This window comes from Hemiscyllium ocellatum, chromosome 34, assembly GCF_020745735.1.
Source record: "Hemiscyllium ocellatum isolate sHemOce1 chromosome 34, sHemOce1.pat.X.cur, whole genome shotgun sequence".
In the NCBI taxonomy this organism is placed as follows: Eukaryota; Metazoa; Chordata; class Chondrichthyes; order Orectolobiformes; family Hemiscylliidae; genus Hemiscyllium; species Hemiscyllium ocellatum.
In genome coordinates, this window is record NC_083434.1 from 10,104,979 (window position 1) to 10,207,279 (window position 102,301).

Sequence of the window (102,301 nt, forward strand, 5' to 3'; positions counted from 1 at the left end):
TTGGATATTAAAGAAAACTAAGGGTATCAATCCTAGGTACATACTGGAGCTCCTATCATTTATGGAACCTTTTTTTTGTAAATTTCTTGTTTACTGTATCCAGTCTTTGAGTTTGATTCTCCCTCATTGAGGGTATTAACAAAGGGAAATAATTTGATGTGATGGACCTGAAGGGCTACACGTTATCTTCTCACCACCTTTTGGAAATTAAGTTCTGAGCAAGGAGGTCTAAGGGAAACCTCAACCTGCAATTAAAGACTTTCAAAGACCTCCACTTCCTATTTCTTTGACTACCTACGTTGCTGGTAGGTGAAAAGGTGGCTAGTTGCTGGAGTAGGAAACCATGGTGCCTTATTGGGTTAATGGAAGATGTTGGGGGTGGGGGGGGACCTTCCATTTGTCCTAATCTTGGGGTAATCTTGTAGGGGAGACAATGGCCTATTGTATTCTTGCTAGACTATTAATCCAGAAATTCCACTAATGTTTTGGGGACAGAGGTTCGAATCCCACTGGGACAGATGGTAGAATTTGAATTTAATAAACGCTATCTGGAATCAAGAATCTACTAAAGCCATTGTTGGAAAAACCCATCTGGCTCATTAATATCATTTGGGAAGAAAAGTTGCCATCCTCATCTGCTCTGGCCTATGTGTAACTCTATACCAAGAGCATGGTAGTTGATTCTCAAGTGCCCTCTGAAATGACCAGTCAATCCACTCAGTTTTACTGATTGCAGTAAAGTCTCAAAGAAATGAACCTGGACCACCTGGTATCAACTAGGCACAGAAAAGACCAGGCAGAAACAGCCTTGTCAACCCTGCTCCTTACGAACAGCTGGGGGGGGGTTAGTGCCCAAATTGGGAGAGTTGTCTCACAGGCTAATCAAGCAACAGACTAACACTTACGTATGGATTCATTCCTTCACCATCACCATCCTTGTATATGCCTACCAGCAGGACAGACCCAGCAGAGGTGGTGCACAGTGGTAAAGAATTGAGAGAGAGTTGCTCTGGAATCCCATTAAGTCTCATGCCTTGAGGTTAAACATGAACAAGGAATCCTGCTGGTTACTACCAACTGTCCTTCCTCTACTGATAATGGGGTACTCCTCCATGTTGAACAACACTTGAAAGAAGCACTGAGGGTAGCATGGGTGCAAAACATACTCTGGATGAGGAATTTTGATGTTCACCACAAAGAGTGGTTTGGCAATAGCATCACTGATTGGGTCCTAAGGGATGGGATTACTTACAGTGTGGAAACAGGCCCAACAAGTCCACACCAACCCACTGAAGCGCAGCCCACCCATACCCCTACATTTATCCCTTACCCAACACTACGGGCAATTTAGCATAGCCAATTCACCTGGCCCACACATCTTTGGACTGTGGGAGGAAACCCACGCAGACAAGGGGAGAACGTGCAAACTCCACACAGTCAGTCACCTGAGGCGGGAATTGAACCCAGGTCTCTGGCACTGTGAGGCAGTATTGCTAACCACTGTGCCACCCACACAGATGTAGCTGCTCAACTGGGTCTGCGACAGATGGTGAGGGAAAACCATACTTGACATTATCCTTAGCAGACTGTTGGGTGTAGATACAGCTGTCTATGACAATATTGATAAGAGTGACCACCACCCAGTCATTTTGGAGACAAAAACCCACCTTTATATTGAGAGTGGCCTCCATAGTGTAGTGTGACACTATCACCATGTGAAATAGGGCAGACAACAAACAGATCTAGCAACGCATGGTGGCTCAGTGGTTAGCACTGCTGCCTCATAGCACCAGGTACCTGGGTTCAATTCCAGCCTTGGGTGACTGTTGGAATGGAGTTTGCACATTCTCCCCCTGTCTTTCCTCCAGATGCCTCAGTTTCCTCCCACAGTCCAAAGATATGCAGGTTAGGTGGATTAGTTAAATTTTTCATAGCACCCAAGGATGTATAGGTTAGGTGGATTAGCCATGGGAAATGCAGAATCACAGTAATAGGGTAGGGGGGTAGTCTGGATGGGATGCTCTTCAGAGAGTTGGTGTGGACTTGTTGGGCCAAATGGTCTGTTGCATGCTGGAGGGGATTCTATTCAACTCAAAACTAAGCATCCATGAGGTGTTATGGGCCATCAACAATTGTACTCTAGCACAATTTGCAACCATATGGCCCAGCATATTCCTCACTTAACCATTACCATCAAGCCAGGGGATCAACCCTGGTTCAGTGGAGAGTGCACCAGGGGCAGCACTGGGCATACCTGAAAATGAGGTGCCAATCTGGTGAAGCTACCAAACTGGACTATTTGTATGCCAAAGCAGCAAATGATAGATAGAACTGAGCAATCTAGCAACCACTGGGTCAGATCGAAGCTCTGCAGTCCTGCCACATCCAGTTGTGAATGGCACTGGACAATGAAACAATTCACTGGAGGAGGAAGGTCCACAAATATTCCCATCTTCAATGTTGGAAGAGCCCAAAACATCAGTGCAAAAGACAAGACTGAAGTATGTGCAGCAATCTTCAGCCATAAGTGCCGAGTGGATGATCCATCACTGCCTTCTCCAGTAGGCTCCAGCATTATTCAGCCAATCTGATTCATTCCATGTGATATCAAGAAATGGTTGGAAGCTTCGGATACTGCAAGGGGTTTGGGCCCTGATATCATTCTGACAATACTACTAAAAACGTGCTGCTGCCCTAGCCAAGCTCTTCCAGTACAGTTACAACACTGACACCTACCCAACAAAGTGGAAACATCCCCATGGATGTCCTGTACAAAGCTGGGCAAATCCAACCCAGCCAATTACCACCTCATCAATCTCCTCTCAATTATCAGTAAGGTGATAGAAAGTGTCATCATCAGTACTACCAAGCAGCCCCTGCTCAGCAATAACCTGCTCAGTGATGCCCAGTTTAGGTTTCACCAGTGCTACTCAACTCATGACTTCATTACACCCTTGGCTCAAACATGAACAAAAGACCGAATTCCAGAGGTGAGATGAGAGTTACAGCCCTTGATTTCAAGGCTATGTTTGACCAAATTATCAAGGACCCCTAGCAAAACTGGAATCAAGTTGGGGTGGGGGGAGGAGAGGTAAACTCTCCGCTGATTGGAGTCATACCTGGCAGACAGGAAGATGGTTGTGATTGTTGGAGGTCAGTCATCTCCATTCCAGGATGTCTCTACAGGAGTTCCTCAGGGTAGTATGCCAGGCCCAACTATCTTCAACTGCTTCATCAATAGTCTGCCCTCCACTATACGGTCAGAAGTGAGATGTTTATGACTGCACCATGTTCAGTACTAACTGTGACTCTTCAGATATTGAAACAATCCATGTTCAAAAGTACAAGATCTGGACAATATCCAGGTGTGGGCTGACAAGTGGCTAGTAACATTCATGCCACACAAATGCCAGGCAATGACCATCACTAATAAGAGTCAAACTAACCATCATCCCTTGACATTCAATTGTGCTACTGTCACTGAATCCCCCGCTATCAACATCCTTCAGGTCACTATTGACTAGAAAATCAACTGTGCTGCCCCACATAAACCCAATAGCTACAAGAGTGGGTCAGAGGCTAGGAATACTGTGGTAAGTAACTAACGTCCTGACTCCCCAAAGTCTGTCAATCATCTACAAGACAAAAGTCAGGAGTGTGATGGAATACGTCTCATTTGCCTAGATGGGTGTAGCTACAACACTCAGGAAGCTTGACACCATTCAGGACAATGCAACCCATTAGAATTGGCACCACATCCAGTCCCTTCAGGACCGATGCTCAGGAGCAGTGCTATCTACCAGAAATTCACCAAAGCTCCTCAGACAGCACTTTCCAAACCCATGACCACTTCCATGTAGAAGGCAACAGATAGATGGGAACACCACCCTGCAAGCTATTCACCATCCTGACGTGGAAATATATCCCCGTTCTTTCACTGTCGCTGAGTCAAAATCCTGGAACTCCCTCCTTCAGGGCACTGTGGGTCAACACACAGCATGCGAACTGCAGCGGTTCAAGAGAAATATCACCATCACCTTCTCATAGGTAACTAGAGACAGGCAATAAATACTGGCCCACCAGCGATGCCCATATCCCACAATACAAACTGGGAGGCCCAAGGAGGTGACCTCTGAAAGCAACCCTTGTATCTAGCTCTCCCTGGCTTTCTGTCCCCATGACTAGAAGGTCAAGGAGACTTGCTCCTTGCTCCTGAATCTCTGGAGGAATAGGCTAACCAGCAGTCTTAAGGTAAATTTATTTCAATTCCATCCATACTCTCAACAAACAGTATTTCAATTGCATCTCAAACATCAAAAACTGTAAGTACAACAAACTTTTATCTACCCACCTCCATAACCAGTGCTCCTCAAACATTCCAGAAGATTCCCCTGGCCTCGGAAATGACTCAGACGCCATTAGCCACGCGGTTGATGCAGCTACCACCCCCATGCTGATTGATGATGTCACTTTCACCCTCATCACAGTCACTTCTGCCCCTCACAATTCCTCATGCATCACACGTAACATCACATCCGCCTCTCACATCATTGCTGATGCCACACATTCAATGACTTCCGCCACCCCTACTGCCGTGGTCACCACCACTTCTGCTCCCACCAGCGCCACTCACCTGCAATCTGCTGACTCGCCCCCCACAGACCTCACTGTCACTATCCCCAACCCCAGAACCCCGAGGGGAACACTACCCCTGCTCATGACTCCACCCCCATTCCCCCCACCATCACACCCACTCCAGTTACTGGCTCCGACCCCACTCCCAGCTCCACACCCACACCAGATCCCAGCTCCCAGCCCTGCCAACTTTTCACCATCCTTCCAGACCTCCCCCTCACTGAGGACGAATGATCAGTCCTCAGCAAAGGACTCACCTTCATCCCCCTCCATCCATGCATCAATGAATTTGATACACGCCGTGACGTTCGAACAATTCTTCCATCACCTCCGAGCTTACTTTCACGATCAGGATTCCTGCCCACCTTCCAAGGACCCCTACGCCCACTTCCAACACACTGCATCCACCCCGCGCTGGCCTATTACCTGCCCTTGACCTCTTCATTTCCAACAGCCGCCGGGACATTAACCGCCTCAACCTGTCTACCCTCCCTCCCCCACTCCAACCTCTCACCCTCACAACGCGCAGCCCTCCAATCCCTCTGCTCCAATCCCAACCTCACCATCAAGCCAGAGGATAAAGAGGGTGCAGTGGTAGTCTGGTGCACTGACCTCTACACCGCTAAAGCCAAACGTCAACTCGAGGACACCTCTTCCTACTGCCCCCTTGCCCATGACCCCACCCCCCCATCACCAAACCATCATCTCCCAGACCATACAGAACCTCATTACCTCAGGAGATCTCCCAGCCACAGCTTCCAACCTCATAGTCCGGGAACCCTGCACTGCCTGGTTCTACCTCCTTCCCAAGATTCACAAGCCTGACCATCCTGGCCAACCCATTGTCTCAGCATGCTCCTGCCCCACTGAACACATCTCTACCTACCTCGACACCGTCCTATCCCCCCAGTCCAGGAACTCCCCACATACATTCGAGATACCACCCACGCCCTCCACTTCCTCCAAGACTTCCATTTCCCCTGCCCCCAACACCTCATCTTCACCATGGATATCCAATCCCTCTACACCTCCATCCGCCATGACCAGGGCCTCCAAGCCCTCCGTTTTTTCCTCTCCAGCCGTCCCCAACAGTACCCTTCCACTGACACTCTCATTCGTTTGGCCAAACTGGTCCTCACCCTTAACAATTTCTCCTTCCACTTCCTCCAGACCAAAAGGGTAGCCATTGGCACATGTATGGGCCCCAGCTATGCCTGTCTCTTTGTTGGCTATGTAGAACAGTTGATCTTCCGTAATTACACCGGCACCACTCCCCCCCTCCCTCTCCGCTACATTGATGACTGCATTGGCGCCACCTCGTGCTCCCACGAGGAGATTGAGCAATTCATCAACTTCACCAACACATTCCACCCTGACCTTAAATTTACCTGGATCATCTCTGACATCTCTCTCCCCTTCCTGGACCTCTCCATCTCCATTAATGATGACCGACTTGACACTGACATTTTTTACAAACCCGACTCCCACACCTACCCGGATTTCACCTCTTCCCACCCTACCTCTTGCAAAAATGCCATCCCGTATTCCCAATTCCTCCGCCTCCGCCGTATCTGCTCCCAGGAGGACCAGTTCCACCACAGAACACACCAGATGGCCTCCTTCTTCAGAGACCGCAATTTCCCTTCCCACGCGGTTAAAGATGCCCTCCAACGCATCTCGTCCACATCCCCCACCTCCACCGTCAGACCCCACCCCTCCAACCGTAACAAGGACAGAATGCCCCTGGTGCTCACCTTCCACCCTACCTACCTTCGCATAAACCAAATCATCCACCGACATTTCCGCCACCTCCAAAAAGACCTCACCACCAGGGATATATTTCCCTCCCCACCCCTTTCTGCCTTCCGCAAAGACCGTTCCCTCTGTGACTACCTGGTCAGGTCCACGCCCCCTACAACCCACCCTCCCATCCTGGCACTTTCCCCTGCCACCGCAGGAACTATAAGACCTGTGCCCACACCTCCTCCCTCACCTCTATCCAAGGCCCTAAAGGAGCCTTCCACATCCATCAAAGTTTTACCTGCACATCCACTAATATCATTTATTGTATCCGTTGCTCCCGATGCGGTGTCCTCTACATTGGGGAGACTGGGCGCCTCCTAGCAGAGCACTTTAGGGAACATCTCTAGGACACCCGCACCAATCAACCACACCGCCCCGTGGCCCAACATTTCAACTCCCCCTCCCACTCTGCCGAGGACATGGAGGTCCTGAGCCTCCTTTACCGCAGCTCCCTCACCACCAGACGTCTGGAGGAAGAACGCCTTATCTTCCGCCTCAGAACACTTCAACCCCAGGGCATCAACGTGGACTTAACAGTTTCCTCATTTCCTCTTCTCCCACCTCACCCTAGTCCCAAACTTCCAGTTCAGCACTGTCCCCATGGCTTGTCCGGATTTGTCCTACCTGCCTAGCTCCTTTTCCACCTATCCACCCACCCTCTCCTCCCTGACCTATCTCCTTCATCCCCTCCCCCACTCACCCATTGTACTCTATGCTACTTTCTCCCCACCGCCACCCTCCTCTAGCTTATCTCTCCACACTTCAGGCTCACTGCCTTTATTCCTGATTTCGCTGCACTTTGGATTCTGCCTGAACTGCTGTGCTCTTCCAGCACCATTAATCTATAACCAGCAGTCTTTATGATCTAGAAGCTGCCAGCAGCTTCTAGTAACCTGGATGTGGGCGTCAAGGCCTATGATAGGTTAAGAATCTAGCCTATGATTGCTCGTCAGCTCTTAATGAGTTGATTCATGTGTGACAGATCAAGTTTTTTTGGAATTGGCTGTGGCTTCCTTGGTTGCCACACAGTCAGAATCTCAGGAAATATCGTGCCTCAGTGTCTTCTGTAAAATTGCATTAAGAACTCCATCTACAGCAATGCTTGCTTTGTATAAGTTCAGTGATGCTTCATGGCTTTTCTATTCTATGCCTCTTTGGAAAGTTCAGGATACTGAATATTTTAACTAAGTGCTTTGTTAATCTGTCCTGCTCATTTTACAGAACAGCGCATAAGCTGGTGTCCCTTATAATGGTCATTGGCTCTGAATGATCTTCTTTGGTACTATCAAGTTCATTTCAATATCTACTTTGAAGTGATATAATTTATCATGTATGATTTCTTCTGCTTGCTATAAACCACCAACTTCCTTTTCTATGTTGAATTTCATTTGCCTCCTGTCTGGTTATTTTACCAGCCTGCCTATGTCCTTTCTGAATAATTATTATTTTCCACATAATTTATTCTGCATACTAATCTTTAAATCTCTAAAGATTATATCCGGTACCCCCACATTCCTGATGAAGGGTTTGTACCCGAAATGTTGATTCTCCTGCTCCTCGGATGCTGCCTGACCTGCTGTGCTTTTTCAGTGCCACACCTTTTGACTCTGATGTCCAGCATTTGCAGTCCTCACTTTCTCCTCCTCAATAATGTGTATGAAAACAGAACTCTAACAACATAGCTGTTTAACTCAATCCACCTCAAAAATCTACAGTTCATCACAACTCTCTTGCCCCTTGGACAATTTTAAATCTATGCTGTTATTACCTTTTTTTAATTAAGCTAATGTTCTAGTCAGCCTGTCCAGAAAGTTTGTTACACACCTCTGAAGTAGATGGGAGTTGAACCCAGGCCTCCACATTCATGGATGAGAACACGGCCATTGGGCCACAAAAAGCCCCTTTACTGTCCCTTTTTTAAATTTAATCTATTTTCCTATTCAACCTGTTCAGAGATATTATTATGTACTTCTGGAGCAGCTGAGACCTGAACCCGGCCTCTTGGTTCAACAGTAGGTCCACTACCGCTATGTCCCTTACTGCCCCTTTTATCCCATGATCTTCTATTTAGTTCACCTGCCTATGATACAGTAAATTACCACATGCCGTTTGAAAGTGCACAGACTCGATATCAACTGCACTGCTCTCATCCATCTTCTTAACTCTTCTAAAACCACAACCAAGTCAGTCAGTCACAATTTTCCCTTAAACAATAACCAGCAAAACGTTGTTATTAATCCATGCTTGTCCAAATGGCTGTTAATTTTCTCCAAGGTTATTGTTTCTAAAAGCTTTCCCATCACCAGCAATACTGACCTGTACTTACCAAAATTCATTCTTTGTTTCAGTGTCAAATTCCACTACTGATGCTCCTGTGAAGCACCTTCAGATAGTAACAGGAGTTAGCTTTCCAAATCTATTTTATCATTCAATAGTTTGTTTCATTGTTGTTTTCTTTAGAACAGTGAAGGTTCAGGGGTTTTGAGGGGGTGAGGAGCATGATACAGGTGCATAAGGTTGAAGCGCAGGGACAAGGTGGATAGAAAGCAACTATTTCCCTTATTCAAAGGATCAAAAACAAGGAGGCACACTTTTAACGTGAGAGACAGGATATTTATAGGGCTTTTGAGGAAAATATTTTTCACCGAGATAGTAATGGCAGTCTGGAATACACTGCCTGGGATAGTAGTTGAGACAGGTAACCTCTTAATCTTTCAAATGTTCATCCAAGTATTTTTCTAGGCAATGGGCCTAGTGCAGGAAAGTGGGACTAGTGTAAGAAGTTTTTCATTGGTGGTACAGACATGATGGGCTGTAGGACCTCTTCTGTACTGTATCATCCTATGAACATGGTTGCTGTGTGATCTATCTTCATATTCCTCCATAGTTCTTAATGTCTTTGGAAAAGATCTAAAGAATTAAAAAATAACAATTAATCTAGTTTCAATTGCTCTTTGCAGAACAGAGTTGCAAGCTTCCACCATCTTTTAAGTGTTTTCTAATTTCACTGTTTGAAGTTTTAAAACTATATCCTCTTTACAGAACCCCCAGCCATCAGAAGTATTTTTATTTGCCCCATTTGTTCTCTTATAAACTGGGAATTTTGATTGAATCATCCAGAAACTTTCTAAATTCCAAGGAAATCCAAGTTAAATCCTGACAAAACAAAAATTGAAATACTGCAGATGCAGAATATCAAAAACCTGGTTCCTTCCTTTTGACTGTAACATGACCGTAAGACGTAAGAACAGAAGTAGGCCATTTAGCCCATCAAGTCTGTTCTTTCATGCAACATGGCCGTAACTAATCTGATAATCTTTAACTCCATTTTCCTGCCTTTTCCCTATAAGCCTTGATTTCCTTACTGATTAAAAACCTGTGTCTCAGCTTTGAATATACTTAACAACCTGGCCTCAACAGCCCCTGCAGTAAAGGATTCCACAGATTCACTACCCTCCAAGAGGAGAAGTTCTTCATAATCTCTGCCTTAGATGGGTGACCCCTTGCTATGAAATTATTTCCTGTGGTCCTGTTCCCAGCACTGATCCCTGTGGCAATCCACCAACTACAGCTTGCCATCCTGAAAATGCCCCTCTTGCATCCCAATTCTCTCTTCTATTAATTAGACCATTAGCTTCTCCAGATCTCTCACAAAGGGACACATCTCTACATTTATCCTGTCAATTCTCTAAGAACCTTGTATGTTTCAGTATGGATGCCTCTCATTCTTTTATATTCCATTCCAAGAAATAGGCCCAACCTATTTCACTATCCCTGATAAAACAGTCTCTCAATTCTTGGTGTCAGCCTAGTGAGTCCTCCCTAAAGTACCTCCAGTGCCATTTCATCTCCCCTTTGGTTAGGGGTCCCAATACTGTTCACAGTTTTCCAACAGTGGCCTAAGTAGTGCCTTGTATAATTTTAGCAAGACATATTTGATGAAGGGCTGAAAAGATCATTAACTTACTTTGTCATTTACATTTCAGTACCTCAAATCAAACAGCATGAAGTAATATTCAACAAGTGATCCTTAATGTTTGAAATACAATGCTTTATACATTGTGTTTAACATCATTGGTAGAGACCTCAGGAAGAGTTAGATGGACTTAATTCATCAGTTGTTTCGTTGCCTTTCTGTTGAAGTTATAATTTCGGCTTCTTCACTCCTTTATTAATGTTAACAAGATGAGTGTAATATTGAGGCTTCTGTTGACTTTAATAGAGATGGAAATGACTTGGAGCAACCTCATCCTCTGCTGCTGAGCTGGTAGGGAAATCTTATTTCCTCTTTCTGTTCCCCCTCTGTCTTGGAAAATCACTTCCGCTTCCAGCCAGTGAAGCCTGAAAAAGAGCATCATGGCATCAACATGGTGGCTGGGCCTGCACAGTGTTTGGGGAGAGAGCGAGATGAGCCAATTGACAGCCTGCTTTCTTGGCCAAGTGGGAGACCTCTCACAGTTTCTTTCTCCCTCCCTTCCCCTGGGAATTGGGGTGATGGTGGGAGGCTCTACCACCCTCACATCAGGTAGAGCCCAGTATACTCCATTTCCTTCAAAATAAAGGCCAAATTTCCATTTGCCTTTCCTATCACCTTCTGAACTTGGATGTGAGAGTCATGAACAAGGGCACTCAAATCCCACTGTTCCCTTGCTGCCTGCAGTCTTACTCCATTAAAAAAACGAATCAGTTCTGGTATTCTTTCTGTCAAAGAGCTTAATCTTCCATTTCCCCAAATTATACCTCATCTGCCAAGTTTTTGCCCACTCGCTTAAACTGTTTGTGTCCCTCTATATACTCTGTTCATCCTCACCACTTGTCTCTCCACTTCCTTTTGTGTCATCCTCAAACTTGACGATAGTATATTCACTTTTCTCACCCAAGTCATTAATAATTACATACTGTAAATAATTATGTTCCCAGCACTGATCCCTGTGGCAATCCACCAACTACAGCTTGCCATCCTGAAAATGCCCCTCTCGCATCCCAATTCTCTCTTCTATTAATTAGACCATTAGCTTCTTCAGATCTTCACACTGAGGCCTGCCAGTATGACATCAAATGTCTACATTCCCCTGCAGCCTCACTCACTTCAACCTAAACCCTCCTTTGTACCAGATGTCCCTTACCTGCAAACAGCCTCCCCTGATCAACTTTTGAAAGTTCCTGTCTAATATCATCAAAATTGGCCTTATTCCAATTTAGAACTTGATCTTTCAGTTCAGACTTATCCTTTTCCATAACTATTTTAAAACTTATAAAATTACGATCACTGGTCCCATTGTGCTCCTCTGTAACACCTCAGCCTTGCCTTATTTCCTAAGAGAAGGTAGAGTTTTACTCCTTTTCTAGTTTGTAACCTACATATTAAATAAGAAAATTTTCTTGTACACACTCAACAAATTCCTCCCCATCCAAGCCCTGTACACAATGGCAGTCCCAGTCTATGTTTGGAAAGTTAAAATCCCCTACCATTACTTTTATTCTTACAGATATCTGAGATTTTCTTACATATTTGCTCCTCAATTTCCTACAGATTATTGGGGGCATAGAGTACAATTCCATTAAGGTGATCATCCCCTTCTTATTTCTCAGTTCCAACCATATAACTTGATTGGATCATCCCTCAGGAATATGGTCTCTGGGTATAGCCATAATGTTGTCCCTAATCAAAAGTGTTACTCCCTCTCCTCTCTTTCCTTCCTTTCTCTCTTTCATATAGCATCTGTACCGTGGAACAATGAGCTGCCTGTATTGAATCCCTGCCTCCTGCGCCAGCTACACAGATATGCATTTATCCTCCCTGTCCTCATCCTACTGTCATGATCCAGAGATTACTACCTTTGAGGTCCTTCTTTTTAACCTCCTATATTCTCTCTGTTGAACTGTGTCTCCTCTTCTACCTATGTTGTTGATACTAACGGCAGAACAATCTCCGGTTTTTCACACTCTCCTTCAAGCCTTTGTAGTAGCCACTCCGAGACGTCCTTGACCCTGCCACCAGGAGGAAAACACATCATCCTTGTCATGCTCACGACCACAGAAACACCTCTCTGTACCCCTGAGTAAAAAAGTCCTCTATCACAATTTATCACTTGGATCTTGACACACTCTTCTTAACAGCAAAGTCAGTCATGGTGTCAAAGACCTGGCTGTCATTGCTATTTTCCTATGAGAGGTCACCCAACATAGCAATATCCAAAACTACGCTTATTTGAGAGGGAGATAGACACAAGAGGCTCCTGCACTACCTGCCTACCTCTCCTGACAGTAACCCATCCACCTACTGTATCTGCCATGTGATCACCTCCTTGAATCTACTATCCGTCACACTCTCTTGCTTCTTTAAACTCCTCAGTGTCTTCAACTGCCTCTCCAACTGATCCACGTGGTCCAATAGAAGTCTATGTGTCTTTTTCTCTCTTTGTCTGAGCAGCTACCTCTTGAACATGAGTTCCAAATCCATCAATTTCCTCATTCCCCCACCTGAATGGTCTGAGAGATCTAACACTTCTCCTCCTCTCCCTGACTGAACATGTTCTCATATTGAACACCAACTTCAAATAAAAAGTGGTGCTCCGTCTAACAGCATGGCTCCTCGCAATGTCCACCTTTTTTGCAGGCTATCCTGATACAGTTTGTTCCAGTCTGCCTCAGATCTTTCTTCATTTCCTTAACTTTTTTTATGATTCTAAAATTACTGCTTCCTGTTCCTGCCTTGACCTGTTTCTAATTTCCCCCCTCCTCTCTCCTTCACCTGATCTGACACTTCATTCCCTTCCCTAACATTTCTGTCTATCCCCAGTTAAGTTATTACTTAATAATAACTGACTTCCTGGATTCCCAGAGTCTTTACAGTACTTTCAAGATGCAGGCCAGGAGTTGATGGAAGGTAAAAACAATGATTGCAGATGCTGGAAACTAGATTCTGGATCAGTGGTGCTGGAAGAGCACAGCAGTTCAGGCAGCATCCAAAGTGCAGCGAAATCAACGTTTCGGGCAAAAGCCCTTCATCAGGAACACTGTCCACTTGCCTCGGTGGATTCCTTAAAGAACAACATTAAAGAAGCTTGACACTATCTAGGATAAAGCACTGTGCTCATTGCAATTTCCTCCACCACCTTAATTTTATGTATCATTTGTGCACTGTAACTGTGTGTGTGCATCATCTACAAGGTGCATTTTAGCAATTTGCCAAACAATCTTTGGCAGCACCTTTTAAATCTGTGACCTCAACCATATAGCAAAAAGAGGCCAGCTGCTGTCTAGGATCACCACCATCTTTAACTTCACCTTCAAATTAAATATAAGCTTGATTTGATCTGAAGTCTTTGTGAAGGGTTTAAGTTTTACCACAAAAGCTCTAAGAATGAGAGATTACAGAGAATCTGAAGTTGCTCTTCTTGGAGCTAAGAACCTGAAGAGATTTGATGGAATTGTGTAAAATTATAAAGGGTTTCAGTAGAATAAATAAATCTGCTTCCAAAGGCTGAAAGATTAATAATCAGATGACCCAGATTTAAGTTAATTTAATGCGTTTGGCAGAAGTACTAAAGGTGACATGGGAAAAATATTGAGACAAAAACAGCACCTAGGATTTGGAATGTGCATCGTCCAGGTATTGAAGTGAGTACAGATTCAAATTAGTGTGTGTTTAGAAATTAGCTAAATAATTGGAGGAAAAGCAGGATGGTCTTCATCTGAACCAGAGGGGTACCAATATCCTGGGGGGGGGGAGGGTTCGCTAAAGCTATTGGATGGGTTTAAATTAAACCAGCAGGGGGATGGGAACCAAAATTGTACTTCGAGTACAGAAAAGTTTGAGAGTAGGGAGGTCCGAACTCAAGTTTCAGGGACGCAAGATGGCACCAGCAAGCAAGAAGTTGGTTTGAAGTGTGTCTACTTCAACGCCAGGAGCATCTGGAATAAGGTGGGTGAACTTGCAGCATTGGTTAGTACCTGGGACTTTGATGTTGTGGCCATTTCGGAGACATGGATAGAGCAGGGACAGGAATGGTTGTTGCAGGTTCCAGGATTTAGTTGTTTCAGTAAGAATAGAGAAGATGGTACAAGAGGGGGAGGTGTGGTATTGTTGGCCAAGGACAGTTGCAGAAAGGAGGTTTGGGGATTCGTCAACTGAGGTAGTATGGGCTGAGGTTAGAAACAGGAAAGGAGAGGTCACCTTGTTGGGTGTTTTCTATAGGCCTCCGAATAGTTCCAGAGATGTAGAGGAAAGGATAGCAAATATGATTCTCAATAGAAGTGAGAGAGACAGGGTAGTTGTCATGGGGGACTTCAACTTTCCAAACACTATAGTACGAGTACTATAGATGGGTCAGTTTTTGTCCAGTGTGTGCAGGAGGGCTTCCTGACACAGTATGTAGACAGGCCAACAAAGAGCAAAGCCACATTAGATTTGGTACTGGGTAATGAGCTCGGCCAGGTGTTAGATTTGGAAGTAGGTGAGCAATTTGGTGATAGTGATCATGATTGTGTTATGTTTACTTTAGTGATAGAAAGGGATAGGTGTATATCACGGGGCAAGAGTTACAGCTGGGGGAAAGGCAATTATGATGCGATTAGGCAAGATTTAGAAAGCATAGGATGGGGAAGGAAACTCCAGTGGATGGGCACATTAGAAATGTGGAGCTTATTCGAGGAAAAGCTCCTGTGTGTCCTAGATAAGTATGTACCTGTCAGGCAGGGAGGAAGCTGTAGAGCGCAGGAGCTGTGGTTTACAAAGGAAGTAGAATCTCTGGTCAAGCGGAAGAAGAAGGCTTATGTTAGGATGAGATATGAAGGCTCAGATAGGGCGCTTGAGGGTTACAAGGTAACCAGGAAAGATCTAAAGAGAGAGCTCAGAAGAGCCAGGAGGAGATATGAGAAGTTGTTGGCAGATAGGATCAGGCTTTCTATAGGTATCTAAGGAATAGAAGAATGACAAGAGTAAAATTAGGGCCAATCAAGGATAGTAGTGGGAAGTTGTGCGTGGAGTCAGAGGAGATAGGGGAAGCTCTAAATGAATATTTTTCGACAGTATTCACTCTAGAAAATGACAATGTTGCCAAGGAGAATACTGAGATACAGGTTACTAGACTAGGTGGGATTGAGGTTCACAAGGAAGAGGTATTAGAAATCCTGCAGAGTATGAAAGTAGATAAGTCCCCTGGGCCAGGTGGGATTTATCCTAGGATCCTCTGGGAAGCCAGGGAGGAGATTGCTGAGCCTTTGGCATTGATCTTTAAATCATCATTGTCTACAGGAATAGTGCCAAAAGATTGGAGGATAGCAAATGTGGTTTCCCTGTTCAAGAAGGGGAGTAGAGACAACCCTGGTAATTATAGACTAGTGAGCCTTACTTCAGTTGTTGGTAAAGTGTTGGAAAAGATTATAAGAGATAGGATTTATAATCATCTAGAAAAGAATAATTTGATTAGGGATAGCCAGCATGGTTTTGTGAAGGGTAGGTTATGCCTCACACACCTTATTGAGTTCTTTGAGAAGATGACCAAACAGGTAGATGAGAGTAAACCGGTTGATGTGGTGTATATGGATTTCAGCAAGGCGTTCGGTAAGGTTCCCCACAGTAGGCTATTGTACAAAATGCGGAGGAATGGGATTGTGGGAGGTATATCAGTTTGGGTCAATAATTGGCTTGCTGAAAGAAGACAGAGGGTGGTGGTTGATGGGAAATGTTCATCCTGGAGTCCAGTTACTAGTGGTGTACCGCAAGGGTCAGTGTTGGGTCCACTGCTGTTCATCATTTTTGTAAACGACCTGGATGAGGGCATAGAAGGGTGGGTTAGTCAATTTGCAGACGACACTAAGGTCGGTGGAGTTGTGGATAGTGACAAAGGATGTTGTAGGTTATAGAGAGACATAGATAAGCTGCAGAGCTGGACTGAAAGGTGGAAATGGAGTTTAATGCGGACAAGTGTGAGGTGATTCACTTTGGTTGGAGTAATCAGAATGCAAAGTACTGGGCTAATGGTAAGATTCTTGGTAGTGTAAATGAGCAGAGAGATCTCGGTGTCCATGTACACAGATCCTTGAACATTTCCACCCAGGTTGACATGGTTGTTAAGAAAGCTTACAGTGTTTTAGCTTTTATTAATAGAGAGATCAAGTTCCGGAACCATGAGGTTATGCTGCAACTGTACAAAACTCTGGTGTGGCCGCACTTGGAGTATTGTGTACAGTTCTGGTCACCGCATTATAAGAAGGATGTGGAAGCTTTGGAAAGGGTGCAGAGGATATTTACTTGGATGTTGCCTGGTATGGAGGGAAGGTCTTATGAGGAAAGGCTAAGGGACTTGAGGCTGTTTTCGTTAGAGAGAAGGTTGAGAGGTGACTTACTCGAGACATATAAGATAATCAGAGGGTTAGATATGGTGGACAGGGAGAGCCTTTTTCCAAGTATGGTGACAGCAAGCACGAAGGTGCATAGCTTTAAATTGAGGGATGATAGATATAGGACAGATCTCAGAGAGTAGTAAGCGTATGGAATGCTTTGCCTGCATTCGCCAACTTTAAGTACATTTAAGTCGTCATTGGACAAGCATATGGACGTACATGGAATAGTGTAGGTTAGATGGGCTTCAGATTGGTATGACAGGTCAGCGCAACATCGAGGGCTGAAGGGCCTATACTGCGCTGTAATGTTCTATGTTCTATCAACAGGGCTGGGGAAGGAAAGGTGAATGGTGGTAGGACTGACTGGAATTTTTGTCAAAGAACTAGCAGAGACCCAATGCGCTGAATGGCCTCCTCTATTGTATTTGACTTAAAATGTATCAGAAAGATGGTCAATAGAAGCAATTGACGGTTAAAAGCAGGGAGGAGATAGATATGGCACCCAGAAACAGGAGGAGCATGATTTGTCTGCCTGCACCTGGGTTCGTTAGCTTCTCAATGAAAATTAAAAACAGATAATTACTGCTAAATGATGGCACAACAATTGAAGAAACAAGTTTAAAGGAAACTCTAACTCGTTATGCACCTATTTTTGTTAAACTCACTTGGGGAACAGTGTCAAATATTTTCTGCAAGTCCCTTCTTAGACTTAACAAGTCAGCCATAAGTCACCTTTATAAACCCCATACTAATTCTTCTTGATTAGCTTAATTTTGGCCAGGTGATTAGTAATGTGTTTTGAGGATTTTTCATTATTTTAATTAGTATTACAGAATGGGTGTGGAGTGCAACATACAATGTATTGAGCTTTTTCATTTTAGACATTATATTGCTGTGAAGTAATCGGTTTTGTTCCACCCTTAGTTATGGTTTACCATACACTGACCTGAAATTCAGGTTCCTGAAGCCCTTGGAGAGATAGAAATCAGGCAAGTTTTTTTTGTCGTAGCTTCACCTTAATAACACCAGCTGGCTGGGAAGGAGGAAACTGTGTACTGAATGTGATTGAGCCTGGACTTTGGATGAGGACAACACCAGGTTTCAACATTGTGGTCCATGTTCGGATACTGCGAACACTGATTTTCTAGACTCTTGGACAATATTCCACAAAGTCTACTGACTGCTATAGAGCCACTTTTTATGGGCATGTTTATACCCACACATCAGCCGGACCTGACAGCTGCATGTGGCTTCCTATTACCATCTGGTGGTCAATAATGTTATTGCTGTGTGATTTTTCTTACAGAGTAGACAAGGCTTTCTTTACAATGCTGAACACGTCTTTCCTGTATCAGTGAATACCGTCTCTCCAGTGACTGGGTGAATATTAACTGAGTTGTGTTATTCGTCTGTGTAAGTTTAGTCCTTGGAGGAAAACTCTTTACTAACACCCTTCCTATTCACAATGACTATTTTTGCTGTAGCGTCAGAGGCTGAAGGGGGGAACCTAATAAAACTCTGTAACATTACGAGAGGAATAGGTAGGGTAGATTGTTGGAATCTTTTCCCAGAGTGGAAATGCCAAATACTAGGGGGTTTTAACGTGAGAGGGGGAAAGTTTAAAGGAGATGTGCAAGGCAAGGAGATGGAGTCACTTTGAACCGCAAAGGAGGAATTAATACTCTCAAAGGGTCATGAACCTGTGGAATTCATTACCCCATTGGACAGAGTACGGAGGAGATAGGCAGATTTTTAATTAGTAATGAATTGAAGGATTATGCAGATTGGCTGGAAAGTGGAGTTGAGGCTCGAGATGAGGTCAGCCATGATGGTATCAAATAGTGGAGCAGGCTTGAGGGGCTGAACTGCCTACTCCTGCTCATAATTCTTAAGTTGTTATGTTCTATAACACATCAATTAGTGCTGCCTCAGCAGTATCAGGATTCGCTGGCAGGGCCTCATCAATCATATAAGTCATCCAAAGTTCTTGAATTGATCAATATCAAGGCTACCCTCCTGCAAAGCCAACTATATTAGGCAGATTACATTGCCCAGACGGATGATAGTGACATATTTATCTGCCTTATTTCTATGCTCGTTATCATATGGCATTGGGAGTAATCCAAAAATTAGCTACCTTTGAGGTAGGGCTTTCCTGTGGAGACATTTTCCCCACATTGCCTTTGCAGGCTGACTATCTCCCATTAGGGGAGGTATTGATGTAGTGGTATTATCATTAGACTGTTAATCCAGAGACCCTGCGTAACGTTCTGGGGAACCGGGTTCAACTCCCACCATGGCAGATAGTGGAATTTGAATTCAACAAAAAAAATCTGGAATTAAGAGTCTAATTATGATCATGAATCCAATCTTGATTATCGGGAAAAACCCACTTAGTTCACTAATGCACTTTAAGGAAGAAAACTGCCCTCCTTACCTTGTCTAACCAACTTGTGACACCACAGCAATGTGGTTGACTCTTAACTGCCCTCTGGGCAATTAGGGATAGGTAATAAATGCTGGCCCAGCCAATGATGCCCACATTACGTGAATGAACAAAAAATGCTCCATAGAAAATGTTCAGCCTTGTATACTGAGAATCCTCAAGTTTATTTTCAATCTACTAGAGGCACTTTGTGCACTCAATGTTATCTTACACACATGGAGATCCTGAAACTCCCACATGGCACAACAATTCCAGGCAAAGGGTTGCAATTGTCCCATCAGTTTGCTTCAATGTTTATTTATTGTTTTATATGTCTTTCAGTTAGAATCACCTAATTTCCATTTATGTGCTAATTATTTATCCATACCAGATTTTTGATTAAAACAATGTAGATCCCTTTAATTTTGATATCCTCAATTAGTTTTGTGCTCACAAGTCATGTCACAGAGAGATGTTGTGCCATATAACATGCAGTGCGTTAATGTGGCATAACAGATCTCTGAAAAAAAAAGACAAAAATTGTGGTTTCCTCCTACAATTATTTCTCTCATCTTCATCTTTCTCAAACACTGTCTTACATCTCGTGGATTTTGTTTTTAAAGATTAGATTCCTACAGTATGGAAACAGGCCCTTCAGCCCAACATGTCCGCACCCACCCTCCAAAGAGTAACCCACTCAGTCTCATTCCCCTATCCTATATTTACCCCTGACTAATACATCTTACACTATGGGCAATTTAGTATGGCCAATTCACCTGGCCTGCACATCCTTTAGATTGTCGGAGGAAACCCAAACAGACACAGGGAGAACGTGCAAACTTCATACAGAAAGTCGCCCGAGGTGGGAATCAAACCCAGGTCGCTGGAGCTATGAAGCAGCAGGGCTAACCACTGAGCCACTTCACTTTTAGAAATTTGTATTGTGGTGCCTACTTGTTCTTTCATCTCACCTTTCTTTCTTCTGTTTGTTTAGGACTTGGAACTGTCAGTGGGAATAGGTGTTGGGAGCACAGATATGGGGGAGGTTTTGGGCAAAGAATGGGAGAGTTTGGGTATGTTGAACTGGAGAGGGCAGACTGTGTGTGAAGTTGGGAGAAGTTAACTTTTCATTAAATGGATTGATCAGAATTTTAAGACTTAGGATGACAATCTAGGCTAATAATAACAGCTACAATGCGCATGCATTTAGCATTACCCAAGCTACTCTGCAAGAGTAAGACAAACTTGTTAGACAGAATGAAACTGAAACAAAGTTGAAGCTGTTGGAATAGAAAAGGTGGTATGTTTTAAGTAGCTGCTTAAAGGAGTTATAGGCTGGAGGAGGTTACTTAATAGACCCTGAAGAGATTTGGAAACAAGGTTGAGATTTTTCTGTTTGAGGCATTAATGTATCCGGAACCAATTCCAGAGATGAGCGAATAGGTAAGACATCACATAAATGAAAGCTGCTTCTTCTTAACTGTAGCGTTTGTAGATAATTGGACGAATAGAGTTGTTATTAATGTAAAAAGGACCCTCCTTTTTCTACTGCAGAGACATGTGCTTTTAGAATTTGCCTCATCACACACTTTGGGGAACTGGGCAGAAATACCATGGAAATTCCATCAGAGTGAAACTCTCAGCAGGTCCTGGAACTGTGCGCACGCAGCAGCTGAGGGTGCAATGACGTTTGGTATTGTAGTAACGCGCCATGGCAACGACAATGGATGGGGGCGGAGGGAAAGCGCCTGGGGATGTAGCGAAAGTGGCGAGGGAGTTCAGAAGCAGCGTGCCAGTCGGAATGGGATGCGGCACTTCGAGAGCGGTTTCCACACAACCGGACACCGGAACCGAGGACAGTCTGGAAAGAAAGCGCAAGGTAACCCGGCCCCGGACACACAGCATTGATATGGAGGCATCAGGCCAGGTCTCTGAGGGGTGGGCAAGGCACTGGGCATCACTGGTTCTTGTTTCCAGACTGATAAATTGATTTGTTCGGGTAAAACATTATGGAGATCATGCAAAAAAAAGACAGTCGTTGTCCCTTTCTTTCTCCGTTTCTGCCATCTCACCGCCCCAACCCACCAACAACCACTCCCACCAACCATAATAAGGCGAGGATACAGTCTAGGGATCTATATTATATGCTTTTTGAAAACAGTATAAAGTCACCGCAAGCAGTTTCAGTAACTGCCCTTAACATTACACAATCTCCGTAAAAAAATACTGTTTTATCTATACCAGTTTAAGAATGTATACTAGGAGAAAGTGAGGACTGCACATGGTGGAGTACCACAGTTGAAAAATGTGGTGCTGGAAAAACACAGCAGGCCAGGCAGCATCCGAGGAGCAGGAGAATCGACTTTTCGGGCATAAGCCTGAAGAAGGGCTTATGCCCGAAACATCGATTCTCCTGCTCCTCGGATGCCGCCTGGCCTGCTGTGTTTTTCCAGCACCACATTTTTCAACTTTAAGAATGTATAGACATTTGTAAGATATGTAAATGAATGGTGTCTAAATATCTATAAAGTTAAGCATCATGCAAGACCAGGTTATAGTCTAACAGGTTTATTTGGAGGCACAAGCTTTTGATAAGCTGAGCTAGCGCCTCCAAATAAACCTGTTGGACTATAACCTGATGTGTGATTTTTAACTTTGTCCACTCCAGTCCAACACCAGCTCCTCAATCATAAATATCTCTAAGTTTCTTTGAATACTTGGATAGCATATACTATATAAATGCTTATGTACTGTGTATCTATAAATATGTCTATATACATGGTGATGTTTATATAATTGTGTGTATGTGTTTGTCTAATAGTTAGACTCGTAATTTCCTTTTAATATAGTGTGACTGCAAGGACGTGTATAAACTATAGATATTTCAACCCCTACTTTAGTGACAAAAAGGAACCAAGGAGCAAATCATGTGCAAGCTGTGTGGTGACATATTTTCACATTTATGTCAATGTGTTGCGTATTTGAAAACATTAGAGGAAATAATTTTTTTCATTATTTTTTTCATTATCAGGCACTTTTTTCATGAAGTTCATACCCCTTTAACTATTCAGATGACAAAAGTTTATCTTTCCTCAGCATGCATACAGTTTGCAAAACAAATCAGAGCAAATATTTATCTTTCTCCTGTCCCAATTACACCTTAAAACAAAGGACAGTAGAGGGAACCAAATTGCAAATGAAATTAAACCACCAACTTGCCTCTTAAATTAGAAAGATGAACAGCCACATATTGTGCTCGTGCATTCCAATGATTCCATCGTGAGCAGGCAAAATTATTTACCTAGGTCAGAAGTCAGACAACACCAGGATATAGTCCGACATGTTTATTGGAAATCACAAGCTTTTGGAGCATTGTCCCTTTACCAGGTGAAGTCACCTGACAAAGGGCCAATACTACGAAGGCTTGTGAGTTCAAATAAACCTGTTGGACTATAACCTAATTCATCTGACTTCTAACCTTGTCACCCCAGTCCAACACTGGCACCTCCACATCATACTTACCTAGGACATACAATGTAGAACATAGAGCAGTACAGCAACTGTTCGGCCCATCGTGTCTGTGCCGACCATGATGCCATTCTAAACTAATCCCCTGTGCCTGCACAGTATCCACAGCTCTCTGTTCTCTGCCTGTTTCTAAGTCTGTCAAAATGTTTCATAAACGTTGCCATTCATCTGCTAACTCTACCTTGTTCCCAGAATAACATTCAAAATCTGCAAAGCATCACACATACATTGGCAATTCTTGAATGTGTCTTGATATCAATATAGTCAAATTGAGAAAGTGTGCAGAGGCAGATACAGTACTTCAATTTTCTAGGTGCGGATTGTAAATCTACGGCATAAACTTTGTTTCCACAGTGCAACATCAAAAAACAATCTCCTCCAGGAGAAATTGCAGTGCTGTTTAAAAGCTTCTTTAAAGATTAACACAATTACATCTCAATAATAAAGTGATCTGCTATCAAAGGAGTACTACTTTTTTTCTGGCCATTGTAACTCCCAGCAGAGGTGTTGTGACACTGTGGTTGGTGACCCTACCCCTGAGCCCTGAAGCTCCAGGCTGGAGTTCCACTTGTTATGGACCAGACCTAGCATCCCAAAGTATTTTGTGTAGATAGCCTAGACCCCAACTTCTTTATTTTTTCAAAAGACAAGTTAAGGTATTGTGTTCCAGATATAAGTAGATTGGTCCACTGCTAAGCTTCACTCAAAACATACTTTATTCTTACAAAACAATTAAAATGTGAGAAAAAGAAGAATTGGCATAACTTTATTGAAATATTTAACAAGATAATGCATTATTTAACTCCAAATCATCAACTGCTCCAATTTAGGCAGCATCTCATAAATACTTCCTCTGGCAATGACAATTCAGCAAAACAGTTACAATTTATCATGTACTGTCTCTCTCCAATCTAGAAGAAAGAAATAATCTGCCCCTTTTGATTTTAAGTGGATGTCTCGCTGTCTAAGATTTCACTGTAGCAGCGAGAACTCAAGCTTTTAACTCTAACAGCCAGCAGAAACCTTCCCAAGGGGATAACAACACTGTTGTACTTTGGGAGGATATTTCTGGGAATACGATCAGGGAAAGGCAATTATGATGCGATTAGGCAAGATTTAGGATGCATAGGATGGGGATTGGCGAGGCAAGGGTTGGGCACACTTGAAATGTGGAGCTTTACGTAGATGGACAAGGGAGAGCCAGTGGATGTAGTGTACCTGGACTGTCAGAAAGCCTTTGATAAAGTCCCACATAGGAGATTAGTGAGCAAACTTAGGGCACATGGTGTTGGGGGCAAAATACTGACTTGGATTGACAGGAAGCAAAGAGTAGTGATAAGTGGGTCCCTTTTGGAAGGGCAGGCAGTGAGTGACAAGTGGCGTACCACAAGCAGCTGTTTACAATATATATTAATGATATAGATGAAGGCATAAAAAGTAATATTAGCAAATTTGCTGATGACACAAAGCTGGGTGACAGGATGAAATGTGAGGAGGATGTTATGAGAATACAGGGTGACTTGGACAGGCTAGGTGAGTGGATGGATGCATGGTAGATGCAGTTTACTGTGGATAAATGTGTGGTTATCCACTTTGATGGCAAGAACAGGAGGCAGATTACTATCTAAATGGAGTCAAGTTAGGTAAAGGGAAAGTACAACGAGATCTAGGTGTTTTTGTACATCAGGGTGAGAGTGAGGACTGCAGATACTAGAGATCAGAGTCAATATAGGAGTGGTGCTGGAAAAGCACAGCAGGAAAGGCAGCATCTGAGGAGCAGGAAAATCAACATTTTGGGTAGGAGCTCTTCACCAGGAGTCTTGAACATCAGTCAATGAAAGCAAGCATGCAGGCACAGTTAGTGAGCATATGGAGATACAGGCTACAAGATTAGGTGGGTTTGAAGTTGACAAAGAGGTCTTAGCAATTTTGGAAGATCAGAACATACATAAGACCCTGGGCCGGATGGGATTTATCCAACGATTCTCTGGGAAGCCAGAGAGGAGATTGTACAGCCTTTGGTTTTGATCTTAATGTCGTCATTGTCAACAGGAGTAGTGCCAGAAGACTGAAGGATAGCAAATGTTCCCTTGTGTAAGAAGGGGAGTCGGGTCAACCCTGGTAATTATAGGCCAGTGAGTGTTACTTTGGTTGTGGGTAAGGTGATGGAAAAGGTTATAAGAGATAGGATTTATAGTCATCTGGAAAGGAGTAATTTGATTAGGGATAGTCTGTGCAGTTTAGTGAAGGGTAGGTTGTGCCTCACTAACCTTACTAAGTTCTTTGAGAAGGTGACAAAACAGGTGGATGAAGATAAAGTGATTGATATGGTGATATGGAATTCAGTAAGGCATTTGATAAGGTTCCACATGGTAGGCTATTTCACAAAATATGAAGTTTTGGTATTGAAGGTGATTTAGCAGTTTGGATCAGAAATTGGCTCGCTGAAAGAAGACAGAGTGTGATGGTTGGTGGGAAATGTTCATCCTGGAGCTCAATTACCAGTGGTGTGCTGCAAGGATCTGTTTTGGGGCCACTGCTGTTTGTCATTTTTATAATTGGTCTGGATGTGGCTGTAGAAGAATGGGTTAGTAAATTTGCAGTTGACACTAAGGTAGGCAAAATTGTGGATAGTGCTGAAGGATGTTATGGGTTACAGAGGGACATAGATAAGATGCGGAGCTGGGCTGAAAAGTGGCAAATAGAGTTTAATGTGGAAAAGTGTGAGGTAGTTCACTTCAGAAGAAGTAACAGGAATGCAGAGTACTGGGCTAATGGTAAAATCCTGGTCAGTGGAGATGAACAGAGTGATCTCAGAGTCCAGGTGCATAAATCCCTAAAAGTTGCTGCCAGGTTGATAGGGTTGCTAAGAAGACATATGGTGTGTTGGCGTTTATTGTTAGAGGGATTGAGTTTCGGAGCCATGAGGTCACGCTTCAGCTGTACAAGACACTGGTAAGGCCGCATCTGGGGTATTGCGTGTAGTTCTCGTCACCGCCTTATAGTAAAATTGTGGAAGCTTTGGAAAGGGTTCAGAGGAGATTAACCATGATGTTGCCTGGTAGGGAAGAAAGGTCTTACGAGGAAAGACTGAGGGAACTGAGGCTGTTTTCGTTGGAGAGAAGAAAGTTGAGAGAAGACTTAATCGAGATGTATAAGATATTCAGAGGGTTAGATAGGATGGACAGTGAGAGGCTTTTTCCTCAGATGGTGAAGGCTAACATGAGGGGACATAGCTTTAAATTGAGGGGTGATAGAATTAGGACAGAAATCGAGGGTAGTTTCTTTACTCAGAGAGTAGTAGGGGTGTGGAATGGCCTGAAACAGTAGTAAACTCGCCAACATTAAGGGCATTTAAATGGACATACATATGGATAATAATGGAACAGTATAGGTAGATAGGCATCAGATTAATTTCAGAGGTCAGCACAACATCGAGGGCCAAAGGGCTTGTACTGCGCTGTAACATTTTATGTTCTATGTTCTAGCTTATTTAGGTGGAACTGAGAAATAGGAAAGGGATTACCACCTTATTGTATTGTACTATGAACCCTCCAATAGTCAGCAGGAAATTGAGAAAAAAATTTGTAAGGAGATTTCAGTTATCTTAGCATTAAGAGTTCAGATCAAGAGGAATTTGTTCGGAGTGTACAAGAAAAATTTCCAGTACACTCTAATCTTGACTCTGATCTTCAACATCTACAGTCCTCACTTTTGCCAAGTGGCTGAGGTGTCAGTGGGGGGGCACTTTGGGGCCAGTGACCATAATTGTATTTGTTTTAAAATAGTAATGGAAAAGGATAGACTTGATCTAAAAGTTAAAGGTCTAAACTGGAGGAAAGCCAATTTTGACGGTGTTAGGCAAGAACTTTCAAATATTGATTGGGGGCAAATGTTTGCAGGAAAAGGGATGACTTCAAAAATGAGATAAGGAGAGTCCAGAGACAGTATGTTCCTGTAAGGGTGAAAGGCAAGGCTGATAGGGAATGGTGGATGACTAGAGAAATTGAGGTTTTGGTCATGAAAAGGAAGGAAGCATTTGTCAGGGATGGGAAGCAGAAATAGACTGAATCCTTAAGAGTATAGTGGCAGAAGGGGTTGACTGAAGGGGAAATCAGGAGGGCAAAAAGGGGACATGATAGCTTTTGCAAGTAGGGTTAAGGAACATCCAAACGGATTTTCTAAATACATTAAGGATAAAAGATAACAAGGGAGAGAATAGTGCCCCTCAAAGATAAGCCAGGCAACCTTTGTGTGGAACTGCAGGAGATGGGGGAGATACTAAATGAGCATGTTTATCAGTATTTACTGTGGAAAAGGACATGGACGATATATAATGTCAGAAAATAGATGGTGACATCTTCAAAAATATTCATATTATTGAGGAGGAGGTGGTACTGGATGTCTTGAAACACATAAAGGTGGATAAATCCCCAGGATCTAAACAGGTGTACCCTAGAATTCTGTAGGAAGCTAAGGAAATGATTGCTGGGCCCCTTGCTGAGATATTTGTATCATTGATAGTCACAGGTGAGGTGCCAGAAGACTGGAAGTTGGCTAACGTGGTGCCACTCTTTAAGAAAGGGGGTAAGTAGAAGCCAGGGAACTACAGACCAGTTTTGTCTGACATTGGTGGTGGGCAAGTTGTTGGAGGGAATCCTGAGGGATAGGATGTACATGTATTGGGAGAGGCAAGGACTGATTAGGGATAGTCAACATGGCTTTGTGCGTGGGAAATCATTTCTCACAAACCTGATTTCGTTAGTTCTTCAAAAAACTCAGGGGATTGATTAGGGCAGAGAGTGGACGTGATCTATATGGACTTCAGTAAGTGTTCAACAAGATTCCTCATGGGAGACTGGTTAGCAAGGTTAGATCCATAGAATACAGAGAGAGTTAGCCATCTGTATACAAAATTGCCTTCAAGGGAGAAGAGTGGTGAGTAGAGGGTTGCCTTTCAGACTGGAAGCCTGTGTTCAGTGGAGTCCCACAAGGATCAGTGCTGGGTCCACTGCTTTTTTCATTTATATAAATGATTTCGATGTGAACATAAGAGGTATAGTTAGTAACTTTGCAGATGACACCAACATTGGAGGTGTAGTGGACAGTGAAAATGGTTACCTGTAAGTACAATGGGATCTTGATCAAATAGGCCAATGGACTGAGGAGTGGCGGATGGAGATCAATTTGGATAAATGTGAGGTGAGACATTTTGGAACTGGGAAGGTCCTAAGGAATGTTGCTGAACAAAGAGACTTTGGAGTGCATGTTCATCGTTCCTTGAAAGTGTAAGTTGCAGGTAGGTAAAATGGTGAAAAAAGTGTTTAGTATGCCTTCCTTTATTGGCCAGAGCACTGAGTAGAGGAGTTGGGACATCATGTTGCATCTGTACAGGATATTAGTTAGGCCACTTTTGGAATATCGTGTGCAACTCTGGTCTCTCTCCTATCAGAAGGATGTTGTGAAACTTGAAAGGGTTCAGAAAAGATTTGCAAGGTTGTTATCAGGGTTGGAGGGTTTGAGCTCCAGGGAGAGAATGAATAAGCTGGGGCTATTTTCCCTGGAGCATCAGAGACTGAGGGATGACTTTATAGAGGTTTATAAAATCATGAGGGGTATGGATAGGGTAAATAGACAAGGTCTTTTCCCTGGGGTTGGGGAGTCCAGAAGTAGAGCGCATAGAGGGGGGAATATTTTTAAAGGGACTTAAGGGGCATCTTTTTCATGCAGAGGGTGGTGCGTATATGGAATGAGCTGCCAAAAGAAATTGGTGGAGGCTGACACAATGACAACATTTGAAAGGCATTTGGATGGGTATATGAATAGGAAGGGTTTGGAAAGATATTGGTGAAGTGCTGGCAAATGGGACCATATCAGTTTCGGATATCTGTTTCTGTGCTGTACGTCTTTATGACTCTATATGAAACTGAAAACAAAATTAAAAGCCTTCCTGGGTCTGTGTGATCCCTGACCCTATCAACTCGCAATTGTTCTCTCATGCAAAAGAAAACACCTAGGGAGAATTCAAAAGATATTTACCAACTGTTTGGCTGAAGGAGACATTTTGGCATCACTGTGACAGCATCCCTCTGCAGTAGAAACAACATTCCATAAAGGCACGGTCTCATCACACACTCCAGAATTTGATTATAAACCTGTAAATCCTTCTGAAATGGATGCTGGCATGGAATAAAAGGAGAGTTTCTTGGTCACTTTTGGTGAAGAACGCAATAGCAAATAACTGCAGTATTTTTCCAAAAATAATCATGAATATTTAATCAAAATGGAGGTCTGTGGTCACCAGTGCCCTCTTACAGCGTGATCTGAGGAGAGATATAGAGAAAGAATGTAACCCATACAAAAATGCATTACTCCGCTATTGTTTTTTACAATGGAAATTGCACAAATGTTTTCTCCATTTTGATGAAGTTGTTGTTTTGAATCTGTAACAGATTCTTCTTATGTTTTTATAGGTGTAACAAATTTTTTACAATAATTTCTGTGATTTAGACACACATAGTGTTTCTGTATCACTTTAATTACCTTTTCTTTCACCATCTATGGGAGCATATTTAAAAATGTTGACATGGTACATGCATCAATCATTAACTCTCATAGTGCATTACCTTCATAAATCTCTGAATTTAAATACTTTTCAAAGATAATGCCTTATTCTATGCTCTTTAATTAAAGAAAGTAGTCTGTTTCTTATGTACTCTATTCCAATCTATTATAATTGCAAACTCTTCTATCAAATTGCTTATTTATCCTCTTTGTTCTCATGACTGATTTAGGGAGAGTCAACATGCCTTTGTGTGTGGGAAATTGTGTCTCACTAACTTGAGTTTTTTGAAGAAGTGACAAAAGAAGATCGATGAAGGCAGTGGGATAGATATTGTCTATATGGACTTCAGCAAGGTTCTACACAGTAGACTGGTAGGCAAGGTTAGATCACTTTGTATCTATAGAGAGCTAGCCAATTGAATACAAAATTGACTTGAAGATAGGAGACAGAGAGTGGTGGTGGAGGGTTGTTTTTTGGACTTGAGGCCTGTGACCAGTGGTGTGCTGCAAGGATCAATGATGGGTCCACTGCTTTTCATCATTTCTTTGAATGATTTGGATGTGAACTCAGCATTGAACACAGGAGGTATGGTTAGTAAGTTTGCAAATGACACCAAACTTGGAGGTGTACTGGGCAGTAAAGAAGGTTACCTCAGAGTACAGGGGGACCTTGATCAGATAAGCCAATGGACCGAGGAGTGGCAAATGGAGTTTAATTTAAATAAATGTGAGGTGTTGCATTTTGGTCAGGCAAAGCAGGCAGGATTTATACACTTAATGGTAGGGCTGTGGGGAATGTTGCTGAACAAAGGGAACTAGGGGTGCAGGCGCATGGTTCCTTGATAGTGGAGTCCCAGGTAGACAGTGTGGTGAAGAAGGCATTTGGTATGTTTGTCTTCATTGATCATTGCATGGAATATAGGAATTGGGAGGTCATGTTGTGGCTATACAAGACATTGGATAAGCCACTTTTAGAATATTGCATTCATTTCTGGTTCCCCTACTATAGAAAAGATGTTGTAAAACCTGAAAGAGTTCAGAAAAGGTTGACAAAGGTGATACCTAGTTTGGATGGTTTGAGCTATAGGGGGAGGCTTAATAGGCTGGGCTTTTTACCCCCGGAACGTTGGAGGCCGAGGGGTGACTTTATTGAGATCTACAAAATCATGCAGGGCATGGATAGGATAAATACCAAGGTCTTTTTCCTAGAATAATGGAGTCTAAAACTAGAGGGCATAGGTTTAAAGTGAGATGGGAAAGATTTAGAAGGAACCGAAGGGGCAGAAGGTAGTGCACATTTGGAATGACCTGCCAGAGGAAATGGGAGAGGTGGGTATAATTAGAACATTTAAAAGGCATTTGGATGAGCATATAAATTGGAAGGGTTTAGAGGGAAATGGGCCAAATGCTGGCAAATAGGACTAGATCAGTTTAGGATATCTAGTCTGCATGGGTGAGTTGGACCAAAGGGCCTACTTCTATGCTATATATCTTTATGATTCTATGTTTAATTGTCTCATCAGTTGTATAGTGCAGCATACAGTGTTATTCATCCCAGCATATGTTTCCATGGTTGTCTGCTGGAATTTCTATCCTGGCCTCCCACATAGGAACAAGAACATCCTCATCACTGAGTTGGTTGAACTTACTCTGCTCCTCTTCATTCTTGACATCATTTTCAGTCTTAGCTTGTTTGAACCCAGAATCAGTCACTGTCTGCCAGATTTACACAAAACAGCTGGTTATACTTCTGCCTTGATAATCTGTTGGTTGTTGATAATTGTTTTTACATTCCTAATCCGCTGATCCATTGGCTGTGATGTTGAAAAGTAAGATTATTATCATGTTGCTCAAGACCAGTGGTATTTGGTAGTGTGCTGATGTTCACAAAGCAGCATGGCTTCTTGGACTTCCCTACTACATGTAGTAGTAGCTTTCTGGTGCCACCCATGGTGGTGTGGACCACTGGGAGTGACACATTTATCGCTTCGCTTTCAATATTACATGTTTCATTCATAAACATCAAAGTAGGCCTGACAAAAGATGGTAAAGCCATCCAGTTTCATGCACGGCATATATTCGTTCAGGATGTGGACTAAACATTTTGCTGTCAACCATCTGTCATTGTTGCTGTAAGTGCTACACCTGCACATTTTACCTCACAGACGACTGTACCATGTCTTGTCCTGAATTGGGACAGCTATCCATTGCCACAGGTGAACTTCTTGTGGTCCAGTATATTTGCCAGGGCAACTCCTTTTCTTGCAGGATTGGACCAAAGATAGGAATGTTCTGTACTTAGGCTACCTTGAACCATGTTACCGAAGCCTCTTTAATACCAGGGTTGACAACTGTCCTCATCCTATTCCTTGCTGAAGAGAATGCAAGCCTGTCAAACTCTTCCAAAATTTTTACCTTATGCTTCAAAGTGATTGGCAAACTCTGTAGTGAAATCCCCCACACCTTGGCATTTTCCATATTTCACTTCAGACTGCAATTTCAGTTTACTGCATCAATGTTACCTTGTCTGTAATTAACAATACTTTTAACTTTGTCACACATTAGTCTATACTTGAACTTCACAGAGAAATTTTGATGTCAACTGGTTGATTGGCTGTAATTTTGTGCTATATTTTGGCCTAATTCTGCTCTGATTATTTGGCAATGTCATATGACAAGCTTTTGCAAGTTCATCTCCTATTGTGGGAGAAGGTGGTGTGGTGATAATGTTGCTGGACTGATAATAACTCCAGAGCTGAAAATGTGTTGCTGGAAAAGCGCAGCAGGTCAGGCAGCATCCGAGGAGCAAGAGAATCGACGTTTCAGGCATGAGCCCTTCTTCAGGAATCATGCCCGAAACGTCGATTCTCCTGCTCCTTGGATGCTACCTGACCTGCTGCGCTTTTCCAACAACACATTTTCAGCTCTGATTTCCAGCATCTGCAGTCTTCACTTTCTCCTAGATGATAATAACTCCAGGCTTATGTTCTATTGTAGCTAATGATAATCTAATGACAACCATGTCACAGAGACGTACAGCACGGAAACAACCCTTCGGCCCAACTTGTCCATGCTGGCCACATATCCCAACCCAATCTAGTCCACCTGCCAGCACCCGGCCGATGTGCCTCTAAACCCTTCCTATTCAGATACCCATCCAGATACCTTTTTAAATGTTGCAATTGTACCAGCCTCCAGCACTTCCTCAGGCAGCTTATTCTATACACATACCACCCTCTGTGTGAAAAAGTTGCCCCTTAGGTCTCTTTTATCTCTTTCCCCTCTCACACTAAATCTCCCCCACCTCAGGGAAGAGACTTTGTCTATTTATCCTATCCATGCCCCTCACCCAGTAATACATTCAGGGACGTTATTTGGGTGAAACTGAGAAATAAGAAAGGGATGATCACCTTATTGGGATTGTATTATAGACCCCCTAATAGTCCGAGGGAAATTGAGAAACAAACTTGTAAGGAGATCTCAGCTATCTGTAAGAATAATGTAGTTATGGTAGGGGATTTTAACTTTCCAAACATAGACTGGGACTGCCATAGTGTTAAAGTTTTAGATGGAGAGGGATTTCTTAAGTGCGCACAAGACAATTTTCTGATTCAGTATGTGGATGTACCTACTAGAGAAGATGCAAAACTTGACCGACTCTTGGGAAATAAGGCAGGGCAGGTGACTGAGGTGTCAGTGGGGGAGCACTTTGGGGCCAGCAACCATAATTCTATTCGTTTTAAAATAATGATGGAAAAGGATAGACCAGATCAAAAAGTTGAAGTTCTAAATTGGAGAAAGGCCAATTTTGACGGTATTAGGCAAGAACTTTCGAAAGCTGATTGGAGGCAGATGTTCGCAGGTAAAGGGACGGCTGGAAAATGGGAAGCCTTCAGAAATGAAATAACAAGAATCCAGAGAAAGTACATTCCTGTCAGGGTGAAAGGGAAGGCTGGTAGGTATAGGGAATGCTGGATGACTAAAGAAATTGAGAGTTCAGTTAAGAAAAGGAAGGAAGCATATGTCAGATATAGACAGGATAGATCAAATGAATCCTTAGAGTATAAAGGAGGAAGGTGTATACTTAAGAGGGAAATCAGGAGGGCAAAACGGGGACGTGAGATAGTGTTGGCAAATAGAATTAAGGAGATTCCAAAGGGTTTTTACAAATAGATTAAGGACAAAAGGGTAACAAAAGGGAGAAAATAGGGCCCCTCAAAGATCAGCAAGGTGTCCTTTGCGTGGAGCCACAGAAAGTGGGGGAGATACTAAATGACTATTTTGCATGAGTTATTACTGTGAAACAGGATATGGAAGATACAGACTGTAGGGAAATAGATGGTGACATCTTGCAAAATCTCTAGATTACAGAGGAGGAAGTGCTGGATGTCTTGAAATGGTTAAAAGTGGATAAATCCCCAGGACCTGATCAGGTGTACCCGAGAACTCTGTGGGAAGTTAAAGAAGTGATTGCTGGGCCTCTTGCTGAGATATTTGTACAATCGATAGTCACAGGTGAGGTGCCGGAAGACTGGAGGTTGGCTAACGTAGTGCCACTGTTTAAAAAGGGCAGTAAAGACAAGCCAGGGAACTATACACTGGTGAGCCTGACCTCAGTAGTGGGCAAGTTGTTGGAGAGAATCCTGAGGGACAGGATGTACATGGATTTGGAAAGGCAAGGACTGATTAGGGATAGTCAACATGATTTTGTGTATGGGAAATCATATCTCACAAACTTGATTGAGTTTGAAGAAGTGACAAAGAAGATTGATGAGGGAAGAGCAGTAGATGTGATCTATTTGGACTTCAGTAAGGCGTTTGACAAGATTCCCCATGGGAGACTGATTAGCAAGGTTAGATCTCATGGAATACAGGGAGAACTAGCCATTTGGATACAGAACTGGCTCAAAGGTAGACGACAGAGGGTGGTGGTGGAGGGTTGTTTTTCAGAATGGAGGCCTGTGACCAGTGGAGTGCCACAAGGATCGGTGCTGGGTCCTCTACTTTTTGTCATTTACATAAATGATTTGGATGCGAGCATAAGAGGTACAGTTAGTAAGTTTGCAGATGACACCAAAATTGGAGGTGTAGTGGACAGCAAAGAGGGTTACCTCAGATTACAACAGGATCTGGACCAGATGGGCCAATGGGCTGAGAAGTAGCAGATGAAGTTTAATTCAGATAAATGCAAGGTGCTGCATTTTGGGAAAGCAAATTTTAGCAGGACTTATATACTTAATGGTAAGGTCCTAGGGAGTGTTGCTGAACAAAGAGACCTTGGAGTGCAGGTTCATAGCTCCTTGAAAGTGGAGTCGCAGGTAGATAGGATAGTGAAGAAGGCGTTTAATATGCTTTCTTTTATTGGTCAGAGTATTGAGTACAGGAGTTGGAAGGTCATGTTGCAGCTGTACAGGATATTGTTTAGGCCACTGTTGGAATATTGCGTGCAATTCAGGTCTCCTTCCTTTCGGAAAGATGTTGTGAAACTTGAAAGGGTTCAGAAAAGATTTACAAGGATGTTGCCAGGGTTGGAGGATTTGAGCTATAGAGAGAGGCTGAACAGGCTGGGGCTGTTTTCCCTGGAGTGTCGGAAGCTGAAGGATGTAAACTTTTCAAGAGGTTTACAAAATTATGAGGGGCATAGATAGGATAAATAGACAAGGTCTTTTTCCTGGGATCGGGGAATCCAGAACTAGAGGGCGTAGGTTTAGGGTGAGAGGGGAAAGATATAAAAGAGACCTAAGGGGCAATGTTTTCACGCAGAGGGTGATACGTGTATGGAATGAGCTGCCAGGGGATGTGATGGAGGCTAGTACAATTGCAACATTTAAGAGGTGTTTGGATGGGTAAATGAATGGGAAGGGTTTGGAGGGATATGGGCTGTGTGCTGGCAGGTAGGACTAGATTGGGATAGGATATCTGGTCGGCATAGACAGGTTGGACCGAAGGGTCTGTCTCCATGCTGTACATCTCTATGACTCTATGATCTTATATACCTCTATAAGGTCACCCCCAATCACTGACACTTCAGGAAAGGCAGCCCCAACTCATTCAATCTCTCCCCATAGCTCAAATCCTCTAATCCTGGCAACACTGAACTGCTGTGGAGAGCCCTTGGAGAGGTACTGGGATGTTTGTAACCATTATCAATTGTCATGGAATCCTGTTTTCTTCATTAATATCCTTTAGGTAAGGAAATCTGGCCTGGCCTGCATGTGATTCCAGACCCATAACACTGTGGTTGATTAACTGCTGTCTGAAACGACCTTGAGCCAATCAGGTCCTACATATCATACAAGAGTAAGAGAAAAAAGTGCTAATACAGAGTTATGAGTCTGGAACTTCAGTATATCATAGACATCCTTCTATTGGCTTTCCTGTGTTGCTGGCAGGAATGGCTGACAACATCAACAGAGGTGGAGCTTTGATTTCTTTGTACTTTTACATGAAAGCTAGGTAATCAAAGCAACACTGTTATTCGATCTAAAAGCTAGTATACTCTTTTGTAATTTTTGTAATAAAGCCTTAATTTGGCAACCTTTCTTCCAACAATATGTTACAACAATCTTCCCAGTCATCCAGGTTTGAAGTCTTTACATTCCATAATTCCCTCTCAACATCATAAATCATCACACTTCCATATCCACAAATAGATAATCATTCATACACACGTGTATAGACACAATATGGCAGCAGTATACAGGGGCTGAGTCCAGGGCTTGTCCATTGCCATCAGCTTTGTTTCTCTTTCATTTAACTTTTGTTTTTTACTTCTTTCTTTTTCATTTATTTTTTCTGTTAATCCTCTGTCAGCAGTGGCTGGACATGGCTCCACCCCAGCCTGGAGTCTCCTGCTGAACGAGGAACATGACCTGGGCTGACTCTCGTGGCCCGGACTCCCAGGCTAGGCCAAGGCTCCAGATCTGCAGCTGGACCTGGCAGCCTGAAGGGGGAGAAGGGCAGTCTCGGCCCAGCATGGTGGTCTCCCTAAGTGGTGGTCTTGTCCTTTTGTGACAACCTCGTCCCAGCATGGAGATCTCGCTCCCGTGTGGAGGTCTTCTTTGTCTTCAGCATCCAGGTATTCCAGCGACCCGTAAGTGATGTTCTTTGCTGGAAGCTTCTAGACTAGCATCCTGTGGCCCGCCATTGTGGTGCCATCCCAGTTTGTATTCCGGGTATTCCATCATTCCTAAGTCAATCTCCTGTGAGCCCAGAAGCCGTTAACTGAACTTTGACGGACTTTGTCTTAATAATAATTTTTAAAACAATAAAACTATGTATGACCTCTGTTATTGATGTAATCACCTTGGTGGGGTGACTTACAAAACTTTATACTGTATTTTGCATGTAGTTTTCTTTTCTGTTCTTTCTATTCTATCCAAATAACTTGATCTCAGACCCATTTTAAGATCTTGTGACTTGTCATAATTTTAGTGGTTTCCCTTTTGGCCTTTATTTGAGTTTGGTTTCATTTTTTGGCATGGAGTTAAAATTGGAAAATAGGTTGAATGAGTAATGAAGATGCAACAAGCTGCAAAATTATGACTACTTAGTTGAGTAATCTGAATGATTTAGAGGCTTCAGTTTGCCAAATAATGATGCTAGCGGGTTAATTGGGTAGGCAAGACGGAGAATCAACTTTAGTTGCATTTCTTTTACTCCAGAACTCCAGTTAACCAGTCCGGCATTGATTCCTCCAATATTCTGTTCACCTCTGACATTATATTTGATATCCATGGAGTAAGAAGCCCTGGGAATGGGCTGCAGAATAGAAATGGTCCTTAGAACTGCCTGCCTGTTGGTCCTAGACAGAAGACAGACCAAGAGCCAACATGGATATAATGGGCCAAATGTCTTTCTTCTGATATATGTCATTCTATTATTCATCGAGCGGGACTTCTGCACTCAGATGAAGGGCAATGCGGGTGCAAAGATTAGTAGCATTGCTGTTTGGGTTTTTAATTTGAAAAGTGATATAAATGGAACCTTAAGCTGGGGGCACCCCTCCTCCCAATCCCACCTCCCACCCTCCACCTCTCTCTCTACCTTTTTTAGATTACTTACAGTGTGGAAACAGGCCCTTCGGCCCAACAAGTCCACACCAACCGCCGAAGCGCAACCCACCCATACCCCTACATTTACCCCTTACCTAACACTACGGGCAATTTAGCATGGCCAATTCACCTGACCCGCACATCTTTGGACTGTGGGAGGAAACCGGAGCACCCGGAGGAAACCCACGCAGACACGGGGAGAACGTGCAAACTCCACACAGTCAGTCGCCTGAGTTGGGAATTGAACGCGGGTCTCAGGCGCTGTGAGACAGCAGTGCTAACCACTGTACCACCGTGCCGCCCACGACCTCTCTACCTCTCTCGCACCTGAACTGCCAGCAGCAGCTGCTTCCATTCTACATGGCCTCAAAAACCATTGGACTGTTCTTAATTAGATGGTAAACCTGTCCTCTGACCACAAATTGGCTAATTTACAGAAAATCATTCCTGAGTGATGATTTTCCTCACAGCGCAGGGTTGTGAACCTGTTTGACTCCATGTCAGGGACATGGAAACATAGAAACCAGCAGCAGGATTAGGCTATTCAACTCTTTGAGCCTGTTCCATTATTCTGTATGATCACTGCTGAACCTTGACCTTAATGCCATATTCCCATTTTATTCCCATACCCTTCAATGCCTTTAATATTTAAAATTGTAATTGTCTCTTTCTTGAATATATCTTGGCCTTCACACCATCCTGTGGTAGTTAATTCTAAGGTTCACTATCCTTTAAATCAAGAAATGTTTCCTTATCTGAGTTTTAAATGGCCTACCCTATATCCTCTGGTTCAAGACTCCTCCACCAGGAAAAAGAATCCTCCCTGCATGTACAGCCCTGTTAAAATTTTTATATTTCAACCAGATTCCCATTCACCCTTCTACATTCTAGTGAATATATGCTCAGTCGAACAAATCTCTCCTCATAAGATAATCCTGACATCCCAAGTGTCAAGCTAGTGAATTCTGCTGCACTCTCTTTGGTAAGTATATCCTTTCTTAGGTAGGGAGACCAAATTCCATCAATACTTTAGGTGTGGTCTCACCAAGGCTCTGTATAACTGCTACAAGACATATTCAGAATCAAATAATCTTATAATGTACTATTTGCTTTCCTAATTGCTTACTGCACCTGCATGTATACTGTCATTAACTGGTGTATGAGGACTCTCTATCCATGCACACTTCCCAATGTAAATAGTACTCTGCTTTTCTGTTTTTCACACTGAGGTGTATAACTTTGCATCTAGCCATATTCTACTGCAACTGCATGTGTTTGTCCACTCTCAACTTATCTAACTTACCTTGAAGCCTCCTCCTTTCAACTCACAGATCTGCCAAGTATTGTATTGTCAGCAAACTTGAAAACATTGAATCAAGACCTAAAATCCAAAATCCTGCCCTATGGTTTGAAGCTTAAGAATCCAATGGCATAATTGATCACTCTCCAGGTGTCCAAAACAAAATTCTTCTCTCAATCAGGAACACTTCAACCATCCCATTTCTGTCTTTTGGATCTTCCTTTAAGTTGTGTGATGTATTGTTGTACCTCGCAAAGTTTGTGAAGGTTTGTAGCTTAGGTTGAGGTTTAGGGTGTAGATTTGCTTGCTGAGCTGTAGGTTTGATATCCAGACGTTTCATTACCTGGCTAGGTAACATCATCAGTGGCGACTTCCAAGTGAAGCGAAGCTGTTGTCTCCTGCTTTCTATTTATATCTTTCTCCTGGATGGGATTCCTGGTGTTTGTGGTGATGTCATTTCCTGTTTGTTTTCTGAGGGGCTGATAGATGGCATCTAGATCTATGTGCTTGTTTGTGGCGTTGTGGTTGGAGTGCTAAGCCTCTAGGAATTCTCTGGCATGCCTTTGCTTAGCCTGTCCCAGGATAGATGTGTTGTCCCACTCGAAATGGTGGTTTTTTTCATCCGTGTATAGGGCTATGAGGGAGAAGGGGTCGTGTCTTTTTGTGGCTAGCTGGTGTTCGTGTATCCTGGTGGCTAACTTTCTTCCTGTTTGTCCTACGTAGTGTTTGTGGCAGTCCTTGCATGGAATTTTGTAGATGACGTTGGTTTTGTCCATGGGTTGTACTGGGTCTTTTAAGTTTGTTAGTTTTTGTTTGAGAGTGTTGGTGGGTTTGTGTGCTACTAGGATTCCGAGGGGTCTCAGTAGTCTGACTGTCATTTCTCTGAAACTTCTTTGATATATGGTAAGGTGGTAAACCAGAAACCCTAACCACCTTACCATATATCAAAGAAGTTTCAGAGAAATGACTCAGTCTCCCTCATAGCCCTGCACACGAATGAAAAGAAAACCACCATTTCGACTGGGACAACACATCTATCCTGGGACAGGCTAAGCAAAGGCATGCCAGAGAATTCCTAGAGGCCTGGCAATCCAACCACAACGCCACAAACAAGCACACAGATCTAGATGCCATCTATCAACCCCTCCAGAAAATGAACAGGAAATGACATCACCACAAACCCCAGGAACCCCATCCAGGAGAAAGATATAAATAGAAAGCAGGAGACAACAGCTTCGCTTCACTTGGAGGTCACCACTGATGATGTTACCTAGCCAGGTAATGAAATGTCTGGATATCAAACCAACAGCTCAGCGAGCAAACCTACACCCTAAATTGTTGTACCTTCACCAAGATGTACTAGCAATTCAAAAAGATGATAATTGTTTGTGAATCACTTTGGCCTGTGATAAATCCAAATTATTTCTTTTTATTTCTCCTAAGGAAATGCTAAATTAGGGTGTCAAGTATAGGAAAGGCATGTATTTGTTCTTGGAGTGTGTGGTAAGGCCATGGGATTTTCCACACTGCAGTAAAATGTGAGAAGGCAGTGGTGGTGAACCTTCTCCTTGAACTGCATATGGTGGCTAATATTTGTAAGTTATCAGGTGGAGAATTTCAGGGTAGTAACTGAATTATTATAAAAGAACAGTCATATCAGAATGGTGTATTGGTTGAACAGGAACTTGGAGAGGAGTAATGGTGTTCTCACAACATTACTGGGCTTGTCTTTTTTACTGGCAAATGCCAAAGGGGAAGGAAGGATCATCTCCTTACTTTGTTGCATTTAGTGCATGATAATACTGTAGTTACATGTTATTCTGATCTTGTAGGGACCTGGAAACTAAAATAACCAAATTTGCCAAACTCTTAAATGAAAAAAACCGGAAAAGATTTAATTTTTATCACTTTTACTTTAACATGAGTTAGCGGAAACATAAATGAGAAAACAAATCATGCTTATTTTCAACAATAAATTACACCATGGAATAGCAGATGCAACAGATAATATTTAATAGATTTGGATTTTTTTATTTATCATTGTCACATGTATCTAGGTGCAGTGAAAAGTTTTGTTTTGCATGCAGTATAGGCAGATCATATCATGCAATGTGCACAGGGTAATAGAGCAGAGTGAAGAAGACAATGTTAATTGCAGAGAAAGTGCACAAGGAGCAACATCAGTATCAGATTTAAAAATTGAGAAGTCCATTCAGAAATTTAATAACAATAGGGAAGAAGCTGTTCTTGAATCTATTCATACATGTCCTTAAACGTTTGTATGTTCTGTCCGACAGAAGAGGGTGGAAGAGAGTATAACCGGGATGGAAGGGATCTTTGATTATGTTCGTTGCTTTCCCGAGGCAGCAAGAAGTGTAGATTGAGTCAATGGATAGAAGGCTGGTTTGAGTGATGGACTGGGCTGTGTTCACGACTCTCTGCAATTTCTTGCGGTGTTGGGAAGAGCATTTGCCAAACCACACTGTGATTCATCCAGATAGAATGCTTTCTATGGTACATCTACAAAAAATTGATCAGAGTCCTCATGGACATGCTGAATTTCCTTAGTCTCCTGAGGAAGGAGAGATGTTTTTGTGCTTTCTTGACCATTGTGTCAACATAGAGTTAATATGCAATCCACCCTGCCTGTATGATCCCAGTTTCAGTCACATAGTTCTTCTAAGTGGAATTCTACTCCATTTACTTCAAGGATTTAGCTGATTCCCTTCAAACATGAGCTTCCTCATTAGCAGGGTTCCATCGGTGCAATCTTCCTGTATGGTGCAATTCTTTCCAAAACCTTCACAACACCCTTTGTCGTGGTTGAACTGCCAGAACTGACTTTTCTCTTTCTATCTCTCTACCTTTTTCCCCCACCTCAAGCTCTCTCCATTCTTCCTAGTGTCCTCCTCATGTAGTTGCCATTTTTGAATTTCCTTCCTGTTGTATTGCTTTCAGTATTTCTTGTAAATCAAAAATGATAATTGGTCCCTTTACAAAGAATAGAAGTTTTAAAAGTGCTTATTTTCAATCATTTTAAAAATTACAGATCTCCTCAATATCCTCAAATTTTTTATAAAGTAATTGCATTTTTTTCTTTCTATTGCCATGTTCGAGTCAACAGCTGTCTCAAAATGTGGTAGAGGGAGTGACAATTGAGTCTAGTTGCATCAGGCACCTTGATACCCTGGAACTTGTTTGCTTCATTTGGGAGTTGTTTCCATTGTCCCTTTCCTGTTGTTGCTGTCTTTTGAAATCTTGATTCTTTTCCTCTGAAGGTACCAATATTAACAGTGATTGGGAAACTGGTAAACAGTGTTACAGATCATTTGGACCAGGTTGGGGGAGCCAGTCTCAGCTTGGAGAACAATATAGGAATGCAGTTGAAATTGTTTCCAAACTTTTATGGGCTCATTCCCCCACAATGATCGTTAGCTGGCCCTTATTTTCAGCCAGCTGTTACACCTATTTGAGTCAAATGGAAGACTCATTAACTCATGCAGCTCAGGATCTCATGCTGTCTTTAGCATTGAGATTTAAAACTTCATGCGGCTGCTCTGTTCCAAGAAATTTGAACAGTGTTTAGAAGTTTTGTTTGTTTTTTGGAATCCACAAGGATATCCTGGACATTTACTGTCTAAAGTTTCAGCTTCCACACCTCTCCCACACCCGATAATTTACCAGAGTTCCTCCAAACACCTGCTTCTTTCCACTTGTTTATGGTGGCCTTTTGGCTGGAGGACAGTAAATTGCAATTAGGGTTTAAAGTAGGTCCCACTTCAAATTAATCATGCCAGAAAATGGGAGAGGTATTGAGAGAGATTGAGGAGTTCATGTCCACCGATCTCTGAAGGCGACAGGATAGGTAGGTACGGTGGTAAAGAAGACATATGGGATGCTTTCTCTCACTGGATGGATGATGTACAGAATATGAGGTCAAGGATGTAATGCTGGAATTATATAAGATGGGTTATGCCATAACTAGATATTTGTGTACATTTCTGGCCACCATATTCCAGCACGGACATAGTTGGTCTTGAGACAGTATAGAGAAGATTTACAAGAATATTGCTCGGGCTTAGAAATTGCAAGAATGAGGAAAGATGTAATAGGCTAGGGTCCTTGTGATTTAATCAAGGCGTACAAAATAATGAGTGACTTGGATAGAGTGGACAGGGAAAGGCCGTGTTCCCTAATGGAGAGGTCAGTTACCTGTCAAACATGTTTAAGGTGATCGGAAGAAAGATTTAGAGGAGATATAAGGAAAATGTTTTTCACCCAGAGGGTGATGTGTGTCTGGAATACATTTGGTGGTCGTGGTGGAAACCCTCAACTCATTTAAAAGGAACCTAGATTTGCACATATTGCAGTATAGCCTGCAATACTACAGATCATATGCTGGTAAATGGGATTAGAATATGTGGCTGGTTTACTTAGTGGGACCGGGTATGACTCTTTCAGCGCTGTAGCTCTTCAATGATTCTATCATTTTCTGAAAACATTCACCCCATTCCTCAACTGATATACATTCAAAGTTCAAGTCCCTCTGTTTTTCCCAGTAAGTATATATGTGCCTATTGGTTTATTTTCCGTTTTTCAATGGTTCATATGGCAGCATTTTATATGTATATATGCAGTCAATTACAAAACCGAAATAGTCTACATAAGTGCATACAGAAGCTGCCAAAACAAAACAGAGGTGAATAATATCAGAGCTTGACATACAACACTTCAGCAACAAACATATTCACTGAAACAAAATCTTTTATTGCCCTTTTTAGATTAAGAACAATAGGAAAAGCAGCAAATTAAACATCATTGACGATTCATCCGGATCCAAAGTATCAGAAGAAGACTTAATAACATTGCCAGGAGCAGTGCAACAGTCCTTGCCACCTTTAAGGAAAGCAAATGGGACATTACTACAAAATGGATTTAATGATGGTATGGAGTGACCATATTAGCACAGTGAATCAAAAGTATTGTATATGGGGTACTGTGATCTGCTTGTTCATACCTAATTTAGATAGACAGAACATCCAGGTCAGTCTGGCCTTGCTGTCAAGCAGACGTATGGATATATAACATTTTCTTTATTCACTCATGGAACATGGGCATCACTAGTTGGTCCAGCATTTATTGTCCACCCCTAGTTGCCCTTGAGAAGGTAGTGCTGAGCTTCCTTCTTAAGCTGCTGCATGAATTTCATTCTAGGATATTTAATTCTATCTTTAGAACACATAATATTTAAAGTACACAATTATTTCCAAAGTTTGGCTGGTTCTGATGTGGATTTAGTGTACAGGTCCTCACCAAAATTAAGTTATCTGTTCTGAATTCAGCAGCATCGCTTCATGAATAATTACCATATATACTCGTGTAAAGGTAGAATTTTTTAGACTATTTTTAAAGGTTCAATTTATAGAGTAACTAATACATGGGGACTAGTTTTGAGGGGCTGAAATTCATGCTACAGTTCAAAATACCATGTTATTAACAGAAGTTGATTTGACTGCACAACTAATCCCAGGTAAAGAAGAAAAACACCATGAATTACAGCAAAGGTAATTACAGGATAAAAGCAAGAGAAACAAGAACACATACCGGTATGGAAATTTAACATGTCAAAGATTCATTGAAATCCTGGAAAATCACACTGTTCAATATCGTCATGGCCTGGTATAATAGTACACTTAAAATTAAATATTTATTAAATTCGGAATATGTATGCATCTTGAACTTACCCACCTAATTCTTCCGTTTCCCTCCCATTTACTCTTGTATGTTATGAACCTCAGCAACATTAATAAATTTGTCAAAGAATTAAAGATATATAGCTGATATTTGGGGCAGCATGGTGGCTCAGTGGTTAGTGCTGCGGCCTCACAGTGCCAGGAATGCAGGTTCAATTCCAGCCTCGGGCGACTGTTTGTGTGAGGTTTGCACATTCTCCCAGTGTCTGCTTGGGCTTCCTCGAGTGCTCCACTTTCCTCCCTCAATCCAGAGATCTGCAGGTGAGGTGAATTGGCCGTGCTAAATTGCCCATAGTGTTCAGGGATGTATAGGTCAGGGGTAAATGTAGAGGAATGGGTTTGGGTGGGATACTCTTTGGGCAACGGGCTTGTTTCCACACTGTAGGGATTCAATTAAATTCTATATCTGACTTTTATTCAGATACAGTGGCACAATTAAAATGATTAACTTTTTAATGTTAATAACCTTTGGATGTATAGTGAACAAATGCGATAAGTACCGATAAACTCAGTACCATGCTGTAGTAAACCAAGTGTGCTAAGGAGATGAATGAATGAATGAACTAACTAACTAACTAACTAACTACTAGTATGAATGCAAGTTTGCTTAAGTTGATTAATGGGAACATGCAGTTTCCTTTGTAAAGAGGATTATAATGCAATATAATAGGGTCAACTTTTACACAAGATATATGGAAAATACAAGATTGTTTGGCCAAACTTAAGGGGTCGACTTTTACATGAGATTGACATTTACGCAAGTACATATGGTACACACAACTAGATATGCTGTTGAACTCCAATATGACATTGGGCACAATAGCCTGAAACCACTGAAAATCTTAATCTCAAAAAAAAACCTTTAATGTAGTAAAACCTCCCAAGGTACTTTACAGAAGCATTATCCAGCAACATTTGCTAACCCACCACAGAAGTGTTATTAGGGCTGCTGCTCAAACACTTGGTCAAAGAAACAGATGTTTAGGAGTATTTCAAAAGAAGAAAACGATGCAAAGGGAGGAGATACAGAGCTTCGAGTCCAGTCAGGTGACTGACTGGTAGCACAGCTACTAATGTAGGAGCAATGGAAATTGAGGCCATTATGAGAAATGTGTAGAGGGTTATAGGACTGCAATAATTTAGAATCCTTAATTATGCTGATGCACTGAAATAACACGTGCTGTGTGGCCCTGACTATAATGCTGAGCACTTTGCTAGGGTGGTTCCTGTAATTGATCAGGAAGATGGATCCATGATTTTGATAGCATGGAATGAGCCAGATTACAAAGGCAAGTTATACAGTGATTTATTGAGGACCCTGGAGATAGAATCTTTCTAATATGAATTTGAGTTGATAGCTGGGCCGTAGGAAAAGTACAACTGAAAATTTAAGCACAGCAGCAGTTCGAAGAGAATAATCTTTCTTTGGCGAATAAATAGATGCCAACTTTGTTACTGATTTGTGCCAATCAAAAGGTTGAGCAGAAAAGGCACATGACTGCTATTGACATGGAACTTTTTAGAAAGTGACTTCATTAATTGGAAAGATCAACTATTGGCTGCTCAGGCTGCTATAAGGGGACTTTTTTGTAGTTTATAGATTGATGTGCCTCATTTGCACTAAGATCACAATGTAAATCATCAAGGCCACTCAGTTCCTGACTGCATTACAGTCTTGATCCAGACCTTGGCAAACAAGCTGAATTCTAGAGGTGAGATGATAGTGGTTGCAATTGATATTGAAGTCGTATTTGACCAAGTGTGGCATCAATGAGTCCTGGCAAAACAACAGTAAACGAGGATCAGGGGAAAACTCTCTGCTGGTTAGAGACACAGATGACACAAAGAAGAATGATTGTAGTTGTTGCAAGTCAGTCATCTCAACTCCAGGACACCTCTTCATGTGTTCCTCAAGGTGGTGTCCTAGACTTAAACACTTTCAGCTGCTTCATCCTTGATCTTCCCTCCGCCAAAAGGTCTGAAGTGGGGAATAGTCACTGATGACATATTGGTCAGCACCATTTGCAACACCTCAGATACTGAAGCAGTACATATCCTGAACAATATCCTGGTTTAGGCTGGTAAGTGGAAAGTAATACTTGTGTCACACAAATGCAATACAATGACAATCTTCAACAAAAGAGAATATAACCATTGCCCCTTGAGATTCAATTACATTACCATAGATGAATACCTTACCTTAACATCCTGAAAGTTGCCTTTGACCAGAAACTGAGCTGGACTAACCCTGTAAATATTATGGCACTCAAGAGCAGGTCAGAGGCTAGGAATTTTGCCATAATTAACTCAACCCCTGACTACCCAAAACCTGTCCACTATCTAAAAAGCTCAAGTCAGGAGTGTAACAAAATTCTCCACATTTATTTGGATGTGTATAGCTGCAACAGGACTCTAGAAGCTTGACACTATGCAGAACAAAACAGCCTACCTGATTGGCAGCACATCCAAAAACGTTCACACCCTGCAACACCGACGCTCAATACTGTAGCAACAATGTCTACCAACTGCATGATGCATTGCAGAAATTTCTCAATCTTCCTCAATACTTTCCAAACCCATGACTTCTACCATCTAGAAGGATAAGGACAGCAGATATCTTGGACGTAGGTTTGCTTGCTGAGCTGTAAGGTTCATTTCCAGATGTTTGTTACCTTACTAGGTGACATCTTCAGTGGATCTCATGCAAAGCAATGCTGAAAATTCCTGCTTTCTATTTATATGTTTGGGTTTCTTTAGGTTGGTGATGCCATTTTCTGTGATGAAGTCACTTCCTGTTCCTTTTCTCAGGGGGTGGTGGATGGGATCTAACTTGATGTATTTGTTGATAGAGTTCCAGTTGGAATGCCATGCTTCTAGGAATTATTGTGTGTGTCTTTGGTTGGCTTGTCCTACGATGGATGTATTGGCCCAGTCGAAGTAGTATCCTTCCTCATCTGTATGTGAGGATACTAGTGAGAGAGGGTCATGACTTTTTGTGGCTAGTGTTCATGTATCCTGGTGGCTAGTTTTCTGCCTGTTTGTCCAACGTAGTGTTTGTTATAGTCCTTGCATGGTATTTTGTAAATGACATTAGTTTTGCTCATTGTCTGTATAGGGTCTTTCAAGTTCATAGCTGCTGTTTAGTGTATTGGTGGGTTTGTGGGCTACCATGATGCCAAAGGGTCTGAGATGTCTTTTATGTAGGAGAAAGTGGCTAGGGTTTCTGGATGTGTTTTGTCTGCTTGTTTGGGTTTGTTGCTGAGAAATTGGTGGACTGTATTCATTGGGTACCCATTCTTTTTGAATACACGGTGTAGGTGAATGGGCACCTAATGAACACATTCATATGAATTGTCCTGCAAGCAATTAATTAAATATGATAGTGTCTGTGGTAGGACAGATTGTCTTTGTCTTTGATGGACTTAGCAGCCTTTCCCTGCCCTATGCTTTGTATTTTGTATGTATTCTATTTATTCCATGAGCGATTCATCCTTTAAAAAAGATTTGTTTCCCATCAGGGTGTTGGGAATGAAGAAAATATTGTACCCAATATCTTCAATTATTCTATAATGTGGAATAAATGATCCTGACTACTGCCTCATTCCCCTCAACTATTACTTTCTGCTTTAACATCTTCCCTTAAACCGAGAAAGAGACAATCCATACTGTGCTGTGTGCTTGTAACACTTCCAGTAGTCTTTAGCATTGATTTTCCTGAATGGACTTGAGATTTTAGCCATCTTTGTACTTTGGGCTTGGGTGGGCTGGGCACTGACCAGAGCCTTCCCTGTAAGGCCTTTACAGATGAAGAAAAATAAGTGTTAATTTCTTCAGTCCAGACTGCATTGAATGCATGTTCCAGTGCAAAAGAGTAATATTTTAGTATGAACTCTGAAACAATCTCAAGTAGCTTTCCCTGGCCCTTCATTTGCCAAAGTAAAGTGATGCCATGATTAAATACTTGTTCAATAACAATTATTGCATTGGAATTGACAAAGCATTCAATATGCAGCAGCGTCTGATGGTCACAGGCAGCTTTTGGTGAAGCTATGAACACAACATGTTTTTAATCTGTGATAACATGAAATAGCCAGTCAGTAAGAGAGACCCTCCATGACAATTTTGCACAACTTGAGTTGAATCCTTAGTGAATTTAGACAGCTGTGGTTCAACATAAGTTCCCATTCCAAAAACATACTGACAGGTTTAAAGAGAGATATGAGGGGTGAAACGCTGCTATTTGGTGTTCTTCAATAAGTTGACCTCTAATTATTACTAATTAGTTTTGTTTCAACCTGCAGATTTAGCACTTACTGCAAATAGCTTGCTGAAAAAGAATGGACCAATACAAGAAATCAGGGACAGACCGAGGTCTGTTGACATTCTACAAGAACTTTTAGTTCAGGGGATCTTAAACCAGGCCCACAATGAAGAGTGGCAAGAGGTTCATAGTCCTATGGTATGTGTTAACTTCCATCTTCTGACATGAGGATCATAGAAATCAAATGTAGTTTTTATATTTCTGTTAAATCAAAAATTAATTGTAATTTGTTTTAAAACAACATGAGCAACAGAGTAGCATCTGGAAATAAGTTATCTTGCACGAGTATAATTATTCAAAACTTGCGATCGTAACATACGTAATTTTTTGACTATAAGTCTTAGTCCGTGCCCTCAGAAGCACCACCAGCATTACTTATTGGAAGGAGTGCCACGTAATCTGAGTTTGAGTTATCCCAGTTCTTTAGCTTTTATGTTCTAATTTTTTCAAATTTACCGTTATTATTATTATTATTATTATGTACCCAATTCCTGGTCTTAGTGATTTCTGACTCTTTGTTCATATTAAATTTAATAATTTTGTGGTCACTGTTCTCAAGAACTGTTCCAACTTCTATTCCCTAACATTACCTCTTGTGGCTTCTTTGGCAAACTGAATCAGAAAGCATTCGTGTATCGACTCATGAACCACTTGGGTTTTCCCAGGTTACAATTGTTAAAGTTATCAATTAATTTCTTTTTTGTTCTTACTTAAACTTCTCACCTCTTTATGGAGGAAGCTTTCGGTACTAGGTGTTCTTGACAAATTGTTAGAAGATTTCAGGAGAACAGGTAATGATCATTTATTTCATATGGACATATAAAGAAGAAGCCTTAACATCGAAGATTAAAACTCACTGTAGTGGATTACAAAATACCTCTAAGCTTTATATATTACAGTATGCATATGCAATTCCCGCACTTCAACATCCTTGTGACACTTATTAACTTTGTTTCCCACAGTCTTTCATTAGCGTTGTCTGTTCTTTCACCCAAGGCCTCCGATAGTTTAGCTTCTATGCTACTCTCCCTGACAAAGTTAAAAATGACACACCAGGTTATAGTCCAACCTGTATATTTGGAAGTTCAAGCTTTCAGAGCACTGCTCCTTTGTCAAGTGGCAGATGGGGTTTAATCTAGATAAATGTGAGTTGCTGCATTTTGGGAAAGCAAATCTTAGCAGGACTTATACATTTAATGGCAAAGTCCTAAGGAGTGTTGCTGAATGAAGAGACCTTGGAGTGCATGTTCATAGATCCTTGAAAGTGGAGTCGCAGGTAGATAGGATAGTGAAAAAGATGTTTGGTGTGCTTTCCTTTATTGGTCAGAATACTGAATATAGGAGTCGGGAGGTCATATTGCAGCTATGTAGGGCATTGGTTAGATCAATGATGGAATATTGCGTGCAGTTCTGGTCTTTTTCCTATCGGGAAGATGTTGTGAAACTTGAAAGGTTTCAAAAAAGATCTACAAGGATGTTGCCAGGGTTGGAAGATTTGAGCTATTGGGAGAGGTTGAATAGGCTGGGGCTGTTTTCCCTGGAGCATTGGGGGCTGAGGGGTGACCTTCTAGACATTTATAAAATCATGAGGGGCATGGATAGGACAAATAGACAAAGTCTTTTCCCTGGGGTGGGAGAGTCCAGAACTAGAGGGCATAGGTTAACCCAAGCTACCTATGTTATCACCTGTTTGACCAAAGCTGTATATAGCACTGAAGTCTTACCTGAATATCATTCTGGCAAGCCAATATTGCAGATAGTTAGGACAATGGATATCAGGTCATGGTGTAAATTATCTTATGAAATGTATCAACTTTTATCAGCACGGGTCCATTTTCTGGACTGGGGCTTAAAGCTAGACTTGATTTGGTGGGTTATTTAGTCACACCTCCAGTTCTATACTCCTGTTGTATTATGGGTATTATGTATTCATAAAATTCCTCTGGTGTGGAAGCAGTCTACTTGGCCCATCGAGTCCACACAGACCCTTCGAAGAGCATCCCACAGAGACCCAACCCCTTACCGTAACCCTGTAACTCTGCATTTCCCATGGCTAATCCACCTAACCTACACCTCACTGGCCACAATAAGCAATTTAGTATGGCCAATATGGAGGGTCAGCGTGGACCTGTTGGGCCGAAGGGCCTATTTTCATTCTGGAGGGAATCTCATCTAATCAATCCACCTAACCTGCACATCTTGGACTGTGAGCAGAAATCAGAGCACCCAGAGGAAACCCATATAGATACAGGAGAATGTGCAAACTCCACGCAGACAGTTGTCTGAGGATGGAATTGAACCTGGGTCACAGACTGTTTTGGACAGTTATGGCTAGCCATTCATTTAAATGGTGCACCTAAAGTGTTAAGGGGAGTCATTCACCACTTAAGAGAAAAAAGATACTGTTAAGCCTTGGAAAAGAGAGGGTCGATGGAGCCTTGTTACAAGAAATGCACTTAACTGATAAGGAGCGTTTGAGTTGCAGCAGGGAGGGTTCAGACAGGTATTTTTCTCATCCTTCAATTCGAAAAGTAGAGGAGTTGCTATTCTCATCCAGAAGAATCTCCCATTTCAAATGTTAGACCAAATTAAGGATGGATATGGGTGATTTATATTTCTTAAAGCTTTAATATGTGGAGAAGAGTATGGGATTTTGAATGTATATTGCCCCCCGGCACATCCCCTCAAACTTTTATCGGATGTGCTTTCCAGGTTGATGGCCCTTGGGGCGTGTCATATAATTATAGGGGGAGACTTTAATTGTCTTATTGACCCCAAAGTGGACAGGATGTCTAGGAGCCTTGCAGGTATGTCCCCGCAATCCAGGCAGTTGGTGGACCTGAACAGGGAGCTGGGGTTGGTGGATGTGTGGCGATGTCTTCACCCCGAAAGTAGGGATTTCATCTTTTTCTCTAAGCCACGTAAGTGCTATACCGGGATTGAGATTTTTTTTTGCCCCATCCACCTTTTTGAATTCAGTGCTGTCTTGCACAAAATCAGGAACATAGCCATCTCCGATCATGCAGCAATGTACATGGAGGTCAAGGCTGATGGTAACGGGGCAGGCTCGCAGCACTGGTGCATGGATCCTTTTCTCTTTGAAGGATTGCAAGTTTATAGCGTATTTTTTGCGGGAATTTAAAATCTTTTGGGACATTAATTTAGGTATGGCCAGTAATCCATCGGTGCTCTGGGAGACTCCCAAGGCCTATGCATGGGGTTTGATCATTTTCTTTTTAGACTAGATTCCCTATAGTGTGGAAACAGGCCCTTCGGCCCAACAAGTCCACACAGACCCTCTGAAGAGTAACCCGCCCAGACCCATTTTCCTCTGACTAATGCACCTAATACTATGGGCAATTTAAAATGAACAATTCACCTGACCTGCACATCTTTGGACCGTGGGAGGAAACCTACGCATACATGGGGAGAATGTGCAAACTCCACACAAACGGTCACTCGAGGCTGGAATTGAACCTGGGACCCTGGTGCTGTGAGGCAGCAGTGCTAACCACTGCCGCCCCTTGCTTACTCTGCAACCCGGAAACTGCAGAGGGGAGAGCAGCAGCGTTTGCTCAAGGCTCGCCTGAAGGCAGCTGAGACGGCATACTCTGACAGATCATGTTTAGCCAAACTGCAGTGGATTACAGCCCTCAGGACTACTTTGATTGCTGCACTCACCCAGGCAGCAAAGAGGGAAACCTCTTTTGTGAAACAGAGGTTATTTGAGTACCGTGATAAATCAGATAGATATCTAGTGTACCTGGCCAGAAAAAAGAATGCCCCCCAATCTATCACCTCCATTAGGAGAGTGTGCTGGTACTCTTACTTGCAACGCCAAAAGGATTAGTGCAGCATTTAGGAAGTTCTACTCTGAGCTGTACCGGTTGGAGGGCTGTGAGGACAGACTGATGTAAATGGAATCCTTTTTACATCCTTCCGGGTGTAACTTCAGAGTGGGTATCTTTTCTGAATGCCCCCCTGACAATCCAGGAATACAGGAGGCAGTGAGGCAGTTCCAGTGTGGTAAAGCGCCCAGCTCAGACGGATTTCAAAGTGAGTTTTACAAGGAGTTTATAGACAGGCTGGCAGGGCCACTGTTGGATATGTGCAACTACTCATACAGTTAGGACTGCCTCCCATTCCTCTTCGAGAGAAGCAAATACTTCTTTTCTTCTTTAGAAAGGAAAAGCCCCAGAGGATTGCACTTCATACAGGCCCATATCATTACTGAACATGGATTTTAAAATTCTGTCGAAATTGCTGGCATTAAGTTTGGAGAGGTTTTTGCCTTTCATTGTAACGGATGACCAGACAGATTTTATCAAGCATCGTAAGTCTACTAATAATATTAGAAGAGTATTAAATATGGTCCAGGTATGCCTATAAGGGTTGATTCCGGGCTTGGCAGTCTGCCTGGCTGCAGAGAAAGCATTTGACCAAGTGGAGTGGCCATATCTCTTTTATGTACTAGACTGGTTTGGTCTTGGAGGGGTTTTAGCCAGGTGGGTGGCAGTGTTATATAGCGATCTGAAAGCAGAGGTTCTCACTAATGGCATAAGGTCGGATAATTTTAGTATCAGCAGAGGCAGCCGACAAGGGTGTCCCCTCTCACCGCTATTACTTACATTGGTGATTGAGCTGCTGACAGAGGCTATCCGGAGAGATCCCAATGTAACTACTCCGGAGGTAGGATCAGGTGGGCATAAGATCACCCTCTATACAGATGATGTTCTTCTGTTTTTAACTGATCTGACAACATCTGTGCCCTGTTTAATACCAGTGATTAATTTGTTTGGTTTGTTCTCAGGGTATAAAATTAATTTCACGAAGTTGGAGGCCATGCCTGTGGGGAACCTTACTAGCATATCTGATTTTGGGGATGGAACCCATTTCCCTTTTCAGGTGGTCACAAGGAGGTTTCCTGTATTTAGGCATTTTTATCACCCAACCTTTGATTAATTATATAAAGCTAACTGTGTGCAGTTGCTAGAGAAAATAAGGCAGGACCTTCGGTATTAGGAGGATCTTCCGATATCCTGTTTGGGTATGATAGCTCTGGTCAAAATGAATGTTATTCCTTACTTATTTTATCCCATGAGAATGCTCCCTTTGATGCTGCCTAGGCAGGCACTACGGAGACTTTACAGTTGGCTTGGATCTTCCATCTGGCATCATAAGCGGCCTCTTATTAAGCTTGCCAAATTGCAGCTTCCGCAGGGAATGGGAGGTTTGGATTTCCTGGACTTTAAGAAATATCAATTGAGTTCCTTACTGTCCTATGTGCTTGACTGGGCCTGCCAGGACCCAAGATCAATTTGGTTAGACATTGAGGCCTCCCAGGCAAAATGTCCCTTCAACAATTTGTTGTTTATGGACAAGATGAGGACTGTTATGGACCTTTGCAGAAACCCGATTGTCCTTCACATAGGTAAAGCACGGAGAATGGTGCAGAAAGTGAGAGCAACTTCCAAAAACCTTCCCCTTTCAATCTTGTAATGGTAATGTTAGGATTCTGGCCATGGTCGATGGACTTCGGCTTGAAGTTCTGGGAGTCTAGAGGAGTATCCTGTTTGGGAATTTATTCAACGGGGAGGTCATGATGTCTTTTGAGCAGCTGAGTCAGAAATATGAGCTATCTAGGAGGGACCTCTTTTGTTACTTTCAGGTTAGGGACTTTATACAAAAAAAAAATTGCATTGATGGTTAGTCCCTTTAAGTCGGATATGGAGAGGAGTGTGCGTCGGTCTATGGGCACTCTCTCAGTTAGTACCCTTTATCACTTGTTAGGAGGTAATGTTTCCAAGGACATTGAGTGGCTTTGCAGAATCTGGACTCAGGAATTGGGTATGGAAGTCTCATCAGAGGGGTGGGCGAATATTTGGGAGAACGTAAAGAAGATTTCAATTTGTATCAGGACACAGGCTATACGATTGAAGTTCCTCCACAAGGCTCATCTGGCACCGGATTGGCTTACAAAATCTAAAACAGGAGCGTCCCCATTGTGCCCCAAATGTAAAACAGCTGTTGGCTCTCTTACTTATTGCTTGTGGTCATGGCACAAGCTTCGTAGGTATCGGGATTCCATAGCGAGTGTTTTGGAAGGGGTCTTGGGAACCAAGGTTAAGGTGGATCTTGGGTCTTCCAAATCTTCCCTGTTTGGACGTAAATGGGAAGAAATTGTTTAATATTCCTTCATTCTGTGTGAGGAAGACATTCTAATGAGCTGGGTATTGGAGAATCCCCTGAGACTCGGTGGCATGGATTAGTTATGGAGCACATCCCCCTGGACCTCCATATGAGTATGGTGCACCAGAAAATGGAACTGTTTCATAAAACATGGTGGCCCTTTCTGAATTATATAGATGCAGACTTGTTGGCTATATTGATCAGGACATTTTGTGTAGTCATGAGCGCTATGTCTAGCGGTCCGGGGACCCTGGGGGGAAGAATCCCAAACCAGGGTTTACCTACTGATGTTCCCGGTAGTGGGGAGCTTTGGTGGGATTGCACTGAGTATAGTAATTTAACTGAATATAACTTGTTACCTTGGTATAACTTGGTTTAATGTTAATTTTTTCTTAGTTGTTTATTGAATTGTAGTTTTTGAAGTTGTTTTTCTCTCTCTCCTCAGTGGATGGTGGAGTAGAGTAATAGTTTGTTTTCTGTTATTGTCATTATATTATAAAGTTGTTACACTATTTCATAGTGATTTTATAATTTTGTAAAATAAATTAAAATCTTTTTTCTCAATAAAAATATTTACCAAAAAAGTTGAACATTTCACTTCTCCATCTTTACCATGCTTACTTTAAAATCTGCTGCCTTCAGCAGTTCTAGAATGTGCAATAAGATTTTTCGAGTCTCCCTGATGGTCTGTGAGCTAATCAACAGGACATCCAAATATTGGATTACTATACGATCTTCATCTATATTTACCTGACTCACAGTATCACACAATACCTGAAGAAATATCACTGGGCTATGGTGGGATTTGAAAGGTCATCGTGAACAGGTGTACTGTGTCGGTGTCTTAATGCGAATGCAAACTGGTCTGGGGACATATTAGATTAGATTACTTACAGTGTGGAAACAGGCCCTTCGGCCCAACAAGTCCACACCGACCCGCCGAAGCGCAACCCACCCATACCCCTACATTTACCCCTTATCTAACACTACGTGCAATTCAGCATGGCCAATTCACCTGACCCGCACATCTTTGGACTGTGGGAGGAAACCGGAGCACCCGGAGGAAACCCACGCAGACACGGGGAGAACGTGCAAACTCCACACAGTCAGTCACCTGAGTCGGGAATTGAACCCAGGTCTCAGGCGCTGTGAGGCAGCAGTGCTAACCACTGTGCCACCGTGCCACCCGTTTATCTAATAGAATGGATGAAAACCCATTCACTATATCAAGCACAAAGAAATTTGTATGATCTGGCCCAAAACATTAAATATAGTAGGAGGGCTAGCCACAATCGGGTAATCATAGGTGTGTCATCAATAGTCATTCAGTAACATCCTTCAGGCTTCTGTACTAGCCAAGTGGGGGAGTTAGTTGTGGACTGAGTTTTCTGTACTATAGCCCCCTGCTTGCAGGCTCCAGACTATGTTCTCACACATTGACTTTTGTACCACCAACTTAAAGCTATTATTTCCTTGGATAATGCCCTGGTCCTGGTACGTTGGTCAGTATCACATTAACTCTTCCACAGTCCTGCTTGTGTCCTCACTCTTGTGATTTGTTGACACACAAAGTTCCATCCCCCATACTATTCCCATCTCAGTGTGGTGTAGGTCATGTCAGTGTGGTATAGATCAAGACAGCTCTTTCACTTGCAAACACTGGGGTCTTGTTTCTTTTTAAAAAGGCTTTACATTATTATTTTACGGTTTGGTGACCTAAATAAGCCTCTTAGTTTTGGTAAGTGTCTATTCTGAGAATACTTCCTTTGGTCATTTTACACGTCCATATCAGGATAGAGATCGTTAACTCTCCCACTCCCAGAGGAATCATCTCAGTGCTTTACTCTGAGAGGTGTGCTCCCTTCAGTCTCAGACACAGTTGTAGTATCAATATGCAGGTATGCAATTGAGACAAGACCAGTGTCTATTAACACTACCATCCCTGCACATCAATAAACTTATGGGGTCTCCAGTCCTGGGTGATCTGAGAACTGGTACTACCTGTTCATCCCAAACAAGTCCCTGACCAGTTGTCCAGTCCCATCCACTGTCAGAAACCTCTGTTCTAGTCATTATTGTATGCCTGTTTTGATCCCTGCTCCTGCTCCTTCTTTCCTCCTCCCAGTGCTCAAGTCATCACGTCCATGGCCCAGTTTCATACATTGTTTACCAGTCTGTTCTCTCCTTCGGGCCTGATAATCCACGCAATGGTAACATCCTTAATGGGTTATTACATCCAATTTTACTCCCAGTTTGCTCATCTAAGCCTGTTGACCACTGCATGATATCTGTAGAAGTTCAGCTTACTGACAATCCATTTTCAACAACCTCTGATGTCTGGCTTGAACCCATGCTTCATCATCTAGAGAAATATATCATTATTTCATGAGGATATTCATTTCCCAATAATTGGACATAGGTTTCCCACTTGCCTTCCACATTAATCGACTGTTGGCTATCCTTCCTTTCATGACCAGCATCAGTGAATCCCCAATTAGATTCACTCCCTTTACTGCTTCTTCAAATTCCTCATTAGCATCCCTCAGGTCTGTCCCAGAGGCTGTCTTTTCAATGTTATGGACTAGGTCAGTCCCCCTAAAAATACTTTAAGAAGGTAGCCTAGAGCTTAATTTTTTTCTTATTTTAAAGGCAGATCTGAAGTGGATATTCCAGGTGAGATGCAGCTGCTCAAACCACTCGGCTTTAAGCAAAACAGAATTTATTTAAACGCTACAATTGAAACACAAACAAAAGAAAGTGGGATTTAGAATAACTTAGCTACTGGAAAACTTTACTGATTCAATATTGCAACTTAACTAAGGAGCTGTTTCAATTCCCATACCATCCCATAAACACACCCCTTAGCAAAATTCAAACACAGGTTCTTACAAGCAGGAGAATTTCAGAGGGAAAAGTCAGTCAGGGATCATCTGCTGAAGCTTGGAATCTTTTTCTGCACTGCAGCAGCTTCTCTGCTACTAGTAAACCAAACTAGAAAAAAACCTGAACTGAGAGAACTGGCCCCTACCATTGTTAAACTAAGGTCTTTTCAGACATTTCAGGTCCTCTGCCTTTACAACCTCTCTTAAAAAAAACTCAAGGATAAAATAACCTTGTTAAATTGACAGCATCATCACACCTCTCCCCTTAAGAAAAAAGAACCATCAATATATAAAGATGGCTTCATTTTAAACCCCTTAAGTCTTACTTTGTTAATACGCTATAATATATGTATCTTAAATTGACTATAATCATGCAAACATGCACTGGTACATTCTATTTCAGTCTGTTTGCTCCTGCTACCAATCACCTCCATTTTTCATCCAAGACTCGACAATGCATCTGCATTTACACTTGCTTGTCCTGCCACGTATAATTTTCAAATTGCATGATTACAATAATAAGCTCCAGAGTCTGGAATTTTTGTCCTTCAATTTCTCCAAAACCTTTAATGGAATATGATCAGTATATATGATTGCCTCAGACACATTACTGGCAACATAAATGTTGTAAAGTCAACACCAAGTTTAGTCCCCTTCTCAATTGTCAAATATATTTCTGTGGACAAATGTTCAATTTCCTGGAGAAATATCCGATAGGTCTTTTTATCTTCAAGATGATGGTCGTCTTGTGAGAGTACAGCACTGACACACACATCACTTGCATTGATAGCCACCCTGAATGGATGTGTGTAATTAGGCGTGGCTAATACTGGAGCAGCCTTTTGACAGTCTGCCGTCCACTGAAATTTCCTGCAATTCCTCAGTAACTCAGTGAGTGGAGCAGCCCACATTACTAAAATTCAGTACATATTTCCAATAAAGCCCACTCAATCTCAGGAATCATAGTGCTGCTGTCTTTGTCGATGGTATGGGGAACACAAAACCTTTGTTTTCACATTCTGTCGGGCCATCTGTCCATGTCCAATAATATGACCCAGGAATGTGACTTGGGATTTGGTGAATTTACTCTGTCAGGTTTGTTACCAAGCCTTCTTCCCGAAGTCGATCAAATAATTCTGATAAATGCTGCCAGTATTCCTTCCATGTGTGACTAAAGATCACCAGGTCATCAATGTATATCACCAGGTCATCAATGTATACCACACAATTGGGTAATCCAGAAATTACTTTGTTAGTTAGTCTTTGAAATGTGTCTGGCCCATTTTTCATATCAAATGGCATGACTTTAAATTGATCCAGTCCATTTGATGTTATGAAAGACAGTGTCTCTGCTCTTTTGGATAAAGGTATCTGCCAGTATCCTCTGAGTAAGTCCAACTTAGAAATATAAGTTGGTTGTCCCACCTTCTCAATACAGTTTTCCAAATGTCGATTTGGATATGATTCAGACTTTGTAACTGCATTGACTTTGCGATAATCTATACATAACCATGGTGTACCATCTGGTTTTGGCACCATTACTATGGGTGAGCTCCAGTCACTTCAACTCACTTCAATTATGTTGCCTCGGAGCATATGTTCAATGTCTTTTTGAACCTGTGCCAAATTTAGAGGGTTAGGTCTATAAGGATGTTGCTTAATTGGAACAGCACTTCCTATATCTACATAATGCATAATTTGATTAGTACATCCCAGTTTATCTCTTTCAGGTCATTTCGATTTTCCTCTGGAAGGTCACTCAATAATTTATCCCAATTCTTGAAACCTTCATTATTGTCCAATTTTATTTGAGGAATGTCCAATTCAGAGTCCTCTGAACTTTGTTCTTCAATCTGCGTTGTAACCAGTAACATATTCTCCTCTTGCTTTCCTTCCTGATCAAAATACCTTTTGAGCATATTCACATGACGCACTCTGAGATTTATTTCTGTCTGGAGTCCTTATCAATTAATCCACCTCACCCAATCTCTTTTTGACTTGATAAGGTTCACTAAACCTCACTTTTAAAGGTTCACCTATCACTGGAAATAACACTAACTTTGTCTCCATTAGCAAAGTTGCAAATTTTTGATTTCTTGTCTGCTTCCTGTTTTATTGTATGCTCTGATATCTTTAAATGCTATCTAGCCAATTTCTCTGCTCTATTCAACCATTGCCTAAAATTTGACACATTGTCAAAATATGTGGTCTCTGAATTCCGACTCACCAATTTTTCATTAATCAATTTTAGTGGTCCTCTCACTTCATGCCCAAAAACTAATTCAAATGGGTTGATTTATTTGGTGCAGGTCTAATGGCAAAAAGTACAAATGGAATTCCTTTATCCCAATCATCTGGATAGTCTTGACTATAAGCCCTTAACATCATCTTTAACTTCTGATGCCATCTTTCTAGTGCTCCCTACAATTCTGGATGGAATGCAGTGGATTTGTATTGTTTTATTTCTAAGCTGTCCAGAACTTCCATGAATAATTTTGATGTAAAATCTGACCCTTGATCTGGTTGTATCTCTGTGGGAGTCCGTAGCGAAAAATTTGCGTAACTTTTCTACAATCCTTTAAGCTGTGATGTTGCATAATGGAATGGCCTCTGGAAATCTAGTAGGCGCATCCATTAATATTAACAAATACTGATTCCTACTTTTGTTTTAGGTAAGGATGCTACGCAATCAATTGAGACTTTGTAAAAGATTCCTCAAATGCAGGAATGGGTATTAAAGGTGTGGGTTTTATTACTGCCTGTGGTTTTCCAATAATGTGACATGCATGGCATATCTTTCAAAATTCAGCTACATCCTTATGCAATCCAAGCCAGTAAAAATGATTTTGTCTTTTAGCTTGAAACTTTTTTACCTCTAAATGACATCCTACAGGTTAATCATGTGGAATCCGCAAAAGCTCCTTTCTATAACCCACTGGTAATATAACTTGATGAACTTCCAGCCATTTCTCATCTGCCTGAATATGCGATGGTCTCCATTTCCTTAGTTAAAAATCACACAACGCCAGGCCATAGTCTAAAAGGTTTATTTGAAAGTACTCTGTTTCGGAGCACAGCTCCTTCATCAGGTAACTTTGGAGCAGAATCATAAGACATAGAATTTATAGCAAATGATCACAGTGTCATGCAACTGAAATGATATATTGAACAAAACTAGACTGCTGTTAAGTCTTTCATCTTTCGAACGGGTTGCAGGTTTCACTACATTAATATGTAAAACCCAGAAATTCTTTCAAGTCACATTCCCAAGATAACTTAAGGTTTTGTAAAAGAAGGTGACATCTCCACTCAGACAATGCATTAAAGGTGTGAGGTTAGAGTCTGTCTGTACCCCAATCTTGAGCCAGACTGGTTCTGTAGCTACCTGATGAAGGAGCAGTGCTCCAAAAGTTAGTACAGGTACTTCCAAATAAACCTGTTGGACTATAACCTGGTTTTTGTGTGATTTTTAACTTTGTCCACCCCAGTCCAACATCAGCACCTCTACATCATGGTTACCATCGAGTCCATTTTCTCAGCAAGACATCATTTTTACGATAGTAGAACTCAGAGATACACTCATTCTTCTTCCATGTATGCTTTTTGATATAATTGCTTCACTTTTTCATCTTTCAGTTGCGACTCAGTTAATTTCTGTGAGCTAAAAATATCCATTTTGTCCTCCATTGTGTTCCTGTTTTGTCTCAACCATTTGATCAAACATGGTCTCTGATCATTCTACTTCAACTTCCTTATCTGAATTCTTTGACTTCTCTTCCTTATTCAACCAGTGTCTTTGTGACTTTGTTCCCACACAGTTAGGAAAAATCCCAGAATGTACTTCCTGTAATACCTCAATTGCCTGATTTTCCACTGGCTTTTCAACCACAGTAGGCAGCACTCCTACCCAGTACATCATTAGCAAGGACAAATTGTATTCCTAGAGCTGAGAGTCCTCCCAATACTTCTATCACACTTCTCTATTTTTCTCTGAACATTCTAACCTCACTTTATATAATTGACCACTTCTTGTCTCACCATGAAGTCCATGTACTAGCACTTTTTCTGGCAATAGTCCTCCACAACTCTCAACACGAAAGATTGACATGATCCCGTATCTCTTAATACTGTAACCTCTTTACCTGCTGCTCCTGGCATATGCAAGTAAACCTTATCTTTGCAAGTAAATGGGTTAAAAAGATCTGGCACTTCTTCCTTAGCCAACCTCCAACCAGGTTGTACATTCTAGTGCAGCATTTTTAGTCACCACTGTCTTTCCTTCAACAAAATTCACTGGCTTATTCTGTTTTCTTACACCTGTCTTCCCAGTGTGTTTCCTACCAATACTGTGATTTCATGTGACCCACTTTATTGCAGTCAAAACACTAGAGCTTTTTAACTTTTCTTTCCCCTTCATGGGTCTCCTTCTTATCCGGGGGTGAGTTATCTTTATGGTCTTCATTGAGATCTACATTTCCATTACCACGTGAGGATTCCTCTTTGCCCCATTTTCTATCCCTCATCGATTGAAATTGATGTTGGAAGCCAAACTTTGATTTTTGAACCAACTCATAATCATCGATCATTTCAACTGCTAATCTTGCTGTTTTAACTCTCTGCTGTTCCACATGGGTTCTCACTACCTCAGAGAATGATTTTTTTTTAACTCCTCCAAAATAATCATCTCTCGAAGAGCATTATATGTTTGATGTATTTTTAATGCCCTTATCCACCTATCAAAATTACTTTGTTTGATCCTTTCAAAGTCAATGTAGGTTTGACCAGGGTCCTTCCTTAGATTCCTGAAACGCTGTCTGTAGGCTCCTGGCACAAGCTCATATGCACCTCAGATGGCTTTTTTCACATCCTCATACTCCCCAGATACCTCCTCTGATAGTGATGCAAATACTTCACTAGCTCTACCTATAAGCTTTGTTTGGATCAACAAAACCCACATTCCAATTTGGGATTAGGGTTGTTGGACTCAAAGGTGGTGAGTGGTAGGTCATAGAGTCATAGCGATGTACAGCATGGAAACAGACTCTTCGGTCCAACCCGTCCATGCCGACCAGATATCCCACTTCATTTGTTTAGCCACCTTCTCAAATGAGATGAAAAAGGCATCTACATGCTTCTCATCAAATTTAGGCAATGCTTGGATATATTTAAGCAATCCCATCAGGTCTTTGGCTATGATAGGATTGCTCATCCTCACTAAGCCTATCTTTACCTTCACCTCCATCCTTTTTAAGCCAATTTTCCTGTCTATATTCATAAATCCTGCCAATTTATGAAGTTCAACTCTCTCTTTCACCTTTTCCTCTCTTTTTTCCCTTTTTCTTTTTGTCTTTCCTCTGCTTTAATCCATAATTCAAACTATTTCATTTCTTTTTCATATTCAAGCTGCCTCATCTGCAATTGAATCCTAGTTACTTCCAAAGATCCTGTGATGTTTCTGGCAAATTTAAATGATGAGCTATCGCGGTAATTATCTCTCCTTTTCTCACCAATGAAGGCAACTCCAACTCCAGCTTCTCTGCCAATTACAGCAGTTTTGCCATGCTCTCCTTTTGTAAAACCCCAAAGTCACTTCTTCCATCCCCAGAAAACTCTTAGTGAGTGAAAGAATCATTACTACACCAAGTACTGTTTCAACCAACCCAATTCAACACGTGGAACAAAAGGCGAGTCCCGAACTAGAGGGCATAGGTTCAGGGTGGGAGGGGAAAGATATAAAAGAGACCTAAAGAGCAACTTTTTCACGCAGAGGATGTATGGAATGAGCTGCCAGAGGATGTGGTGGAGGCTGGTACAATTGCAACATTTAAGAGGCATTTGGATAGGTATATGAATAGGAAGGATTTGGAGGGATATGGGCCAGGTGCTGGCAGGTGGGACTAGATTGGGTTGGGATAGCTGGTCGGCATGGACAGGTTGGACCGAAGAGTATATTTCCATGCTGTACATCACTATGACTCTATGACCTACCATTCACCGCCTTTGAGTCCAACAATCCTAATCCCAAATTGGAATTATCGAACAAATCCTGACAAAAGCCTCTAATCTGTTATGGACCAGGCCAGACCCCCTTCAAAATATTTTTAAAAGGTAGTCTACACCCTAACTTTTTCTTATTTTAAAGGCAGATGTGAAGTGGATATTCCAGGTGTGATGCAGCTGGTCAAACAACTCAGCTTTAAGCAAAACAGATTTTATTTAAACACTACAGCTGAAACAAACAAACGAAAGTTGGATTTAGAATAACTTAGCTATTGGAAAACTTAATTAACCCGACACAGCAACTTAACTAAGGAGCTGTTCCAATTCCCTGTAACATCCTATAAACACACCCCTTGGCAAAAGGTAAATTCAAACACAGGTTCTTACAGGCAGGAGAGCTTTCAGAGGGAAACGTCAGTCAAGGATCATCTGCTGAAGCATGGAACCTTTTTGCACTGCAGCAGCTTCTGTGACTGCTATAATGAAACCAAACAAGAAAAGACCTGAACTGGGAGGACCGGTCACTCCCCTGCCATTGTTAAACCAGGGTCTTTTGAGACATTTCAGTACTTTTGCTTTTATGACCTCTCTTAAAAAGAAGTGTCTTGCTAAAGTGACAGCATTGTCACACTCCTCAATGTTTGTCCTAATACCACCCAGCCAGCTGCTCCCAAATATCCCTGGACACTTAACCTTGACCAAAACGTAGTTGTCTCTGGGGTACGTGGAGTGGAACTGCTTCATCTCCTGAAACTTAGTCCAAAACTCTGGGTTATCATGTTGAGATCTCAAGCTGAACAGCTCTTTTAATGCTTTTTGCTAGAGTCAAAGGTATGTAGTTGATTTTCTACATATTAGTTACAAACTCCTCCTCTCCCTCGCCTACTCTCATGCCTCCACTTAAACTCCTTAACCTTAATTACCATTGATGTCAGAGGGGTTGGTTCCAAATTGGCTCTGATGGACAAACCCTTGTGTATGGAGAGGGTGTTCCCATATGCTAATTCACCTCCTGATCTAACATTCTTAATTCCGGGATCTGCCCATCATCATAGAACATAGAACATAGAAGGATACAGCGCAGTACAGGCCCTTCGGCCCTCGATGTTGCGCCGACCGAATCCTACCTAACCTATACTAGCCCAATAACTTCCAAATGCCTATCCAATGCCCGCTTAAATGACCATAAAGAAGGAGAGTTCACCACTGATACGGGCAGGGCATTCCATGAACTCACAACCCGCTGTGTGAAGAATCTACCCCTAACATCTGTCCTATACCTACCACCCCTTAATTTAAAGCTATGTCCCCTAGTAACACCAGACTCCATTAGCGGTAAAAGGTTCTTAGTATCTACCCTATCTAAACCCCTAATCATCTTATACACTTCTATCAGATCTCCCCTAAACCTTCTCTTCTCCAATGAGAACAGCCCCAAGTGCCTCAGCCTTTCCTCATAAGATTTTCCTACCATTCCAGGCAACATCCTGGTAAACCTCCTCTGCACTCGTTCTAAAGCTTCCACATCCTTCCTATAGTATGGCGACCAAAACTGCACACAATACTCCAGATGAGGCCTCACCAGAGTCTTATACAACTGCAACATGACCTCAGGACTCCGGAACTCAATTCCTCTGCCAATAAAGCCCAGTACACCATATGCCTTCCTCACAGCACTATTTACCTGGGTGGCAACTCATTTACCTGGGTGGCAACTATTTACCTGGGTGGCAACTATTTACCTGGGTGGCAACTATTTTACCTGGGTGAATCACTGAGTGTTTCTGTGACATTCTGAAGCTACTACATTTTAACATTAACCTTTCTACATAGATTAAGCTATGGAGATAATTTGATTATCTGACCGTTGAAGATTATATCTCTTTCTCTTTGATCACCCCACCTTTTTGTTTGTTCCACAGGAATTCCCTTTGGATTCCACCCATCCTTCTGTATCTTTCAAATCCTTTTTCCAGGGAATTCTGTTATGTGCTTTGTTATGTACCCTAACAGTTCTCAATCGGAATTTGTTACTTCTGCTTTTTTGCGCTCTCTGGTTGCTATTACTGTATATTATTCTGTTCGTCTGCTTTGCCCACCCAGTGCACACAGTAGAGACCTGTGCCCTAATCAACATTTTATACACTTCCACTATAGCATCTCTGTTCCTAAACTCCATGCCTTGACTAACATACTATGTATCATATGAATTCTTAACTACTTTATCTACCTGTCATGAGGAACTTTAAGGGGCCAGTGGAAATGCAAACCAAGGATCCTCTGCTCCTCAGTGTTTCCCAGGGACTTACCATTCATCATGTATTCCCTTGCCTTGTTTATCCTTCCCAAGTGCATCACCTCACACTTATCTGGATTGAATTCCATAAAATTATTTTAAATTGACTTGTTCAGAGATGTTGTGATACACTTTCAAGCTAGGTGGGACTTGAACCTGAGCCTTCTGACTCCAGAGGTAGCAACACAAGAGGCCATAACAATCCTCACTCAAAGTAGAACTGCCAAAGGAAGTGTTGCTGTAGGCCAGGATTTTCATGTTAACTTTGTTGTGAAAATTCTCACATGATATTCATGGAAACTGTTTGAATTAGGAAGAGTCCCATGATGTTAATATTACAGTTTTGAACTGTTTAACTCATTAGCATGTTGATTTCTTTTGACTGCTTTAACAACTCTTTAAAGTTCATTTTCAATGTCATTTCCTTTTGTTTATTGCCATGTTAGTTTGACATGAAGTCCCCTGAGGGAATTTTAAAGAAACCTCCACCAAGACTCGATAAACTAAAGAATGAAACAACTGTACAAAAGAGTGCGACAATAGAGGAGATAGAAAATAAAATGATAGCAGCAGAGGAAAGGAGGAAGGTATTGTATATTAGAATACAAAACAATTTCACTGTACCACTCTATTGTATGTGACCATCCTGCAGATTAATCTAATCAGACTTATGCTGATTTGTATTTAAAGTAAAATGACCATTTACAGTGTTCTAAATTTTCACAGATATAATTCAGGCCATTCTGCTGCTACACTGGTGTACTTTGTGCCTGGCTTATCCTTGGAAAGAGATCACAGCACATGTCCACCCACCAGAACCTTTTGTTGCCATGTGAAATATAGGTTCAGCTTTCCTGCCTTGTGCCAGCTCTGAGAACACAAAACTTAGATATGGGACAAACCCCTCCCTCCTCCCCCGGCACTCTTTCCCTGTAATGTGCTTCAAATATCTTTAAAGAAACATTGGCCTGGATTTTTCACGTGTCAGATAGTTGTTTCTGCAGTGTAGGTGAGGAATCCCCAATGTAATAGTCACTCAAGTGAATTGCATGTGAAGATGAAGATTCCACCTGGAATTCTCTGATATATCCATTTAAATTGAAGAGTTTGGCTGCTGTGAAGTCAATAATTCATCACTATTAAAAAAACTAACCCACCCCCCCCCCCCAACTTACCACATCATCCCAATTACACCCTCATCAGACCCTTCACAAACCCCAGATCATCCTGACCTGAAACCCACAACGGACCTAAAACACCCTGGACTGACATGACACCCTGCTGTACCCCAGGACCGAAAAAGTCCCACCTCATTTCCTGGACTTGAAACTTAACATCCCCGCTTTCCCCCAACGTGGGACCTAACACTATCTCCCTTTCCCCTATGGGAGCTAACAACACTCCATTCAATCCCTACCACCATTACCAACACCCCTCCCCAAGCCCCCCTGCTCCGCCAGACCCAATATCTCCCACCCATCCCAACTTACCACAAACGGTCCATCATTTACTCGGTCTCCCTTGCGACTTTGTGTCCCCATCCCCTACACACCTGGCAGCCCAATGTCCCAACACCCTAACTTCACACTTGCCTTACACACATGGCCTTTCCCAAGAGCTGTAAAACTGGCCAGCTGTGATGCTGGACTTTTAAATCACTTGACCACTGGTTGCCATGCTTTGCCTTCCCCTGTCAGAAAGGTGGAGCTCATACTTAACATAAATATAATGCAATCTGTGTGTGATTGCCACTCCTCAGAAAATCTGGCCAAATATTTTTCCACTAAATCAGTTTGACACCACATTTCCCACAATATCCAGACCCTTGTGAAGGTTTGTGAGTGCCTCATTTAATATTGTGGCATCAGGCCACCAGCAACCCAACTCATTCGCAGCTATGCGGCTGGTTGAAGAAAGAAATGTTTGTTAAGAGAGCCAGTTGGTTTGAAACCCAAATAGAAGACGTGAAAAAAACAATGTGCAAATCTATCATCTACTCATATCTGACCAATATCCTTTATCTGACCTGCTTTATCTTTGACCCGTGGAAATAACAATATGTGATTCATAAAGTGGGTACTAAAGTCCAAAGGCCGCATGGAATGATACTGGGTTTTCTAAATATCCTGCTGTAACTTTGTCAGGAGATTGGCAGCACGCTCAGACAAATGGCATAAAGTCTTCCCCTGTCAGAAAAATAGTCCTCACAAAACATTTTGACAATAAAGTAGAGAAGGATGCCATTTGGCCCGCTGAATCTTTGCCACCACTAAGGCAGCACTATCCATTTTTTTTTAAATGTGGACATTACAGGGGTAATTTTAAAATCTTGCTTCCAATGGAGAACTTGTCTTGCTTGAGAACATATAAATGAGAAATTAGGTGTACACCTTGAATTATTTTTTTGACATTCATGGGGAATACATGTACGACTTTGTCATAAACACTCCCAGGAGGTCAATGATAATTTAGCTTGTAAATTTATGCCTTATGTTAATCAGTCATTAATGGATGTTAATACAATTTGGGGATATGATTTTACCAGGAAACAGAGAAGAAGAATTGAAAATAAGTTAGTCGGGGGAGTTTTTTTTATATTAAACAGTATTTTGCATTAGTATTTACTGTGGAAAAGGACATGGAAGATATGGAATGTAGGGAAATAGATGGTGACATCTTGAAAAATGTTCATGTTACAGAAGAGGAAGTGCTGGATGTCTTGAAATGCACAAAAGTGGATAAAACCCCAGGACCTGATCAGGTGTACCCTAGAACTCTGTGGGAAGCTAGGGAAGTGATTGCTGGGCCCTTTGCTGAGATATTTGTATCATCGATAGTCAAAGATGAGCTGCCGGAAGACTGGAGGTTGGCTAACGTGGTGCCACTGTTTAAGAAAGGTGGTAAGGACAAGCCAGGGAACTATAAACCAGTGAGCCTGATCTCAGTGGTGGGCAAGTAGTTGGAGGAAATCCTGAGGGATAGGATGTACATGTATTTGGAAAGGCAAGGACTGATTCGGGATAAAATTCCTGATGAAGGGCTTATGCTCGAAACGTCGAATTCTCTATTCCTGAGATGCTGCCTAACCTGCTGTGCTTTGACCAGCAACACATTTGCAGCAGAACTGATTCGGGATAGTCAACATGGCTTTGTGCATGGGAAATGATGTCTCACAAACTTGATTGAGTTTTTTGAAGAAGTAACAAAGAGAATTGATGAGGGCAGAACTGTGGATGTGATCTCTATGGACTTCAGTAAGGCATTCGACAAGGTTCCTCATGGGAGACTGGTTAGCAAAGTTAGATCTCATGGGATACAGGGAGAACTAGCCATTTGGTACAGAACTGGCTCAAAGGTAGAAGACAGAGGGTGGTGGAGGAGGGTTGTTTTTCAGATTGGAGGCCTGTGACCAGTGGGGTGCCACAAGGATCGGTGCTGGGTCCTCTAGTTTTCATCATGTATATAAATAATTTGGGTGTAGGGCATAAGAAGCATAGTTAGTAGATGTAATTTTTTAAATGACACCAAAATTGGAGGTATAGTGGACACAGAAGAAGGTTACCTCAGATTACAACAGGATCTTGATCAGATGGGCCAATGGGCTGAGAAGTGGCAGATGGAGTTTAATTCCAATAAATGTGAGGTGCTGCATTTTGGGAAAGCAAATCTTAGCTGGACTTATACACTTAATTGTAAGGTCCTAGGGAGTGTTGTTGAACAAAGAGACCTTGGAGTGCAGGTTCATTGCTCCTTGAAAGTGGAGCTGCAGGTAGATAGAATAGTGAAGAAGGCGTTTGGTATGCTTTCTTTTATTGGTCAGAGTATTGAGTACAGGAGTTGGGAGGTCATGTTGCGGCTGTACAGGACACTGGTTAGGCCACTGTTGGAATATTGCATGCAATTCTGGTCTCCTTCCTATTGGAAAGATGTTGTGAAACTTGAAAGGGTTCAGAAAAGATTTACAAGGTTGTTGCTAGGGTTGGAGGATTTGAGCTATAGAGAGAGGTTGAATAGTCTGGGGCTGTTTTCCCTGGAGCGTCGGAGGCTGAGGGGTGACCTTATCAAGGTTTACAAAATCATGAGGGGCAAAGATAGGATAAATAGACAAAATCTTTTTCCTGGAGTAGAGGAGTCCAGAACTAGAGGGCATAGGTTTAGGGTGAGAGGGGAAAGATATAAAAGAGACCTAAGGGGCAACTTTATCACACAGAGAGTGGTATGTGTATCAAATGAGCTGCCAGAGGAAGTGGTGGAGGCTGGTACAACTGGAACATTTAAAAGGCAAATGGATGGGTATATGTTTAGGAAGGGTTTGGAGGGATATGGGCAGGTGCTGGCAGATGGGACTAGATTGGGTTGGGATATCTGGACCGAAGGGTCTGTTTCCATGCTGTACATCTCTATGACTCTATGATTCTACATTCCCTTGATTATGCTAAGTATGCACTTTAAAATCAATCGGTTAATTTTAATCTGGTTGAAGTAGGCGAGGTACAATTGGAAACTAATTGTTCAATATAATAGTAATGTTTATTTTTAGATGAAGGAAATCAAGTTGAAGGAAAGACTGAATAAGTTTAATACTTCACCGATGATAATGCAAGATGGAAGTACTAGGATACCTCCAGAACTTGACCAGGCAAAATTGGAGGAAGTTGTTGAGAAAATAAATACCAAACAGAAAGAAATCCACCAAGAAAAACAAGAGATCACAAAGGAAAAGGATGAAAACAGCGAGCTGGTTGACGAGACCGGATTAACCCAACAGGAGAGCAAGATTAATACAGGGGACTGTTGTGAGGTTGTAGAATTTGACAATGGACATTATTTGACAAGAAAAATAGCTGACGAAGTAATTGTGAACAAAATCTGAATCAATAATGCACATCATATATCAAACCTAATGACTTGCCTGTAATGGCTTAGTGAAAATTTTCACCTTTGTTGCATTGTCTTAAACTAAGAATTGCCAAAATGTATGAAACCATTGTGAAGAGGATTATTCTGTGTCAATAAAGGTTGTCCGTATTGATTTTGTTTCTTGCAGAAACTCCTGCTTTTTAAAAAATGTATATTTCACTTGTAAAAATATAATAAAGGTTGGCAAAGACCCATAAAAATCAGATGAAAGGTGGAAATGTTCCCACAGATTGCTGCGTTGAGTGACAGAATGTTAGTTTGAAGCTGTGATTTACAACATGTTAATTTCACTGATCTCAAAGGTGCCAATTGGAACATAGGTTAATTGATTAGAAATGAAAATGGTGGTTGAAGAGACTTTGAAGGGACAGTTATCATTTATCTCTGAGGTCTCGTCTAAGGCTAAGGTCTGGGAGCAGATGAATTTCCATTCCTCTGATCCAAGGATGGTGTGAAGTGTGTGAGGAATCAAGCAAAATAGAGCAAAGTAAGAAAAAACCTTTTAATTAATTTAGGCTCCTGAAATAGAAATGCAAAATGAGGACTAAGCCATTAGTTCTAACCCCTTAAGTCCAACCCACAAAGCATTCAGGTACAGATATGTGCTTTTAACTCAATTTACCTAGCTTAAATCCATATCCTTGGTATGCTTACCTACCAAAAATAACTTAAACACTTGCAAAGGCCTGGTAACATGGGACTGGATTGTATATCAAGGGTCCAGCCTCATCCAATGGCTCAACCCACCTCCAGACAGGGTCTTTTACACATCCATGCAATGCCTGAGAGCATTATTTCCACGTAGAGAATCTTCTATCAAGGAGAATGGCAATTTTCTAGTTTCAGCACTGCCACTTTGAGTGGTGGAGAGGTGAGGCATCCCAGAGCTTAGACTCCAGACAGCTGAAGATATGGGTGCAGTGTTGGGATGTATCACATATCAACAGCCATGAATACTCTGTCCCTTCATATCATCAAGTTTAGATAAAATTAGATTCCATACAGTGTGGAAACAGACCTTTCGGCCCAACAAGTCCACACCAACCCTCCGAGAAGCAACCCACTTTTAAAAATAGTAATAATTCTAGAATTTTTCTTTGATATTTCCTGTTACCATCATTCTGGGCTAAGGTCAAGGACTAATTTCCAAGACACCCAAACCCTGCTAGGGCACTGACCAAACTCCTCACCTCCATCACCACCATAGTTTCTAAGGCTAAGTTCAAGCCATAGAGTTGTAGTTATACAACATGGAAACAGACCCTTTGGTCCAACTCGTCCATGCCGACCAGATATCCGAAACTGATAGCCCCATTTGCCAGCATTTGGCCCAGATCCCTTTAAACCCTTCCTATTCAGACACTCATCAGATGCCTTTTAAATGTTGTAATTATATGTAGTTTCCTGAACAGTGCTTTCTTTCAAAACATATTGCATTACAAGCTTTTGTAAAGCAGGATCACACTATTGTTACAGTAAAGGAGGAGGCTCTTTGTCCTATCATATCTGCACCAACTCTCTGAAAGAGTTATTCACTTTGTACTATACATTTACCTTCTCCTCATTCTTTCTTCTCTAATAGCAATCTAACTCCCTTTTCAATGTCTTGATTGAATTTACCTCCATCAATTTAACTCAACAACATAAAGAGACAGAAGCATTTGACGTCAAGACAGGGCTCAAGCAGGGATGCATCATCATCCCCACCTTTTTCTACATCTTCATTACCAGCATTCTTTATCTTATCACGAACAATTTGCCCAGCAGTATGCAGATGCTAAGGTCATCTCTGCTACCTTGGAAGAAAATCTTCAAGCCTGACTTTAGTGCCTTAATGGAAACATACTGAAAAATTGGTCTCAGCCTCAACTTCAAGAAGATTCAAATCCTTTATTAACATGTCCCAGGTAAAGTTCTTATCCATCCCTTCATTAAGAACAACAGAGAAATCCTCCTAAATGTGGAACATTTCCTTTTCGTGGGAAACTACCTCCCATCTAAGGCTGACATTGAGGTGGACATTCAACATCACATCCAATCTACAAGTGCTGTTTCAGATGCCTGAGGATGACAGTCTTTGATAACATCAGTGTCCTTCAAGCAGTGAATAGCACCGGCATCAAGGCCATGATCATCCGAAACCAACTCTGCTGGGCGGGCCACGTGCTTAGGATGCCTGAGTTCGGACTTCCAAAGCAAATCTTTGCACTTTTCAGGGAAAGCACACAAACACAAAGAAGACAAGGGAAGCATTTCAAAGACTTTCTCAAGGATTCCCTCAAGAAATGCAATGAAGAAGTCAACACTTGGGGAAATCCTTGGTCAGGAGGAACTTCCTGTATGAAGGGTCACAGTTGTTTGAGGAAACCCGTTGGCAAGAAGAAATACAGAAAAGGAACTTGAGAAAGGAATACCTATGATTTCAAGGCTGTGGACCAGTTTCCCCAACCAGAAACACCTGCCAGTTGTGTGGTCTGAGATGCGGCTCTAGGATCGGGCTCATCAGGTACACAAGGACCCACAGAATCCATGATCAGTGACACAGAATTACCTAGATGGACAATCATACTCGTTAATGAGTGATTGCCAGCAACAACAAAAACCACGTGCTCAGATAATGTATTTCAGATCTTTCCCAATTGCTGTGGGAAAACAAAAATCATGCCTTTACTTCATTTGCTAATTACTTTAAATCTGTGTCCTGTGATTCTCAATCCTTTCATGAATGAGAATATCTACTCCCTATCTACAATGCCTGTTGGTCTTCCCTCCAATAAAACAGTCCTAACTTCTTCCATCTATCATCAGAACCGAAATTTTTATTCCCTGGATCCCTTAATCACATGAATCTTTACTGCATTCTCTCCTTCATATCCTTCCTATAATGTGTTGCTCCAAACTGGATGCAACACTAAAGTTGAGGGTAAATTAGCACGAGTTACAAATTAGGTGCAGGAGTAGGCCATTTGGCCCTCAAGTTTGCTACACCATTTAATAAGCTGAAAATGTGTTGCTGGTTAAAGCACAGCAGGTTAGGCAGCATCCAAGGAACAGGAAATTCGACGTTTCGGGCATAAGCTCAAGGCTGATATGACTGTAACCACAAATTCCTGTGTAGACCCTTGCTTACCAAGAACCTTCTGCCTCATCCGTCTTAAATGGGTGACTTCTTATTTTTAACAGTGATCTCAAGTTCTAACTTCTCTTGCAATTCATTATTCCTTAAATAAGAAGACCAAACAAGCAGTGACTAGTGGGATACCACAATCATCACTGCCTGGACCTCAGCTAGTCATGATGTGCATTCCCACTAATTATTTTTTCTTCTGCTGCAGATCTCTGAAGTCCAGGCATGGCAGTGATTTCTGGAATCAGAAGTCAATGCTGCAATCTGTGTTGGCATGCCGATGGAATGTCAGAGCAGGGTGCGGACAAGCTACGCAGCTTAGAGAAATGTTGTTCATATATATATATACACACACACACACACACACACACAACTGAGTTGGATGAGGGAACCATTTTCCAAGTTTTCCCCGTGCCCTCCCTGTCTGGGCAGGATTGTGAGGAGGAGGCAAGGAGGTTTCAAGGTGATTTAGCCAGGTTGAGTGAGTGGGCAAATACATGGCAGATACAGTACAATTTGGTGAAGTGTGATGTTATATACTTTTGTATGAAAAAGCAGAATATTACTTAAATGGTGATATACTGGGATGTGTGAATGACCTAAGAGATTCGGGTGGCCTTGTACACCAGTTAATGAAAATAGGCAGGTGCAGTAAGCACTTAGGAAGGCAAATAGTATATTGGCCTCATTATAAGATGATTTGAGCTCTGAAGATTGCAGTTATACAGGGCCTTAGTAAGATAACAACTCGGGTATTGCATGCAGTTTTGGTTTCCCTGCCTAAGAAAGAATACATTGGAGACAGTGCAGCGGAAGTTCACTCGGTTGATACTGGGGATGACAGGACCGTCTCATGAGGAATGACTTATTTGATTGGACCTGTATTCATTGCAAGAATGATTGGGGATCTTATTAAAATTCTAACAGGGCTGTAGAGCCTAACTATAGAAAGGAAATTTTCCCTGGTTAAGAATCGAGAACCCTAGAGTTACAGTCTAATAATGAAGGGTGGTCAATTTTGGACTCAGACGGGGAAAGGTTTCTTCACTAATGTTATAAACCTGTGGAATTCTTTACCACAGAATGGCATGAAAGCCAAGTCATTCCATATAGTTAAGAAAGAGATTAATAAACGTTTAGATTTTAAGACATTTTAAGATCTTTGTTTCTAAGAAGTAAGGGGCAAAAGCAGGAAAATAGCATTGAGATAGAGGACCAGCCATGATCATGTTGATGGCAGAACAGGTTCGAAAGGTGGAAGAGCCTACTGCAGGTCCAGGTTTCTATATTTTGATACTATATACACTACTCCAGGTTTGATCTCACCAGTGCCCTGTACATGAAACATAACTTCCCTAGTTTTGTATTGAATTCCTCTCACATAAACATCAACATTCCCAATTAATTATCCCAATTACTTACTGTACCTGAATACTAGGCTTTTGTGATTCATGCCTGAGGGCATCCAGATCCCTCTACAGTCTTTCATCATTTATATAATATGCTTTCTTTATTCTCCTTGTCAAAACGGATAATGTTACATTTTTTCAAGTTATGCTCGATTTGCTTGATCTTTGTCCACTCCCTAAATCTAACTATATCCCTTTGTATCTACCTTATGTCCTCTTCGCAACTGATTTTTCTAACTATTACTCATATTCACCGAATTTAGCTACTATATTTTGATAGCTCCAGCCAAGTCATTTATATTGACTGTAAAAAGTTGTGATCCCAGCATTAATCCCTGTGCCACACTACTCTTTACATCTAGTCAATTAGTAAATGACCTATGTATATCTCTATCTCCTGTCAGCTGACTAATCTTGTATCCATGCCAATACATTACCCTTTACACCATGAGCTATCCTTTCCCAAAAGAACATTTAATTTGGTACCTTATCAAATGCTTTCTGGAAATCTAAGTTCAAAACATTCATGGTTCTCTTTATCAACAGCACATTAATTCCTCCAACAGTTCCAATTATTTGATTAGACAAGATTTCCTTTCACAAAGCCATGCTGACTCTGCCTAATTATCTTGAATTTGTCTAGGTACCCTCTTATAATGTCTTTTAATAATAATTTGCATAATCTTCCCTGAGATAGACGCTGGGCTAACTGATTTGCTTTCTGTCTACCATTCTTTTTGAATTCACTTTTGCTATCCTCTCATTCAACAAAACCTTCTCCAAGTTTAGGGAATTTCAGAAAATTAGAACAAATGCATCAACTGCCTCTTATCAGGACCCAGGGCGTTTCAACCTGCATTTCAGCAATTTGTTCTGTACTAGTTCCCTGGGTGTATATAATGTTCTCGGGTTTCTCCCTCACGTCCATTTCTTGATTTACAGCTATTACAAGGATTACTTGTATCTTCTGTAATGAAGATTCATACAAATTACCTGTTCAATTCTCTATTATTAATTCTCCAGGCTTTAAGCACCATACATCATATTATAATGTAAGTTATTGATAAGTAACACCATACACCATGTAAGTTATTGATAAGTAACACAGACTCAGCTGTGTAGAATCAGGTCACTTGAAAAGCTCAAAAATCCTTAACTACAACATGCAGTTACAGATAACTATGTTTTAAAAGGTGTTTTGATTTTGAGAGTTAAATATGTTAATAAGCTAAGGACTAGGATGTAAACCACATGACCATGTGCACATGGTCATGTGATTTACATCTTAGTCCTTAGCTCATTAATATATTTAGCTCTTAAAGCACAGCACCTTTTAAGACAATAACACAACAGGATTGAATGTCAGGGATATGTAACAAGCTGGTAAAATGCAGACCCCTCCGAAGGTTGTAGGATTGAAACAGTTTTCAAATATAAAGAGAGTCAAAGCCTTAAAGGGATTTACAAACATCAATGAGAATCTTCAGAGGGAAGGCAAAATAGAGGAAAGACAACAATAATAAGATTGGAGAAGACATGTAAACAGACAGTTACAGAGGAGGCAACCTTATTGAAATATACAAGGTTCTTAATACAAAGATACATGTGGAAAGTTGTTTCACCTTGTGGGAGAATATAGGACCAGAGGACATCATCTCAGAATATGAGTTTAGACATTTAAGATTGAGATTAAGATTGAGTGGGCGGCACGGTGGCAAGTGGGCGGCACGGTGGTAGTGGGCGGCACGGTGGCACAGTGGTTAGCACTGCTGCCTCACAGCGCCTATAGACCCGGGTTCAATTCCCGACTCAGGCGACTGACTGTGTGGAGTTTGCACGTTCTCCCCGTGTCTGCGTGGGTTTCCTCCGGGTGCTCCGGTTTCCTCCCACAGTCACAAAGATGTGCGGGTCAAGTGAATTGGCCAAGCTAAAATTGCCCGTAGTGTTAGGTAAGGGGTAAATGTAGGGGTATGGGTGGGTTGCGCGTCGGTGTGGACTTGTTGGGCCGAAGGGCCTGTTTCCACACTGTAAGTCTAATCTAAACATAGAACATTACAGCGCAGTACAGGCCCTTCGGCCATCAATGTTGCACCGACAGAGGTGAGGGGGAATTTCTTCTCACAGAGGGTAGTCAATCTGTGGAATTCTGTCATGCAGAGGACAGTCAAAACTAGGTAGTTAAGCACATTCAATGCTGAGACAGAGATTTTCAATCAGTAAGGGAATCCAGAATTAAAAGAAAAGGCAAGAAGGTGGACTTGAAGATTATCATGATCTCACTGAATGGCAGAATGGAATCAAGGGGCTGATCCAACGTCTTGTGGTCCAAGCAGCGAGTGAAACAGGCCTGGGTCATTCATTGGGAGAAAGTGAGGACTGCAGATGCTGGAGATCAGAGCTGAAAATGTGTTGCTGGAAAAGCGCAGCAGGTCAGGCAGGATCCAAGGAGCAGGAGAGTCGACGTTTCGGGCATGAGCCCTTCTTCAGGATTCCTGAAGAAGGGCTCATGCCTGAAACGTCGATTCTCCTGCTCCTTAGATGCTGCCTGACCTGCTGCGCTTTTCCAGCAACTTATTTTCAGCTGGGTCATTCATTCCCAATTCCACCATTCAATTACATCATGGTTTATGATGCGGAGGTGCCTGTGTTGGACTGGGTGGACAAAGTTAAAAATCAAACCTGTTGGACTATAAGCTGGAGTTGTGTGATTTTTAACTTTAATCATGGTTTATCTATAACTTTTTTTTTGTAATGTTGCACATTAGATTAGATTAGATTCCCTATAGTGTGGAAGTCATCTCTATTTACCCATTTTTCCATAGTCTTTGATCTGCTTGCCAAACAAAATTCTATTGCATTCACATTTTTTAAACTTTAACCTATCAAACATGTTCTGAGAAATAAAATTTACTATTCATACTCAACTCAATTTAATTTAAATTATAAAAGAATGACTCAATTACAGTGTCAGACAGCTAGATGGCACCCTATTGCTGCTGTTCCTTCAGTTTTGCAGTACAATTTTTTAGATTAGATTAGACTTACAGTGTGGAAACAGGCCCTTCGGCCCAACAAGTCCACACCGACCCGCCGAAGCGCAACCCACCCATATTCAGCGTTTGCTTTTCAATTTCCACAGAGCATTTTAAACTGCTCAAAAGTATGTTCTTTTTGATATTTGATTAACTTTAAACAAGTCAGAAATTGAGAATGACCATGATGATGCCATAAAACTGAATGTAAGCAAAACAAGCTCAAGCAAAATATACAAGGATATATTGGTGAGGACTGCCAATGCTGGAGATCAGAGTTGAGAGTGTGGTGCTGGAAAAGCACAGCAGGTCAGGCAGCATTCGAGGAGCAGGAGCGGTCATAAGCTTGATGACTCCTGATGAAGAGCTTATCCTGAAATGTTAATTCTCCTGATCTGTTGTCCTTTTCCAGCACCACACTCTCAAAAAATATATATTGTCCAATGTTTGAAAAAAGTAGACAATTATGAATTCACTACAATACTTGGTTTCAAAATTATCAATTTTTAAGAGTAGAATTTTATTTGCAGCAAGGAAAATAACCATTTTTTTGCTTAAATAATGCATTTTTAACATTTCTCTAGGAGCTAATGAGACCCTTGGACCAATGGGTTGGAAGTTTTTTTACATGATTATTTTGGGCATGCAGTATTTATGTGCAGTAACTTAATTTGAAGTTAAAGGAGGGTAATTTCAGATGTAGATTTTGTGATGGAGAAATGGAAACACATTATTGGATGGAAAGGAATGATAATAAACTTAGCAATTTGTCCTAAAATGGATCAGAATCTTGGAGAACTTAACAAGAGGTTTGGAAAAATCTGCATTATGTAATAAGGAGTACAGACATCTTGGTTTTGAATATTGCTGTGAAATAACAGTAAGCTTACATAAGGAAACCAAAGGTTGCAGATCATGGAAATGAACTAGAATAAAAACTTAAAATGTTATCTTGTCTGACCTTCTGAATGTTTCCAATGATTACTAAACAAAAAAAGACTCCTGATGAAGGGCTTATGCCCAAAATGTCATCTCTCCTGCTCCTTGGATGCTGCCTGACCTGCTGTGCTTTTCCAATGCCATGTTTTTCAACTCTGATACCCCAGCATCTGCAATCCTCACTTTCTCTCAAAAAACAAATATTCACCATTAAAAGTACATGCAGGAAATATTCAATTGTGACACAGAAATGTTTGAAAGTATTTAGAAATGTAAATATTGAGATTATGTATAAACTGTTTTATAAGAGTGTAAGGGTGTGAAAGGGTTAATGCTGAGGACAGTACTATCCTCCATGATTGTGTCATATGGGCTGAGTGGAAGCACAGCTTAGGATCTTGGTGGTGTCTTTTTATAGCATCTGAAACTGTGGACCGAATCTTCCCATATTTTGGCTGAAGTGTCATTTCCATCAGTTTGACGGAGGGTTTCTGTCCACATGACCTAGTGGGTTTTCTTGTGCAATTGTCCTAAACTCATCTTGTTACCTACACACCACACCACTCATTCAATCCAAGCCACATCCTTTCATGCACTGTAGTTGGAAGCATTCAACCCTGCTGGAATATACCACCATCCCTGGCACCATTGCCATCTTTGAACTCCAACCATGCCATGCATTTGGCAGCCCAGCATGGTCCTTCACATGAATGTTGTGGCATAGCAGTGACAAATCAACAACTCTCACAGCACAGAGATGGCACAGCTGACATTCCCTACACATATGACTACACAATCCTACATGTATTGCTATTTAAGCAATTGGTCACACAGAGTACTTGTTCTTAGCCATATTCATCTTATAACCCTCTAAGTCACTGCTATTCTTTCCCCAAAGTATATTGTAGTCCAGCATCATTTCACTGTTCAATATGTGATCATCACATATTAGGAATACCTCTATCCGTTCAAAACATTCTCTGAAACCAAAAGTCAACAATTTTGCAGTTAATAAAGTGATCACTTCACCAAGCTTTCTTCCACTGAAACTGGGTGTCACCTAGATTCTGTGTGGTCTTTGTGCGTGACGCTGCTGTACTTTATTATTCAGAAGGTGATGTTCTGCTTGTTCAATGTCCTTAGCTTTCGCTTCAGAAGTCTGCACCCATGCCCCAGTTTGTTAGCAGCCATCACATGCCCTCTTTGCCTGTTCTCATTGTGCAGAGTGCAGCTTGCTAGAATTATGTGGCATATTGTATCTGTCTGTAGTGTAATGCTGTCTTTCAGACCAATCCAAACAGCAAAACTTAATCATCAGGAGGTCTATTGTCTGCTCCACCACGGCTCTGGTCGAATTCTTTATCTGAGCACTGCCTCAGTCAGGGAGTATGTAATGGAGTAATCAGCCCTGGTTGCAGAAGCAGCCCTTATCCCTTAATAACTATCCTTATAAGGTATTTGGCCTGTCAAGCACAGGAGAAGCATGACCATTCTTAAGAGTATAGCAGTTCCTAGGATAGGGGCACAAACCACTAACAAGTGGAACTGATAATCACACATCAATTGCACATTGATGGAATGGAAGCCTTTTGTATTGATTAACCCAGCAGCATAACATTATGGCTCTCTCAACGTAATGTGTGTACAATTTATTGTGCCCTGCACCTGGGGGAAGCCAGTTACATTGGCAAAACCTGGCCACAGCACTAACCTTGGCACAAGGAAATAAAATGAAGAGGTGTAGTGTGATCTGACATAGTGGCATCAGGAACAGCCTTGATAGCTGTGGGTGGATGATTGACAGGTCCCCAATGTCTTCTTGGAAGGAGCCAGTTGCACAAAAGTTCAATGCATCTGTCACTTTGATGGTTACTAGGATAGGATGGCCATCCATTCCTTTGGGTTACATGTCCCAAACCAGCAGTTGGCGCTGTTCAGTGACAGAGTCCATGCACATCCATAGTCTGCCCTGACACTGTGCCTTGCTCATCCAGAGGAAATGGCATGGAGAACAATAAATTATAGCCCTTCTGTATCCCTATACAGCTTGGCAACCCTTCCCCTCCAATCATTTGATGTGGAGACTGGCGGAGATTGTTGCTGGTTTTGGACTTGGAAGCATATCTGTTTTTCCTTAATTTCGCTGCATCTTACTATGATAATATCCTCTATGGTTGGCTCAATCAGTCACATTTGCAATGAATCTGTGTCGGAAATGTGAACAGAAAAGTTCTTTAGCAAAATAGGCAGCCAGCATTTACATCACTCACAAATGAAAGCTTTACACACTGCCTCTTTCAGTGGGGCATGGAGGGCTGTGGAATAATTCTATCTGCATGGAATTTTGACATTGGACCTTGTGCGGCATGAGTACTGAACACTTTCTCCTCCTGGTCCACACCAACCATATAAGAGACCTATACCTAGAACAGCATCTTATATTAAACTTACAGATGAAGTTGTGAGTGAATCAGATTCGTATCCCTGTGCAGCCTATGAATTTTGCATTAGCTTTGTGCTTTGTGATCCACACATGCCCCTTTTAAGGTCACCTGGGATTACTTCTGTTTCATAGAGATGACTATCTTCAATCTAGAAATACCAATGACGTGGCCAGACTGCTGATGACCAGCACTTGCACATCACCCAGTTGCACACTATGCATGACTTGATTGCAAATGTCTTCAATCTGTGCTGCAAAAGTGTATGACTGATGCAAGTGCCTCCCCATTTTTCACAGTGGAGCCTGCATTTAGAACAAAAAAACACTGACTCCATCCACTCTGGGTGGGGTTTCAATTATTTTCCATTTGGCGAGAGCGTTTCAGAATTGAGAGATCATGGAAAACAATATAGGATGACACCATAAGTCCCATACTCAGCCAGCTTGTCCCATTACACCTTTGAATCTCCATGTTCCTTTCTGCCTGGCACTTCATGGACATTTGATGCCCCACGTGTTCTGAGCCACACCGAGTTATGACTGCAACTTGCATCCTTACCCAGAGAGCACCATTTCGACAATTTGTCAAGATGCACACTCCCTCCATTGAGGTCTCATTGGCAGTGAATGCTTAAAACTTCCCTCCTACATCCTGCCTTCTCCTCCAATGCACCATTGCCCTACCCATCCTTATATATTCAATTGCACCCACTTCAACATTGCTGTTTCATCAACATCCTATGTTACTGCCTCCGATCTGCAGCATTGATTCCCCACTTCCCTTCTGTTGATATTCATCGCACAGTCTGTCCCCCTGCCCAGAGACTGAATGTGGCCCATCAGCCTGATTGACTTGCTGTAGCTGTGTGATTGACATAGCAATGTGCTGTAATGCAACACTTTCAATTGTCTTGACTGTTAAGAGTTGACTGTATGAAACAAGCTACATGGCTTAATGATTCCTCTGAAAAAACAAGGCAAAACAGAAGTTAATTTCTTTTTTTTTGCTTTTGTTTGTAGTTTTTAAACTTTGTTTTTTAAACTTTTCAAACTTACTTGGACAGAATCAGTTGGAAATGGAGGTGAGTTTGGCACATATTCTGGAGGTTGTCACAGGGAGGCAAGTCCCCAGATGAACAGAAGGCGGGTCCCTGTCATGTGGAGGTGAGGTCTTGGGTTTTGAAGCCTGGTGGTCTGGAGACTTGTCCCATTGCAGTCTGGGGGCTACATATGGCACAGACTGGAGGGGAAGGACTATAAGTTGTGTACTTTTTTTTAATTTCTCCTTTTATTCTTATGCCAGACGTTTTTTTCCTCTCTATTTTATAACAAATACTTAAGCATCTGTACCTAAGATTGTACTGTAAGTGGCCACTTGTAAACTTCTCACAGTACTCATTTGAGTACATGTGACAATTAAGCTAATTCAATTCAAGTGCTGATTGCCCTTAAGGTCTGGCTAGGAACAACTCAAAAAGGCAAGAAATGTTTTTAGCCCCTAGATATGGACAAAGTGAATGTGCGCCAAGAGACTGAATAGCTGAGATGCAGCCTGGTCACTCAGTGAACAGAGTGCCTGACCCTAGAACAAAGTGTCCTTACAGCAGCATTGCACTGCACCTGAGTGCAGCATTAAAATACAGATGTGTACGTAAATCAGAGAAGTGCTATGATGATGCAGTAAGGCTGGCACATGTCACATTCCAGTATCTGTGGACGTGGGTTGCATGCAGTCTCTATTGTAGAGCATTGCCCTGAGATATTGTTGATGACCCAGAGGGAAGACTTGGAAACAAACGTACTGATTGTGCTGGAGCAGTGTTCTGAGTTACGCAAACCAAGTCAGAACAGTACACATCACTCTTGAGTTTTATGTATTTTTCCTTATGGGGAATGTCCAAGGTGAAGTACTGAAGGGGCAAGTAGAGAACTGCAGTTTCTGGGTACCTGCTCTAACATTCATGTCGGGAATTCTTGATATCTAATTTCTACCTGGCAGGCGGAAAAATGGGAAACTACATCCTAATGAAGTGAGATTAGATGAGTAATGAGGGCGATAATAAGTCTATTAATAGGCCTTTCGCCATTTAGTAGCAAGAAACTAGTCTCGGCATTTGGAACTTGTTTGGAAAATGCGACTTGTCACACTCAACACCTACTGCTTCACTTGGCATCTCATGTGGTTTTGCCAAATTTATCAGTATTGCCACATTGTTTGGGACCTGGGAAGATTCTTCCCAGTGTCTATTATATTTATATATCTGCTTGCTATCATGCAATAAATAAGATCTTGTTTATTTTGTTAGACTTCCAAGTGATTTTCGTCTTCCACAGCAGACCAAGTGGGCCCTGTAGATTCTTCCTCTGAAAGAGGATGGTGGTAACAAATCTTCCCTATAGTGAGCAATAGTTCAGAGAGCTACTACAATATGATGAACATTGCTCATACAACACGAACTCTCTGTGGGACTTACTTCAACATACGCTGCACTTATAACCTTAGACATGTCCAAATCATATCATGGCAGATGGTGGAATTAGAATTCCAAAAAAAAACTGTGATTAAGAGTCTCTTGATGACCTTAAAACAGTTCTGAATTGTCAGGAAAGATCCATCTAGTTTACAAATGTCCTTTAGGGAGGGGAATCTGCTGTATTTACCTGGTCTGGCCTAGTTTGACTTCCAACCCAAAGCAATGTTAGGACATGGAACTGGAATATCTTAGCAATTACTCTCAATTGCCCTCTATGGACAGTAAATATTGGCCTGGTCATAGACCTCCATAACTAGTGAATGAATAAAAAAAGACAAGTTGCTTATATTGATATAATGAGAGGACACATGCTTCAACAAGAGGAATAACATGACAACACTATATTTTTTGAGGAATTGTTGATTTGTTGAGGAAAACTAGTAACTTGTAGAATGTAAAGTAAAAGAAGGATGCAGAACAGGCAGAGGTACTCAAACCCATCACATTTGTGTTAGGACACTCTCTAGTCTGAGACACAGATAGATGTTTCTGTGGCCAGCAGTGAAAAGTCAGAATGGTGTGCTGCCTCCCTGGTGCCAGGATCAAGGATGTCTCAGAGACGATGCAGAATGTTCTCAAGGGAGAGAGGGACCAGCAGGACATCATTGTACAAATTGGAACCAATGACATAGGAAGGGAAAAGACAAGATTCTGAAGGAAGAATGTAGAGAGTTAAGCAAGAATTAAAAATAGAGATCCAAGAGTAGTAATATCTGGATTACTCCTAGCGCTACAATCTAGTGAGGGTAGGAATAGGAGGATAGAGCAGGTGAATATACATGGCTGAGGAGCTGGTGTATAGGAGAAGGATTCATATTTTTAGATCATTGGAATCTTTTCTGGGGTATAAGTGACCTGTATAAGAAGGACGGATTGCACCGGAATTAGAAGGGGAATAAAATACTGGGAGGGAGATTTGCTAGAGCTGCTCAGGAGGATTTAAACTAGTAAGGTTGGTGTGTGTGTGCTGAGGGTGTGTGTGTGAGGGAGTGGGATCCAGGGAGATAGTGAGGAAAGAGACCAATCTGAGACTGTTTCAATTGAGAAAAGAAGTGAGTCAAACAGTCAGGGCAGGCAGGGACAAAGCAGAAAACAAGATAAATTAAATTGCATTTATTTCAATGCAAGAGGCCAAACAGGGAAGACAGATGAATTCAGGGTATGGTTAGGAACATGGGATTGGGATATCTTAGCAATTACAGAAACATGGCTCAGGGATGGACAGGACTGGCAGCTTCATGTTCCAGGATACAAATGCTACAGGAAGGATAGAAAGGGAGGCAAGAGAGGAGGGGGAGTGGCATTTTTGATAAGGGAAAGCATTAGTTGTGCTGAGGGAGGATATTCCCGGAAATACATCCAGGTAAGTTATTTGGGTTGAACTGAGAAATAAGAAAGGGATGATCACCTTATTGGGATTGTATTATAGACCCCCTAATAGTCTGCGGGAAATTGAGAAACAAATTTGTAAGGAAATCTCAGTTATCTGTAAGAATAATAGGGTGGTTATGGTAGGGAATTTTAATTTTCCAAACATAGACTAGGACTGCCATAGTGTTAAGGGTTTAGATGGAGAGGGATTTGTTAAGTGTGTACATGAAAATTTTCTGATTCAGTATGTGGATGTGCCTACGAAAGAAGGTGCAAAACTTGACCTACTCTTGGGAAGTAAGGTAGGGCAGGAGATTGAGGTATCAGTGGGGGAGCACTTTGGGACCAGCGACCATAATTCTATTAGATTTAAAATAATGATGGAAAAGGATAGATCAGATCTAAAAGGTGAAATTCTAAATGGAGGAAGGCTAATTTTGATGGTATTAGGCAAGAACTTTCAAAAGCTGACTGTGGACAGATTTTCGAAGGTAAAGGGATGGCTGGAAGATTGGAAGCCTTCAGAAATGAGATGAGAGTCCAGAGAAAGTATATTCCTGTTAGGGTGTAAGGAGAGGCTGGTTAGGTATAAGGAATACTGAATGACTAAAGAAATTGAGGGTTTGGTGAAGAAAAGGAAGGAAGCATATATCAGATATAGGCAAGATAGATCGAGTGAATCCTTAGAAGAGTTAAAGGCAGTAGAATTATACTTAAGAGGGAAATCAGGAGGACAAATTGAGTTAAGGAGAATCCCTAGAGATTTTACAAAAAGCATTAAGGACAAAAGGAGAACAAGGGAGAGAATAGGGCCCCTCAAAGATCAGCAAGGTGGCCTTTGTGTGGAACCGCAGGAGGTGGGGGAGATACTAAACAAGTATTTTGCATCAGTATTTACTATAGAGAAGGACATGGAAGATATAGAATGTAGGGAAATAGATGGTGACATCTTGAAAAATGCCCATATTACAGAGGAGCAAGTGCTGGATATCTTGAAATACATAAAAGTGGATAAATCCCCAGGACCTGATCACGTGTACCCTAGAGCTCTGTGGGAAGCTAAGGAAGTGATTGCTGGGCCCCTTGTTGAGATATTTGTATCATCGATAGACACAGGTGAGATGGAGGTTGGCCTAATGTGGTGCCACTGTTTGAGAAGGGTGGTAAGGACAAGCCAGGGAACTATAGACCAGGCAAATTATTGAAGGGAATCCTGAGGGACAGGAAGTACATATATTTGTAAAGGCAAGGACTGATTAAGGATAGTCAACATGGCTTTGTGTGTGGAAAATCATGTCTCACAAACTTGATTGAGTTTTTTGAAGAAGTAACAAAGAGGATTGATGAGGCCAGAGCAGTGGACATGATCTATATGGACTTCAGTAAGGCATTCGACAAGGTTCCCCATGGGAGACTAGTTAGCAAAGTTAGATCTCATGGAATACAGGGAGAACTAGCCATTTGGATACAGAACTGGCTCAAAGGTAGAAGACAAAGGGTGGTGGAGGAGGGTTGTTTTTCAGACTGGAGGCCTGTGACCAGTAGAGTGCCACAAGGATTGATGCTGGGTCCTCTAGTTTTCATCATGTATATAAATGATTTGGATGTAGGGCATAAGAGGCATAGTTAGTAGATGTAAGTTTTTAAATGACACCAAAATTGGAGGTGTATTGAACAGCGAAGAAGGTTACCTCAGATTACAATGGGATCTTGATCAGATGGGCCAATGGGTTGAGAAGTGGCAGATGGAGTTTAATTTAGATAAATGCAAGATGCTGCATTTTGGGAAAGCAAATCTTAGCAGGATTTATACACTTAATGGTAAGGTCCTAGGGAGTGTTGCTGAACAAAGAGACCTTGGAGTGCAGGTTCAGAGTTTCTTGAAAGTGGAGTCACAGGTAGATAGGATAGTGAAGGAGGTAATGGTATGCTTTCCTTTATTAGTCAGAGTACTGAGTACAGGAGTTAGGAGATCATGTTGCGGCTGTACAGGACATTGGTTAGGCCACTTTTGGAATATTGCATGCAATTCTGGTCTCCTTCCTATTGGAAGCATGTTGAGAAACTTGAAAGGATTAAGAAAAGATTTACAAGGTTATTGCCAGGGTTGGAGGATTCGAGCTATAGGGAGAGGTTGAATAGGCTGGGGCTGTTTTCCCTGCAATGTGGAGGCTGAGGGGTGACTTTATAGAGGTTTATAAAATCATGAGGGGCATGGATAGGATAAATAGACAAAGTCTCTCCCCTGGAGTGGAGGAGTCCAGAACTAGAGTGCATAGTTTAGGGTGAGAAGGGCAAGATATAAAAGAGACCTAAGGGGCAATGTTTTCATGCAGAGGGTAATACGTGTATGGAATGAGCTGCCAGAGGAAGTGGTGGAGACTAGCATAATTGCAAGATTTAAAAGGCATTTGGATGGGTATATGAATAGGAAGAGTTTGGAGGGATATGGACCAGGTTCTGCCTGGTGGGACTAGATTGGGTTGGGATATTTGCTTGGCATGGACAAGTTGGAGCGAATGGTCTGTTTCCGTGCTGTACATCTCTATGACTCTTTTTATACTTACTCTGTGAAAGTATCCAGTTAGTACCATGCTTTTGTTTTTTTTCCCTTTAGCCTTTGTCTTCTCCAGTCTAATTTCATTGTTGCCTTCTCTATGTGTTATACTTGTCTTAAAATTCTCATTTGCACTTTTAAATCCTATCAGACTCTCATTCCCCCCTATCTCTGCAAGCTTCAGTATATCAAAATAACTGTCAATTCTCTTTTCAAAGTTAATTTTGAAAAGTATGTACCATATTTTCAGATATCTATCCCTATCTCAATGTATCTGCAAACTAGCGAGTCAAGGGAGAAATGCGCAGGAAATGAATTCAGCCTAAATATAAATTAAACAGAAAAAGAGAACAGAGAAAAGAATAAACTAAGTGATGACTTAGATGGAACAGAGATTTGTAGATATTATGGACCAGAGTATAATAGGATGATTAAGTATAAGGTAGGAAGAGCTACTCATTAAAATATTATCAAGTGTCTGGACAGAAACGCAGAGTTTACATAATTGAGCAGGAGAACTGGAGACAAAACTACATTGTAAGAATCCAGATATATTAGGGATTACCCCAAAAAATGTCGAAGGAAATGTCAGGACTAGGAACTAAATATTAAAGGGTAAAATCTACTTAGAAAAGACAAAGAAGGAAACTGGGAAGTGCAAAAATTGTACTTATTAGGGAAAACAAAATGACAATAAGGAGATGTGACATGCTTATCAAGAAGACAGAAATCAAAATCAACAGGCAACCTAATAATGGAAGAACAGTGTTCAATGGAGTCAGAGAAAACTATATTTTGCTGAAAGACAAGAACAAACTAAACACTATTGAGTAACCCTGAATTAATAAAATATAAGGAAACATTTAATGATGTGAAGAACCATACACTTAAAAGGAGAGCAGGAGAGAGTTTGACAATGAAGAATGTGAAGAGATGCCTGTTTGACATTTTTCCCATCATTGCTTCTGGGGAGTGGGCCATGGACATCTGTTGGATTGGGCCATGCTCATGGGTAAAAGTATTTCAGTGGTTTGCCATTACCTTCTGCAGTTTGGTCTACCAGGAAACTCTCCCACTCTTTCCACCTTTGATCAGCATATTGGTAGGGTTTACAGGCTGTTTGGCTATCTTACAAATGCACCTTCCATAACCAACAACATCATACTCAGACTCGGAACTGCTGGCCCAAAGGTAAGGATACAACCATTGCACCATTCATGAAGTTAAAAAAATTAGGCGGGCAAATTATCAAGAAAAAAGCGAAATAATCTACAAACATAACTAAAAGGAAAGTCACAAAGAGAACAAGGTGTACAGTGATCTATTTAATAACCACCTTCATCTTCTATAAGGCAGTTAGATATGTACAATACATGACCAAATTAAAAAAGAAATCACGAGCACCAACAGAAAACCGGCAGTAATATGAAATGATTACTTTGCTGCAGCACTTATCAGGAAAACAGGACAGACATCAGATTATGAAATTAGAATTAACTGCACTTAAAATAATAGTTAACACATTGAATAGTTTAATTGAAGACAAAGAGTTTATAATCTCTAGGCTTAAAAGTTTGGATTTAAATGTAACATGATCAAGACATTTACAGTCATAGAGTCATACAAATGTATAGCACGGACATAGACCCTTTGGTCCAGCCCCAGCCTATTCAACCTCTCCCTATATCTCAACCTAATCTAGTCCCACTTGCCAACACTTGGCCCATATCCGTCTAAACCCTTTCTATTTATTTATCCATCCAGATGCCCTTTAAAAGTTGTTATTGTATCAGCTTCCACCACTTCCTCTGGCAGCTCATTCCATACACGCACCACTCTTTGCGTGAAAAAAGTTGCCCCTTAGGTCTCTTTTATGTCCTTCCCCTCGCACCCTAAACCTATGCCGTCTAGGCTGGACTTCTCAAGACAACAAATTGGCCATATGGATGATAATGAGGAAGGAAGCTCGAAGATGCAGGAAATATTAAAGGGCTAGCCGGGAGAGCAGAAAAGTAACAAATAGAATTCCAACTGGAGAGGTTTGAGATGATGCATTTAGAGAGATCAAACAAGACAGTGGTATCACAATAAACTGGAAGATACTGAGAAGTGTAGAGGAAGTGAGAGACCTTGAAATGCATGGCCACAGATTTCTGAAGGTAGCAGAATAAGTTGTTAAGATACTTAAAGAGGTACATAGAATACTTTCCCTGATTAGCCAACACACAAAGAATATAACAGAAGGGAGGTTATGCTGGAGCTATCTAAAAGATGAGTTTGACAATGACTTGAGTACTATGTGCAGTTCTGGTAGCCTCATTGTAGAAGAAACATAACTACGCTAGAGAGGGTACAAAGGAGATTTTGCTGCTAGCATTTGCAAAATTGAGCTATGAAGAAGAATTAGATAGGCTCGGTTTTTTTTGGTTGAAATGGAGGAGGCTAAGATGGGGTGTACAAGGTTGTGAGGATAGGACGGTCTTTTTCTCTTAGTGATGCTGTCAAAGATTATGGGACATAGATTTAAAGTGATTGGTGGAAGGATTATAGGGGAGATGAGGAAACATTTTTTTTCTATCCAGAGGGGTAGGAGCCTGTAACTCACTGCTTCAAAGAGAGTAGAGACAGAAACTCTCAACTCATTTAATAGGGTTTGTGGATATCCACCCGAAGATCTATAACATGGTTTTGAGTCGAGTGCTGGAAAATGAGATGAGGCTGGGTGGTTTGCTATTGTGTAGGCACAAGGATGATGGGCTCAGTTTTTGTTCTCATTTTGGTGTGCAGAGGTTGAAGGAATCTCAGCTCTGTGAACCTGACCTTTAAATTGGACCTGCACTTGCAACTTTCTGTCTATGGGCACACTGGTTTAGGGTTCAGGTCAAGTGTCAGTTACTGAGGTGGACTGAGTGGAAAGCCTGCCTTGGGGCTTTAATCTTGTGGTCAGTGTTCAAAATAAATATTAAAATATAAAATAGTCCTCTTGTTCACCTTCACTCACCACCATGTCAGCTATGACATAAAAGTTGGTGGAGTCATGGATAGTGAGGAAGGATATCAAAGGAAGGATACAGCATGACAGGGATTAGCTGGAAATTTGGGCAGAGAAATGTCATGCAGAGTTTAATCTGGACAAGAGTTAGATGTTGCATTTTAGGAGGTCAAAGGCAAGAGGAAAGTTTACTGCAAATGGCAAGACCTTTTGGAGCATTGATATACAGAGGGATCTTGGGGTCCAGGTCCATAGGTCCCTGAAATTGGCAACGTAACTGGATAAGAAAGTGAAGACGACATACGGTATGCTTCCCTTCATTGTTTGGGGCATTGCAAATTTATAGAACTTTGGTCAGGTCACATTTGGAGTACGGTGCGCAGTTCTGGTTGCTGCACTATATCAAGGATGTGGATGCTTTGGATAGGGCACAGAAGATATTGACCAGGATGTTGCCTGATTGGAGTGTGGCTTAGACCAGAGGTTGGACAAACTTGGATTGTTTTCACTACCGCATCTGAGACTGAGGGGCAACCAGATAGAAGTATATAAAATTATGAGGGCCATTTATGGTTGATAGTCAAAGTCATACAAAAAGGCAAAGAATAGACAGATATGGACCATGTGCAGGCAAATAGGTCTAGTTTAATCTAGCATTATGCTCAGCACATACACAGTGGGCAAAAGTGAGTACTGCAGATGCTGGAGATTACAGTGGTGCTGAAAAAGCACAGCAGGTCAGGCAGCATCCGAGGAGCAGGAAAATTGATGCTTTGGGCAAAAATCTTTAATCAGGAATGAAGTGGGCCATACATAGTGGGCCAAAGGGTCTGTTCATGTAATATTCAGTGTACTGTTCTATATTCTACAACAATTTATCCATACATCATCACTATTTATGCTTCCCATGCTGCTCTATGACTATTTACCCATTTGCCATAGCCCTCTATAGCCCTGTACTATCCTATGCCTATCTACACACCCACCTATACTTCATACCCTTGTGCCCCCTCTGATTTAAATCATCCACATGGATATTTATTTCCCTTTTGTTAATTCATGCCAACTGATATTCCTATCTTCACTATCCTTTGCCCTTCCCCCTGTACCAACTCACTTTGCATCCACCATAATCAAATCTCAACAGTCATGCTGAAAGTATCCATTGATGATGTTACTATTGAAGAAAAATCACACATTGATAACAAAAAAAAGTTAATAGATTGAAATTCCTTCAATGGATCACCTCTGAAAGCTAGCATTTTATTCAAGGCTTTAAATGTTAATTATGTTAATAATTAATTAATAAACATTTCCATTTAATAATCAGTTGAAGCAGCCCTTTAAAATGTACATTGATAGGGCCTCATTGCGAAAATGATGGTTTGGAAAATCATCAATTCTTTGCAAATGCTATAATGATTTTATATGAGTAGGCACTCCAAAATATCTATAACACTGAGTGTTCTATTCACAGCTGAGTGAGCCAAAATAGTAGCACCATCTATAAGCAAGAGGACAAGAATGCAGAAACTGCTTTAGTTACACAATAGGATTTACTTGGTGTATTCTTTTATGTCACTGTCATGTTGATGTGCTTTTTGTGGGATCTTGCTGTGTGAAAATTGGCTGGTTTGGTTATCTACATTACAACAACAACTATATTTGAAAAGAACTTTGTTAATTATGAGTTGTTTTGAGATGAATCGTGCTATATAAATGCCATTTATTTTTCTTCCTAATGTTTATTTCAGAACTATGTGAAAGCAACTAGCAAATGAAGAACAATTATGTGTGTCTGCAAAGAAACCCCCACCCCAGTCTTCTGTCCACAATGCACAGAAAATCTGGTGGTATTAATTTGCTCAGTTATCCTTTCATTGGTGTGCTCTGAAATTTGGAAGCACAAAAATACATCCTTGTATTTCCAATGGCGTCACATTCCCTGTGGAATCAGCCAAGCTCCTACAGCACAGCACAAGACATGAACCCATAATGATCTGGTTAGTAAGATGCTATCCACTGAACCAAGAAAAATTTTGAAAGCACAATATATTCAAACAATGTCCTAGAATTCAGCCTTACGTTTGAAGCACTTCACTAAATAAAAGAGTATGCTAATTAAAAATTCAGAAGCTGCGAGGTTAAGGTTACTTTTTTTTCAGATTTACACCATGGAAACCTCAGTGTTGTTTTATTTAAATGGATATTGAATTTGTGCATTTGGTTTCAATGACAAAGCTAACAAGCATCAGTTACCTACAGTAAAATGTGCTCAGCACGTGTTCAATGAATTAAAAAAACTTCCATAGAGACAAGATCAAACTCTGAATACTGGACTGGTCATGTTCAACTTTTATGTTTTCTGCTTCAATTTTGTATTTTTATTGCTTTGTGAATAATGCTGTATTATTTAATTTACTTCTGTCTGGATCATGGTAAATTCAAATAATTTTAGGTACATTTGGCTCCCTTTACCATGAGGTAGGTGAAGTTTTAGGGGACTGTATTTGTTCCCTGAGCTGTCCTTAGTCCCAGCTAAAACAGGGAAGAACATAACAGAGCTGATGTGTGTCCAAATAATTTCATTAGCACTAAATAATTGACACAATAGTGGAAGGTCATTAGGGTCAAACCCTGTCTTTCTCCTTAACAATGGAACATTGTGAGACTATCAATTCCAGTGTTTCTTCACATCAATAAAAGGCCATTTGGCCTATCAAGGTTAGGCTTTCTGCACAACATTGATGGTGCAGAGACTACCTTTTAGAAATGGTAGGTACTGTATAAAATTAATCAGGACAAGAGTGGTTTCCTCCATTAGTTTTTCCTCACCTGAAGACTGAGAGAAGTTTTCCTGATTTTAATTTCCTTTTAAGGCAACTTCTCACACAATGAGAATGTTCAATTAATTTTTGAGACATTATGTATGCAAAAATCTACTTTTAAAAATTAATTAATGGGGTCTGGGCTAGACCAGCACTTATTACCCATCTTTAGTTGTCTTTATAAAGGTGGTGGCGAGCAGTCTTGTTGAACTGCTGGTTTAGGTTTTGCATTTGGTTTAGGATTTACTTGGTGTATTCTTTTATGTCACTGTCATGTTGATGTGCTTTTTGTGGGATCTTGCTGTGTGAAAATTGGCTGGTTTGGTTATCTACATTACAACAACAACTATATTTGAAAAGAACTTTGTTAATTATGAGTTGTTTTGAGATGAATCGTGCTATATAAATGCCATTTATTTTTCTTCCTACATGTTTATTTCAGAACTATGTGAAAGCAACTAGCAAATGAAGAACAATTATGTAGGGAGGATAGCGTGTCTGCAAAGAAACCCCCACTCCAGTCTTCTGTCCACAATGCACAGAAAATCTGGTGGTATTAATTTGCTCAGTTATCCTTTCATTGGTGTGCTCTGAAATTTGGAAGCACAAAAATACATCCTTGTATTTCCAATCGCGTCACATTCCCTGTGGAATCAGCCAAGCTCCTACAGCACAGCACAAGACATGAACCCATAATGATCTGGTTAGGGAGTTACTAAGTTTACTCCCTAAACCAAAGTAAGAGAGTTCCAGAACTTTGACCCAGCAATACTGAAGGAATGACATTACATTTCCAAGTCAGCACGGTGAGAGGCTTGTTGGAGAACTTTCAGGTGATTGTAGAGGTCATGGGTTGGGAAGGTGCTGTCTAAGGAGCTTTTGAGGAGACAGAAGATGAGTTACGTGGTGGAACATTCTTAGCCTCTGACATGCTGTTGTAGCCATAATATTTATATAGTACTTATATAGCTAGTTCAGTTCAATTTCTGCTCAATGGTAACCTTCAGAATGTTGATAGTGAGGATGCAGCAATTGCAGTATTCAATACCATTGGATGTCAAGGGGTGATGGTTAGATTTTCTTTTATTGGAGATGGTGATTGCCTGGCACATGTGTGGTGCAAACATAATTTGGCGCTTCAAATCAGAGTATTGCTGCATTTGAATATAATCTGCTTCAGTATCTGATGAGTAGCGAATGTAACTAAACATGTGCAACCATCAGCGAACATAATCCACTTCCCGTCTTATGATTGAACAAAGGTAATCGGTGAAGCAGCTGAAGATGGTTGGGCCTAGGACACCACTCTGAGGAACTCCGGCAGAGCTAACTGACCTCCAAAAACCATAGCCATCTTCCTTTGTGCCTGGTATGACTCCATCACATATTGGTTTAAAGTAGAGATAAAAAGAAAGACATGGGTAAAATCAGCAGAGGACCAAAGGGCTGCTCTCTCATTAGAGAGAGAGAAAAATGACTGGTGGTGAGTTTAATCTCAGGCCCAGAAGTGAGGTTGAGAAGGTGGAACTTCATGGTGATCTTGGATGGTACAGGAACTGAACCTGCACTGTTAGTGCCACTCTGCTTCACAAACCAGCCATTTGGCCAGCTGAGGAAGATGGAAGGAATTGTGATATCAAACGTGGCTAACAAACTGGCAGAGCAGGTTTGATGCAGCTATTCCAATCTCCTAAAAAAATTCCAAATACCAGTAAGATTTGCATGGCAGATGTTCTGCTTTATTACTTGGTCCAAGAGAATCCATTACCATAGCAACTATTGTTTGCTACTGAGATCGGAAATATACAGAATCCATGAACTTACATGAAGACTGCTAAAATATTGCAAAGCATGCAATATCAGGATTGAAATTAAAATCATTTGTGAATTAGATATCAGCAGCCAATTCTGAAGGTCTATTTCAAGTGAATAAATAGCAATTGCTCAAATATGAGCAACCTGGAAAAAGTATTAACAAGAAATAAACAACTCATACAAAGCCAACTTTATGAATTATTTATCTGTTAACTATGATTTAGACGCAATAGCTGTTACAGGACAAAACAATTATATCAGTCAACTCATTTGATGTCTTCATATCTGAGCATAAGCTGTATGAATGACTTTGATAAACCAATCATCCAAAAACAATTAATGGCAGAAAAGCTCACATTACCAATATCTAATCTTATCTGATCAATTCCATATTGTAGGTTACTCAAACTTCTGGCAATCACTTTCCCATACATTAGCCTTATTGCTCTTAGAAGCAGATCAGGTCAAACCACTATTCAGAAGATAGTCTATACCCTTACCTTTTCTTATTTCAAAGGTAAGTGAATGGTGCTGCATTCCAGATGTGATTTGACTGCTCAAACTACTTGACATTAAGCTAAACACATTTTATTTTTGCAATACAGACAAAATAAAAGTAAAAGAAAAGAATTGGTTTAACTGTAACTTTATCAAAATGCTTAGCAAAATAATATATATCAACCAATACTAATTAAAAGTTCCAATATAGTAACATCCCATAAATACCCCCTTGGCAAAGGCAAAATTCAGTAAAACATATTGTCTCTCATAAATTAAAGTCATAGAGATGTATAGCATGGAAACAGACCTTTTAGTCCAACTCATCTATGCCAACCAGATATCCTAGATAAATATAGTGTCATTTGTCAGCATTTGGCCTCTAAACCTATTCATATACCCATCCAAATGCTTTTTAAATCTTGTCATTTTACCAGCCTCCACCAATTCCTCTGGCAGCTCATTCCATGCATGCACCACCCTCTGTGTGAAAAAGTTGCCTCTTTGGTTCCTTTTAAATCTTTCCCCAGTCCAGGAGGAAATAAATCAAGAGAAAACTGTGTGTGTGTGTGTGTGTGTGTGTGTGTGTGTGTGTGTGTGTGTGTGTGTGAGAGAGAGAAGCAGCAGGGAGAGATGTACTGCAGCTTCCAAATCCAGATTCAAGTCCCTAGCAACTGCTACTGAAAAACTAAAATTAAAAATCCTGGCTCTGTGTGAGCTTGACCCCACCCATTTAGGCTGCTTCTAGTCTTCCAACTTTAGAAGAAAAACCGAAAACCTCATAAGTTGTTTGCTTTATTGGCTTAGCAGTTCAGTGTAGGCTGGTCAACACTTCTGATCTCAACCTTTCTTTGTAAACAAAAGGACAAAATACATCTCTTAAAGTCATAGTATCATTACACTAGAAATCCAATTCTTCCTCCTGGCCAATATCCCTCCAAAACCTTCCTATTCATATATCCATCCAAATGTCTTTTAAATGTTGCAATTGTACCAGCCTCCATCACTTCCTCTGGTAGTTCATTCCATACACGTACCACCCTCTGCGTGAAAACGTTGCCCCTTAGGTCTCTTTTATATCTTCCCCTCTCCCCTTAAACCTATGCCTCTAGTTCTGGACTCCCCCACCCCAGAGAAAAGGCTACATCTATTTATCATATCCATGCCCCTCATGATTTTATAAACCTCTATAAACCTCACCCTCCGTATCTCCAGGGAAAACAGCCCCAGCCTGTTCAGCCTCTCCCTGTAAACTGAAATCCTCCAACCCTGGCAACATCCTTGTAAATCTTTTTTGAACCCTTTCAAGTTCCACAACATCTTTCTGATTGGAAGGAGACCAGAATTGCACTCAATATTCCAACGGTGGCCTAACCAATGTCCTGTACAGCCGCAACATGACCTCCCAACTCCTGCACTCCATACACTAACCAATAAAGAAAAGCATACTAAATGCCTTCTTCACTATCCTATCTACCTGTGACTCCACTTTCAAGGAGCTATGAACCTGCACTCCAACGTCTCTTTGTTCAGCAACGCCCACTAGGACCTTACCATTAAGTGTATAAGTCCTGCTAAGATTGCTTTCCAAAATGCAGCACCTTCCATTTATTGGAATTAAACTCCATCTGCCACTTCTCAGCCCATTGGCCCATCTGGTCAAGATCCTGTTGTAATCTGAAGTAACCTTCTTTGCTGTCCACTATACCTCCAATTTTGGTGTCACCTGCAAACTTGCTAACTATACCTCTTATACTCGCATCTTTGTGGCACTCCATTGGTCACAGGCCACCAGTCTGAAAAACAACCCTCCACCACCACCCTCTGTCTTCTACCTTTGAGCCAGTTCTGTATCCAAATGGCTTGTTCTCCCTGTATTCTGTGAGATCTAACCTTGCTAACCAGTCTCCCATGGGAAACCTTGTCGAACGCTTTGCTGGAGAGCATATAGATCACATCTACCACTCTGCCCGCATCAATCCTCTTTGTTACTTCTTCAAAAACTCAATTATGTTTGTGACATGATTTCCCATGCACAAAATCATGTTGACTGTCCCTAATCAGTCCTTGCCTTTCCAAATACACGAACATCCTATCCCTTAGGATTCCCTCCAACAACCTGCCCACCACCGACGTCAGGCTCACTGGTCAATAGTTCCCTGGCTTGTCCTTACCACCGTTCTTACCACCATGTTAGCCAACCTCCTGCCTTCCAGCACCTCACCTATGTCTATCAATGATACAAATATCTCAGCAAGTGGCCCAGAAGTCACTTCTCTAGCTTCCTACAGAGTTCTAGGGTACACCTGATCAGGTCCCGGGGATTTATCCACATTCAGCGTTTCAAGACCTCCATCACTTCCTCCTCTGTATTATGGACATTTTTTCTATTTCCCTACATTCAATATCTTCCATGTCCTTCTTCACAGTAAATACTGATGCAAAATATTCATTTAGTATCTGCCCCGTTTTCTGCGGCTCCACACAAAAGTCGCCTTGCTGATCTTTAAGGGGCCCTATTCTCTCCCTAGTTACCCTTTTGTCCTTAATGTATTTGTAAAAACCCTTTGGATTCTCCTTAATTCTATTTGCCAAAGCTATCTCATGTCCCCTTTTTGCCCTCCTGATTTCCCTCTGAAGTATACTCCTTACTTCTTTTATACTCTAAGAATTCACTTAATCTCTCCTGTCCATGACTGACATATGCTTCCTTCTTTTTCTTAACCAAACCCTCAATTTCTTCAGTCCCTATACCTACCAGCCTTTCCTTTCACCCTCACAGGAATATACTTTCTCTGGACTCTCGTTATCTCATTTCTGAAGGCTTCCCATTTTCCAGCTGTCCCTTTATCTGCGAACATCTGCCTCCAATCAGCTTTTGAAAGTTCTTGCCTAATACTATCAAAATTAGCCTTTCTCCAATTTAGAACTTAGAATTTAAGATCTGGTCTATCCTTTTCCATCACTATTTTAAATCTAATAGAATTATGGTCATTGGCCCCAAAGTGCTCCCCCACTCACACCTCAGTCACCTGCCCTGCCTTATTTCCCAAGAGTAGGTCAAGTTTTGCACTTTCTCTAGTAAGTACATCCACATACTGAATCAGAAAATTTTCTTGTACACACAAATTCCTCTCCATCTAAACCCTTAACACTATGGCAATACCAGTCTATATTTGGAAAGTTAAAATCCCCTACCATAACCATGCTATTATTCTGACAGATAACTCCTTACAAGTTTGTTTCTCAATTTCCCTCTAACTATTAGGGGGTATAAAAAACAATCCCAATAAGGTGATCATCCCTTTCTATTTCTCAGTTCCACCCAAATAACTTCCCTGAATGTATTTCGAGGAATATCCTCCCTCAGTACAGCTGTAATGCTATCCCTTATCAAAAACACCATTCCCCCTCCTCTCTTGCCTCCCTTTCTGTACTTCCTGTCAAATTTGTATCCTGGAACATTAAGCTGCCAGTTCTGTCCATTCCTGTAATTGCTAAGATATCCCAGGACCATGTTCCTAACCATGCCCTGAGTTCATCTGCCTTCCCTGTTAGGCCTCTTGCATTGAAATAAATGCAGTTTAATTTATTAGTCCTATCTTGTCCCTGCCTGCCCTGACTGTTTGACTCGCTTCTGTCCTTAAATGTACCAGTCTTAGGCTGATCTCTTTCCTCACTATCTCCCCGGGTCCCACCCCACCACCTTACTAGTTTAAATCCTCCCAAGCAGCTCTTGCAAATCTCCCGCCAGTATATTAGTCCCCTTCCAATTCAGATGCAATCCGTCCTCCTTGTACAGGTCACTTCTACCCCAAAAGAGATTCCAATGATCCAAAAATGTGAATCCTTCTCCCATACACCAGCTCCTCAGCTATGCATTCATCTGCTCTATCCTCCTAGTCCTGCCCTCACTAGATTAGATTAGATTAGACTTACAGTGTGGAAACAGGCCCTTCGGCCCAACAAGTCCACACCGACCCACCGAAGCGCAACCCACCCATACCCCTACATTTACCCCTTACCTAACACTACGGGCAATTTAGCTTGGCCAATTCACCTGACCCGCACATCTTTGTGACTGTGGGAGGAAACCGGAGCACCCGGAGGAAACCCACGCAGACACGGGGAGAACGTACAAACTCCACACAGTCAGTCGCCTGAGTCGGGAATTGAACCCGGGTCTACAGGCGCTGTGAGGCAGCAGTGCTAACCACTGTGCCACCATGCCGCCCACTAGCTTGTAGCACTGCGAGTAATCCAGATATTACTACTCTCGAGGACCTCCTTTTTAAATTCCTGCCTAACTCTCTGTAATTTCCCTTCAGAATCTCAACCTTTTCCCTTCCTATGTCATTGGTTACAATGTGGACAATGACCTCTTGCTGGCCCCTCTCCCCCGTGAGAACATTGTGCACCCTCTCTGAGATATCCTTAATCCTGGCACTAGAGAAGCAACACACCATTCTGATTTTTCGCTGCTGGCCACAGAAACATCTGTCTGTAGCTCTGACTAGAGAATCCCCTAACACAATTGATCTCTTGAAACCCAACATATCCCTCATTTTATTACAGCCAGTCTCAATACCAGAAACTTGGCTGTTCGTGCTACTTTCTCCTGTGAATCGATCACCACCTACATTTTCCAAAACAGCATACTTGTTTGAAATGGGGATAGCCATAGAAGACTCCTGCACTCCCTGCCTACCTCTCGTACCTTTCCTGGAGTTAACCCATCTATGTGACTGGATCTGAGATTTTCCCCCCTTCCATTAACTGGCATCCATCACATACCGTTGCTGTTGCAAATTCCTCATTGCCTCTAACTGTCTCTGCTGCTCCTCGGATGCTGCCTGAACTGCTGTGCTCTTCCAGCACCACTAATCCAGAATCTGGTTTCCAGCATCTGCAGTCATTGTTTTTACCTTGTCTCTCCAACCGATCCATTCAATCTGCTAGGATTCTCAACTAACAGCATTTATTGCAGATATAGTCCACAGTGTCCCATAAATTCTCCTTAAACTCTCTCATCTGACAAGAAGTGCATATCACTCTACTAAAGGCCATTTCTGCTCCTTCATAATCTACAGACCCAGAATAAGATGGCAAATAACACCATCTTACTCCTCGACAAAACACTGCCCCAGGTTAAATTAATAGTTAAGGCTTATATTTTAAGTTTAATCAAGAGAAGAATCGGGCAGAATCTCTGCATGGTTGAAATCAGAATCAACAGAAAAGAAGATGATTGTGGTTATTGGAGGTTAATCATTTCAGCTCCAGGACACCAGTCCAGGAATTCCTCAGGCTGGTGTCTTTGGCAAAACTATCTTCAACTGCTACATCAATGACCTTATGCCCACCATATGATCAAAGGTGGGGATAGTCACTGATGATTGCACAACATTCAGTACCATTTGCAAAGCCTCAGATACTGAAGCTGTCAGTTCCATTTGCAGCAAAAAGTGCACAACATCCAGGCTGGGCTGATAAATGTCAAGTAATATTTGCATACAAATGCCTGGCAATGACCAGCTCCAACAAAAGAGAATACTGCAATAGAATTGTCCCTTAATGTTCGATGGCATTAACATCATTGAATCTCCCATTATCAACATCCTCCAAGTTTACATTGAACAGAAACTGAACTGACCAGTCATACAAATAAAGTTGCAGATACAAAGCATGCCATAAACTAAAACAAACTTCTTGTGGCACTTAACTCTTCATTGTCTC

At 41.6% G+C, this 102,301-nt stretch overlaps 1 protein-coding gene across 1 annotated transcript; it reads left to right on the plus strand.

Annotated features, from left to right (window-relative positions):
• Nucleotides 1–20,974: 20,974 nt before the first annotated feature.
• On the plus strand, nt 20,975–70,994 carry LOC132832319 (stathmin domain-containing protein 1-like). The gene is made up of 5 exons (XM_060850231.1): nt 20,975–21,092; nt 43,441–43,603; nt 48,714–48,871; nt 66,547–66,687; nt 70,641–70,994. The coding sequence occupies exons 1-5, from the start codon at nt 21,015–21,017 to the stop codon at nt 70,971–70,973; spliced, it is 873 nt and encodes a 290-aa protein (XP_060706214.1). The 5' UTR covers nt 20,975–21,014; the 3' UTR covers nt 70,974–70,994.
• The last annotated feature ends 31,307 nt before the right edge of the window (nt 70,995–102,301 follow it).

Bases quoted from the DNA above. Each gene is read 5' to 3' on its own strand.
- LOC132832319 (XM_060850231.1), top strand. From the start codon at position 21,015: ATGGGATGCGGCACTTCGAGAGCGGTTTCCACACAACCGGACACCGGA. The intron at 43,604-48,713 runs GTATGGAGTGAC...TTCAACCTGCAG, and splicing joins ACAAAATGGATTTAATGATG to ATTTAGCACTTACTGCAAAT. The intron at 66,688-70,640 runs GTATTGTATATT...GTTTATTTTTAG, and splicing joins CAGCAGAGGAAAGGAGGAAG to ATGAAGGAAATCAAGTTGAA.